Here is a 131,666-nt window from a genome sequence, read left to right on the forward strand (position 1 = left end):
GTTCTCTCTCTGATGGTGTTCTCTCAGCACTGTCCTCGCCCTCTGGAGTCCTGGGTGTACTTCCCTGAAAACTTTCCCAGGCTCCTGTCTCTCTCTCTCTCTCTTTCCCATTCAGCTGGGCATGTTGTGTGGGCTGCAGTTTCCGTGTTACAGTGGGGCTGCCAGTTCTCGGGACTATATGTCCCACAATCCTCTTCTCTGCTCCTTTTTTCTTTTCCATTAGTACAGACCCCCCCATTAGTACAGACCCCCCTCCATTAGTACAGACCCCCATATTAGTACAGACCCCACCATTAGTACAGACCCCCCCTCCATTAGTACAGACCCCATTAGTACAGACCCCACCTCCATTAGTACAGACCCCCTCATTAGTACAGACCCCCCCATTAGTACAGACCCCCCAGGACAGACCCCCCTCCATTAGTAAAGACCCCCATATTAGTAAAGACCCCCCCTCCATTAGTACAGACCCCATTAGTACAGACCCCCCCCTCCATTAGTACAGACCCCCCCTTCATTAGTACAGACCCCCCCTCCATTAGTACAGACCCCCCCTCCATTAGTACAGACCCCCCCTCCATTAGTACAGACCCCATTAGTACAGACCCCCTCTCCATTAGTACAGACCCCCCAGGACAGACCCCCTCTCCATTAGTACAGACCCCCTCTCCATTAGTACAGACCCCCCTCCATTAGTACACACCCCCCAGGACAGACCCCCCTCCATTAGTACAGACCCCCCAGGACAGACCCCCCTCCATTAGTACAGACCCCCCAGGACAGACTCCCTCTCCATTAGTACAGACCCCCCAGGACAGACCCCCCTCCATTAGTAGAGACCGCCATATTAGTACAGACCCCTCCATTAGTACAGACCCCCCTCCATTAGTACAGACCCCATTAGTAAAGACCCCCTCTCCATTAGTACAGACCCCATTAGTACAGACCCCCCCATTATTAGTACAGCCCCCTCCATTAGTACAGCGCCCCCTCCATTAGTAGAGACCCCCATATTAGTAAAGACCCCCCCTCCGTTAGTACAGACCCATTAGTACAGACCCCCCCTCCATTAGTACAGACCCCATTAGTACAGACCCCCCCTCCATTAGTACAGATCCCCCTCCATTAGTACAGAACCCCCCCTCCATTAGTACAGACCCCATTAGTACAGACCCCCTCTCCATTAGTACAGACCCCCCAGGACAGACCCCCTCTCCATTAGTACAGACCCCCTCTCCATTAGTACAGACCCCCTCTCCATTAGTACAGACCCCCCAGGACAGACCCCCCTCCATTAATACAGACCCCCCAGGACAGACCCCCTCTCCATTAGTACAGACCCCCCAGGACAGACCCCCCTCCATTAGTAGAGACCCCCATATTAGTACAGACCCCACCATTAGTACAGACCTGCCCCTCCATTAGTACAGACCCCATTAGTACAGACCCCCTCTCCATTAGTACAGACCCCCCCATTATTAGTACAGCCCCCTCCATTAGTACAGCGCCCCCTCCATTAGTACAGCCCCCCTCCATTAGTACAGCCCCCCCTGCACTAGTACAGCCCCCCTCCACTAGTACAGCCCCCCTCCATTAGTACAGCCCCCTCCACTAGTACAGCCCCCCCTCCATTAGTACAGCCCCCCTCCATTAGTACAGCCCCCCTCCATTAGTACAGCCCCCCCTGCACTAGTACAGCGCCCCCTCCATTAGTACAGCGCCCCCTCCATTAGTGCAGCCCCCGCCCTCCATTAGTACAGCCCCCCCTCCATTAGTACAGCCCCCCCTCCATTAGTACAGCCCCCCCTCCATTAGTACAGCCCCCCCTCCATTAGTGCAGCCCCCCCTCCATTAGTACAGCCCCTACTCCATTAGTACAGCCCCCCCTCCATTAGTACAGCCCCCCCTCCATTAGTACAGCGTCCCCTCCATTAGTACAGCCCCCCCCTCCATTAGGGTACATATATACACCCGGGCGGCAGCTGAAGAGGAGAGAACAGTGTGCAGCCAGCCGCGCCGCCCGGGTGAAGAGCAGAGGAGTTTAAAGTAGGCAGGAGTGGGAGACACAGAGCAGAATGTGTCGGGCACATACCGCTCCTCCGCTCCTCCACTCCCTCCCCCCCGCGCGACATCACTGTGCGGCTGGTCTCTCTCCACGCAGAGACCAGCCGCTCAGGAGGGAGGGGCTTGAGCAGCACACACAGCGGCGGCGGCGCCTTTCTTCTTTTAACACCGGCGGAGAGCGCCGCCGCCGGACGCAATCTAGAGGAGGAGGAGGAGGAGGAGGAGGGAAGGGAGCACTCCGGCGCTTCAGCGCCCCCACCTCTCTGGCGCCTGGGTGCACTGCACCCCGTGCACCCCGTCTAGGACCGGCCCTGAACTTAGCGTTTATTAAAATTATATTGTTGTCTGTGTATTATTTATCAAAGATCTGATCTGCGCCTCATACAACACGGGGAAGTTTATTTATTAAAGGCAAACATAGGGGTTGATTTACTAAAACTGGAGAGTGCAAAATCTGGTGCAGCTGTGCATGGTAGCCAATCCGCTTCAAACTTCATCTTGTTCAGTTAAGCTTTGTCTAAAAAAACTGGAAGCTGATTGGCTACCATGCACAGTTGTACCAGATTTTGCACTCTCCAGTATTAGACCCCTTTCACACTGAGGCATTTTTGCAGCGTTTTAGGGTTAAAAATAGCGCTATTAAAACGCTCATAAAACGCTCCCCATGCATCTCAATGAACCCTTTTACACTGAGGCGCTGGCAGAGTGTTGAGAAGAGTCCTGCAAGCAGCATCTTTGGAGCAGCTTTTAGGTGTTGAAAAAGGCTCTTCAAAAACGCCCCTCTCCATTGAAATTAATTAAAAGCGCTGTACAAATGCCTGAATAGTGCCTATAATCCTCCCCAAGCTGTAGAAAAGTCACATGAGGGGGGGCAGGAGGCGGAGCCTAGCAGAGCAGACATGCATTGTTAGAGCTCCACACCGCTGAGGAGAGAAGAGAAGGACAAAGCGGAGCCTGCAGGCTCAAAAGGTATCCATTTGAACCTTTTTGCCCCAGGGAACAAACTGTGAAAGTTTGGGCAGGAAATATGGTACTGGGAGGAAGCCGTGGCAGAAATAAAAATCACCTCACAAAGAGCTCACAGGCACTCACTGCAACTAAAGCAGCTCCAGTCACCTCACAAGATACAGCATCAGGGCGCTCTCACAGACAGAAAATGTCACAGCAAGACTCTCCATTTGAGTCAGATACAGAACAAATCCTCTCACAAACTTCTCCACAAGCCTCCTCAGCATCCCCAGTAATATTATTACAATTTGAAAAGATGCTTCATAAACAAACAAACCTCAGACCAAATAACAAAAAGCCTAACCAAAGAAATAAGAGAGCTGGGAAACCGCACCACAGCCTTAGAAATAAAAATGGATGAAATTGAAATTACAACCCAAGAAAATATAACAGAATTGGAACAATTAAAAAAAGAGAATTTAATACTTCAAACTAAGCTCGAAGATTACGAAAATAGAGCCAGACGTTCAAACTTGCCCATAAGGGGAATACCTGAAACTGTGACAGACCTGCAATCTACTATTACTGCTCTATTACAAGAACTAAAGCCAGATATCCCTATTGAACGTTTAGAACTGGACAGAGTACACAGAGCCCTCACAGCCAAAAAGAAAGATGGACCCCCACGTGATATAATCACAAAATTTCATTATTACAGAACGAAAGAACAAATACTAATTGCTGCAAGAGAAAAAAAGGAACTTAATTTTCAAGGACACAATTATCAAATTTTTGCTGACCTATCCCAACTTACTATTACTAAAAGACGATCCATGAAACCCCAACTAATGGAACTGCAACGCCACAACATTATGTATCAATGGGGCTTCCCCTTTTCAGTCAGATTTAACTACCAAGGTACAACTTACAGAAGCAGATCAGCAGATGAATTAAAACAAACCCTTTTAAAATTAAATCTGACAGAACCCACAAGCAGCAACACTCCCACACGCAGAAGAATGGCATCATCTTCACCTTCAGGCAGCACCCAGAAAATTTCAGAACAAAATGGGAATCATCATTCTCACAAAAGAGGCCGTTATGCCACATCATCCATGGACCAAGAAGATTCAATGGACTGACATCCTAATTCCTGATATCTCTTCATTTATTATACTAAGAGATGGTTCTCTATAAAAAAAACTGTATTTATAACTGAATGTAACTGCATTCTGATAGTCACACACTGTATGGGATCATGTTACATTCCAGTTATATTTCTTATTACTTCATATAGCCTTAGAATATATAAGTGAAATAAGGAAATTATTGTTCAGTTATATATTATCAGGTAATAACAATAGATTTATTACTTTTTAGGACAAACATGTTCAATAATCCAGAAGTAATGGAAGCTTTTTCTTTCTTTTCTTAAAACAAATATATTATTACCTAACTAGTTCCTAGAATTATGTTTTTGTTTATTCTAATCTGAAGCAATACAACCTCAATTTTATGAGTTAACATATCTAAACAGTTACATATGAATAAAATATGTAATTGTTTACTCTAAAAGGGTTAAAATCCCAAAATAATTCAAACTATCTTCATCAATACCAAAGTTATTAACAGTACCTCTCTAACTGAATTATTTAGCCTAGGGCAAGACTAACCATATACAACCACCCTGGAATAAATAATTTCAACAAAAACTATATTCTGCACTCCAATTAATGAAACATCATTTTGATGTCTTTTGACATAGCACTTCTCTCCTGTAAGCGGAAGATCCGTGTACCCCCATTAGCCCTCCTCATTCTCCCAACCATATTATGTGGGAGTGTGACGAAGGCACTTATTCCCCTGAGAGAGATATTTATTCTCTTTCACGGGTAAATTGTGATTACTTGCAAAAAATAATTTATACAATGTATCATCTAATCTCATATGTTTTTTGTTTACTCTTTACTCCAGAATTCACTGGTTTCTTTTCTATCTATTCATCTCTTCAGTCCACATAGGTTGATCTGCGCAGTCAGCTCTGCATAACAAAAAGTAAGTCAAAACTATTTGATCTATTGCCATGGCACCACTGAATATACTTTCCCTGAATGTTCAGGGAATAAATGTCCCTCAAAAAAGGACCAAAGCCTTCCGTACTAAAGAGAAAAACACATGTGGGAGAGACGCATGCGCTGCACACCCCGAAACAATAATAGTAAAAAATGGACAGTTTCCCCGGTGGGGCTTTAGACAGCAAAATCTTGATATTCAGAAATAATAAAAAATGTATAACCAGTAAGTGCTTTTATTGAACCATGAACAATTGTAATGCTATAATTCAATTGGCATTACAACATAGAGCACTGGCCAAGTAGTACAATACATATTCCACAATATAAGTCGACACATCTTTACACAAAATTATATACAGTCATACATTTCCGGGCTGTTGACGGTATAAATCCCCGACGCGTTTCGGCCTGTGTACGGTCATCATCAGGGGGATAGTTGGTTCTATAAAATACATTGAATATCTTCAAAATTTAAGAACATGTCATCATAAATCTCATTGTAAGGTTAAAAGTGGTAGTATATTTACCGCTGAAAAGTAGAGGGAATAATCCTTTGGCCAGTAAGAGCCGTAAATGAATCCGGGGGGCCCCCATATTCGCCCCTGTCTCCCCAGAGCGCATGAGTCCAGCCCAAGGGGCTTGCAAGGAGCCACATAGACGCCCTCCAGGGGAAGGAGAAGTCAGCACCTGCGACAAATACCCAATCAGTCAAAAATGATTCTCAGCACATTGGCAAAAGTATGAAGTGTATGGGCTAACTGCAATCCTAGTGATCAATATATATTGATCTGGTGTCCTAAGGTTTCATGATTATAATTAATTATATAGAAAGTGGCACAACCATAAAAGAAATGGTTGTATAGTTATAGGGTTGTTTGAGTGGTGTGGTGTGTAAACACAGGTGAGTGGGAAGTGATATGTGATACAAGGAATATGAAAAACCCTTTGAGTGATAAAGTAAAATTAAATGGATGGCCAGCACAATGCTGACTACAGTGCCATGTCCAGGTGAATGAAATGAGTGTGTAGTGTCAGCCAACACATGGTGGAATAAAAGTGAAAAACAAATCAAAAAGAGAGTGTGTGAATGAGTAAAACCAAATGAAACAAACAAAAACATGTGTGGAAGATGTAAACTGATTATAGGAATAGGAGTATGAGTGTAGTGTTGTAATATCAGAGTAGTAAGGGTATATGTATAGTATAATAATTTACCTTGTGCCACAGTGTGGCTGATGTAGTAGAGTTTGACTTGTATGAACCAAATTGCAATGGAGCAAAAAAGGTAAAAGGCTGGAGCCAAAAAAAAAAAAAAAAAAAGGATTTGTGCAGTGCCATCCATTACGGTCTGCGTGGAGTCATAATAAGACTCACAGGCAGCCGATCATGGATATATGCCTAAAGTAGGCAATTAATTGAGTAGGCACAGGTGCTGATCTCCTCCCCCCCCAGAGTAAGCAGCCCACATGTGGCTCCCCCGGCATCCCTGTAGGCAAAAAAAAAAAAAAAAAAAAAAAAAAAAAAACCCCGGCAGCTGCCGTCAACTCCGCCGCAAACCGCGAGATGTCGCGGCGCCGTGCACACGCCAAAGTAACTCGCACATGCGCACCTCGCCGCGGCTCATCCGGAGGTGATCAAGGGATGCCGCCGGCAGAGTGAAGCTCACGTCGGCGGACGATGAATACAAACGTCCGTCAATCAGAGCATGGGGGGGAGAGCTCAGATCCTGCATCACCCCCACATTCTCACCCTGCCGGGAAGCCTTCAATTGGACCAGGACTCACCTCCATGAAGCCGACAGGGGCGGCAGAGGTCCACCATGATCCATGACGGCCATAATCTAAAGTACATATGTAAATGCAGTAGGCACTAAATTGTAGATAAGGTGATCATTGAATTTATGCAGGAGCTGAGTGATAGCTCACTGACCCTAGATCCTAACATGTATATTTACAGAGCAGGTGTTAGTTAAACATCTGATCTACTGCAATGCAGAAGTCTAAAAAAGATCTATCCTGATGCATGAGGTGGGGAAAGATACAGTTGCGATCTACTCCCCCATTTTGGGGGGCGTTTCCTCCGCAAGAGGCCAACAAAGTGTCACCCCCAAAATGCGTATCGTATCAAAAGAGGTTTTAGACATGTGAGGGTTTGAAGGGCCGTGTGAGCAACACAAAGCTCCTGCCATGTCTCTCATGTGTCATAGGGGGGAAGGGGTGTTTAACCACCCAAAATTCAGTAATAAAGAGAAAAACACATGTGGGAGAGACGCATGCGCTGCACACCCCGAAACAATAATAGTAAAAAATGGACAGTTTCCCCGGTGGGGCTTTAGACAGCAAAATCTTGATATTCAGAAATAATAAAAAATGTATAACCAGTAAGTGCTTTTATTGAACCATGAACAATTGTAATGCTATAATTCAATTGGCATTACAACATAGAGCACTGGCCAAGTAGTACAATACATATTCCACAATATAAGTCGACACATCTTTACACAAAATTATATACAGTCATACATTTCCGGGCTGTTGACGGTATAAATCCCCGACGCGTTTCGACCTGTGTACGGTCATCATCAGGGGGATAGTTGGTTCTATAAAATACATTGAATATCTTCAAAATTTAAGAACATGTCATCATAAATCTCATTGTAAGGTTAAAAGTGGTAGTATATTTACCGCTGAAAAGTAGAGGGAATAATCCTTTGGCCAGTAAGAGCCGTAAATGAATCCGGGGGGCCCCCATATATTCGCCCCTGTCTCCCCAGAGCGCATGAGTCCAGCCCAAGGGGCTTGCAAGGAGCCACATAGACGCCCTCCAGGGGAAGGAGAAGTCAGCACCTGCGACAAATACCCAATCAGTCAAAAATGATTCTCAGCACATTGGCAAAAGTATGAAGTGTATGGGCTAACTGCAATCCTAGTGATCAATATATATTGATCTGGTGTCCTAAGGTTTCATGATTATAATTAATTATATAGAAAGTGGCACAACCATAAAAGAAATGGTTGTATAGTTATAGGGTTGTTTGAGTGGTGTGGTGTGTAAACACAGGTGAGTGGGAAGTGATATGTGATACAAGGAATATGAAAAACCCTTTGAGTGATAAAGTAAAATTAAATGGATGGCCAGCACAATGCTGACTACAGTGCCATGTCCAGGTGAATGAAATGAGTGTGTAGTGTCAGCCAACACATGGTGGAATAAAAGTGAAAAACAAATCAAAAAGAGAGTGTGTGAATGAGTAAAACCAAATGAAACAAACAAAAACATGTGTGGAAGATGTAAACTGATTATAGGAATAGGAGTATGAGTGTAGTGTTGTAATATCAGAGTAGTAAGGGTATATGTATAGTATAATAATTTACCTTGTGCCACAGTGTGGCTGATGTAGTAGAGTTTGACTTGTATGAACCAAATTGCAATGGAGCAAAAAAGGTAAAAGGCTGGAGCCAAAAAAAAAAAAAAAAAGGATTTGTGCAGTGCCATCCATTACGGTCTGCGTGGAGTCATAATAAGACTCACAGGCAGCCGATCATGGATATATGCCTAAAGTAGGCAATTAATTGAGTAGGCACAGGTGCTGATCTCCTCCCCCCCCAGAGTAAGCAGCCCACATGTGGCTCCCCCGGCATCCCTGTAGGCAAAAAAAAAAAAAAAAAAAAAAAAACCCCGGCAGCTGCCGTCAACTCCGCCGCAAACCGCGAGATGTCGCGGCGCCGTGCACACGCCAAAGTAACTCGCACATGCGCACCTCGCCGCGGCTCATCCGGAGGTGATCAAGGGATGCCGCCGGCAGAGTGAAGCTCACGTCGGCGGACGATGAATACAAACGTCCGTCAATCAGAGCATGGGGGGGAGAGCTCAGATCCTGCATCACCCCCACATTCTCACCCTGCCGGGAAGCCTTCAATTGGACCAGGACTCACCTCCATGAAGCCGACAGGGGCGGCAGAGGTCCACCATGATCCATGACGGCCATAATCTAAAGTACATATGTAAATGCAGTAGGCACTAAATTGTAGATAAGGTGATCATTGAATTTATGCAGGAGCTGAGTGATAGCTCACTGACCCTAGATCCTAACATGTATATTTACAGAGCAGGTGTTAGTTAAACATCTGATCTACTGCAATGCAGAAGTCTAAAAAAGATCTATCCTGATGCATGAGGTGGGGAAAGATACAGTTGCGATCTACTCCCCCATTTTGGGGGGCGTTTCCTCCGCAAGAGGCCAACAAAGTGTCACCCCCAAAATGCGTATCGTATCAAAAGAGGTTTTAGACATGTGAGGGTTTGAAGGGCCGTGTGAGCAACACAAAGCTCCTGCCATGTCTCTCATGTGTCATAGGGGGGAAGGGGTGTTTAACCACCCAAAATTCAGTAATAAAGAGAAAAACACATGTGGGAGAGACGCATGCGCTGCACACCCCGAAACAATAATAGTAAAAAATGGACAGTTTCCCCGGTGGGGCTTTAGACAGCAAAATCTTGATATTCAGAAATAATAAAAAATGTATAACCAGTAAGTGCTTTTATTGAACCATGAACAATTGTAATGCTATAATTCAATTGGCATTACAACATAGAGCACTGGCCAAGTAGTACAATACATATTCCACAATATAAGTCGACACATCTTTACACAAAATTATATACAGTCATACATTTCCGGGCTGTTGACGGTATAAATCCCCGACGCGTTTCGACCTGTGTACGGTCATCATCAGGGGGATAGTTGGTTCTATAAAATACATTGAATATCTTCAAAATTTAAGAACATGTCATCATAAATCTCATTGTAAGGTTAAAAGTGGTAGTATATTTACCGCTGAAAAGTAGAGGGAATAATCCTTTGGCCAGTAAGAGCCGTAAATGAATCCGGGGGGCCCCCATATTCGCCCCTGTCTCCCCAGAGCGCATGAGTCCAGCCCAAGGGGCTTGCAAGGAGCCACATAGACGCCCTCCAGGGGAAGGAGAAGTCAGCACCTGCGACAAATACCCAATCAGTCAAAAATGATTCTCAGCACATTGGCAAAAGTATGAAGTGTATGGGCTAACTGCAATCCTAGTGATCAATATATATTGATCTGGTGTCCTAAGGTTTCATGATTATAATTAATTATATAGAAAGTGGCACAACCATAAAAGAAATGGTTGTATAGTTATAGGGTTGTTTGAGTGGTGTGGTGTGTAAACACAGGTGAGTGGGAAGTGATATGTGATACAAGGAATATGAAAAACCCTTTGAGTGATAAAGTAAAATTAAATGGATGGCCAGCACAATGCTGACTACAGTGCCATGTCCAGGTGAATGAAATGAGTGTGTAGTGTCAGCCAACACATGGTGGAATAAAAGTGAAAAACAAATCAAAAAGAGAGTGTGTGAATGAGTAAAACCAAATGAAACAAACAAAAACATGTGTGGAAGATGTAAACTGATTATAGGAATAGGAGTATGAGTGTAGTGTTGTAATATCAGAGTAGTAAGGGTATATGTATAGTATAATAATTTACCTTGTGCCACAGTGTGGCTGATGTAGTAGAGTTTGACTTGTATGAACCAAATTGCAATGGAGCAAAAAAGGTAAAAGGCTGGAGCCAAAAAAAAAAAAAAAAAAGGATTTGTGCAGTGCCATCCATTACGGTCTGCGTGGAGTCATAATAAGACTCACAGGCAGCCGATCATGGATATATGCCTAAAGTAGGCAATTAATTGAGTAGGCACAGGTGCTGATCTCCTCCCCCCCCAGAGTAAGCAGCCCACATGTGGCTCCCCCGGCATCCCTGTAGGCAAAAAAAAAAAAAAAAAAAAAAAAAAAAAAACCCCGGCAGCTGCCGTCAACTCCGCCGCAAACCGCGAGATGTCGCGGCGCCGTGCACACGCCAAAGTAACTCGCACATGCGCACCTCGCCGCGGCTCATCCGGAGGTGATCAAGGGATGCCGCCGGCAGAGTGAAGCTCACGTCGGCGGACGATGAATACAAACGTCCGTCAATCAGAGCATGGGGGGGAGAGCTCAGATCCTGCATCACCCCCACATTCTCACCCTGCCGGGAAGCCTTCAATTGGACCAGGACTCACCTCCATGAAGCCGACAGGGGCGGCAGAGGTCCACCATGATCCATGACGGCCATAATCTAAAGTACATATGTAAATGCAGTAGGCACTAAATTGTAGATAAGGTGATCATTGAATTTATGCAGGAGCTGAGTGATAGCTCACTGACCCTAGATCCTAACATGTATATTTACAGAGCAGGTGTTAGTTAAACATCTGATCTACTGCAATGCAGAAGTCTAAAAAAGATCTATCCTGATGCATGAGGTGGGGAAAGATACAGTTGCGATCTACTCCCCCATTTTGGGGGGCGTTTCCTCCGCAAGAGGCCAACAAAGTGTCACCCCCAAAATGCGTATCGTATCAAAAGAGGTTTTAGACATGTGAGGGTTTGAAGGGCCGTGTGAGCAACACAAAGCTCCTGCCATGTCTCTCATGTGTCATAGGGGGGAAGGGGTGTTTAACCACCCAAAATTCAGTAATAAAGAGAAAAACACATGTGGGAGAGACGCATGCGCTGCACACCCCGAAACAATAATAGTAAAAAATGGACAGTTTCCCCGGTGGGGCTTTAGACAGCAAAATCTTGATATTCAGAAATAATAAAAAATGTATAACCAGTAAGTGCTTTTATTGAACCATGAACAATTGTAATGCTATAATTCAATTGGCATTACAACATAGAGCACTGGCCAAGTAGTACAATACATATTCCACAATATAAGTCGACACATCTTTACACAAAATTATATACAGTCATACATTTCCGGGCTGTTGACGGTATAAATCCCCGACGCGTTTCGACCTGTGTACGGTCATCATCAGGGGGATAGTTGGTTCTATAAAATACATTGAATATCTTCAAAATTTAAGAACATGTCATCATAAATCTCATTGTAAGGTTAAAAGTGGTAGTATATTTACCGCTGAAAAGTAGAGGGAATAATCCTTTGGCCAGTAAGAGCCGTAAATGAATCCGGGGGGCCCCCATATTCGCCCCTGTCTCCCCAGAGCGCATGAGTCCAGCCCAAGGGGCTTGCAAGGAGCCACATAGACGCCCTCCAGGGGAAGGAGAAGTCAGCACCTGCGACAAATACCCAATCAGTCAAAAATGATTCTCAGCACATTGGCAAAAGTATGAAGTGTATGGGCTAACTGCAATCCTAGTGATCAATATATATTGATCTGGTGTCCTAAGGTTTCATGATTATAATTAATTATATAGAAAGTGGCACAACCATAAAAGAAATGGTTGTATAGTTATAGGGTTGTTTGAGTGGTGTGGTGTGTAAACACAGGTGAGTGGGAAGTGATATGTGATACAAGGAATATGAAAAACCCTTTGAGTGATAAAGTAAAATTAAATGGATGGCCAGCACAATGCTGACTACAGTGCCATGTCCAGGTGAATGAAATGAGTGTGTAGTGTCAGCCAACACTGGGGAGTAGATCGCAACTGTATCTTTCCCCACCTCATGCATCAGGATAGATCTTTTTTAGACTTCTGCATTGCAGTAGATCAGATGTTTAACTAACACCTGCTCTGTAAATATACATGTTAGGATCTAGGGTCAGTGAGCTATCACTCAGCTCCTGCATAAATTCAATGATCACCTTATCTACAATTTAGTGCCTACTGCATTTACATATGTACTTTAGATTATGGCCGTCATGGATCATGGTGGACCTCTGCCGCCCCTGTCGGCTTCATGGAGGTGAGTCCTGGTCCAATTGAAGGCTTCCCGGCAGGGTGAGAATGTGGGGGTGATGCAGGATCTGAGCTCTCCCCCCCATGCTCTGATTGACGGACGTTTGTATTCATCGTCCGCCGACGTGAGCTTCACTCTGCCGGCGGCATCCCTTGATCACCTCCGGATGAGCCGCGGCGAGGTGCGCATGTGCGAGTTACTTTGGCGTGTGCACGGCGCCGCGACATCTCGCGGTTTGCGGCGGAGTTGACGGCAGCTGCCGGGGTTTTTTTTTTTTTTTTTTTTTTTTTTTTTGCCTACAGGGATGCCGGGGGAGCCACATGTGGGCTGCTTACTCTGGGGGGGGAGGAGATCAGCACCTGTGCCTACTCAATTAATTGCCTACTTTAGGCATATATCCATGATCGGCTGCCTGTGAGTCTTATTATGACTCCACGCAGACCGTAATGGATGGCACTGCACAAATCCTTTTTTTTTTTTTTTTTTTGGCTCCAGCCTTTTACCTTTTTTGCTCCATTGCAATTTGGTTCATACAAGTCAAACTCTACTACATCAGCCACACTGTGGCACAAGGTAAATTATTATACTATACATATACCCTTACTACTCTGATATTACAACACTACACTCATACTCCTATTCCTATAATCAGTTTACATCTTCCACACATGTTTTTGTTTGTTTCATTTGGTTTTACTCATTCACACACTCTCTTTTTGATTTGTTTTTCACTTTTATTCCACCATGTGTTGGCTGACACTACACACTCATTTCATTCACCTGGACATGGCACTGTAGTCAGCATTGTGCTGGCCATCCATTTAATTTTACTTTATCACTCAAAGGGTTTTTCATATTCCTTGTATCACATATCACTTCCCACTCACCTGTGTTTACACACCACACCACTCAAACAACCCTATAACTATACAACCATTTCTTTTATGGTTGTGCCACTTTCTATATAATTAATTATAATCATGAAACCTTAGGACACCAGATCAATATATATTGATCACTAGGATTGCAGTTAGCCCATACACTTCATACTTTTGCCAATGTGCTGAGAATCATTTTTGACTGATTGGGTATTTGTCGCAGGTGCTGACTTCTCCTTCCCCTGGAGGGCGTCTATGTGGCTCCTTGCAAGCCCCTTGGGCTGGACTCATGCGCTCTGGGGAGACAGGGGCGAATATGGGGGCCCCCCGGATTCATTTACGGCTCTTACTGGCCAAAGGATTATTCCCTCTACTTTTCAGCGGTAAATATACTACCACTTTTAACCTTACAATGAGATTTATGATGACATGTTCTTAAATTTTGAAGATATTCAATGTATTTTATAGAACCAACTATCCCCCTGATGATGACCGTACACAGGTCGAAACGCGTCGGGGATTTATACCGTCAACAGCCCGGAAATGTATGACTGTATATAATTTTGTGTAAAGATGTGTCGACTTATATTGTGGAATATGTATTGTACTACTTGGCCAGTGCTCTATGTTGTAATGCCAATTGAATTATAGCATTACAATTGTTCATGGTTCAATAAAAGCACTTACTGGTTATACATTTTTTATTATTTCTGAATATCAAGATTTTGCTGTCTAAAGCCCCACCGGGGAAACTGTCCATTTTTTACTATTATTGTTTCGGGGTGTGCAGCGCATGCGTCTCTCCCACATGTGTTTTTCTCTTTATTACTGAATTTTGGGTGGTTAAACACCCCTTCCCCCCTATGACACATGAGAGACATGGCAGGAGCTTTGTGTTGCTCACACGGCCCTTCAAACCCTCACATGTCTAAAACCTCTTTTGATACGATACGCATTTTGGGGGTGACACTTTGTTGGCCTCTTGCGGAGGAAACGCCCCCCAAAATGGGGGAGTAGATCGCAACTGTATCTTTCCCCACCTCATGCATCAGGATAGATCTTTTTTAGACTTCTGCATTGCAGTAGATCAGATGTTTAACTAACACCTGCTCTGTAAATATACATGTTAGGATCTAGGGTCAGTGAGCTATCACTCAGCTCCTGCATAAATTCAATGATCACCTTATCTACAATTTAGTGCCTACTGCATTTACATATGTACTTTAGATTATGGCCGTCATGGATCATGGTGGACCTCTGCCGCCCCTGTCGGCTTCATGGAGGTGAGTCCTGGTCCAATTGAAGGCTTCCCGGCAGGGTGAGAATGTGGGGGTGATGCAGGATCTGAGCTCTCCCCCCCATGCTCTGATTGATGGACGTTTGTATTCATCGTCCGCCGACGTGAGCTTCACTCTGCCGGCGGCATCCCTTGATCACCTCCGGATGAGCCGCGGCGAGGTGCGCATGTGCGAGTTACTTTGGCGTGTGCACGGCGCCGCGACATCTCGCGGTTTGCGGCGGAGTTGACGGCAGCTGCCGGGGTTTTTTTTTTTTTTTTTTTTTTTTTTTTGCCTACAGGGATGCCGGGGGAGCCACATGTGGGCTGCTTACTCTGGGGGGGGAGGAGATCAGCACCTGTGCCTACTCAATTAATTGCCTACTTTAGGCATATATCCATGATCGGCTGCCTGTGAGTCTTATTATGACTCCACGCAGACCGTAATGGATGGCACTGCACAAATCCTTTTTTTTTTTTTTTTTTGGCTCCAGCCTTTTACCTTTTTTGCTCCATTGCAATTTGGTTCATACAAGTCAAACTCTACTACATCAGCCACACTGTGGCACAAGGCAAATTATTATACTATACATATACCCTTACTACTCTGATATTACAACACTACACTCATACTCCTATTCCTATAATCAGTTTACATCTTCCACACATGTTTTTGTTTGTTTCATTTGGTTTTACTCATTCACACACTCTCTTTTTGATTTGTTTTTCACTTTTATTCCACCATGTGTTGGCTGACACTACACACTCATTTCATTCACCTGGACATGGCACTGTAGTCAGCATTGTGCTGGCCATCCATTTAATTTTACTTTATCACTCAAAGGGTTTTTCATATTCCTTGTATCACATATCACTTCCCACTCACCTGTGTTTACACACCACACCACTCAAACAACCCTATAACTATACAACCATTTCTTTTATGGTTGTGCCACTTTCTATATAATTAATTATAATCATGAAACCTTAGGACACCAGATCAATATATATTGATCACTAGGATTGCAGTTAGCCCATACACTTCATACTTTTGCCAATGTGCTGAGAATCATTTTTGACTGATTGGGTATTTGTCGCAGGTGCTGACTTCTCCTTCCCCTGGAGGGCGTCTATGTGGCTCCTTGCAAGCCCCTTGGGCTGGACTCATGCGCTCTGGGGAGACAGGGGCGAATATGGGGGCCCCCCGGATTCATTTACGGCTCTTACTGGCCAAAGGATTATTCCCTCTACTTTTCAGCGGTAAATATACTACCACTTTTAACCTTACAATGAGATTTATGATGACATGTTCTTAAATTTTGAAGATATTCAATGTATTTTATAGAACCAACTATCCCCCTGATGATGACCGTACACAGGTCGAAACGCGTCGGGGATTTATACCGTCAACAGCCCGGAAATGTATGACTGTATATAATTTTGTGTAAAGATGTGTCGACTTATATTGTGGAATATGTATTGTACTACTTGGCCAGTGCTCTATGTTGTAATGCCAATTGAATTATAGCATTACAATTGTTCATGGTTCAATAAAAGCACTTACTGGTTATACATTTTTTATTATTTCTGAATATCAAGATTTTGCTGTCTAAAGCCCCACCGGGGAAACTGTCCATTTTTTACTAAAGCCTTCCGTACTTTCCATAACAAGAAGGCTCACATAGTATGCCTCCAAGAAACACATTTCACCAAAGATTCTACTCCAAAATATATTTCTCCTTTTTATCAACAAATTTACACGGCTTCTGCCTGTACCAAGCAAAGGGGAACTCTAATTGCATTTCCCCGATCCACACCATTCACCTTATCATCAGAAATTAAAGACCCAGAAGGTAGATACCTGATACTCATGGGTTATATAATGGATACAGCAATCACGGTGATTTCCTACTACGCTCCTAACAAACAACCTACACCATTCCTCTCACATATATTACAAGTGATTAATACACACAAAATAGGAACAGTGATCATGTGTGGGGATTCGAACCAGGTCCTCCTCCAATTTCTAGATAAATCACCTTTTACACCATCCAAAATAACCTCTAGATTACCTTTTTCTCAACTTCTTTCCAAATACAATCTGGTAGATTCGTGGAGAGAAAGTAACCCAATGAAAAAGAAATTCACTTATTTTTCGCACCCTCATCAAACCTTCACCAGAATAGATCATATTTTTCTAACAATAGGAATGATACCAGAAATGATTGCATCAGATATAATTCCGATTCCGTGGTCTGACCATAATGCAGTATACACTACTATAGCCTCAGCCATACCAAAAGTGCATGACCCAACATGGTACTTACCGGACATAATGCTCAAACACCCACTACATCAGATGGCCATTGAACTACTTTAAAGGAATACATATCAATTAATAATACAACAGACATCTCCCCAATAACACTGTAGGAAGCTCATAAGCCTGTCTTGCGTGGTACAATACAAAGACAAATGGCACTATTTAAACGGGAACGCAAAAATCTAGCAAAAAAACTAGAACTCAATTTTAATGCAGCCTACATATCATTTCAAGATAATCCATCTCAGAGTTCAAAATCTCATCTGGAAAAATCTAGATTGGAATACGATCTATTTCTCACTGAGTCAGTTGATAAATCCCTCAAACGCTCCAAACACAATTTCTACATGAATACAAACAAACCAGGTACATATTTGGCTCGGGCATTAAATTCAACTAACAAATCTTTCAAACCAATACGTTTGAAATTATCAAAAAATGTTTACACTTGTAATCCAGTTAAAATAGTCCATAAATTTCACTCACATCTTGCAACTTTATACAAGACAAACAATGAATTTAATCCTACAGAGGCTGAATCCTTCTTCTCAAAAATAACCTTACCTGAGTTATCTCAGAATCAAAAAAGCAGTTTGGATGAGCCTATAACTATAGATGAAGTTGCTAACGCCATAAAAGACCTAAAACTTAACAAAAGACCAGGCCCAGACGGCTACTCGGCTTTATACTATAAAACATTCTCAGAAATACTCTCTCCCATTCTCACTGAAACTTTTAACAAACTACTAGATGGACATTCTTTTCGGCAAGAAACACTAATGGCAATTGTTTGTATGATCCCAAAACCCCTTTCTGATGATACTTCCTGTGTGAATTATCGGCCTATCTCTCTGTTAAACCTCGATATTAAATTATTAGCAAAAATAATAGCAAAACGCCTCAATAGCATTATAGGAAAATTAATACATAGAGATCAAGTAGGCTTCATGCCAAATAGACAGGCAGGCGATAATATACGCAGGGCAGTGTTATTGGCACATATTGCTAAAAAACGGAAAATCCCTTTATGTTTTCTATCTCTCGATATTAAGAGGGCATTTGACACAGTATCCTGGCAATATATGCAATATTCATTACAAAAATGGGGTTTTGGACCCCACTTTTTAACATGGATCAAAGCATTATATAATAAACCCAAAGCCTATATAAAATATGCTGGATACAAATCTGAAGCCTTTAATATCAAAAGAGGTACCCGACAGGGTTGCCCATTATCTCCCTTATTATTTGCCCTTATACTTGAACCCATGGCCCAATACATCAGAACAAACCAAACTATAACTGGCATTGAAGTAGGAGGTATTACACACAAATTATGTATATTTGCAGACGATATATTACTTTTTCTATCATCACCACAGGTCTCTGGTCCTAACTTAATACCAGCTCTTGATGGGTTTGCAGCCCTATCCGGCCTTATGATTAATCCTAAGAAATGCCTAGTGCTTAATATTTCACTCACAAACATGGAATTGATCCCGGCTAGGGCTGCACTCCCATTCACATGGGCAGAAAAATCAATCCCATATCTTGGAATTCATTTAACAGCATCTCATTCTGACTTATTCTCAACCAATTATCCTCCTGTATTAAGACAGATCACAAATCTAATAAAACAATGGTCGCAACTTCCTTTATCCTGGATAGGGAAGATTAATGCAATCAAAATGACTATTCTACCCAAATTGCTTTATCTATTCAGAGTCCTCCCTATTCCAATTCCTTCCTATTTTTTGAGAATAGTACAAAAAAGAGCAACTTCGTTTATATGGGGCTCTTCTAAACCACGTATACCTATACACACACTACATCTTCACAAAAATAAAGGAGGCCTGGGATACCCTAATTTTACTAACTACTACAGAGCAGCACATTTGGCCAGTCTGTCCAAATACCATGCAAAACAGGAAATCCCATTATGGGTATTTATAGAGGCTTCAGAAAATGACCCTCTATTAATATCAAATTTATTATGGCTTGATCCTAAAGACCGCTTTAAAATTCATAATCCCATAACTAAACACTTCTTATCTCTCTGGGATAAACTAAAAACCAAATATCAGTTACAATCTCCACACAATCCTCTCCTTTCTTTTATCAGAAATCCGGCCTTTTATCCGGCATGGATCTACCCAAATTCTTTTAAAGCTTGGACAACTTCAGGCATTCAGACACTAAATGACTTCATAGCATCTAAATCATTCCTTTCATTCCCATCGCTTAGAGAAAAATATGATCTACCAAACTCTGAGATATTTAGATATCTCCAAATCAAAAATTTCTATACACCATTCCTAAAGGGGGATACACCATTATCCCAATTATCCATTTTTGAATCAATCTGTACAAAAGATCCATTTGCTAAAGGTACAATTTCATCACTTTATAATCAATTATATGGAGTAGCAAATCTTAATAGACCCTCTTACGTTCAGAGGTGGGAGGAGGACCTGGGACGAACTTTAGAAGACACGGACTGGTCTAACATATGGCTCACATCTAAGTCATCTTCACCCAACATCTTAGCACTGGAGACAAATTATAAAGTCCTAACTCACTGGTACCTTGTACCCGCTAGAGTGGCAAAATATTCACCTAATACCTCAGCTCTTTGTTTTCGAGGATGCCCAGAAATAGGCACATATTTACACATATGGTGGACGTGCCCAGTAATCCAAACCTTCTGGAAGGAAGTCTTCGTGATTGCATCTAAAATATTTTAAAAAATAATACAACCAGATCCATATTTAACTTTACTTAATCTAAAACCGGAATGGTTAACACTCTCTCAATTCAAACTTATGATCCAACTAATAACGGCTGCAAAACAAACAGTGGCCAAGGCATGGAAATCTCCTACATTGATACTAGCAGAAACAATTCACAGAATGAATAATACAATGTCCCATGCTAAGATGGTAGCCATCGATCAAAATCAAATTCCAAAATTTGAAAAACTTTGGCATCCTTGGATAAAACAACAGTTCCTGTCAAACTTCAATGACTCTGTCCTGTTGCCATGGTAACAGATTAAATGACTTACAGAGACACCCATTCTAAGGCTTCAAAGAGAACTAAAAAGAATAATAAACTGACGAGCGGGACAACCTTGTGGACCATACCTCTACCTTTCAACTCTTTTTCTTCTTTTTCTTTCCTTTTCTCCACCTTACGATTAAAGCTCATTATCAGAATTTATTTGACCTATATACACTCTACTTGTAAACAATATGTATAGTAGGTATAAATCATTTAAATACCTACAAAAATAACTAAGGAAATTATATATATCTTTAATTTAGGTTTACGTGAACCCAATGTTTAATATTTGAAATTTCATGATATTTACCTATATAAACCCTACTGTAAAACAATGAGCTTACTTTATAGATCCTTGTAAACTTACTTTATATATCTTTATAACATTGTATACTCAATAAACTTCTTTTGACAAGGAAAAGTCACATGATCTCACACAAAGGTAAACATGCAAGCAGAAAAGAGAGCATCTATATGTAGGGAGGTGGGGTTGTTCTTTGACGCCCATGCTTCAATAACGCTTGAAAAACGCAGTTAAAACGCCCGCAACCCGTTGCGGTAATTTTACCGCTAGTGCCCCAAAAACGCTGTAAAAACGAGGTAATAGCGCTAAGGCGTTTTTAGGGCGTTTTTGAAGCGCCTCAGTGTGAAGGGGTTCTTAGTAAATTAACCCCATTGTGAGTGTACACTGCAAGCGCACTTGCTCCAGATCTGAGGGGAAGCTTTGAAATAAGAGGAAGCTCTGCTGACTTCTATCATCCAATCACGTGAAAGCAAAAATACAGTTTTTCATTTTCCTTGTATGTGATTGGGTATTCTTTGCAAACTGAGGCTTTACCTCATTTACTAAGCTGTGGAGCAAGTGCGCTTGCAGTGCACAGTATATTTTCCTTTTTTTATTGGAAATAATTAGGAAAAAAATGAAAATATTGCATTTTCCTGTATTTTTTTTGTTATGCAACATTTATGTAGATTGCATGCTCCCATATATTCACCCAAAAATATAATCAACAAAATATGCTGAAAGAATATATATATATATATATATTTTTTTTTTTATATATTTATAATATATATGAATGGGATTGTTATGTAACATAGTAGAATGGTATAGCTCAAAGTGAACACATACATTTTGCTTTAGAAGAACTTTATACTCCTTGACATCACACCGCAAACAGGAAGTGTTCGGACTGCCATTTCTAATGCACTTGCGTTTAATCTGATGCGCACCAGCAAATTTTTAATCTTGGGCTTTATTTTTAATAACAAATAATCGTAAATATATAAAGAGCACTATATACAGCATATCCTTATTTTGTGAGCTTCCTATATACAATCACTGAAGGATTCCTTTGGATGGAGGTGGATTGAATGACATCCATATACACTATATTACCGAAAGTATTGGGACGCCTGCCTTTACACACACACATGAACTTTAATGACATCCCAGTCTTAGTCCATAGGGTTCAATAATGATTTGGCCCACCCTTTGCAGCTATAACAGCTTCAACTCTTCTGGGAAGGCTGTCCACAAGGTTTAGGAGTTTATCTATGGGAATGTTTGACCATTCTTCCGGAGCTGCAAAATTGCTTGATGATAATCTTTATTGTCAAAAGCCAGACAGGTTACAGGGATTGCAGTTGACGCGTTTCACAAGAGTGTAGCTTGCTTGTTCACAGGCACTGATGTTGGACAAGAACAAGGTCCATAAAGACATGGATGAGCAAGTTTGGGGTGGAGGAACTTGACTGGCCTGCACAGAGTCCTGACCTCAACACGATAAAACACTTTTGGAATGAATTTGAGCGGAGACTGTGAGCCAGGCCTTCTCGTCCACATCAGTGTCTGACCTTTACAAATGCACTTCTGGAAGAATGGTCAAACATTCCCATAGACACACTCCTAAATCTTGTGGGCAGCCTTCATAGAAAAGTTGAGGCTGTTATAGTGGCAAAGGGTGGGCCAACTCAATATTAAACCCCTGCGGACGAAGACTGGGATGGCATTAAAGTTCATGTGTGTGTAAAGGCAGGTGTCCCAATACTTTTGGTGATATAGTGTATATACATAAAGAGTACATTGTGAAATCATTCAAATGGTCTGGCAATAAAGATTCCCACTGTACCATCAAACGCAGTCACTGTGCCATCAAACGCAGTCACTGTGCCATCAAACACAGCCACCGTATCCATCAAACGCAGCCACTGTGCCCATCAAACGCAGCCACTGTACCATATCAAATGCTGCCACTGTGCCCCATCAAATACAGCTACTGTGCCCATCAAATGCAGCCTCACTGTGCCCATTAAATGAAGCCTCACTGTGCCCCATCAAATGCAGCCTCACTGAGTCTCATACTTACTTACCATGCAGGCAGCTCCTCTCGGGCCGTGCGTTCAACGGAGCTGCCGACATCACTTCCGGTTTCCCTGTGGAACAGGGAAACCGGAAGTAACCTCTTAACTTGAACAACAAAGCTCCCGCCCATAGTTAAACTACGGGGGAATGTTGCTCGCAACACCGATCTAGGTAAAGAGTCTCTGACAGAGACTCTTTACCACGTGATCAGCCGTGTCCAATCACGGCTGATCACGATGTAAATAGGAAGAGCCGGTGATCGGCATTTCCTCACTCGCGTCTGACAGATGTGAGTAGAGGAGAGCCGATCGGCTGCTCTCCTGACAGGGGGGTCTGTGCTGATTGTTTATCAGCACAGCCCCCCCTCGGATCCTGCCCAGGACCACCAGGGAAGCCGCCCAGGACCACCAGGGAAGCCATCCACACTGGACCACCAGGTATGCCCCCTAGACCCCCAGGGTAATACTAATCTGTGCCCAGGCAGCTGCCAATCAATGCCCAGGCAGCTGCCAATCAGTGCCCACTCCAATGCCTACCACTACCAGTGCCACCAGGGATGCCTATCAGTTCCACGTATCAGTGCCGCGTATCAGTGCCCATCAGTGCCACTTATCAGTGCCCATCAGTGCCCAGCAGTGCCGCCTATCAGTGCCCATCAGTGCCACCCATAAGAACCCATCTTTGCAGCCTTTCAGTGCCCATCAGTGTCGCCTATCAGTGCCCATCAGTGCCCACCAGTGCCACCCAGTGCCACCCATGAGTGCCCATCAGTGCTGCCAATCAATGCCCATCAGTGCTGCCTACCAGTGCCCATCGTCAGTGCCCGTCAGTGCCACATATCAGTGCCCATCGTCAGTGCCCGCTCATTGGTGCCACCTCATCGGTGCCGCCTTATTAGTGCCTGTCAGTGCCGCCTTATCAGTGCCCATCAGTGAAAGAGAAAACTTACTTTTTTACAAAACTTTTTAAGAGAAACAAAAGCAAAACTTTTATTTTTTTTCAAAATTTTCATCTTTTTTTATTTGTTTAGCAAAAAATAAAAACCGCAGAGGTGATCAAATACCACCAAAAGAAAGTTCTATTTGTGGGAACTAAATGATAAAAATGTAGTTTGGGTACAGTGTTGGATGGCCGCGCAATTGTCATTCAAACTGCGACAGCTCTGAAAGCTGAAAATTGGTCTGGGCAGGAAGGTGTATAAGTGCCTGGTATTGAAGTGGTTAAAGAACATTTTTTTTTTTTTTAAAGGGGCCTTTTTGAATTTTTTAGTTTTTTTTTAATTTATTTTGTGACTGCTGGGTGGGGGGGCGGCGCCCGTGCGCCCCCTATAGACGGGCCGCCACTGAAAGTGCAGCATATAAAAGTATAAAACCACATTTATTAGCAACTCTGCTGCCCTTACATAAAATACAAAGAGAATATGGACAAACTCTTTCTGCTGCACTTCCGGCGTGTCTGGCATCACTTTTCGCTGAGATTAACATAGTTTTAGAATGCAGCACTATGGTCCCCCCCTTTTTTCTTTTTTTTTTTGTGATATTTTGCATGGTCCATTACTATATATATTTGTTGGATGGCATTGAGAATACCAGGAAGAGCAAAGATTGGAGCATATGAATTGTGCATTCATAGCCCTGATATGTCAATGAGCCTGCTGGTTGGGTAAGGTGCATTGGCTGAAGGGAGTGGTGGGATTCACATGGTGGGTGGAACACACTAGTGTGAAGGTTTTGCACTTTAAGCCTGGGTTCACACTGATGTGAATTTACAGCGGGTTTGATGTGTTTAGGAACACACAGATTCGCAGGTCATGTAAAACGCATAGTATTCCATGGCTTTGGTTCACATCTGTGAGTTGCAAATTTGGTGCGAGCAAAAAAAGGGTCAGTGCGCGATGACTGCGGGTGCGGTCCAAATTCCTACGGCGCAATGCGAATTTTATCTTCATAGGCTTCAATTGAACTTGCAGTAAACTCGCAGCAAACAGTTCACATCTCTTCAAGTTGTTCACGGTCTCCTGAAATTCGCGGTAAATTCGCACCAGTCCACCTTAAAACGCAAGGCAAATTCGCACCTCACACAGGACAAGAAAATGGATCAAATTCGCAGTATATCGCATCGCAGTAGTATGGACCTAGGCTTAATTCTTTAATTAATGTAAGTGTATAATTTTTGATTTGATATTGATATTTTATTGTGATATCACACTATTGTGGCTTTTTTTTGTCATTATCCATTGAGGATTATTTCATTAATGCAAGATTTATAGTAAGAGGAAGGGAAGATATCTGCAGCAAGGAGCAGTGTTGTGAAGAATAATCATAATAATCATTAATCAATAATCAATAATCAGGGTGTCATGCGTGTTTTTTATTTGAAGCAATTCTCAGCACTGGTCTAAATTTGAGCACAATACAATTTTTGGGTGTGTGGTGTAACTTTCTAAGCTTACTACACTATATATTATCCTATTTTTGATTTGTTTGCATGGGATAAGAGAAACGCATACTGAAGAGGTTGTTTGCATATAATGAAGACAGGATGTATATTCATATGACAATACGCGTTATTCCTTCTTTCCATCTGATAAGAATATAAGAAGAGCATAACCTCTTATATGGATTTTTATCTTACTGTGATCTTTAATAGCACTGGTTGTTTACTTTTGATTGTCTCTTCCTGGGTGGGCAGATTGTTTCCGGCTGCTGGGTTGAGTTTGGATAAGCCCTGGTGCGCTGACATTTATGGAAGATTTTCTACTTTTCTTATTGCATTTTTCATTTTGATACAACTGTTGCTTTTGAATTTTCACATGAATATACAATTTACAAAATTTTGAGTATAGGGATTGTATATTTATATATACAGTATCTCACAAAAGTGAATACACCCCTCACACTTTTGTAAATATTTTATTATATCTTTTCATGTGACAACACTGAAGAAATGACACTTTGCCATCTCTTCTGTGCCCACCAGTGCAGTCTCATCTGTGCCCACTAGTGCAGTCTCATCTGTGCCCACCAGTGCCGTCTCATTTGTGCCCAGCAGTGTCATCTCATCTGTGCCCACCAGTGCGATCTCATCCCTGGTGTCTAAGTCTGACAGTCTGAGTGCGGTTGTGGATAAATCAGGCACAGGCAGGCAGTATGGCATTGGAACTAGGAACCTGGGACAGGGAGTCAGCATGTGGCTGTGCGGAACGGAGGGGCAGACAGCAAGGTCTCAGAGGCAACACCCTAAACACGGGCAAATCAGCTTCCCAGCTGATTGCAGGCTGGGAAGCTTCCCATAGACTGCCGCGTGTCCGGCGCCTGAACACTGTTAAAGTGACCTTTTTTTTTTTTTAACAGCTTGGGGGGGGGGGCGGTGCCCGAGCGCCCCCTATGGACAGGTCTTCACTGGGCTGTGTGTTGAGTTATATTGAGGGGACAGCACATTTACACTGTTATACAAGCTGTACACAAAGTGTCGCAAAGTGTCATTTCTTCAGTGTTGTCACATGAAAAGATATAATAAAATATTTACAAAAATGTGAAGGGTGCACTCACTTTTGTGAGATACTGTATGTGTGTGTGTATATGGATATATATATACACATATATATATATATATATATATATATATATATATATATATATATATATATATATATATATATATATATATATATATATATATATATCCACCACAGTTGTTTTCCATGGTGTTCCGGGTCTTTTGGTGTTGCTGAGATCACCGGTGAGTTCTTTCTTTTTAAGGATGTTCCAAACAGTTGATTTGGCCACACCTATTGTTTTTACTATCTCTCTGATGGGTTTGTTTTTGTTTTTTCAGCCTAATGATGGCTTGCTTCACTGACAGTGACAGCTCTTTGGATCTCATATTGAGAGTTGACAGCAACAGATTCCAAATGCGAATAGCACACTTGAAATGAACTCTGGACCTTTTATCTGCTCCTTATAAATGGGATAATGAGGGAATAACACACACCTGACCATGGAACAGCTGAGCAGCCAATTGTCCCATTACTTTTGGTCCCTTAAAAAGTGAGAGGCACATATACAAACTGTTGTAATTCCTACACCGTTCACCTGATTTGGATGTAAATACCCTCAAATTAAAGCTGAAAGTCTGCAGTTAAAGCACATCTTTCTCGTTTCATTTAAAATCCATTGTGGTGGTGTATAGAGCCAAAAAGATTAGAATTGTGTCGATGTCCCAATATTTATGGACCTGACTATATAATATATATATATATATATATATATATATATATACACACACACAGTGCCTTGACAAAGTATTCGTACCCCTTGAAATTTTCCACATTTTGTCATGTTACAAACAAAAACGTAAATGTATTTTACTGGGATTTTATGTGATTGATCAACACAAAGTGCCATATAATTGTGAAGTGGAAGGAAAATGATAAATGGTTTTCAAAATATTTACAAATAAATATCTGAAAAGTGTGGCGTGCATTTGTATTCAGCCCCCTTTACTCTGATACCCCTAACTAAAATCTAGTGGAACTAATTGCCTTAAGAAGTCACCTAATTAGTAAATATAGTCCACCTGTGTGTAATTTAATCTCAGTATAAATACAGCTGTTCTGTAAAGCCCTCAGAGGTTTGTTAGAGAACCTTAGTGAACAAACAGCATCATGAAGGCCAAGGAACGCACCAGACAGGTCAGGGATAAAGTTGTGGAGAAGTTTAAAGCAGGGTTAGGTTATAAAAAAAATATCCCAAGCTTTGAACATCTCACAGAGCAATGTTCAATCCATCATCCGAAAATGGAAAGAGTATGGGACAACTGCAAACCTACCAAGACATGGCCGTCCACCTAAACTGACAGGCCGGGCAAGGAGAGCATTAATCAGAGAAGCAACCAAGAGGCCCATTTTAACTCTGGAGGAGCTGCAAAGATCCACAGCTCAGGTGGGAGAATCTGCCCACAGGACAACTATTAGTCGTGCTCTCCACAAATCTGACCTTTATGGAAGAGTGGCAAGAAGAAAGCCATTGTTGAAAGAAAGACATAAGAAGTCCTGTTTACAGTTTCCGAGAAGCCATGTGGGGGACACAGCAAACATGTGAAAGAAGGTGCTCTGGTCAGATGAAACCAAAGTTTAACTTTTTGGCCTAAAAGCAAAATGCTATGTGTAGCAGAAAACTAACACAGCACATCACCCTGAACACACCATCCCCACCGTCAAACATGGTGGTGGAAGCATCATGTTGTGGGGATGCTTTTCTTCAGCAGGGACAGGGAAGCTGGTCAGAGTTGATGGGAAGATGGATGGAGCCATATACAGGGCAATCTTAGAAGAAAACCTGTAAAGGCCCGTACACACGATCTGACTTTTTGACAACAAACATGCAAATCAGCTGTTTTAAGGCAACATCCGACTGTGTGTACGCTCCATTGGACAAACTTTTTCGGTTTTTATCGGACTTTTGTTGGCTGTGCGAACGGACAAACTTTCCGGCAACAAATGTCCGATGGAGCAAAGTCCGATCATGTGTACACAAAACCATCGGACTTTTGTACAAACTACAGTATCTGCCCGCGAGAATGTTTCCACCGCGATCCCATCGCGCTGGTTCTCGGCAACAGGGTACTGTACATCTCGCGCTGGCTGCAATAGGAAAAACACATTTTCCTATTGCAGCGAGCGCGAGAAGGAATTCCCCTCCAAGAGCATACCAGGCCCTTAGGTCTGGTATGGATTTTAAGGGGAACCCCCTACGCCAAAGAAACGGCGTGGGGGTCACCCCTCAAATCCATACCAGACCCTTATCTGAGCATGCAGCCTGGCCGGTCAGGAAAGGGGGTGGGGACAAACCGTACCAGGCCGCATGCCCTCAACATGGGGGGTGGGCACTTTGGGGCAGGAGGGCGCCCTGCAGCCCCCCAACCCCAAAGCACCTTGTCCCCATGTTGATGAGGACAAGGGCCTCCTCCCAACAACCCTGGCCGTTGGTTGTCGGGGTCTGCGGGCGGAGGGCTTATCGGAATCCGGGAGCCCCCTTTAATAAGGGGGCCCCCAGATTCCGGCCCCCCACCCTATGTGAATGAGTAGGGGTACATCGTACCCCTACTCATTCACCTGGGGAAAAAAAGTGTCAATAAAAAAACACTAAACAGGTTTTTAAAGTCATTTATTAGGCAGCTTCGGGGGTCTTCTTTCGACTTCGGGGGTCTCTTCCGACTTCTCCGCTCTCTCCGGCCTCTTCTCCCGGTGTCCGGCTCTTTTCCCGCTCTCCGGCCTCTTCTTCCGCTCTCCGGCCTCTTCTCCAGGTCTCCGGTTCTTCTCCCACTCTCCGGTTCTTCTGCCGGGTTCCTCTGCGATCTTCTGCTCTTTTGCCGCTCTTTTGGTCTTTCCGGGGCATGATGGGACTGTGACGTCATAAGGGGCGGGGTCATCGGGTGACATCAACTGGTGACCACGCCCCATGCCTATATAAGTCGTTGCGCACCTCGCACACGGCATTACAGCGGGAGAGAGTGTCGTGTCAACATCGGAAGAAGAGAAGAGGGAAGAAGACGACAGAGAAGACCGGGCCACTGCTAGCAAAAGAGCAGCAAAAGAGCAGAAGATAGTGGAGGAACCCGGCAGAAGAACCGGAGAGCGGGAGAAGAACCGGAGACCTAGAGAAGAGGCCGGAGAGAGCGGAGAAGAGGCCGGAGAGATCGGAGAAGAGGCTGGAGACCGAGAGAAGAACCGGACACCAGGAGAAGAGGCCGGAGAGAGTGGCGAAGTCGGAAGAGACCCCCGAAGTCAGAAGAAGACCCCCGGAGCTGCCTAATAAATTACTTTAAAAACCTGTATAGTGTTTTTTTATTGACACTTTTTTTCCCCAGGTGAATGAGTAGGGGTGCGATGTACCCCATACTCATTCACATAGGGTGGGGGGCCGGAATCTGGGGGCCCCCTTATTAAAGGGGGCTCGCGGATTCCAATAAGCCCTCCGCCTGCAGACCCCGACAACCAACGGCCAGGGTGAGGACCTTGTCCTCATCAACATGGGGACAAGGTGCTTTGGGGTGGGGGGGCGCAGGGCACCCCCCTGCCTCAAAGTGCCCACCCCCCATGTTGAGGGCATGCGGCCTGTTATGGTTCGGGAGGGGGGGCGCTCGCTTGTCCCCACCCCCTTTCCTGACCGTGCTCGGATAAGGGTCTGGTATGGACTTTGGGGGGGACCCGCATGCCGTTTTTTCAGTGTAGGGAGTTCCCCTTAAAATCCATACCAGACCTAAGGGCCTGGTATGCTCTTGGAGGGGAACCCATGCCGGTTTTTTATTTAAAATTTGGCGTGGAGTTCCCCCTCATGATTCATACCAAACACCTGTCGGCAATGCTTGTCGCTCATCGCGAAAGGAAAAAACACATTTTTCCTTTCCCGATCAGCGAGCCAGCTCGGCGCTGGCTCCTGCGACGGGGCTCGCAGGTGTCAAGTCTCGCTGATAACAGCGGCGAGATTGACACAATAATACCTACTGTATAAACACGCATGCTCAGAACCAATGCAAAAGATCAGACAACAATACAGAAGTTGACCAAAGGGTGGTGGTAAAGAGCCGAAAAACCACGTGGTTTGGTGAAAGTTGGATGAAAAAGTCCTGCCCTGTGTATGCTTAATTAGTTTATGGCCAACGCCCTTTGTACAAAAATCCACGGGAAAGTTTGTACAAAGTCCTATCGTATGTATGAGGCTTTAGAGTCTGCAAAATACTTGAGACTGGGGTGGAGGTTAACCTTCTAGCAGGACAATGACCATAAACATACAGCCAGAGCAACAATGGAATGGTTCAGATCAAAGCATATTGATATGTTAGAAAAGCCCAGTCAAAGTCCAGACCTAAATCCAATTAAGAATCTGTGGCAAGAGTTCAAAATTGCTGTTCACGGGTGCTTTTCATCCAATCTGACAAAGCTTGAGCAATTTTGCAAAGAAGAATGGGCAAAAATGTCACTCTCTAGATGTGCAAAGCTGGCAGAGACATCCCCAAAAAGACTTGTACTGTAGCTGTAATTTGCAGCGAAAGGTAGTTCTACAAAGTATTGACTCAGAGGGGCTGAATTCAAATGCACGCCACACTTTTAGGATATTTATTTAAAAAATGTTGAAAACCATTTATCATTTTCCTTCCACTTCACATTTATGTGCCACTTTGTGTTGGTCTATCACATAAAATCCCAATAAAATACATTCATGTTTTTGGTTGTAACATGACAAAATGTGGAAAATTGCAAGGGGCATGGATACTTTTTCAAGGCACTGTATATAAAGTAGATAAGAACAGCACAACTTTATTTTAATATATTGTGTGACAATTATCGCCTCATGAGCCATCAAAATAATTCTTCAGACCTTGCAACTAGAAAAATTAGCAATGAGGAAATTTCTTCCCATTTTGCAAACACAAAACTGTCTGCTTGCACCACTAATTTTCTTAGGTCAAAGGGGATATGTTTCATCTGTAATAAAATCCAAAATTTTATTTGTAGGAAGATGAGTTATTTCTTCAGATAGTATGCATGATGAGCTACATGCAGATGTAAAATTATTAGTTTTGGTTTTGTAGAACATCCAAGGGACTTACTAATAGTCTTTATGGACTCAGCTTAGGCTATCTAAGTTGTATTTGGACCCACGGCAACCAGAATGATGTGCTGGTGTCAGAAATCCTAACTCTGACCCAGCTATCCGAACTGGCTGGTCCATACAACCTATGGCCATTTCAGGGGGCAAGAACTCTTCTCACAGTAGGTAAGATACCACCTTCAAAGGTGATTGGCCAAAGGGGATAAGTCCATCTCACATATTTCTCCTACAAATTGAGTAGCATGAATCATGAACATTGTAATTAATTTTGGCAGTGTGTTCGAAACATTGTGATTGTGGAAATTTCTTTATTGTACTCCCGTAATTCTCTGTATTAGGGTACAAAACATTCTGTGCCACAGGATCCCCCCCTCCACCCCCTTATACTTACCTGAGTCTGATCTCATTCTAGTGCTGTGCAAGAAAGCAGCATCTCTCTCCACTTTTTCCATCCTCAAAGAGGAGGTGGATAGCAGCGTAAGCCATTGCTGTCAATCAAATCCTATGATGAGGGAACAGGGGGTGGGGCATAGCTCCGCAAAAAAATAAAAGAAAGCTCTATTTGTGTAAAAAAAAATATATATAATAATAATAAGCGTGCATTTCATTTTATGTTTTGTATACTTTGTTCACCTGTACAGGTTACTGTATCTAATACAAAAAATATATCATTTCTCTTTAAATTGAATAATTTGGGTTATAGGTAAAACTATTGGACCAGTCCTCCCATAAAATAGGGCAAGGAGCAAAGTGCTCATTACAATACAATAATTAACTAATTGAAATTCACATTGTTCTTGTTTTGCTGATTTGTTGCTATGGATAGTGGATTTTGCCCTTTGTACAATTTCACAAAATTTCAAGCTGCCTGAAATTAAATATCTTCTTTCCCGTAGTTGCAGTATAATACACTCAATGTCATCACTCTTACAATTGTCCCATCCTTTATTTATGGAAAGGAAGGTAAAGGTAACACATTCAAGTCTTGTGATTACCTGTCCATCTCCACCCAAGTCTGTGTTACATAATCACTTTTAATTACTTTCCTTCTACAGATTGTTTAGTGTCATGCAAGGTGATAACATGCAAAATAAGCAGAGTAAAAGTGAGTTTAGTGAGTTTGCGCATGTTATCCAGCCACAGCATGCAGAGGAGGTGGTGGACTGGCTAAAATAGGGCAAGGAGCAAAGTGCTCATTACAATACAATAAATAACTAATAACTAATAAATAACTAATTGGAATTCACATTGTTCTTGTTTTGCCGATTTATTGCAGTGGATAGTGGATTTTGCCCTTTGTACAATTTCACAGAATTTTAAGCTCAATGTCTTCTTTCTTACAAATGTCCCATCCTTTATTTATGGAAAGGAAGGTAAAGGTAACACATTCAAGTCTTGTGATTACCTGTCCATCTCCACCCTAAGTCTGAATGTATTACATAATCACTTTTATTTACTTTCCTTCTACAGATTGTTTAGTGTCATGCAAGGTTATAACATGCAAAATAAGCAGAGTAAAAGTGAGTTTATGCTGATTGCGTATATTTATTGAATTTACATCTAGGTATTTGAGTCTTTTTGGACCCTTTTGGAAGCCGATTGGGGTTTCTATTTCCAGATTCCTACACTGCCTGATTTAGAGTTTTGTTATTGTGCATCCTATTGCCCTTACTGGCGATGGCTATTCTAGGGTAAGCGCTTGCTTTTTTATACTTTAAAAGTTTATTGTTTGCCTCACATAAGGTGCTTCTTTTGAAAACACCACAAACATCCCTATTTATGCTACTATTATGCACATTATTGTTGTTTCAGGTTCCTTGGTTTCAACTTACATTTCTGAATCCAATATAATCAAGTATCACGCATTGATCCACCCAGCGCACTTATTTGTTTTTTTCACTTTTTCTCCTTTGGTACGTATTTGAGGCTTATTAGCCTATGTGAATAGTAATGAAAGGAATTAGTCCACCCATCCTAATTAATTAATCAAGCTTTCATTAATTTGTTATTTTTCAGTTTTTATAGGCACCCATCTTAGGCCCCCTGTAGCCAATTACAAGGCTGAGTTCGACTCTCGTCCCCAGTTGCCTGACGGTGCCCATTCTGTGTCCTGGGAGCTTGATTTGGTATGTCTGTGATGTGGGTGCTGGGGAGGCGCGAGGTTTCAGTCAGACAATATTGTGATCTCCCTATTTAATCGCTTATTGATTTGTGTTATGATATTCTTGATTTTGATTGACTTTTTCTTTCCCTTTTTAGTGTCTTTATTCTTTCTACTACATTTTTATTCCCCTGATGAAGCCAATGTTTTGGCAAAACTAGTAGGGATGAATTGACCTGCTACTACCTCTCAACATCATTGGTGTCGGTCACTACAAAAATTGTAAAGTGCCCCTTTTATATTCTGTATTTTGTTTACATAAAGTATAAGTGTATGAATTAAGTTTTTTAGAATTGTATACTATTAAAGATTTGATATTTTTATAATATTTGTGTTTCAATTGTCCTTGGCACTGCTATAATCCCCTTCCCCTTGTTCCTATTATTCATAATTTCTTTAGGGATGAGGTGCCGTATCTACTAGGACATCCCACCCATCACCTCTCTTTCCAAGTCTTGTGATTACCTGTACATCTCCACCCTAAGTCTGAATGTATTACATAATCACTTTTAATTACTTTCTATCTACAGATTATTTAGTGCCATGCAAGGTTATATAGCACTGGTAGATTTTTCAATCTACCGCTTATAGGTAAATTTAGTGGGTCGTCTGTTCTGTATATAGTTCAGATTCAGTTTATTGTCAGATTTAGCCTCTGTTCCAGTTTGGCTGTGTTGCATGTAGTTTCACACTGTGCCTGTGGGTGTCGTTGTCACCATGGGTCGGTGTTGGAAAAGCAACAAGCTGAAGTGTATGAGTGCTCTTCTATCCCGGAGATAACTCGGCGGAGGTGGTCCTCCAAGTTGCATTCTGGGAGAGAGTATTTATGGGACAGACGCCATGATTTGGGGTCTTTCGTCTTTGCCTCGTGGCCCTCCTGGCCTAGAGGTATGTGTTAGTGAGTTCTACCTCGCAGCCCTCCGGGCTGGAGGGTTGCGTTGCTGCAGCCGTGCAGGTAGACCCAGAAGCCTGTCTGGGGCCTGCTATCGCTGGGATGGTCCTGTGCTGTCTGTCCTGCGGGAATAAGCCGGACAATCGGGAAGATCCAGGGGAGGACCCATCTTGGAAGGGATCATGCAAGGCTGGTCTTAAGAGGGGCCTGGTGTGATTGGAGACCGTATCCTAAACTACTCTAAACTACTCTACCGCACAAGTACTGCCGGGTCAGCTTAAAGGTTCTGGTACTGTGTTTGCTGTTCATCGAAAACTACTACATCCTGTGGCAGAGGATCGTACAGTTTTGTTTGACTCAAGTCTGTGGCAGAGACTTTTTGTCCGTGCTGCGTACCGGCTGCTAGGTTGGTGAGAGAGACATATTGGAAAAATTCTCAAGTGACTGGTGCCTACATTGTCTGATAATAAGCTCAGCGTGGACTCTAAGTTTGGTGCTCGTGAATTTACAGGTAAAAAGGTGATGGTAACAGCCCGCTTTAAATCAGCAGCTCCACCGTGAGTTATTGCTACAGTTATAACATGCAAATTAAGCAGAGTAAAATAGTTTACAAAAGTATTAGGCACTTAGGCAGGTGTAAAGAATTTGTGAATGATGCAACTTTGTAGTTTGTCTAGGATCTGTAGTAGAATTCAGGGAGGAACAATTAATGTTGCAATGAATCACATACAATTCTTTCTACAACCACTCTGCCTGATTCAATCCTGCAGTAATTGAAGTAAGTAAGTAGGGATAGGCGAACGGTTCGGCCTGAGCATTAATTTGGGGTGAACTTTCGTGGTTCGGACGTTCGGCGAACATCCAAACAAATGGGTCATTCGACCGTTTGTTCGCCCCCGAAACAAACCACAATGCATTGAGGCACTGAACAGTGCATTGCAAGCCCTGATTGGCTGAAGCAGTGAAAGCTTTAGCCAATCAGGGCACAGAGCACTGTCAGAGTCATGATTGGACACTGTCATCATGACTTTATCCAATTATGGCTCATTCCCGCCCCACAGTATAAAAGTATTCTTTCAATATCAGCCATTTTCAGTGTGATTTCGGCGTGGAAAGAGATAGAACAGTGCTATTAGTTAGTTAGTGTGCTATACTCTGCTATTTTGCTTCAATTGTAATGCCCTGTACACATGGTCGGATTTTCCGACTGAAAATGTGTGATAGGACCTTGTTGTCAGAAATTCCGACCGTGTGTAGGCTCCATCACACATTTTCCATCGGAATTTCCGACACACAAAGTATGAGAGCTTGCTATAAAATTTTCCGACAACAAAATCCGTTGCTGGAAATTCCGATCGTGTGTACACAAATCCGACGCACAAAGTGCCATGCATGCTCATAAAAAATTAAGAGACGAAAGCTATTGGCTACTGCCCCGTTTATAGTCCCGACGTACGTGTTTTACGTCACCGCGTTCAGAACAATCGGATTTTCCGACAACTTTGTGTGACCGTGTGTATGCAAGACAAGTTTGAGCCAACATCCGTCAGAAAAAATCCATGGATTTTGTTGTCGGAATGTTCTATCAATGTCCGACCGTGTGTACAGGGCATTAGTGTAGAATATTAGTTTAGTGTCAGTCTAGGGATAGTGTGAGTGTAGCGAGGAGGACCATCATTCAGCTTTGCATAGTGTGCAGCTAGAGTAGGGACAGCTAAGATAGTTTCACTGTAGTGTAGTGAGACCGTGTCAGTAATCTTTACATTAGTGTATAGCTAGAGTAGGGACAGTTAAGATAGTGTCAGTGTAGTGACGGTTGAACACTGTCTATTTGATTGCGTTACAGCCAGTTTAACGCCATTTACTTCTGTGTGCATTACTGGCAGTTTAACACCATATAGTTTTGTGTGCGTTACTGCCAGTTTAATGCCATATAGTTTTGTGTGCGTTAATGCCAGTTTAACGCCATATAGTTCTGTGTGTGTTACTGTCAGTTTAACGCCATATAGTTTTGTGTGCGTTACTGCCAGTTTAACGTCATATAGTTCTGTGCGTCACTGTACGTTTAGCGTATTATATTGCAGTATATTATAATGTATCCATGGAGTGTGTCTGTGTAGTGTGAGTACTCAAATTAAAGTGCACCAAACATCTCTTTACATTGATTAAAGTGCATCTACGTACAGATTTCAACTTCTTCTTTACATTTGCTTATATGCACCGCCCCCTCCTTCCCTATAATGTCTGGGAGGACAAAAAGGACAAATACAAAAAAGATTATAATTTCTCTTTAAATTGAATAATTTGGGTTATAGGTAAAACTATTGGACCAGTCCTCCCATAAAATAGGGCAAGGAGCAAAGTGCTCATTACAATACAATAAATAACTAATTGGAATTCACATTGTTCTTGTTTTGCTGATTTATTGCTATGGATAGTGGATTTTGCCCTTTGTACAATTTCACAGAATTTCAAGCTGCCTGAAATCAAATATCTTCTTTCCCGTAGTTGCAGTATAATACACTCAATGCCATCACTCTTAAGCCCCATACACACGATAGGACTTTGTACAAACTTTCCCTTGGATTTTTGTACAAAGGGCATTGGCCAGAAGTTTGTCTTGCATACAGACAGCAGGACTTTTCCAGCCAACTTTCACCAAATCACGTGGCTTTTCAGCTCTTTACCACCACCCTTTGGTCAACTTCTGTATTGTTGTCTGACATTGTGTCAATCTCGCCACTTTTAGTGGTGATTGACACCTTGCAAGCCGGGTTCACACTGGTGCGGGGATCCGACCTGGATCCCCGCCAATGCCAGGCACTGTGTTTGGTATGAATCTTGAGGGGGAACTCTACGCCAAATTTTAAATAAAAAAAGGGCATGGGTTCCCCTCCAAGGGAATACCAGGTCCTTAGATCTGGTATGGATTTTAAGGGGAACCCCCTACGCCGAAAAGACAGCGTGGGGGTCCCCCCAAAATCCATACCAGACCCTTATCTGAGCAGGCAGCCCGGCCGGTCAGGAAAGGGGGTGGGGACGAGCGAGCACCCCCCTCCTGAGCCATACCAGGCCGCATGCCCTCAACATGGGGGGGTGGGTGCTTTGGGGGAGGGGCGCCCTGCGGCCCCCCCACCCCAAAGCACCTTGTCCCGATGTTGATGAGGACAAGGGCCTCTTCACGACAACCCTGGCCGTTGGTTGTCGGGGTCTGCGGGCGAGGGGCTTATCAGAATCCGGGAGCCCCCTTTAATAAGGTGGCCCCCAGATCCCGGCCCACCACCCTTTGTGAATGAGTAGGAAAAAAACACAGTACACAAGTTTTTAAAGTATTTTATTAGGCAGCTCCGGGGGGTCTTCTTCCGACTCTGGGGGTATTCTTCCGACTCCGGGGGTCCTCTTCCGACTCCGGGGGTCCTCTTCCGACTCCAGGGGTCTTCTTACGACTTCGGGGGTCTCTCCGGCGTCTTCTCCCGGTGTCTGGATCTTCTGCCAGCTCCTCCGCTATCTTCTGCCGCTCTTTTGCTAGCGGTGGCCTGGACATCTGGATCGTCTTCTTCCCTCTTCTCTTCCAGAGATGTTGACACAACGCTCTCTCTGGCTGTAATGCTGTCTGTGCGCTCTGCTATGACATATAGGTGGTGACCCCACCCCCTATGACATCACAGTCCCGGGGCATGCTGGGACTGTGAGGTCATAAGAGGGCGTGGTCATGTCATCCTATGACCACACCCCCTTATGACCTCACAGTCCCAGCATGCTTTGGGACTGTGATGTCATGGGGGGGCGGGGTCACCTATATAAGTCATAGCAGAGCGCACAGACAGCATTACAGCCGGAGAGAGCGTCGTGTCAACATCTCTGGAAGAGAAGAGGGAAGAAGACGATCTAGATGTCCAGGCTCCTCCGCTAGCAAAAGAGCAGAAGATAGTGGAGGAGCCCGGCAGAAGGAAGAAGGCACTGGAGAAGAACCAGAGAGCGTGGAGACGACACCGGAGAGAGGGAGAAGAGGCCTGAGAGACCCCCGAAGTCAGAAGAAGACCCCCGAACTCGGAAGAAGACCCCTGGAGCTGCTAATAAATTACTTTTAAAACCTGTGTAGTGTGTTTTTTTTTATTGACACTTTTTTCCCTAGGTGAATGGATAGGGGTACCATGTACCCCATACTCATTCACATTGGGTGGGGGGCCGGGAACTGGGGGCCCCCTTATTAAAGGGGGCTCCCGGATTCCGATAAGCCCCCCACCCACAGACCCCGACAACCAACGGCCAGGGTTGTCGGGAAGAGGCCCTTGTCCTCATCAACATGGGGACAAGGTGCTTTGGGGTGGGGGAGCCACAGGGCGCCCCCTCCCCCAAAGCACCCACCCCCCCCATGTTGAGGGCATGCGGCCTTGTACGGCTCAGGAGGGGGGGCGCTCGCTCGTCCCCACCCCCTTTCCTGACCGGCCGGGCTGCGTGCTCGGATAAGGGTCTGGTATGGATTCGGGGGGGACCCCCACGCCGTTTTTTCGGCCTAGGGGTTCCCCTTATAATCCATACCAGACCTAAGGGCCTGGTATGCCCCCAGAGGGGAATTCCCTCTTGTGCTTGCCGCAATAGGAAAATGTGTTTTTCCTATTGCAGCCAGCGTGAGATGTACAGTACCCTGTCGCCGAGAACCAGCGCGATGGATTTGCGCTGGAAACATTCTTGCGTCCACATACTGTAGTTTGTACAAAAGTCTGATGCTTTTGTGCACACACCATCGGACTTTGCTCCATTGGACTTTTGTTGCCGGAAAGTTTGTCCGTTCGCACAGCCAACAAAAGTCTGATGGAAACAGAAAAAGTTTGTCCGATGGATCGTACACACGGTCGGATATTGCTACAAAACAGTTAATTTGCATGTTTGTTGTCAAAAAGTCTGATCATGTGTACGGGCCTTTATCCTTTATTTATGGAAAGGAAGGTAAAGGTAACACATTCAAGTCTTGTGATTACTTGTACATCTCCACCCTAAGTCTGAATGTATTACATAATCACTTTTAATTACTTTCCTTCTACAGATTGTGTAGTGTCATGCAAGGTTATAACATGCAAAATAAGCAGAGTAAAAGAGTTTACAAGAGTATTAGGTACTTAGGCAGGTCTAAAGAATTTGTGAATGATGCAACTTTGTAGATTGTCTGTCTAAGATCTGTAGTAGATTTCAGGGAGGAACAATGAATGTTGCAATGAATCACATACAATTCTTTCTACAACCACTCTGCCTGATTCAATCCTGCAGTAATAAGTAGGGATGGGCGAACGGTTCGGCCCGAGCATTAGTTCAGGCCGAACTTTCATGGTTCGGACGTTCGGCGAACATCCGAACAAATGGGTCGTTCAACCAGTTGTTCGGCCCCCCAAACCGACCACAATGCATTGAGGTGCTGAACAGTGCATTGCAAGCCCTGATTGGCTGAAGCAGTGAAAGCTTCAGCCAATCAGGGCACAGTGCACTGTAATGCCCCGTACACACGGTCGGACTTTGTTCGGACATTCCGACAAAAAAATCCTAGGATTTTTTCCGACGGATGTTGGCTCAAACTTGTCTTGCATACACACGGTCACACAAAGTTGTCGGAAAATCCGATCGTTTTAAACGCGGTGACGTAAAACATGTACGTCGGGACTATAAACGGGGCAGTGGCCAATAGCTTTAATCTCTTTATTTATTCTGAGCATGCGTGGCACTTTGTCCGTCGGATTTGTGTACACACGATCGGAATTTCCGACAACAGATTTTGTTGTCGGAAAATTTTATCTCCTGCTCTCCAACTTTGTGTGTCGGAAAATCCGATGGAAAATGTCCGATGGAGCCCACACACGGTCGGAATTTCCGACAACACGCTCCGATCGGACATTTTCCATCGGAAAATCCGACCGTGTGTACGGGGCATAAGAGTCATGATTGGACACTGTCATCATGACTTTATCCAATTATGGCTCATTCCCGCCCCACAGTAGAAAAGTATTCTTTCAATAGCAGCCATTTTCAGGATAATTTTGGCGTGGAACGAGATAAAACAGTGCTATTAGTTAGTTAGTGTGCTATACTCTGCTATTTTGCTTCAATTGTCAGTGTAGAATATTAGTTTAGTGTCAGTCTAGGGAGTGTGAGTGTAGTGAGGAGGACCATCATTCAGCTTTGCATAGTGTGTAGTAAAGTACTCCGCGCTGCCTGAATTAATAATAGCAGCTAACACAACAAACAGAAATTTTTGTTGAAATCATAAAAGTGCATAAGTGTAGCGCTAAAGTGCTAGGCTTAATTAACACCCTGCCATAAGAATGGACAAATGAATCAAAAATGAGTCCAAACAAACCACAATAAACCTATATATATGAATTGTAAAAATACCACATGTGATATAGAAACATATATGTGACTAAAAATAAAAAAATAGAAATTGGTGCAAAGTAAATTGTTAAAGTCCATAAAAATCTCAGAAATCCACAATGTGCAGTGAGTAATTACAGTCCATTTTAAAGATTGAATGGTCTTGATCCCCACACAAATAGCCAATGTAGTGGATGGAAACTAAAGACACCAATGTGATAAAGCCACCACCGAAGTAGATGCAGGCTTACCGGTTAGTTTGAACTCAAAAGAACATACGTTCTATGAGTCAAACAGGCTTGTATTGTCAACCGACAACGAGGATGGAACCTTGGGGATCCTCCGTGATCGGAACCTGGAGTATCCTAGACCCTCATGTAAAATACGTCTCCATACAGGTGTTTACACGTCAGAGGATAATGACCAGTGGGAAATGGAGAGAGATGGCCACATAGCGTAATTCCGTAAAAAGTTTAAAATTTATTGAAAGTAAAACACTTACATTTGAAAAGTGGTTACAAGCGCTTGGATAAAATAATGGCGTCAGTGGAGTCCGTCAGCCACTTGCTCCTTGATGATGCCCAGCCATTACTGGATTTAGATGTTGGTTCTGAGGTTGAGGATGACAGGAACATGAGCCTAGAGAGAGGTAGGAACACTGGTAGACAAATTGGCATTCATGTTCCCCAAGCTGCAGCGTATTGCCAAGTTGTCTCCAGTGGTAATGATGAAGATGGAGGAGATGGAGATGATGATGATGAGGTCACTGATGCAACTTGGGTGCCAGATAGAGCAGAGGAGGAAACTGAAGGTGAGGTGGCACAACCCCAAGGAGGTCGATATCAAGAAAGAGTAGAGAGCAGCCACCCTATTCCATCACATTCTGCAGCTGTTATCTCCCGGACCACTCCCCAAAGCTTAGCTTTCCGGGCCCTTTTCAGCACAACTGCAGCAGATCGCACTGTTGCTATCTGCAAACTGTGTCTCGGGCACATCAAACGTGGCAAAAACACCAACCATTTGTGTACAAAAACCAAAAAATGTCCAGCGCTCTGAATGTCACACAGACAAATAGAAGCAGTCCAAAATAAAAGTTGAGAGATTTAATAAATGTATATAGTAAAAACAATTGGTAAACAATGTATAAAATAGTCCCATATAAATAGCACTATATTGCACTTGAATAAAAAGTATATAGCAGACAGAAAGTCCAATCAGCAACAGGCAGGCTAAAACGGGAGATCAAGAAAACAGGGGAACCACCGGAGAATCAGCTGATAGCGCTAAGCAGCTGAAATGCCGGTCTGTGTCCCCTCTGGGTAAAAAGCCTCAGTGATAGGCAGTGTCACTCAGTGAAGCCAGTAAAAATATAATAAAGCCATCAAGGAGTGACATGGTAAACAGGTTTTTTTTACTGCCTTCACTGAGTGACACTGCCTCTCACTGACGCTTTTACCCAGAGGGGACACAGACCGGCATTTCAGCTGCTTAGCGCTATCAGCTGATTCTCCGGCGGTTCCCCTGTGTGAAGCCACACCCTCTTTCTCCAGCTGGGCTGACGTCATCGCCCCTCGGCACGGAGCCTCTGTGAGACTTTTCTCCTCTCGGCGGAATCACTGCCTGTCCTCATGTTACATCTACGGAACTGTCCCCTGGAACCGGTGAGCCATCCCCTCTGGATCCTATAGCCAGTGGATAAAGTGTGAGTCTCCTGGGTCTGTGGGCTGGGGCTTCCATCTCCCCTCCAACCCCCTTCAATTTGTTTACAACCTGGGGTTAGGTTTTTTGGATGGATCTCCTGTTTTAGTCTGCCTGTTGCTGATTGGACTTTCTGTCTGTTATATACTTTTTATTCAAGTGCAATATAGTGCTATTTACATGGGACTATTTTATACATTGTTTACCAATTGTTTTTACTATATACATTTATTAAATCTCTCAACTTTTATTTTGGACTGCTGCTATTTGTCTGTGTGAAATTTCCGAGCGCTGGACATTTTTTAGTTTTTGTTTTATATCTGTATCTATCAGTTACGGTTAGTCCAGCTGCACTGATTTCCCTCCCCCCCCCCCTCCCCCTTTCCCTCCCCCGAGTTCAAGTCATGTTAGTCTACTCAGTACATGTTATGTATTACATGGATTGTTTATCACATATTATATGTTATTTTTTCACATGTCTTGATTGAGCCTCCCCGGGTGTACACTCATTGGCGCTGGGTTATTATTGTTTTTTAACCATTTGTGTACCACATGCTTAACAAGGCATTTAATGTCCAACCACTCAGCCCATTGGCAAGAGCACCTAAAAGCCACACACAATAGGGGCACAAATCTGTACCTCCTCCTCCTCCTTACCCACTTCAGTTTGCCTCTGCTATACAGAGTCATTACCTCTCAGCAGCCTCCACTGACAGGGATGATGGTATAGCACAGGGTGTCCCAGGTCCTAGCAGCACATCTGCCAGCAGCACACCACCAGCTGTAGAATGTAGCTGGCAAATTTCTCTGCCGCATCTGCTGCAGCGGAAAAAAATACAGTCCCTGCCACCCACATGCCCAGCGTCTAAATGCAAGCTTGTCAAAGCTGTTGGCTCTCCAACTTCTGCCTTTCAGCCTGGTGTATTCTGCCCCCTTCGGTGAATTTGCACAATGTGCTGTACCACAATGGCAGGTTCCCAGTCGCTACTACTTTTCACGTAAGGCCGTTCCATCTCTCTACCATCATGTGGAAGGGAATGTTCTGGCATCATTGGGCAAGGCAGTCAGCTGTAAAAACCACCTTACTGCTGACACGTGGTCCAGCAAGCATGGGCTGGGATGATATATTTAATTCACAGCACACTGGGTAATGCTGCTTGCAACTCGAAAGGATGCAGGACAGGACTCGGTGCTGCAGCTTGTGTGCCCCCATGTCTCCATACAGCTGGTGGTGATGATTCCAGACCTGTGAGCTCTACCCCCTCCTCCTCCTCAACCAACTCCATGCCCTCCTCTGCAGAATTGTCCTAGGAACATCAGGTACCCCCTAAGCGTTCAAAGAGCTATTCCCAGAGTCAGGCTAAAAGGTGCCATGCAGTGCTTCAGCTGGTGTGTTTAGGGGACAGGAACCACACCAGAGCAGAAATTCCTGCAGCTCTGCAGGGACAGGCCCATAGGTGGTTCATACCACGCCAGCTGGAGCCAGGAATGGTGGGGTGCGATAATGGCTCAAACCTCCTGTCATCCCTTAGACAGGGAAAGTTGACACATGTGCCATGCCTGGCACATGTCCTCAATTTGGTAGTACAGCGTTTCCTAAATACATACCTAGGGTTGCTAGATGTGCTAAAACTGGCCAGAAGAGTTTGTTGCCATTTCAGGCGGTCATACCCAGCCAGTGCTCGGCTGGCTGAAATTCAGAGGGAATTCCACCTGCACGTAAACTGCCTGATTTGTGACATGCCCATCAGGTGGAACTCGACTTTGGAAATGCTGCAGCGGCTATACATGCAGCAGAGGGCTGTCAACGAGTTCCTCTGCGAGTACGGCACAACAGCAGGCTCAGGCTGCCTCTGCATATTTCCCCACGCCAATGGCTAATCATTAAGGATGCATGCACTGTATTGTCACTATTTGAGGAGGCCACAAGGATGGTAAGCCGTGACAGTGCATGCATCAGTGACACAATCCCTGTTGTGTTCCTGCTGGAGCAGACTCTGCGCAGCATTATGGACAGGGCACTGGAGGTAGAGCAGCAGGAGGAAGAGGAGGACTTCCTTTCCTCTCAAGGCCCACTTTATGCAGACACCATCATTCTTATGTCACAAAACACACAGGAGGAGAGAGGGGGCAGGGGGATGAGGAGGAGGATTCTGGCACTTTCATAGGCTTCGAAGAAGAGGAAGACATGCGTCAATCTGTAAGCGATGGCTTTCCAACCCCAGGACCCTTGGGAGTAGTACGTGGCTGGGAGGAGGAAGTTCCAGATGCTGTTATTCTGAGTGACCCCGAGGAGTCTGCTTCTCAAGCCTCGGCAAATTTGAGGAGCATTGGCAACCTCATGCTTCAAAGCCTGCGAAAGGACCCCAGAATATGTGGCATAAATGAGAAGGATGATTACTGATTGCCAACCCTCCTTGACCACCGTTATAAGTAGAAGGTCTCAGATCTCATCCCTTCCCACAGAGGGTGCAGAAGATAAAATCTCTTGAGGACACGTTAAAGAGGATTTTATTGAACGTTTTTCCTGACTCCAGTAGGTTACAGTGTAGTGGAAAACTTAGTTTTGAGTCTTCTGTTGGTCAAGAGAGGAGCGTTGGAGAAGGCGTCCGCCTAAGTGAGGCATTTCAGAATTTTTTTTAGTCCTTGCCGCACAGGGCTGTCAGCTTCCACATACCATCGGCAGCGCCTGCATCACATGGTGGACGATTACCCCAGGCCAAAACAGAGATGGAGAGCTTTCCAGCTGACGATCCACTGACTTACTTGGTCATGAGAATAGACCACTGGCCAGAACTTGCCCAGTATGCTATTGAGTTGTTGGGCTGCCCTGCATCCAGCGTGCTTTCAGAACAGGCATTCAGTGCTACAGGAGGTTTGGTTATTGATCATAGAACGCGTCTGTCCACAGACTCTGTGGACCGTTTGACTTTTATAAAAATGAATCAGTCCTGGATTACCAGCTATGAAGCCCCTGATGCTGATGTCACTGATTAAGTCTTTTTGGGATGTGGAATCTCTGCAGGACTTTGAGGCTGCCTATCTTTGAGGGTGTTCAATCATTTCATCTGGAAGAATGTTTTTGGTATAGGTTTCATGGGCACAATTAACAACCAAAGACCAATTTTTCAGCACTTGTTTGACAGGTGCAGATCACTGCAATTTTTTACAGCAAGGCCAATTCTTGCTTTCATCAAGATTACCTCTATAGGGTTACGGTGGGAAGGTGCCACCGACACCCAAAGACCAATTTTTACGCACCCATTACTTCTATCCAAAGTCAAAGTGACACCTGAATGTATCCAAACAATCTCTAATCTTGTTCCCAGTGCACTACATTGTGGCCTCATCATACACACTGGCTCCCCAGCTGTTGCTGAGCAAAATAAAGGCAGCTTGCAGGGAAAATGACATTTTTTTGGGCTTTATAAATGCAATTATTGCTGCAGCAGATTCTAGACATGGTACAGATCTGCAACTTTACAGGTGGACTAACGGGACCCCCAGGCACTATATTGGAAGGATTTTTTCATTTTTATGCTTCCACTTTAAAAATCAAAAAATCACTGCTCATTTAAAAATGACATTTTTCACAAACTTTTTTTTATTGATACATGTCCCCCCAGGGCAGGACCCGGACCCTTATAACCATTGTATGCCCAATTACTTGCACATAAGCCTTCAAAATGGGCACTTTTGATTTTTGATGTTCGGGTCCCATTGACTTTAATAGGGTTTGATATTCGAGTCTGAACTTTTGCGGTGTTCGAAAGTTCTGGTGCTAACCAAACAGAGGTCCGTTTGGCCCATCCCTATTGGAGAGCATTCCCTGCACTTCCTGTCATGGACACAAAACAGAAAGAAAGAGGAAATCCCCTCTTAAAGCGCTGTTCTGTGAACAGGTGTTTCATTGGAAAATGTGCTCTCACCTTGTTCTGGTCACAACTGTAACATTTTTGATTTCCCATAATTTTCTGTTTTGCTGTCCCTCAGGACAGCAATAAAAACTGATAGTATTGACATTTTTGTACTGCACAGGTCTTTTAACGCTTTTCCAACTAATGTTCTAAACTTTGGTTTTTTTTTGTCCCATTGGTATCTTCTGTCTATGGAAATACATGTAAATTGACACACACACTGTGATTAATTTTTTGCTTTCAGGTTTTTGATCCCTTGAGATTCTCTTCAGAGAATTCCTCTGGCCAAAGTTTGCATGCCTTTATTCCTTTCTCAGCTGGATCAAGGTATATGTCCTAATTATACAGTATGGGAAATTTTACATAAATGTCGGTCAAGTTTTTCATGTCTTTTTATATGTCAACATCTGTTTTAGGATAAGTGACCCTTTAAGAAGCAATGAGCTAATCACAGAATATTACTGATTCACACAGTTTTAATCCAAGAGTCACAGATCTTTCTAATTGAATTCAGTTGGGAAAATGTATAAATCCTCTGTGAAAATTGTGTGAATCTAGTGTGAATTTTATTATAAATAGACCCCTAAGCTAAAACAATTGTTATTGTTATTTGACATATTAAGAATGATGAGATTATGAATGAGATCAATGAATATTTATCTTTTGGTGCCAGCCAATGGAAATGCAGTGACTTATACTGGAAACCTGAATTTCCCTACTGAAGGCAGCATTGGGGTAAGTATGTTTTGCTCAAGAATGTGTTCTAATTTACTCTTTTATATATATATATTTTTTTTTACAAATGTTGTATCACATAGACCAGTAGTGGATGTAGACTCCACAGGTAGACCTGTTTCTCCTTCTCTTAGTAGATTGATGCACATTGATTAACAATGAGATTATACACACAGTATGCTTTCAGAATATCACGTCGTTTATCTGCTTTTTAATTTATTGTAGCAATAGTATGTAGACTCTTGGAGGGGATGATAAGGGACTATATACAAGATTTTAGTAATGAGAATGGTATCATTAGCAATAATCAGCATGGATTCATGAAGAATTGTTCTTCCCAAACCAATCTATTAACCTTCTATGAGGAGGTGAGTTGCCATCTAGATAAAGGAAGGCCCGTAGACGTGGTGTATCTGGATTTTGCAAAAACATTTGACGCAGTTCCCCATAAAGGTTTACTGTACAAAATAAGGTCCGTTGGCATGGACCATAGGGTGAGTACATGGATTGAAAACTGGCTACAAGGGCGAGTTCAGAGGGTGGTGATAAATGGGGAGTACTCAGAATGGTCAGGGGTGGGTAGTGGGGTTCCCCAGGATTTTGTGCTGGGACCAATCCTGTTTATTTTATTCATAAACGACCTGGAGGATGGGATAAACAGTTCAATCTCTGTATTTGCAGACGATACTAAGCTAAGCAGGGCAATAACTTCTCCACAGGATGTGGAAACCTTGCAAAAAGATCTGAACAAATTAATAGGGTGCAACTACATGGCAAATGAAGTTCAATGTAGAAAAATGTAATATAATGCATTTGGGTGGCAAAAATATGAATGCAATCTATACACTAGGGGGAGAACCTCTGGGGGAATCTAGGATGGAAAAGGACCTGGAGGTCCTAGTAGATGATAGGCTCAGCAATGGCATGCAATGCCAAGCTGCTGCTAACAAAGCAAACAGAATATTGGCATGCATTAAAAAGGGAATTAATTCCAGAGAGAAAACGATAATTCTCCGCTCTACAAGACTCTGGTCGGCCGCACCTAGAGTATGCTGTCCAGTTCTGGGCACCAGTCCTCAGGAAGGATGTACTGGAAATGGAGCCAGTATAAAGAAGGGCAACTAAGCTAATAAAGGGTCTGGAGGATATTAGTTAGGAGGAAAGGTTGCGAGCACTGAACTTATTCTCTCTGGAGAAGAGACGCTTGAGAGGGGATATGATTTCACTATACAAATACCGTACTGGTGACCCCTAAATAGGGATAAAACTTTTTCGCAGAAGGGAGTTTAACAAGACTTGTGGCCACTCAATAAAATTAGAAGAAAAGAGTTTTAATCCTAAACTACGTAGGGGGTTCTTTACTGTAAGAGCGACAAGTATGTGGAATTCCCTTACACAGGCGGTGGTCTCAGCGGGGGGCATCAATAGTTTCAAGAAACTATTACATAAGCACCTGAACGACCGCAACATACAGGGATATACAATGTAATACTGACATACAATCACACACATAGGTTGGACTTGATGGACTTGTGTCTTTTTTCAACCTCGTCTACTATGTAACTTTGTAGCGCTGGATTGCTGGATTTTGGGTCTCCCTTTGTCTGCAAAGCCAGACAACCCGCATTTTCAGCAGGCACACGTAGTCAAATAACCAGTCCAAGGGCTTTGGTTTTGTTATTGGGGTGGCAGAGCACTTCCAATACTGATCCCAGCACTGGCACTTTAGCAAATGATTATCCCAAGCAGGAGGTGAAGGTTGACTATAACTGTCCCTGACTATAGCTGCCAACTGTTCCTAGATGGCTAGCTAGGCATTGCACCTGGCTACCTCTCCCCTATAGGCTTTGGGTGGTGTGAACAGGCAGAGGTTACTTATTTAGTCCCTAAATGCCTGCAGCAAAGATAATAACTTCTGGTCACGCCTCCTTCTGAACAGGTCCCACTTGCTTCCAGGTTATCTCTGCCAAGCCTGGCTGAGGCTGAAGAGGGTGAGAGTTCCTCTTAGCCTCCTTTCTCCGCTCTTAGCACACTGTCTCTCTCTCTCTCTCTCTCTCTCTCTCTTTGGCACCTTTTGCCTGGAGGCTGAGCCCCCATCATAGGAGTCCCCTCCAGACCTCTGGATCCTGGACTCTCTCCCTCCAAGCTCCACAATATTTAAGGGCCATCTCTCAACCTTCTGAGGCTTCCTCACCCAGGGATTGGTAGAGATCCCATAAATATTCGAGCTTCATCTCTGCCCCTCCGCCTACTAAGTTCTTGAATTTTATAAGCTCCAGAAGCCAGGGGAAAGCAGCAGAGAGTCAACCTTCAGAGCTTGCCAGCTAACTATAAACAACCCAATTATCGCTGGCTACAGTGAAGCCTAACTAAATTTACCTACACTATGTACACAGGGACTGCTATAATATTATTTCTCATTTAGTGCTAATCTTTGCTTTGTAACAGGTTAACTTAACTGCTACCCTTCTCATCGATACCAACTCTCATCTTTTTGCTCCCCCATTGCTTGGATCACTTGCTCGGAGCAAAGAGAGAAAACACTAAGGAATCCGCTGATCCATCTAGATAGAAGGTGCTGATCCTCTTCTAATTTTTTTTTTTTTTTTAGCGGACTGGAGGTAGGCGGGTGTAAATGGACACAAGTCGGTTTACAGCCTCCAATCAATAGGTGTAAATGGACTGTCCGATCAGGCCAGCTTGGAAAAACAGACAGGCGGGCCTGATGAGAATCTTCACTTGAAAGGGGCCTTAATCCCAGTTGGCATATAGTGCAGAGCATCATAGGTGTGCGCACAGGGAGTGCCAGGTGTGCCTGGGCACACCCTAATCACCCTGTGTCATGCAGATTCCCCCTGTTTAGGCTTCTGATATTTCACCAAAGCCACCTAATGGGGCTCCTAAAATAAAATTTAAAAAAATAAAATAATTAAAAATAATTTACTGACACCATCCACTAGCCTAGTGATGCAATTTTCTTCCCTAATGACACCATCCGTTGCTCTACTGACATCATTAGTATATATACACATGCACACACATATGTTTTTGAGCTTTGGAGTGCACACCCTAATGCCATAGGCTGTGCACACCTATGCAGAGCATGCTCTGTCTATGTCCACTCTGCATAAACTGAGCGGACATGGGTCCAGTCATCTGTCCACTCTGCTCTGATCAGCAGGGGATCGGTAGACAGGACCCATGCTGATCAAAACAGAGTCTGCCCTGTGTGAGGCTCCTCGCCATTCCCCCATGTGACAGTGCTGAGTCTATGAGCAGCTAATAACCAACTACCAGTATTGTCACTTGGGAGGAAGAGAAGTAGGTCACATGCTCCTCTATACATAGAAGTACAGGTATTTCTCTTTGCTCCCTGGTGTTCAGGGAGAGGCAATTTCCTTTTACAATAAAAGGTGTGATGGAAGAGATGGAGCTGCTAATATCTGGACTTATTCCTTTGGCTGTGTACACCCCCAGCCTCTGCCAACCAGGGAAGTGGTTGCGGGGTAGTAAAATCACAGCTCAACCACATGGTTTTACCCCCCCAACCGCAGGCGTAAAAAAAGTATTTGTCTGCACTGTGTGCACGCAGCTTCTTTTGTTGTCTGAAACTGTTGATGCCAAAGGGGCATAATATTCTTTGGAATATTGGCTATTATGACAACATGGCCATCGCTATATGGAGGTGTTCTCTATTAAATTAATTGTTCTCTATTAATTCATTGTTGCACTGTACTCTCCAGAAACTGCATCGGACAGAACATTGCCATGAATGAGATAAAAAATCGCCCTCGCATTGACATTACAGAGATTTGAACTGAGCCCAGACCCAGAGAAAGTGCCAAAGAAAATTCCTCAGGTAGTACTATGATCTGTAAATGGTTTCCATGTATATCTGAAGAAAAAAAACACAGAAAAAATAGGACAGAGAAAACATAGGAATATTATTTCTGTGATGTTACTGTACTTTATAATATACAAATATATCAATGTGTGCAATTTGGATATTTTTATTTTCCAATCGTTTTTATTAATGTTATAAACTATACAGATATAAAAACGTACAAAACAGTATAGAGGAGTACCGGTACATGTATTGGTTGTTAACCACTTCCCACCCGGCCTCTGCACATATACGGCCCGGTGGGTGCTTCCTCCTTCTGAGTGGACATTTGGGAACGTCCTTCAGAAGGAGGGGGATCGCGCACGCTGGCTTGCCCACGCAGCGGAGCGATCCCGATGCGCTCGTGTCACCCGGACACGGCGCATCTCCGATCCGCAGGAGGGCTCTGTGATTGGCCCTCCTGATCACATGATGGCTGTGTCCAATCACAGCCATCATGTGGCGTAAATAGAAAGCCGGTTGCTAGGCGATCGGCTCTCCTCTCCTCACACGGAAGTTGACAGTGAGGAGAGGAGAGCGGATCGCTGCAGGAAATTCCGTCAACAAATGTCCGATGGAGCCTACACACGGTCGGAATTTCCGACAACAAGCTCCCATCGAACATTTGTTGTCGGAAATTCTGAGCATGTGTACGCGGCATAAGAAGCTTTCTCCTTTTTCATCACCTACAAGTGATCTTAAAATCTGCAATGTGACTTTGAAAGCAGTTTTCCTTACAGCCATTTTCCTGTGACAAAGAGTATCAGAAATACAAGCATTAAGCTGTAAGGAACCATAGCCATGTGCCTAATTTTCAACCAAAAGTGTCCTCAAAGTTTCACATCAATGAAGAAATCGCCCTGTCAATCTTGCAAAGGACATCACCTGAAGCTTGTTCGCTATATGTGGGTAAGGTAAAAACAAGAAAAGCTAAAAATAACACACAAAAAAAAATGTGCAGACTCGATGGACTACTGTCCTTTTTTTTTGCCGTTTACTTTTCAATTTTTTTTTTTTTTTAAATTTGGTTAACATTTACCTGACAAAAATCCTTACATTGTAAATTGTATTTTATTAAACTTCATTGTTTTCTTTTTCTCTCTTTTCTGCTGAGTCACCTGCATCGTCTGTTTATGATTGTTAGGGAAGTCACACCTTCCTTTAGAATCTGTCCTCCTACTCTAAACATTGCCCTATGTATTTGTGAGGACATGCCTTCTCCTGGCATTACACTATTTATGTAACTTGTCATACAGCATAGATATTAATGTAGTGTCGACAGCGCAGTGTAAACTTCCAGCATGGCGTCCTCCATATTTGGATTGCCTTCTATGAGTTTCTCAGATATATTTCACTGGGTTGCCTGGTTGTGTGTCTTCTATCTCCTATATACAGCTTATTCATTGCATCTGAAGAGGAAGCAGCTGCAGAAAATTTTTCGTTCTTTTCCAGGTCCTGAGACGCACTGGCTGTACGGAAATGCTCATGTGGTAAGATGCTGGTATTTTAATCAATTACTTTGGGCAGGGAGATGAATCCTAGCACCATAACTCACAAAATATCATCAGCAAATTAGAATGATTAAAAACAGGACTTTTAAGGTGCCCCAAAATATATGTTTTTCAAAGCAATTTCCATATAATAAAATCTGATTTTTAATTTATTATATAACATCATCATTTATTATATAACATCATAAAAAAAAGCTTTATAAAAGCGCATTATATATCAATACAACAATGTTATATACAAATAAGCTTGTCTATGTGGATCTCCCCTTACAGAGTACTGATAGATAGTTTTAACAAAATGTACATAAAATGTAAGTAGTGGTAGAAGAGGAGCAGCCTTTTATTAGTGCGTTTTGCACTCTTGGTTCTTTAAGAGAGCAGACGGAGTTTATTTAAGGGACTAAGCGCAGTCCAGCACCCCAAAAAAAAAAGGTGACCCCATGTGGAATATTTCATGGGAGCCCGATCAATGAGCGCATATGATGGAAACCATAAGTGAGCCTGGTAATGTACTGTATATATTGGTCTTAACATATTTCTGTTGTCTTTTACTCATAGTATTTATCTACCCATAGAGCTAAGATGTGTTCATATATTTATATCTCTTGTACTGTAAATCCAGTACATAAAATCTAATGGCAATTTTGAACTATGTTTTTGCCCATAATGTACAGGTTATAACCCCCCGCCAGGGCTCAGATATCAATTACTTTTCAGAAGATTGCGTCCACTGATTCAGATCGAGTAACTTCCAAAAGTGTTGTGCTCACGAGATTTATTATAATTAGAAAGCTTTGTGTCATTAAATGGAGGGGCAATAGTTCCCCAACAAGTCCTGTATATTATTATTGGTTTGAAGTGGATTTTGGTTTGAAAAGGTTTCTCTTGGAGCTCCTTAAATGTTCAGTTTTTAATAATCCCAAGGCAATGGGTATGTTTATCTTGACAATATTTAAAGTGGAGGGCCACCCTGAAAAAAAAAAATCACCAAAGATCCTAAAAAATTTTTTAAAAAAACATTTGAAATTTTTTTTTTTTAAAACTTACCTAAACCCTTGTTGCTAGGCAGTCTTCCTAATCTGCCTCTTCCTCTTCCGTGGTGTGTTCTGCTCCTCGGTGAGCGGCCCCGTAGTCTTCTGGGAACTGTGTGTGTTCCCAGAACACCACGGGGCCATTCAAAGAGCGCCGCTCGCGCGTGCGCAGTAGGAAACTGGCAGTGAAGCCGCAAGGCTCCACTGCCTGTTTCCCTTACCTAGGATGGCGGTGCTGGGACCCGAGAGCCGAGGGACGGGTCGGCCTCAAACGACCGTCATCGTGGGCACAGGTAAGGACAGGTAAGTACTTATTTAAAGTCAGCAGCTACAGTGTTAGTAGTTGCTGACTTTTAAATTTTTTTTTTTTAGGACGGAATCCCGCTTTAAAGCTGAATTCTAGACACCAATATATTAAAGTGGTTGTAAACCCTAAAAAAAAAAAAACAAACAAAAAAAACCTGCAAGACAAAGGCATAATGATACTAGCTCATTATGAATTACTTACCTGAGATCGAAGCCCCCGCAGCGCCGTAGACATGTGCGAATAGTTTCACACGAATCGAAAATTCGTACAAATTTCCATAAATACGTACATTCGGGAGGATCCTAAATACAAATTGCTATGCTTCCAAATTTTGTACAAAATACGAAATTTCGTTTACGAATTTCGGATCCAAATTCCGTTGCAACGGAAACGTGACTGGTGTTTTGTTGATCAATCAGAGGTTTCCTTCTGCTGTTGAGTGAGGGTTGGGAAAATGACCTTTTTTAATATGGGAGTGGGAGACTGGTGCTGGTAGTCGATGGGAGATTCAGAATCGGACAAAATAAGAATGTTCGTTAATTATGATTATTCGTTATGATGAAGTTAAAAACCCAGGAAGTCAGCACAGCACAGGGATAGTGGGAGCCCCTCATAATGAGCACAGCACAGGGATGGTGGGAGCCCCTCATAATGAGCACAGCACAGGGATGGTGGGAGCCCCTCATAATGAGCACAGCACAGGGATGGTGGGAGCCCCTCATAATGAGCACAGCACAGGGATGGTGGGAGCCCCTCATAATGAGCACAGCACAGGGATGGTGGGAGCCCCCCATAAGGAGCACAGCAGCGGTACAGCCCCAGGAAGTCAGCACAGCACAGGGATGGTGGGAGCCCCTCATAATGAGCATAGCAGGGGTACAGCTCCAGGAGGAAGTCAGCACAGCACAGGGAAGGAAGTTCCTCCTGGGGCTGTACCCCTGCTATGCTCATTATGAGGGGCTCCCACCATCCCTGAGCTGTGCTCATTATGAGGGACTCCCACCATCCCTGTGCTGTGCTCATTATGAGGGACTCCCACCATCCCTGTGCTGTGCTCATTATGGGGGGCTCCCACCATCCCTGTGCTTTGCTGACTTCCTGGGTTTGTACCTTGCTGTGCTCTTTATGAGGGGGTCCCACCATCCCTGTGCTGTGCTGACTTCCTCCTGGGGCTGTACCCCTGCTGTGCTTATTATGAGGGGCTCCCACCATCCCCGTGCTCCCACCATCCCAGAGGAAGTCAGCACAGCACAGGGATGGTGGGAGCCCCTCATAATGAGCACAGCAGGGGTACAAACCCAGGAAGTTAGCACAGCACAGGGATGGTGGGAGCCCCTCATAATGAGCATAATGAGTCCAACGACTGCCGTATTGAGAAAGCTATTTTTTGCTTTTTAAATTCATCATAACGAACATTCGTAATTGTTACGAAACGTTAACAAACCTAACAAAAATTCATATTTCGTATGAATCCAAATTGAATTTCGGACACAAATTACGAAATACGAATGAACACTAATACGAAATGGAACAAAACGAAACTAATTTATTGACGGCGCACATGTCTACACAGCGGTCCTCGTTCACCGGTCCGGCGGCCGACATCACTCCTGGAGTTACTTCCGGGTATCGCAGGCTCTGGCGCTGTGATTGGCCGGAGCCGCGATGACATCACTCCCGCGCATGCGCGTGGGAGACGCCGGTAACGGCACAGGCTAACTGAAGCAAGGGCACGTATGTGCCCTTGCTTCAATTTGCTTCAGTGCGCATGTGTCTATGATGTCGGCACATGCAAATACAGGGGATACCAGGAGATATCCAGGGTAGCTACAGGTAAGCCTAATTATAGGCTTACCTGTAGCAAAAAGTGGTTGTAAAGGGTATACAACCACTTTAATATGTGTACATGTTTATCTGTTTAGCTCTGAATTTTTTTTTTCTCTTCAGAACACATAGAAAAATAATTTGACAACATTGTATCACAGTACAACTGCACTTTATTGCCCCCCCCCCCTCATCCTGTGGGTCCCCACAGCTATTTCTAATATCAGCACTGGTGTTATGTTCATCTCCCATTGCAGGACTTGTTCAGCCATTCCCTCAATACATAATACATTTTTCTCCCCCCCAGGTCCTCCTCCCCCTTCCCCGCTCCCGCATATGTTCCTCGGCAACATATCCCACAAAATTTTACACTGGCCCATACCCAGCATTGGGATGTACATCTGACCGCCATGACTTAATCTGACTGCACTGATGCTGAGCAACATATACAGTCCGGACAGTGTCTGTGCCGTTGTGTTTGTGTGTGTTTTTTGTCGTGTTTGTCAGTTCGTTTTTAGCAATACCTTTGATATTGAAGTCTTTTGCTTTCTTTAGTGCATTACCTTCATATTTCTATGCCCCACCTTGCCCAGGTGATTTTAATATGCATCAATAAATTGTTATCTTTTATATTATCACATCATTTCCTGACCATTAATTGCTATAAGTAACCTCTTTCCCCTCCGGTATTCTCTATACCGAAGACCCCTTCCCCTTCCCTCATTTCCTTAGCCCTGATCTACATGCTGGTGTTATGTTTAGGCCGCTTTCACACTGGGGCGGGAGGTGTGTCGGCGGTAAAGCGCTGCTATTTATAGCGGCACTTTACTGTCGTTTTAGCTGCGGTATTCGGCCGCTAGCGGGGCGGATTTTCCCCCCTGCTAACGGCCAAGAAAGGGTTAAAAAACACCGCAAAGCGCCTCTTCAGAGGCGCTTTGCCGGCGGTATAGCCGCGGTGCCCCATTGATTTCAATGGGCAGGAGCGGTGTATACACCGCTCCAAAGATGCTGCTAGCAGGACTTTTTTCAGCGTCCTGCTAGCGCACCGTTCCAGTGTGAAAGCCCCGAGGCTTTCACACTGGAGACAAAGCAGCGGCTGTTTCAGGTCGGTTTGCAGGCGCTATTTTTAGCACAACAGCGCCTGCAAAACGACCCAGTGTGAAAGGGGTCTTAAAGGAGATGTGAGGGGTATGAGTAAAAAACAAACACACATACCTCTATGCTGCAGCTGTACCACGTGGGCTCTACCACCGAGAACTGAGCAATTACATGACCGCTGATTGCTCAGTTCTCAGTCTGCTCCGAGTGGAGAGCGGTGCCTGTCAGTCATCACTCTCTGCTCTGTTCTGCACTCACTGGAGGACTGGGCTGGAGAGAAGGCAGGAACAGCTGGCTCTGCAACAAAGTGGATCAACAATATTGTCAGGATCCTTCCATAGTCTGGAGCAGCTCTGCTACATCACCTGAGAGTAGACAATAGCCAGCTAACAACTCACTCAGGAGAGCAAGAGTAGGGGCGCTCCTGTGACCCACAAGAGAAGTATGACCAAAAAAGCTTTGGTCACACTTCTCTTTTAAATTTTCCCATTCAGATGCTGCAGCACCATCATATGCAATGGGGTTGATTTACTAAATAGACTGTGCACTGCAACTGCAGTTGCTCTATATCTGAGGGGAACATGCAAGGAAAATAAACTGAATTTTTGCTTGCACATGATTGGATAATAGAAATCAGCAGAGCTTCCCCTCAGATCTAGAGCAAGTGTACTTTTAGTGCACTGTATATTTGCCTTGAGTAAATCAACCTCCTTGTTTTCTAAATGGGTACTGAGGGGCAGAGACACAACCAGTGCTAGGTTTTCTGGCCGGTGGAAGTATCTCGCAATCCGTTCAATGATATAAATCTGTCATCATTTTTCTGAAAGAAAAAAAGTGCAGAGCTGAATCATTTAATGTTTATGGGTTATTTTCATTATCTGCTTGTCATATACTATATTGTCAAAAGTATTGGGACACCTACCTTTACTTGCACATGAACTTTAATGGCATCTCAGTCTAATGTCCCGTACATATGATCGGACATTCTGACAACAAAATCCATGTTTTTTTTTCTGACGGATGTTGGCTCAAACTCGTCTTGCATACACACGGTCACACAAATCTTGTCGGAAATTCCGAACGTCAAGAACGCGGTGACGTACAACACGTATGACGAGCTGAGAAAAGCGAGGTTCAATAGCCAGTGCGGCTCTTCTGCTTGATTCCGAGCATGCGTGGAACTTTGTGCGTCGGAATTGTGTACACACGATCGGAATGTATGCGAATGGATTTTGTTGTTGAAAAATTTGAGATCCAGATCTCAAATTTTGTGTGACGGAAATTCTGATGGAAACTGTCCGATGGAGCCTACACACGGTTGGAATTTCCGACAAAAGGCTCCCATCGAACATTTTCCATTGGAAAGTCTGACCGTGTGTACGGGGCATTAGTCCGTAGGGTTCAATACTGAGTTGGCCCACCCTTTGCAGCTATAACAGCGTCAACTCTTCTGGGAAGGCTGTCCACAAGGTTTAGGAGTGTGTCTATGGGAATGTTTGACCATTCTTCCAGAAGCGTATATCTGAAGTCAGGCACTGATGTTGGACGAGAATTCATCCCAAAAGTGTTCTATCGGTTGAGGTCAGGACACTGTGCAGGCCAGTCAAATTCCTCCACCCCAAACTCGCTCACCCATGTCTTTATGGACCTTGCTTTGTGCACTGGTGTGCAGTCATGTTGGAACAGGAAGGGGTCCTGAAACAGGGGCGGATCCAGAGCCTAGTCTCGGGAGGGGCACTGCCAGAAAATATATTTTTTTGGGGTACATCTATCGGGGAAATGGCTGGTGTTGGCGCTTCAATCATCACGGCACCATGGTTGTTATGGTGTCAGGATGATTGAAGCGCATTATTACTATAATTACATTGTTATAAAAAAATTAAATAGTTTAACTCACCATAATGCAGAATCAGTGGGAGCCCCGAGTGTGTCACTTGCCATGTCACCTGTCACCAGATGCAGACTGTCACTTGCCATGTCGCCTGCCACATGTTGCGGATTGTCACTTGCCATATCACCTGTCACCAGATGCAGATTGTCACTTGCCACGTCCCCTGCCACATTGCGGATTGTCACTTGCCATGTCACTTGCCACGTCGCCTGCCACGTTGCGGATTGTCACTTGTCATGTCACTTGCCACGTCGCCTGCCACATGTTGCGGATTGTCACTTGCCACGTCACCTGTCACCAGATGCAGATTGTCACTTGCCACGTCGCCTGCCACATATTGTGGATTGTCACTTGCCACGTCGCCTGTCACCAGATGCAGATTGTCACTTGCCACGTTGCCTGCCACCAGATGAAGATTGTCACTTGCCACGTCGCCTGCCACATGTTGCGGATTGTCACTTGCCACGTCGCCTGCCACATGTTGCGGATTGTCACTTGCCACGTCGCCTGTCACTTGCCACCTGCTAAGGTGGTCTCTTGTGTCCCAGAGACAGGCAGCAGAGAGATGATGTAATCTCTCTGCTGCCGCAGCTGCCTGCATGGAGGGGGGGAAGTTGAACTGAAGGGATGCAGGGCGGGTGCCGGGCAGTGAGAGATGATGTCATCTCTCTGCTCCCCTGCCCGCCGGCTCCCTGATTGGCCAGCGGGCAGCAGCCCGCCCACATTGAGCGGCACATGTCAGCAGCGGCTCTCTCACCTATGGAGCCGCCCAGCGGCTCCCTCAGTCACGGAGCCGCCCAGCGGCTCCCTCAGTCACGGAGCCGCCCAGCGGCTCCCTCAGTCACGGAGCCGCCCAGCGGCTCCCTCAGTCACGGAGCCGCCCAGCGGCTCCCTCAGTCACGGAGCCGCCCAGCTCCTCTTTCATTCACGGAGCCTCCCGGCTCCTCTTTCATTCACGGAGCTGCCCGGCGGCTCTCTCACTTACGGAGCCGCCCGCCGGCGGGCTCTCTCTCACACCCTGCTCTCTGTCACCCGCATCTCTCGGAGGGGGCAATTGCCCCGTTGCCCCCCCCCTGGATCCGCCCCTGTCCTGAAATTGTCCAAAATGTCCTGGAATGCTGACACCTTAAGAGTTCCCTTCACTGGAACCAAGGGGCCAAGCCCAACCCCTGAAAAACAGCCCCACACCATAATCCCCCCTCCACCAAATGATTTGGACCAGTCCGCAAAGCAAGGTCCATAAATATATGAATGAGTCAGTTTGGCGTGGAGGAACTTGACTGGCCTGCACAGAGTCCTGACCTCAACCCGATAGAACACCTTTGGGATGAATTAGAGTGGAGACTGTGAGCCAGGCCTTCTCCACCAACATCAGTGCCTGACCTCACAAATGCGCTTCTGGAAGAATGGTCAAACATTCCCATAGACACACTCCTAAACCTTGTGGACAGTCTTCCCAGAAGAGTTGAAACTGTTATAGCAGCAAAGGGTGGGCCAACTCAATATTGAACCCTACGGACTAAGACTGGGATGCCATTAAAGTTCATGTGCGTGTAAAGGCAGGTGTCACAATACTTTTGACAATATAGTGTATATGAATGTGGCTGAACCAGAAGAAAAAATTAGAAGCATTACATATTCTACACACGTGACCTGTGCTTTCCTTGTCAAAAGAAGTTTATTGAGTATACAATGTTATAAAGATACATAAAGTAAGTTTACAAGGATCTATAAAGTAAGCTCATTGTTTTACAGTAGGGTTTATATAGGTAAATATCATGAAATTTCAAATATTAAACATTGGGTTCACGTAAACCTAAATTAAAGATATATATCATTTCCTTAGTTACTTTTGTAGGTATTTAAATGATTTATACCTACTATACATATTGTTTACAAGTAGAGTGTATATAGGTCAAATAAATTCGGATAATGAGCTTTAATCGTAAGGTGGAGAAAAGGAAAGAGAAAGAAGAAAAAGGGTTGAAAGGTAGAGGTATGGTCCACAAGGTTGTTCCGCCTGTCAGTTTATTATTCTTTTTAGTTCTCTTTGAAGCCTTAGAATGGGTGTCTCTGTAAGTCATTTAATCTGTTACCATGGCAACAGGACAGAGTCATTGAAGTTTGACAGGAACTGTTGTTTTATCCAAGGATGCCAAAGTTTTTCAAATTTTGGAATTTGATTTTGATCGATGGCTACCATCTTAGCATGGGACATTGTATTATTCATTCTGTGAATTGTTTCTGTTAGTACCAATGTAGGAGATTTCCATGCCTTGGCCACTGTTTGTTTTGCAGCCGTTATTAGTTGGATCATAAGTTTGAATTGAGAGAGTGTTAACCATTCCGGTTTTAGATTAAGTAAAGTTAAATATGGATCTGGTTGTATTATTTTTTTAAATATTTTAGATGCAATCACGAAGACTTCCTTCCAGAAGGTTTGGATTACTGGGCACGTCCACCATATGTGTAAATATGTGCCTATTTCTGGGCATCCTCGAAAACAAAGAGTTGAGGTATTAGGTGAATATTTTGCCACTCTGGTACAAGGTACCAGCGAGTTAGGACTTTATAATTTGTCTCCAGTGCTAAGATGTTGGGTGAAGATGACTTAGATGTGAGCCATATGTTAGACCAGTCCGTGTCTTCTAAAGTTCGTCCCAGGTCCTCCTCCCACCTCTGAAGGTAAGAGGGTCTATTAAGATTTGCTACTCCATATAATTGATTATAAAGTGATGAAATTGTACCTTTAGCAAATGGATCTTTTGTACAGATTGATTCAAAAATGGATAATTGGGATAATGGTGTATCCCCCTTTAGGAATGGTGTATAGAAATTTTTGATTTGGAGATATCTAAATATCTCAGAGTTTGGTAGATCATATTTTTCTCTAAGCGATGGGAATGAAAGGAATGATTTAGATGCTATGAAGTCATTTAGTGTCTGAATGCCTGATGTTGACCAAGCTTTAAAAGAATTTGGGTAGATCCATGCCGGATAAAAGGCCGGATTTCTGATAAAAGAAAGGAGAGGATTGTGTGGAGATTGTAACTGATATTTGGTTTTTAGTTTATCCCAGAGAGATAAGAAGTGTTTAGTTATGGGATTATGAATTTTAAAGCGGTCTTTAGGATTAAGCCATAATAAATTTGATATTAATAGAGGGTCATTTTCTGAAGCCTCTATAAATACCCATAATGGGATTTTCTGTTTTGCATGGTATTTGGACAGACTGGCCAAATGTGCTGCTCTGTAGTAGTTAGTAAAATTAGGGTATCCCAGGCCTCCTTTATTTTTGGGAAGATGTAGTGTGTGTATAGGTACACGTGGTTTAGAAGAGCTCCATATAAACGAAGTTGCTCTTTTTTGTACTATTCTCAAAAAATAGGAAGGAATTGGAATAGGGAGGACTCTGAATAAATAAAGCAATTTGGGTAGAATAGTCATTTTGATTGCATTAATCTTCCCTATCCAGGATAAAGGAAGTTGCGACCATTGTTTTATTAGATTTGTGATCTGTCTTAATACAGGAGGATAATTGGTTGAGAATAAGTCAGAATGAGATGCTGTTAAATGAATTCCAAGATATGGGATTGATTTTTCTGCCCATGTGAATGGGAGTGCAGCCCTAGCCGGGATCAATTCCATGTTTGTGAGTGAAATATTAAGCACTAAGCATTTCTTAGGATTAATCATAAGGCCAGATAGGGCTGCAAATCCATCAAGAGCTGGTATTAAGTTAGGACCAGAGACCTGTGGTGATGATAGAAAAAGTAATATATCTTCTGCAAATATACATAATTTGTGTGTAATACCTCCTACTTCAATGCCAGTTATAGTTTGGTTTGTTCTGATGTATTGGGCCATGGGTTCGAGTATAAGGGCAAATAATAAGGGAGATAATGGGCAACCCTGTCGGGTACCTCTTTCGATATTAAAGGCTTCAGATTTGTATCCAGCATATTTTATATAGGCTTTGGGTTTATTATATAATGCTTTGATCCATGTTAAAAAGTGGGGTCCAAAACCCCATTTTTGTAATGAATATTGCATATATTGCCAGGATACTGTGTCAAATGCCCTCTTAATATCGAGAGATAGAAAACATAAAGGGATTTTCCGTTTTTTAGCAATATGTGCCAATAACACTGCCCTGCGTATATTATCGCCTGCCTGTCTATTTGGCATGAAGCCTACTTGATCTCTATGTATTAATTTTCCTATAATGCTATTGAGGCATTTTGCTATTATTTTTGCTAATAATTTAATATCGAGGTTTAACAGAGAGATAGGCCGATAATTCACACAGGAAGTATCATCAGAAAGGGGTTTTGGGATCATACAAACAATTGCCATTAGTGTTTCTTGCCGAAAAGAATGTCCATCTAGAAGTTTGTTAAAAGTTTCAGTGAGAATGGGAGAGAGTATTTCTGAGAATGTTTTATAGTATAAAGCCGAGTAGCCGTCTGGGCCTGGTCTTTTGTTAAGTTTTAGGTCTTTTATGGCGTTAGCAACTTCATCTATAGTTATAGGCTCATCCAAACTGCTTTTTTGATTCTGAGATAACTCAGGTAAGGTTATTTTTGAGAAGAAGGATTCAGCTTCTGTAGGATTAAATTCATTGTTTGTCTTGTATAAAGTTGCGAGATGTGAGTGAAATTTATGGACTATTTTAACTGGATTACAAGTGTAAACATTTTTTGATAATTTCAAACGTATTGGTTTGAAAGATTTGTTAGTTGAATTTAATGCCCGAGCCAAATATGTACCTGGTTTGTTTGTATTTATGTAGAAATTGTGTTTGGAGCGTTTGAGGGATTTATCAACTGACTCAGTGAGAAATAGATCGTATTCCAATCTAGATTTTTCCAGATGAGATTTTGTACTCTGAGATGGATTATCTTGAAATGCTATGTAGGCTGCATTAAAATTGAGTTCTCGTTTTTTTGCTAGATTTTTGCGTTCCCGTTTAAATAGTGCCATTTGTCTTTGTATTGTACCACGCAAGACAGGCTTATGAGCTTCCCACAGTGTTATTGGGGAGATGTCTGTTGTATTATTAATTGATATGTATTCCTTTAAAGCTTGTTCAATGGCCATCTGATGTAGTGGGTGTTTGAGCATTATGTCCGGTAAGTACCACGTTGGGTCATGCGCTTTTGGTATGGCTGAGGCTATAGTAGTGTATACTGCATTATGGTCAGACCACGGAATCGGAATTATATCTGATGCAATAATTTCTGGTATCATTCCTATTGTTAGAAAAATATGATCTATTCTGGTGAAGGTTTGATGAGGGTGCGAGAAATAAGTGAATTTCTTTTTCATTGGGTTACTTTCTCTCCATGAATCTACCAGATTGTATTTGGAAAGAAGTTGAGAAAAAGGTAATCTAGAGGTTATTTTGGATGGTGTAAAAGGTGATTTATCTAGAAATGGGAGGAGGACCTGGTTCGAATCCCCACACATTATCACTGTTCCTATTTTGTGTGTATTAATCATTTGTAATATATGTGAGAGGAATGGTGTAGGTTGTTTGTTAGGAGCGTAGTAGGAAATCACCGTGATTGCTGTATCCATTATATAACCCATGAGTATCAGGTATCTACCTTCTGGGTCTTTAATTTCTGATGATAAGGTGAATGGTGTGGATCGGTGAAATGCAATTAGAGTTCCCCTTTGCTTGGTACAGGCAGAAGCCGTGTAAATTTATTGATAAAAAGGAGAAATATATTTTGGAGTAGAATCTTTGGTGAAGTGTGTTTCTTGGAGGCATACTATGTGAGCCTTCTTGTTATGGAAAGTACGGAAGGCTTTGGTCCTTTTTTGAGGGACATTTATTCCCTGAACATTCAGGGAAAGTATATTCAGTGGTGCCATGGCAATAGATCAAATAGTTTTGACTTACTTTTTGTTATGCAGAGCTGACTGCGCAGATCAACCTGTGTGGACTGAAGAGATGAATAGATAGAAAAGAAACCAGTGAATTCTGGAGTAAAGAGTAAACAAAAAACATATGAGATTAGATAATACATTGTATAAATTATTTTTTGCAAGTAATCACAATTTACCCGTGAAAGAGAATAAATATCTCTCTCAGGGGAATAAGTGCCTTCGTCACACTCCCACATAATATGGTTGGGAGAATGAGGAGGGCTAATGGGGGTACACGGATCTTCCGCTTACAGGAGAGAAGCGCTATGTCAAAAGACATCAAAATGATGTTTCATTAATTGGAGTGCAGAATATAGTTTTTGTTGAATTTATTTATTCCAGGGTGGTTGTATATGATTAGTCTTGCCCTAGGCTAAATAATTCAGTTAGAAAGGTACTGTTAATAACTTTGGTATTGATGAAGATAGTTTGAATTATTTTGGGATTTTAACCCTTTTAGAGTAAACAATTACATATTTTATTCATATGTAACTGTTTAGATATGTTAACTCATAAAATTGAGGTTGTATTGCTTCAGATTAGAATAAACAAAAACATAATTCTAGGAACTAGTTAGGTAATAATATATTTGTTTTAAGAAAAGAAAGAAAAAGCTTCCATTACTTCTGGATTATTGAACATATTTGTCCTAAAAAGTAATAAATCTATTGTTATTACCTGATAATATATAACTGAACAAGAATTTCCTTATTTCACTTATATATTCTAAGGCTATATGAATCAGAAGTAATAAGAAATATAACTGGAATGTAACATGATCCCACACAGTGTGTGACTATCAGAATGCAGTTACATTCAGTTATAAATATAGGTTTTTTATAGAGAACCATCTCTTAGTATAATAAATGAAGAGATATCAGGAATTAGGATGTCAGTCCATTGAATCTTCTTGGTCCATGGATGATGTGGCATAACGGCCTCTTTTGTGAGAATGATGATTCCCATTTTGTTCTGAAATTTTCTGGGTGCTGCCTGAAGGTGAAGATGATGCCATTCTTCTGCGTGTGGGAGTGTTGCTGCTTGTGGGTTCTGTCAGATTTAATTTTAAAAGGGTTTGTTGTAGTTCATCTGCTGATCTGCTTCTGTAAATTGTACCTTGGTAGTTAAATCTGACTGAAAAGGGGAAGCCCCATTGATACATAATGTTGTGGCGTTGCAGTTCCATTAGTTGGGGTTTCATGGATCGTCTTTTAGTAATAGTAAGTTGGGATAGGTCAGCAAAAATTTGATAATTGTGTCCTTGAAAATTAAGTTCCTTTTTTTCTCTTGCAGCAATTAGTATTTGTTCTTTCGTTCTGTAATAATGAAATTTTGTGATTATATCACGTGGGGGTCCATCTTTCTTTTTGGCTGTGAGGGCTCTGTGTACTCTGTCCAGTTCTAAACGTTCAATAGGGATATCTGGCTTTAGTTCTTGTAATAGAGCAGTAATAGTAGATTGCAGGTCTGTCACAGTTTCAGGTATTCCCCTTATGCGCAAGTTTGAACGTCTGGCTCTATTTTCGTAATCTTCGAGCTTAGTTTGAAGTATTAAATTCTCTTTTTTTAATTGTTCCAATTCTGTTATATTTTCTTGGGTTGTAATTTCAATTTCATCCATTTTTATTTCTAAGGCTGCGGTGCGGTTTCCCAGCTCTCTTATTTCTTTGGTTAGGCTTTTTGTTATTTGGTCTGAGGTTTGTTTTAAAGCCTTATGAAGCATCTTTTCAAATTGTAATAATATTACTGGGGATACTGAGGAGGCTTGTGGAGAAGTTTGTGAGAGGATTTGTTCTGTATCTGACTCAAATGGAGAGTCTTGCTGTGACATTTTCTGTCTGTGAGAGCGCCCTGATGCTGTATCTTGTGAGGTGACTGGAGCTGCTTCAGCTGCAGTGAGTGCCTGTGAGCTCTTTGTGAGGTGATTTTTATTTCTGCCACGGTTTCCTCCCAGTACCATATTTCCTGCCCAAACTTTCACAGTTTGTTCCCTGGGGCAAAAAGGTTCAAATGGATACCTTTTGAGCCTGCAGGCTCCGATTTGTCCTTCTCTTCTATCCTCAGCGGTGTGGAGCTCTAACAATGCATGTCTGCTCCGCTAGGCTCCGCCTCCTGCCCCCCGTGACCTGTGCTTTCAATCAGTGGAGTGGAGTGCAGTGTGGAAGCGTGCTCCAAAGTTTTTTTTTTTACTTTATTTTTGTAGAAATGCAATGGGTGACCCGCATCTTTCATATTACATATTTGACATTAGCTCTAGACCATGAGTAGTCCAAACATGGGGTGGGGAGGGGGGGGGGGGCTGCTGTTAGTAACAGCGTTGCCATTCTAATAGGTGGTGGGTTTGTGTAATCAAATTGATTGTAAATATTTTCTACAATTCTATACCTTTTGTAGAATTAAAGTATTTTGCATCTCTTTCATTTTAGCCCATTAATTACCAAAAAATAAGAAAAATGTGACTTTCTGCATGTGCTACCTACTAAGAATGGCTCAAGCACATACTGCATGAATGCTGCTTAACCTGAATGTACACAATATTAGCCAATTGTTAATCCTCTGTAATTACTCCTTTAGTGGTAAAGTTTATACACGATTTCTTAGGTTACAGGATGGTGCTCAATAATTGTAAGCGAGACTGTGTTGCATAAACTAGAGATTCCCAGGTGTGTTTTAACAACAGACTTTTGAGTCTCTAGGAGAGGAAGTGAAGGGAAATCACTCCTTCCCCTCAATTTCTATCTGTTACCAGGATAGAAACAAAAGGGAAGTCTGCCTAGCAGGGGCATTGACACAATACAACCCTGACAGAACACCAAACATTTCCCAACATTTTTGCTAGAGTTCCACTTTAGGATACAAGAGGATGAAGTCTAATGCCGCGTACACACGATTGGACATTCCGACAACAGAATCCTGGATTTATTTCCGACGGATGTTGGCTCAAACTTGTCCTGCATACACACAGTCATGTTGTCGGAAATTCCGAACGTCAAGAACGCGGTGACGTACAACGCGTACGACGAGCCGAGAAAAATTAAGTTCAATAGCCAGTGCGGCTCTTCTGCTTGATTCCGAGCATGCGTGGAGTTTCGTGCGTCGGAATTGTGTATATACGACTGGAATTTTCGACAACGGATTTTGTTGTCGGAAAATTTGAGAACCAGCTCTCAAATTTTTGTTGCCGGAAATTCCGACAACAAATGTCCGATGAAGCCTACACACGGTCGGAATTTCCAACAACAAGCTCCCATCGAACCTTTGTTGTCGGAAATTCCGAGCGTGTGTACGCGGCATAACAGCTGACTTCTGTTGAACGGAGACAGCCACACCTGGATCAAAAAATGTGGCTGGTCCCTCCTGGACAAGCTAAATTTGACTCCATCTATGGTCAGCTTTAGAAGTGCCAAAAGAAGTGAAGGAAGGAAGAAATCTCCCAAAGTGAGGTCTATTCCCCTATTAGACAGTTGTCTCCAGAACAGATGTCTCCATGGGAAGATTTCTCTTATATTTCTCTCTTGTTCTTGGGACACCTCCAAAATTTTGGGTTTCCCCTCATATTCTTTCTAGATGACAATGGTTACCGGTACAAATAGGTAAATCTCCTGAAGTAGGGACTCAACAATAAAAACTTGCCAGAGGGTATAACCCTTCCTCTCTTTATCCAAGACTAAAAAAAAGATTTCCTTGGAGATAACCTTTAAGTTAACATGATCTAAAGTGTTTGAATTTATTTAATGGGGTGAAATTTGATAGTCCTAGTGGTATAAATCATTTCTCTCTATATTTATACACCAATACCCTGACGTTTAATGGAATGGAGATTATAACATAGAGCACAGCATTCAGACTGGAGTGGTGTGCAGTATAAACAATACTTCACAGTATACAGAATGGAGCAGTCTGTAGTAACCTACATACAGTAGTGTACAGAAAGTTTACCCCACCATACACTCAGCAATACACTCATGACATCTTATCAGGAGTGTGCCTAGGTCGATTGCTGCCTGAGATCGTTGGTTTTGCTCTCCCCCACTCTGTAAAAAAAATTCAAAAGCTAGTACGATCTCCAGCGGGCGCCCCTGTTACCATGGCAACCCATGCAGGGCTTTTAGATGTTTCTGGTGACCCTGCTATAATACAGTATGTCCCATTGACACTCCAGGAGCCACCCCTTTTTTTTCCACTCCTTGGGGCTATTTTTTTCGCCCCTCCTCCTCTTATAGGTTGGTTGCTCTACAGCAACTAATGATGCTGTAACTCAGCTGCCAGCATCCTAGCAACCAGTGACACTGGTTTGGCTATGCATCGTTGGTTTCTAGGACACTGGCAGCTAGGCCATACAGCATCATGGGATGTTAAGGTGCAGGCAGCGCTAGCATCCTAGCAACCAGCTCACAAATGCTGCTCTGTATATAAAGGACAATGTTACTGAGCTTCAGTGAGGACAGTGTTTCCTTAGTGCTGCCCAGCAATGAATGTCGTCAGAGGTAGGCGCCTCAGTTTTCCTTATAGGCTGCTTGCCCCTACATCTCATAACCACCACAAGGCTCCTATAAGTGAATTAGCAGACTGACCCATGGCGGGCTGCAGGTAGAGCTGATTCAGATTAGATTGTGTGCAGTATGTGCATTATTTCACAGCGTACAGATTGGGACAGTCTGGAGTGAGTCATATACAGCGGTGTAAAGAAAGTTTATCCTGCCATACACTCAGCCCATTCACCCATGACATGTCATACCAACCTCAGGGCTCCCAAAAGTGGATCAGCAGGCTCATCGATGTCACGCCACAAAAAGGTGTGGGGCACTGGATCTCTTAAAGCAGTAGGTGTTCTCACTTATGTCTTAAACAGTATTGAGGGAACTGATCTTTTTAGATCTTACCAAGTAATCACATGTAATCTCTGATGTACAATCCAATGTACATTAAATTACATGTTATTAAAGGGGCGTCACAAGCTACCCAAATTTCACAATTTGCCTAAATCAAGACTGTGCCACTAATGCCGTGTACACACGGGCAGACTTTTCAACCAGACTGGTCCGACGGAACGAATCCGTCGGACAATCCGACCGTGTGAGGGCTTCATCGGACCTGCAGCAAACTTTTTCGGTTGAAAATCAGACGGACTTTAGGTTTAAAACATGTTTCAAATCTTTCTGACCGATTCGAGTCAGGTCGAAAAATCCGTTCATCTGTATGCTAGTCTGACGGACGAAAACCGACACTAGGGCAGCTATTGGCTACTGGCTATCAACTTCCTTATTTTAGTCCGGTTGTACGTCATCATGTATGAATCCGTCGGACTTTGGTGTGATCGTGTGTAGGCAAGTCCGTTCGTTCGAAAGTCCGTTGGAAGTCCGTCAAAAGTCCGTTGAAAGTCCGTCGGAAAGACCGTCGGACGTTTGATGCCGAAAAGTCCGCCCGTGTGTTTACGGCATAAGACACAGCAGAGACCTCATGAACAAAAGTAACTAAAATAAGTACAGCTTGTAATGCTCTTAACTACTAATTATATTCTACTTTATATTTCCAAATCTGCAGTGGCAAAATGAAAGCTGTACTCTCACTGGTTACTATGTAACAACATGCAATGTCCCTATTTCAGAAATTACAATAAGCCAGACTCAAGGTAACCTGTATTAATGTGGAACTAAACTTTTCCTAACAACTTTTTTTATTTAATCTGTCACCCCTCCCTCTTACAGAAAAGCTAATAATTTTTATTAAAACGTTTTACTGCTTTAGCAACACTTCTGGGTTTCCGGCCTAGGGCTACTTCACAGCTATCCCAGGAGTCGGTGTGTTATTAAGCCACCACTGTGAGGCATGTGTGCATACATAGCAGGTTTGTGCGTGTCTGCAGAAATACCCCCACACATATGCGGTGCTGGTCTCTACCAGGTCCTAGATACCTGGAAGTCAACAGGGTTGCATATGCCCATGCACCATAGTTTAAAGATGGTGGTGTGGAAGAGGGGTGGGGGAGCCAATTCGTCCAGAAGTTTAGTTCCGCTTTAAGCGTATGCAGTATGAACACTCCAGGAAAAATAGAAAAGAGTTTGCAACTGTGCATTATAATGAAAAGTATCCAAAGCACACAAGATTTGGAAAAGTCCTCCAAAGTAGGATAGCTAATATATAGTTTTATAGGTCTATCTCTTTTTTTTTTTTTTTTTTTTTTTTTTTACTACAACTATCAACTGCTGCTTATGCCTAACACCAACCAATATTTTTCTTTTGTATGGGGTGGGCAGAGATCATCATTCCATCAGGTTTTTATTTGTCTGTGATCCATCTGGGAGTTTTGGAAGCAAACTTTACTGTGTAGCCTTTGCAAATAAAATGATCTTGATGGGTCCTCTTTTTACTGCACAAGTCTGATTCATGCCTATACATTGGCCTCAGCTGTAGGCCACCATAGGCCCCACTCACCCAGTAGTCGTGAATGGGTCCATATTCAGAAGGGAGAGGACTCGGCAGGGCTGTTCACTGGGCAATGGAAGTTAGTGGGGCATAAATTAAAGGACAAATATAATAAAGGTACAGCTGTCCTTTAAGGTAAAACACATCATTTCAGACTATACCACCTGTTTGTGCTGTAAACTGCATTGTGCGGAACCCACTGTCTGGTTCATGTTTTTCAACCATTACTGCTTTTATATTTTTTCTTTATTAGTTTATTACATCCAGCGCCAAAAATGCAATTTCTTTTACTACAGTAAATATTACACATTTAGTGTATATATTTATTTAACAAATATAGTCAGTAGTTGGTTAGTTACTAGCTAGAGCATTTGTTTTCTGGGTCTCCTTCTATAGAGGTGTTGCAAAAGTGGTCCGGGTAGTAGGGGAGATCAGACTAAAAACCAGATGAATGGCTTGAAAAGAGGGACACGTAACTTCACACTGACTTCATCCTAATAAAGACAAAAACACCAGTCATACACAGGTTGCTAATGTGCAGGCAGGTAATGCTGGGTTCTCTTGGTTTGTAGAGTCATGTATGGACCCTGCATAAACACAGACTGTATACAAATAATGAAACAAATATATATAAAAAAAAATTAAATATGTAAATGTAAAAAAAAATTGTGAAATTGACAAAGCATACTTTTCACACCTTTAAATGCATTTGGTATGCTTTTTGGCAGAATTACTGTAGCTTCTATTGTAACTTGACGTAACATAATAGAATTCCCAGTAACTCTATAACTCACAATACAAGTTCCGGTTCCAGAGGTCTTGTTCCACTGATAACTTTAGCTGGCCCTGTGTCATGTGACATGCATTGACCCTTGTGTGCAGTGGATAAGATAGTGAAGTCAATAGACTTGTTGTCATGCAGCTGTTATCAGTTTATGGGTAGAAACAAAGTCAGTAGATAACACTGAACCCAGATGTGTGCTTTGAGATCTCATATACTGGGTGAAAGGTGTGTGTAAACAATGCCAACCATACACAATTTGCAGGATCACTTGTAATTGGGATCAGAAAATCTGCCCACATTAAATCAATATGAAACCTAAAAACAAAAAGTTACTATATTGCATCTTACCAATCCTTAAAGTGGCTGTAAAGCCATTCTGTAGACTGGTGCCTACAGGTAAGCCTATAATAAGGCTTACCTGTAGGTACTATGAATATCTCCTAAACCTTCACTTAGGAGATATTCACACTTCATGCAGCCGGTGATGTCACCGGCGCATGCGCTCTGAAGGGATGGTATATCCGTGCCATCCCTTCAGAGCTCCGTGCCACGATCCGTGACTTCCGAGCGCATGCGCGGAAGTGACGGCATCACGGCACGGCCAATCAGACAGCTGAAGGACGCAAATCCAGATACAGTGCCTTGAAAAAGTATTCATACTCCTTGACATTTTTCACATTTTGTCATGTTACAACCAAAAACGTAAATTTATTTTGTTGGGATTTTATGTGATAGACCAACACAAAGTGGCACATAATTGTGAAGTGGAGGGAAAATGATAAATAGTATTCAATATTTTTTACAAATAAATATGTGAAAAGGGTGGAGTGCATTTGTATTCAGCCCCCCTGAGTCAATACTTTGTAGAACCACCTTTCACTGCAATTACAGCTGCAAGTCTTTTTGGGGATGTCTCTACCAGCTTTGCACATCTGAAGAGTAACATTTTTTTTCCTATTCTTTGCAAAATATCTCAAGCTCTGTCAGATTGGATGGAGAGTGTCTGTGAACAGCAATTTTCAAGTCTTGCCACAGATTCTCAATTGCATTTAGATCTGGACTTTGACTGGGCATAGGTTCATCCTTACGAATGCCTACCTGAGTCAGTTGTAATCTTTTGTCTGATGTGGGCCTTTCACCTACTTGTATTCACAGAAAATATTCCTTTGACAGAAATCAGAAAGATTAAATCTTTTGGATGACTATCTTGCTTTATTTTCTCCATTGTCATAATTTGTTTTTGTTTTTTTTTTACAGTTAAAACAAGATGGCACTGATCTGGACACTTTGTCTAGTTATGGGAGACAATTTGAATATGCATTTCCTATGTGGCTTGGAAGATACTTGGCTTCTCTCACTATCTATCATCCAGACTATGCAAGGACCATTTTGTCAAGACAAGGTAAGAAGGTTTTTGTTTTGTTAAAGAATTTCAAATGCTAAAATGATACCATATTCTGTTACAGATCTGAATAGGGTAATGTGGCATACTTTTTCAGCTGAGCTTTGTCTGATTGAAATGTTCTTGAAAATGCTATTGCTAATGACATTATGAGTTGCTGCTCCAGAGCGAGTATGCAGCAAGTGAAGTTGGAACTCTCCATTTGTATAATTGTGTCTTGGCAGTAACTGTTGAAGGCATAAGCTCAGAATGATGGGCATTTAGGAGAGGTCAACAAAGACAGTCTAGTTAAATCGGGGTTCCACTAAAATTTTTTTACTTAATCTTACCCCCTGCAGTTAATTGCATAGATGTTCAAATGCCGCATGAAAATTTTTTTTATTGCTGTAATTACCTTTATATTGTACTTTATTGTGGCACTTCCTGTCTCTCCTCCCATGGGAGTAGGCGTGTTTATTGCCTTTCCCCGGCGCCTCACTGTCTCCTGGGAGCTTAGTTTCAGGCTTCCCAAGATTCAGTGCGGAAACAATGATCATGCTTGTGAACAAGCTGTGAATGAACAGCATTCACCGCATCCAGGAAATCAATGCTTGTGGGCTTCACATGCCCACAAGCAAGATGGAAACAGCCAACGTCACATTTTTTAAGTTATTCTTCAGTACGAAAACAGACAGAGGCAGAAATATTACACCCAAACTGTGAGTATTATTTTGGGGTTAGCAAAGTGTCTCAATGACCTAAAAAAAAAAAAAAAAAAAAAAAAAAAAGATTGGTTGCCGGACTCCCGCTTTAACTCTGTCACTACAGGTTTCCTTTAGAGAGAATCATTAAGGCTGCCATTGCTGACTTCTCATGAAGATTAGCAGACCTCCTTGTGGCCCTTGTCTTGGCCCTTCAAGAACAAGGGGTTATCATCTCAATTCCTGTATCAGAAAGGAGTCAAGGTTTTTTAATACAACCATTGCACAGTTCCAAGAATCAAGACCAAAGTGGGACATCAGCCCCATCTTGGATTTCAAGGTACTGATTGCCTTAATTTTATCGAAAAGGTTCTGTATAGAATCCAACGGGTCTGTCGTAACCTCCCTTTATCATGGATACTTTCTACCTCTGTAGACATCAGGGATGTGCATTTGCATGTGTCTATTTTTCCAGCACATAAGCGATCTCTTCACTTTGATGTAGGTCTTCAGCATTTCCAGATCATGTGCCTACCTTTCAGTTAGCTCCCTGTGTTTTCACCTAATTTTCAAGTCTTTGTGCTTGCCTTGATACACTCTAAGGGCATCTCTGCCATGGGATATATGGACAGTATTCCGTTGAGGGAACAATCAGCACAGATCTTGACCAACAAAGTGGTGTGGACAATTCAAGGTTTGGTTGGATCCTGAAACTCCGGAAGTCTACACAGAAGCTGATTCATCTCTTGGAGTATTTAGGTCTAATCCTGGACACAGCTTAAGCCAGAGGTTTTGTTCCACAAGGAAAGTGCATTCTCTTGGAAGCACTAGGATCAGGGGAAATGTGTTCGAGAAATTCTGCCTCAGGAAGGGGATGATGAAATTGGACCTTTTGGCCTCCAGATTCAACAACAAACTGGACATGTTTGTTTTCAGATGCAGAGATCCTCTGGCAGAATACTGTGGTGGCTGTGTGGATAAGTACAACCTGATCTATGCCTTTCCTTGCATAAATCTTCTGCTTGGTCTCAGTCAAAGGATCAAGATGGGGCATTTTGGTGATACTTATCTCTCCGGAGTGGCAGGTGGATATGGTACTCTGACCTAATAAGCCTCTTGGCAGAAGCTCCGTAGGCTCTTCCAGATTGACCAGGTCAAGGACCAGTTTATCATCCTGCTTCATGGCAGCTGGCTTTGACAGCCTCAATGGACAGGAACCTCTCTGACTCAGTAATCCCCGCAAGGTCTACCTTCGCACACTGAAGGCTTACTTTGTTGGTGTGAGGAAAAAACTTTAATCTCAGAAAATACTCTGTTGGATGAATCTTGGGCCTTTTTGCAATTAGGCCTGGATCAGTGATTGGCTCTGAGTACTATCAAGGGTCAGATCATCTGTTTCTCAGATTTGGAAGCCTGCGATCTGGTCTTCTGGTCACTCATTCTATAAGTTTTACTAGGTGGCTCTTCGGGCCTCATCCAATCTCAACTTTGGCATAAGGTTCTTCAGACAACTATTTAAGCTGCTTGCTGTCCCCCAGCTGGTTTAAAGTTGGGCTTGTTGGCGTTTTCTTTCGTCTGTTGCCTACCCTACAGTTGGACGGAAAACAAAACAAAAAGCTTGTTATTTTTCAAATTGTGATGTAATACATCCGACTCATGCAATATGATCAATGTTATTATTATTATACGCAATTTATATAGTGCCAACAGTTTACGCAGCACTTTACAATGTATAGGGGAGACAACACAATTACAGTACAGTTCAATACAAAAGGTACAGGAGGGCCCTGCTCGTAGAGCTTACATTCTAAAGGGAGGGGGTGGTGGTACAAAAGGTAATAGCTGCAGAGAATGATTTGATGGGAGTGGCTCGGGGACAGTTGTTATGTGGGTGTGGGATAGACTTCCCTGAATAAATCCCTGAATTCCCTGAATCAATGTAGCTTGACATTCTAAAATAAAGATAACGATTCTATTTTTAAAAAGAGTTATAAGTAATTTCTATGATAGACCTGGAAAGGAATACAAATATACATCTTCAGTTCTGTTTGCTCCATTTTAGGTTTTGCCATCTTGTACCCCAAATGGGGTGTCTAAAAAATGTCAGTGCTGTGTATGACCTGTAAACAGAACTATCATGCTTTTATTTCTTACAGATCCCAAAGATAACTTTGCCTATTACTTCCTCACCTCATGGATTGGTATGTAAAAAAAATGATTGCCATCAATTAACATTTGATTAGGATCTGCATACCTACATTTATCATTTGCTCTTCCTATCACTTAACCTTCTGTAAATTATTGTTTACAGCTTTTTGACTTCTAAAGTCCTCATAACTAAATTTGATATTTCCTTGTCAATAGAAGTTTATTGAGTATACAATGTTATAAAGATACATAAAGTAAGTTTACAAGGATCTATAAAGTAAGCTCATTGTTTTACAGTAGGGTTTATATAGGTAAATATCATGAAATTTCAAATATTAAACATTGGGTTCACGTAAACCTAAATTAAAGATATATATCATTTCCTTAGTTACTTTTGTAGGTATTTAAATGATTTATACCTACTATACATATTGTTTACAAGTAGAGTGTATATAGGTCAAATAAATTCGGATAATGAGCATTAATCGTAAGGTGGAGAAAAGGAAAGAGAAAGAAGAAAAAGGGTTGAAAGGTAGAGGTATGGTCCACAAGGTTGTCCCGCTCGTCAGTTTATTATTCTTTTTAGTTCTCTTTGAAGCCTTAGAATGGGTGTCTCTGTAAGTCATTTAATCTGTTACCATGGCAACAGGACAGAGTCATTGAAGTTTGACAGGAACTGTTGTTTTATCCAAGGATGCCAAAGTTTTTCAAATTTTGGAATTTGATTTTGATCGATGGCTACCATCTTAGCATGGGACATTGTATTATTCATTCTGTGAATTGTTTCTGCTAGTACCAATGTAGGAGATTTCCATGCCTTGGCCACTGTTTGTTTTGCAGCCGTTATTAGTTGGATCATAAGTTTGAATTGAGAGAGTGTTAACCATTCCGGTTTTAGATTAAGTAAAGTTAAATATGGATCTGGTTGTATTATTTTTTTAAATATTTTAGATGCAATCACGAAGACTTCCTTCCAGAAGGTTTGGATTACTGGGCACGTCCACCATATGTGTAAATATGTGCCTATTTCTGGGCATCCTCGAAAACAAAGAGCTGAGGTATTAGGTGAATATTTTGCCACTCTGGCGGGTACAAGGTACCAGCAAGTTAGGACTTTATAATTTGTCTCCAGTGCTAAGATGTTGGGTGAAAATGACTTAGATGTGAGCCATATGTTAGACCAGTCCGTGTCTTCTAAAGTTCGTCCCAGGTCCTCCTCCCACCTCTGAATGTAAGAGGGTCTATTAAGATTTGCTACTCCATATAATTGATTATAAAGTGATGAAATTGTACCTTTAACAAATGGATCTTTTGTACAGATTGATTCAAAAATGGATAATTGGGATAATGGTGTATCCCCCTTTAGGAATGGTGTATAGAAATTTTTGATTTGGAGATATCTAAATATCTCAGAGTTTGGTAGATCATATTTTTCTCTAAGTGATGGGAATGAAAGGAATGATTTAGATGCTATGAAGTCATTTAGTGTCTGAATGCCTGATGTTGTCCAAGCTTTAAAAGAATTTGGGTAGATCCATGCCGGATAAAAGGCCGGATTTCTGATAAAAGAAAGGAGAGGATTGTGTGGAGATTGTAACTGATATTTGGTTTTTAGTTTATCCCAGAGAGATAAGAAGTGTTTAGTTATGGGATTATGAATTTTAAAGCGGTCTTTAGGATCAAGCCATAATAAATTTGATATTAATAGAGGGTCATTTTCTGAAGCCTCTATAAATACCCATAATGGGATTTCCTGTTTTGCATGGTATTTGGACAGACTGGCCAAATGTGCTGCTCTGTAGTAGTTAGTAAAATTAGGGTATCCCAGGCCTCCTTTATTTTTGGGAAGATGTAGTGTGTGTATAGGTATACGTGGTTTAGAAGAGCCCCATATAAACGAAGTTGCTCTTTTTTGTACTATTCTCAAAAAATAGGAAGGAATTGGAATAGGGAGGACTCTGAATAGATAAAGCAATTTGGGTAGAATAGTCATTTTGATTGCATTAATCTTCCCTATCCAGGATAAAGGAAGTTGCGACCATTGTTTTATTAGATTTGTGATCTGTCTTAATACAGGAGGATAATTGGTTGAGAATAAGTCAGAATGAGATGCTGTTAAATGAATTCCAAGATATGGGATTGATTTTTCTGCCCATGTGAATGGGAGTGCAGCCCTAGCCGGGATCAATTCCATGTTTGTGAGTGAAATATTAAGCACTAGGCATTTCTTAGGATTAATCATAAGGCCGGATAGGGCTGCAAATCCATCAAGAGCTGGTATTAAGTTAGGACCAGAGACCTGTGGTGATGATAGAAAAAGTAATATATCGTCTGCAAATATACATAATTTGTGTGTAATACTTCCTACTTCAATGCCAGTTATAGTTTTGTTTGTTCTGATGTATTGGGCCATGGGTTCGAGTATAAGGGCAAATAATAAGGGAGATAATGGGCAACCCTGTCGGGTACCTCTTTCGATATTAAAGGCTTCAGATTTGTATCCAGCATATTTTATATAGGCTTTGGGTTTATTATATAATGCTTTGATCCATGTTAAAAAGTGGGGTCCAAAACCCCATTTTTGTAATGAATATTGCATATATTGCCAGGATACTGTGTCAAATGCCCTCTTAATATCGAGAGATAGAAAACATAAAGGGATTTTCCGTTTTTTAGCAATATGTGCCAATAACACTGCCCTGCGTATATTATCGCCTGCCTGTCTATTTGGCATGAAGCCTACTTGATCTCTATGTATTAATTTTCCTATAATGCTATTGAGGCGTTTTGCTATTATTTTTGCTAATAATTTAATATCGAGGCTTAACAGAGAGATAGGCCGATAATTCACACAGGAAGTATCATCAGAAAGGGGTTTTGGGATCATACAAACAATTGCCATTAGTGTTTCTTGCCGAAAAGAATGTCCATCTAGAAGTTTGTTAAAAGTTTCAGTGAGAATGGGAGAGAGTATTTCTGAGAATGTTTTATAGTATAAAGCCGAGTAGCCGTCTGGGCCTGGTCTTTTGTTAAGTTTTAGGTCTTTTATGGCGTTAGCAACTTCATCTATAGTTATAGGCTCATCCAAACTGCTTTTTTGATTCTGAGATAACTCAGGTAAGGTTATTTTTGAGAAGAAGGATTCAGCCTCTGTAGGATTAAATTCATTGTTAGTCTTGTATAAAGTTGCGAGATGTGAGTGAAATTTATGGACTATTTTAACTGGATTACAAGTGTAAACATTTTTTGATAATTTCAAACGTATTGGTTTGAAAGATTTGTTAGTTGAATTTAATGCCCGAGCCAAATATGTACCTAGTTTGTTTGTATTCATGTAGAAATTGTGTTTGGAGCGTTTGAGGGATTTATCAACTGACTCAGTGAGAAATAGATCGTATTCCAATCTAGATTTTTCCAGATGAGATTTTGTACTCTGAGATGGATTATCTTGAAATGATATGTAGGCTGCATTAAAATTGAGTTCTAGTTTTTTTGCTAGATTTTTGCGTTCCCGTTTAAATAGTGCCATTTGTCTTTGTATTGTACCACGCAAGACAGGCTTATGAGCTTCCCACAGTGTTATTGGGGAGATGTCTGTTGTATTATTAATTGATATGTATTCCTTTAAAGCTTGTTCAATGGCCATCTGATGTAGTGGGTGTTTGAGCATTATGTCCGGTAAGTACCACGTTGGGTCATGCGCTTTTGGTATGGCTGAGGCTATAGTAGTGTATACTGCATTATGGTCAGACCACGGAATCGGAATTATATCTGATGCAATAATTTCTGGTATCATTCCTATTGTTAGAAAAATATGATCTATTCTGGTGAAGGTTTGATGAGGGTGCGAGAAATAAGTGAATTTCTTTTTCATTGGGTTACTTTCTCTCCACGAATCTACCAGATTGTATTTGGAAAGAAGTTGAGAAAAAGGTAATCTAGAGGTTATTTTGGATGGTGTAAAAGGTGATTTATCTAGAAATGGGAGGAGGACCTGGTTCGAATCCCCACACATTATCACTGTTCCTATTTTGTGTGTATTAATCACTTGTAATATATGTGAGAGGAATGGTGTAGGTTGTTTGTTAGGAGCGTAGTAGGAAATCACCGTGATTGCTGTATCCATTATATAACCCATGAGTATCAGGTATCTACCTTCTGGGTCTTTAATTTCTGATGATAAGGTGAATGGTGTGGATCGGTGAAATGCAATTAGAGTTCCCCTTTGCTTGGTACAGGCAGAAGCCGTGTAAATTTGTTGATAAAAAGGAGAAATATATTTTGGAGTAGAATCTTTGGTGAAGTGTGTTTCTTGGAGGCATACTATGTGAGCCTTCTTGTTATGGAAAGTACGGAAGGCTTTGGTCCTTTTTTGAGGGACATTTATTCCCTGAACATTCAGGGAAAGTATATTCAGTGGTGCCATGGCAACAGATCAAATAGTTTTGACTTACTTTTTGTTATGCAGAGCTGACTGCGCAGATCAACCTGTGTGGACTGAAGAGATGAATAGATAGAAAAGAAACCAGTGAATTCTGGAGTAAAGAGTAAACAAAAAACATATGAGATTAGATGATACATTGTATAAATTATTTTTTGCAAGTAATTACAATTTACCCGTGAAAGAGAATAAATATCTCTCTCAGGGGAATAAGTGCCTTCGTCACACTCCCACATAATATGGTTGGGAGAATGAGGAGGGCTAACGGGGGTACACGGATCTTCCGCTTACAGGAGAAAAGTGCTATGTCAAAAGACATCAAAATGATGATTCATTAATTGGAGTGCAGAATATAGTTTTTGTTGAAATTATTTATTCCAGGGTGGTTGTATATGGTTAGTTTTGCCCTAGGCTAAATAATTCAGTTAGAAAGGTACTGTTAATAACTTTGGTATTGATGAAGATAGTTTGAATTATTTTGGGATTTTAACCCTTTTAGTGTATTATTATTATTATTATTCAGAATTTATATAGCGCCAACAGTTTACGCAGCGCTTTACAATATAAAAGGGAGACAATACAGTTATAATACAATACAATACAATAGGATTAAGAGGGCCCTGCTCAGAAGAGCTTACAATCTAATAGGGTGGGGCAGGTGGTACAAAAGGTTGTAACTGTGGGGAATGAGCTGGTGGAAGTGGTAGGAGATTAGTTGGAGACGTGATAAGCTTTCCTGAAGAGATGAGTTTTCAGGGATTGCCTGAAGGTAGCAAGAGTAGGGGATAGCCGGATAGATGGAGGTAGCGAGTTCCAGAGGATGGGAGAGGCTCTGGAGAAATCCTGGAGACGAGCATGGGAGGAGGAGATGAGAGAGCTTGAAAGCAGGAGGTCTTGAGAAGAGCGGAGAGGTCGATTTGGGTGATATTTGGAGACAAGATTAGTGATGTAGCTTGGGGCAGAGTTGTGAATGGCTTTGTATGTTGTGGTTAGAATTTTGAATTTAATTCGCTGGGTGATTGGGAGCCAGTGTAGGGATTGAAGTAGAGGGTTGGCAGACACTGAGCGGTTGGTAAGGTAAACAATTACATATTTTATTCATATGTAACTGTTTAGATATGTTTAACTCATAAAATTGAGGTTGTATTGCTTCAGATTAGAATAAACAAAAACATAATTCTAGGAACTAGTTAGGTAATAATATATTTGTTTTAAGAAAAGAAAGAAAAAACTTCCATTACTTCTGGATTATTGAACATATTTGTCCTAAAAAGTAATAAATCTATTGTTATTACCTGATAATATATAACTGAACAAGAATTTCCTTATTTCACTTATATATTCTAAGGCTATATGAATCAGAAGTAATAAGAAATATAACTAGAATGTAACATGATCCCACACAGTGTGTGACTATCAGAATGCAGTTACATTCAGTTTTAAATATAGGTTTTTTATAGAGAACCATCTCTTAGTATAATAAATGAAGAGATATCAGGAATTAGGATGTCAGTCCATTGAATCTTCTTGGTCCATGGATGATGTGGCATAACGGCTTCTTTTGTGAGAATGATGATTCCCATTTTGTTCTGAAATTTTCTGGGTGCTGCCTGAAGGTGAAGATGATGCCATTCTTCTGTGTGTGGGAGTGTTGCTGCTTGTGGGTTCTGTCAGATTTAATTTTAAAAGGGTTTGTTGTAGTTCATCTGCTGATCTGCTTCTGTAAATTGTACCTTGGTAGTTAAATCTGACTGAAAAGGGGAAGCCCCATTGATACATAATGTTGTGGCGTTGCAGTTCCATTAGTTGGGGTTTCATGGATCGTCTTTTAGTAATAGTAAGTTGGGATAGGTCAGCAAAAATTTGATAATTGTGTCCTTGAAAATTAAGTTCCTTTTTTTCTCTTGCAGCAATTAGTATTTGTTCTTTCGTTCTGTAATAATGAAATTTTGTGATTATATCACGTGGGGGTCCATCTTTCTTTTTGGCTGTGAGGGCTCTGTGTACTCTGTCCAGTTCTAAATGTTCAATAGGGATATCTGGCTTTAGTTCTTGTAATAGAGCAGTAATAGTAGATTGCAGGTCTGTCACAGTTTCAGGTATTCCCCTTATGCGCAAGTTTGAACGTCTGGCTCTATTTTCGTAATCTTCGAGCTTAGTTTGAAGTATTAAATTCTCTTCTTTTAATTGTTCCAATTCTGTTATATTTTCTTGGGTTGTAATTTCAATTTCATCCATTTTTATTTCTAAGGCTGCGGTGCGGTTTCCCAGCTCTCTTATTTCTTTGGTTAGGCTTTTTGTTATTTGGTCTGAGGTTTGTTTTAAAGCCTTATGAAGCATCTTTTCAAATTGTAATAATATTACTGGGGATACTGAGGAGGTTTGTGGAGAAGTTTGTGAGAGGATTTGTTCTGTATCTGACTCAAATGGAGAGTCTTGCTGTGACATTTTTTGTCTGTGAGAGCGCCCTGATGCTGTATATTGTGAGGTGACTGGAGCTGCTTCAGCTGCAGTGAGTGCCTGTGAGCTCTTTGTGAGGTGATTTTTACTTCTGCCACGGTTTCCTCCCAGTACCATATTTCCTGCCCAAAATTTCACAGTTTGTTCCCTGGGGCAAAAAGGTTCAAATGGATACCTTTTGAGCCTGCAGGCTCCGCTTTGTCCTTCTCTTCTCTCCTCAGCGGTGTGGAGCTCTAACAATGCATGTCTGCTCCGCTAGGCTCCGCCTCCTGCCCCCCTAAATTTGATATTTCAAATAAATACCACTATCACCTCAAATTCTTTTATCTCCCAAAATCAACCACTTATATATCTTTTCACCAATATATTTGCGCTTGAATTCCTAGCTCCACTCACTTGTGAAGTTCTCATGCTTTTTGTTGGAAATTTATGTTGCATGTTGCATGTGACAATGCAGTATGAGACTGGCAGAAAGGGAGACAGGCTGACTAAATATAATCTAATATATTACCCCAGCCAAGCTATTTAGTGTGGATGGATGAATCTCCTGCTACAGCTCTCAGTATACCAAAACAGCAGATGTTTGGCACAAAAATGTCCATCTCCTTCAACTTTTCAATGGAAGTATGTCGGATAGGAGGATGGCTCCACCCATGGAGCAAATTTTGTCTGGTTCATCAGGAACTTTCTGAAATACGTATAGAGTATCGACAGCTTTAGAATTATAACAGGCCAAGTTTCCAGTACAAGAGTCTGTAGGGTTACAAGCCCTGATGCCCTAAGTGCTAGCAGGACCATCTCTTTTCCACACGAATCACAAAAAAAACGATATCTTGTTTTGCCAGTCCCAACCTCTCTTACAATATTGTGGCAATGTCTTAATAAGCCATTATGAGAAGAATGTATTTATTTTTGCTTATCAAGAGAAATAAATGTGCAGCAAAAAGCTGTAAAAGAAAATGTCTCTCCTTTGCCTCTGTGCCTAAAGGTAAATCTGGCCCTGCAAATAATGCATCAAGGAAATTTTGATACGGGAATTCTTAGAAATCCAAGAATCTAGTGGATTATTCAACTGAACGGAGTCTGAAATTTCAGTTTGATGTTCTCTGACCATGTACATGTAACTCTAGTTGGTATGCCTCATTTTCTCAGATTTTTCTACTGTGTTTTTGTTATGCAGGGAAAGGGTTATTGATATTATCTGGTGCAAAGTGGTTCCAGCACCGCAAGCTGTTGACCCCGGGTTTCCATTATGATGTTTTGAAGCCATATGTGAGACTGATGTCAGACTGCGCTAATGTGATGCTGGTAAGGAGAAATCAGTGCTGTAATACCACTATAATATAAGTATAATAGTATAATGTAGGTTACTAAAGTTTGTTGCCATTTCACGGGTGCACACAGTTTGATATGCTGGGTATCTGTTTGCAATCTCATCTTTTAGGTTTTACCAAAAAAATGGATAACTAATTGCATGTGTGTGCCCTAAAGTTAACTTTAGTGTATATTTTACTACCACTACTTTTTATTCCCTAGGGTGTATGTATCCTTTCAAAAAATATATAATGTTTGGTGGTTTACATAATCTTCGGACCTAAAATGATTTTTTAAACTTGTGCAGAAAACACAAAAACAGCTCTGTCAGTGAAAGGTCAAAAAAACAAATGCGTAACTTTTTTATTTAATTTTTTTGTTAGATCCTCTGTCTGGGTTTTATTGCTTTGTCCCTACTGGAAAGATTTCCCTTCACTTGCTGTCAGAACAGACCAAAAAATAGTAGAGGAGAAGGAATAAAACAGAAAATATTTTTAGTGCTGTCTGTACCCGCAGTTCCATTGACAACAGGGACAGGAAGTAAGAGTAAATCTCACCAGTGTAGTCTCAGGCAGTCATAAAAACCAGACTGAAGTTTTTAACTTTTTTGTATCCATAGCAAACAAAAGTAGCTGGATTTAGTCTTTAATAAATGATTCAATTAATAGAATCCTTTGTTTTGAACTTTGCTAGGACAAATGGGAACATCTGGTCTCAGAGAAGAAGTCTATAGAGTTGTTTCATCATGTGAGCCTCATGACATTGGACACCATCATGAAATGTGCCTTCAGTTACCAAAGTAACTGCCAGAATGACAGGTCAGTACCTTCTGAGTGGTACTAAAATGTTTTGACATTTTTTGGTTTATTGCTATTAGGATACCTGGTGGCTGAAAGAGGTTACTGCATGGTATAAACTGGTCTCACATTTTGTCCCCTTACAGTGAGAGTGAATACATCAAGGCTGTCTATGAGCTCTCCTCTCTGGTAAATTATCGATTCCGCTTTTTCCCATACCATAGTGATCTTATCTTCAATCTGAGCCCCCATGGCTACCGCTTCAGAAGGGCACTAAGAACAGCTCATGAACATACAAGTAAGTGTCAAACCCTATGAATGCTACAGGACACCTGTCAAAAAAATATGAGGGCTGATTATCTCGCTACAATGGCATCTGAAAGTGAGTGGGATGTATAAAGCAGAAAAGTAAACATGTTGTCCCTGAAAATGATGTGTTGAAAGCAGAAAAAATGGGCAGGCATTAGCATCTGAGCGACTTTGACAAACTGTAATGTCCAGAAGACTGCATCTCCAAAATTGCAGCTCTTGTGGGATGTTCTTGGTATACAATGATCAAGCGCAACCAAAAGTGGTCCAAGAAAGGAAAACCAGGAAAGACAGGAAATAACCTGTCTGATTTGGGGGTGCAGATATAAAAAAAGTTGGGGGGGGGGGCATAATGTTAACATACTATCATTCTATCCTCTCCTCTCTTAGTTCCCTTCATCTGCATGTTGCTGCAATGAAAAGCACATGTATTGGGTCAGCTAAGAAAAGTTTCTCAATTTTTCTTAGTCATGGCACCCTTTAAAAGTATGCAAAATCTCAAGACACCCTAGTCCTGCTCTGTATTTATTGAGTTGAGGGACACTACCATCTACACTGGATAATGATGTCACCCACTCCTTGGCACCACATAGGGGAGTTCCCCCTTCACATCAGATTCCACCCATCACTTTATAGTCAGACTCTTTACATCAAAGTACCCCCTTGACATTGCCTCCTTCAAATCAAAGTCACCCCCAATCCTATTAGAATCCCTCCCTTCCCAATGGCGTTTCACCCATCATAACAGAGCATGATCCCATCACAACAGAGTCTGTCCCCCAGCACAACAGAGCCCCCCCCCATCAAAACAGAGGCCCCTCATTGCAACAGGGTCCCCCCCCATTACCCCATCACCCATCACAACAGAGTCCCCTCTTCACAAATAGCAACAAATGATGCCATGGATCCTGTTCCACTGCCCTGCACCATGGAAAAATTTGATATGGTACAGTGGATAGAGGCAGGGCACTGTGTAGCCATGCTGCCTTGGCACTGCCGAAGCTGAACGCTCCCTTCCAGCCCCCTCTACTTCCTGTTACCAATGTCATTGGTCCAGGGAGAATGCCACTGAAATCTGGGAGGCAAAGCCCTCTTCAAGAGCCCTGCGAGCAAGTGTGGCCAAGGCTCATTAATGCACATAGGGAGTGAAGGCTTGCCTGTGTATTTTGATCCAATTGAAGAGCTACTGTAGCTCAAAATGTTAATGCTGGTTCGGATAGAAAAGTGTCAGAACAAGTGCATCGCAGTTTGATGAGTATTTGGCTGCATAGCAGCAGACCAGTCCATGTTGACCCGTGTCCACAGGCAAAAGCACCTACAATGGGACCTTGAGCATCAGAACTGGTAAAAGGTGGCCTGGTTTGATGAAGTCAAGAATGGTTTAAGGAAACCTTGGGTCCTGCCATTCATGTGGATGTTACGTTGACACATACAACCTACCTAAACATTGTTTCTGACCAAGTACACCCCTTCATGGAAACGGTATTCCCTGATGGCAGTGGTCTCTTCTAGCAGGATAATGTGCCCTGCCACACTGCAAAACTGGTTCAAGAATGGTTTGAGGAACATGAGAACAAGTATGAGGTATTGACTGGGTCTCCAAATTCTCCAGATCTCAATTTAATTGAGCATCTGTGGGATAAGCTAGAAAAACGAGGCTGATCTATAGGGGCCTCACCTCACAACCTACAGGATCTACTACTGACAGCTTAGTGCCATATACCACAGCATACCTTCAGAGAAATAGTAAGTAAAGGTGTTGCCTTTCTATTTCCAACTTTACATAGTGTTTCTTGGTCAGTTTTGAGAGCGATAGATTTAGGGACACAGCCCAGCAACAAATCAATCCCAGAAAATCATTTGTGAAGCCTAACTCCAGCCAAAGCATCTATTTTAGTTTTTAACAGATTGGAGAAAGGTTAGGACCTCCCACAAGTTTTTATTATCTGCATCCCCTTGAGTAGACTTCCCCTCACTGTCACTTATGGTGACAGAATTTCACAAGGGCAGGAAGTGATGGAAAATCTCTCCAATGGAGAAAGATAGCAAAATAGGGAACAGTTAGGACCTATGTTAAGTGTTTACTGAATTCCTCTTTTGGTGACACCTGTTTCTCCAATTTCTTGCCTTGGTGTCACAGGAATAGGAAATGAGGAGAAATCTCAAAGGCAAAAACAGGATTAAAATATTTCTAACCCTAGAGTTCTGCTTTAAATGTTGGTAGCTAGGTTATGTATTTTTAATTCATATAAAATGGTGCCTTCAAGGATAAGTTCACATATTTAGGGTGTAACATGTAATATTTTACTAAACTAGCAGTCCTCCCTTCCGCTCCCCTGTTGTGACAGTGGGCTGGGGATCTTCTCCCCACACTCCCTGTCACATATTTTAAAAAAATGCGGCCATGCAAGGCTCCACCCAACCGCTTCATTCACAGAGTTCTGTGAATGGAAGAGCTACAACTACGCTCAGCCATTGTGGATGACAGGTTGTAGTTCTCAATGAATTAACAGGCGCTGATGAGTGTTCTATGTAGTTCATTGAACCTTGCTGTCATTCAGTACATGCCTGCCCCTATGAGGTGCAGGCAGACAGATACATCAACAGTCTGCAGGAGCCTGAGATTGCACCCGTGACTTGATGATCGCAGGTGCAATGCTTTACAGGCAACTAATAAAAAAATAATAAATGCACATTTTTTACCTGCAAAAAGATGTGCATTTATTATTTTTTTTCTAAAAATGTGAACTTATCCTTTAAAGTGTAACTTTAGGCAAAACCTTTTTATTTTTATTTTTTGCATACAGTAGGTAAGAATGAGGCCTTCTGTCAAGTTTTTATTGCTGTTTATGTCCCCCAATAGGAAGAGTCACTCCTCTGTTTGTCCTTGTGACCAGTGAAAGGAAATCCAAAATGTTTGAATTGTTCTTCAAACAAGGCCCATTGAGGACACCTGTTTTGAGGACAACTGTCTAAGAGAGGTAGTCCCTCTAACTTTCTGTTGCATCTCTGGAACAGGAAGTAAAGAGAAATTTCACAAGAGGTACAAATAAAAAAAAGCCTGGAAGAGGTTTTTAACCTTTCCATTCGCAATCCAATATTTAAAAAAATGGTTATATGTAGACTTTAGATAAAAGTTGTGTTCCAATTTTGTTAGGTATAACTTTACTCAATCTTTTAATACTAAGAATTCCTTTTGAGTTGAACTTTTGAGGGCAGAAACATAGAAGCCGCCACTGCTTGTAAAAGGTGTGGGCTCCAAGGCCTGAAGCTTAGGAATATAGAAAAATTTTACCCAAATACAGGCATGGACTTAATGGAGTTAATTAACTAACTTGTGTTAATAAATTGTAGCTCCACTTAAGCTTCTACACTAACAATTCCCTCTGAATTAACTTTTTGTTTTTTCCTAAGGGTTTAATATATTCCAGTTAAAGAATTTTGTCAATTGACAGTAACAACAAATACAATATGACATCATGATTTTACATTGGTTTTAAAAAGTAATACGTTTGCATTACAGATGATGTGATCAAGCGGAGGAAAGAATCTCTTAAACAGGACACTGAGCTGGAGAAGGTCAAGCAGAAGAGACACCTGGACTTTCTTGATATTCTTCTGTATGCCAAGGTACCAAATCTACTCTGAAAAGACCATGCAACATAAATGACATACTTTAGATTACATCATTTCAAGGTTCATGAAAGAAACATTTTAACACCCATGGGTATATATTGTCATGTTTAGGGAGCTTTGATCACCAACCAGCCATGTTGGTAAAAGCAAACAGTCTTTACGTTTCAAAACGTAAAAGAAAACAGCTTCCTTTCAGCATGTAAACCCAAACAACCAGTCATCTCAGATATAAAACAAAACTTTGGCTCACCGCCAGCATAAACCTTGCCCCATAACAGGGTTTAGAGCCCCTGCCTGCTCCAGGGATCCAAAGAAAAGGTCACAACAGTTCAGCAGTGTCTCAGTAGCCCACACAGTACACAGATCCTTCTCACAAGCGTGTCCTGCTCCAATTGGTAATGGAAGGAAGAAGAACTCTCCCTAAGGCTAATGTCGTAAGACAACCTGCCAGTGACAGACCACTTACTGTACCTTTTCCTGGAGAGTTGATTCCTTGCTAGCCAGACCATTGAGATGTTACTTTCTAGCTGCTGGCATTTAAGGACAGCGAGGGAAAAATTTCATAAGGGGAATTGGTTGCCCTGTCAAGCTGAAGCAACAGCAAAAAAATAAATAAAAAAAAAACACCACTTTTTAGTACAATGAAGAAGGCTAGACTGTCTATCATCTTTTTATTGCTTTGTGTACTCCCCTTGAATATTTACCCCCACTTCTGTCATGTCTTAGTGCCACCATTGTCACTAATAAAGGAAGTGAGGGCAAATCTCCCCAACAGCGACACGGATAGTAATAAAGACCTGACAGAGCTTTCCTCGTTATTTTATGCAAATTTTACAGTAAGAATTTCTTCTGAATTCAAAATTAAGGCCTCATGCACACAGGCTTATGAAACTAAGGCCCCTCTCACACCACAGATAAAAAGAGACCAAACAGGAACAAAAGATCCACCATGATGATCAGTAAATAGAACGCATAAAAACTGTCCTGTTGGTTTTTTTTATGACATACATGCATATGCATGGATTCTGTGTTATGGACCTGAATGCAGTGCATGTTTACACACCTGTTTGAATGTCAATGCATTGCAAAAACAATGCAGCTGCATTCAGATCTGTAAATTAAAAATGGTTGTAAATTCATTTTTTTTTCTATGGCCATGTGAATGGGGCCTAAGCAGTATTTTTTTTTCTTCCAGAATTTGGCAGAAAAAACGCCTTTGTTAAAATATGTATGCGGGTCTACGTGTGTATGGCATTTGAGCATAAATGTATTCAATTGGATGTAATTGGATATGGATTGAATATATTTATGTGCATATGCGCGTTTAGATGTATGTTTTTATTGCTTAACCACTCCTCTCAGAACGTGCCGTTGGTGCTTTTTTTTCTGGATGTAAACACTCCTCTTCAAATATGTCAGTAAATGCTTATATGTGTATGGCCACATAGGCTAACATAGAGGTGTTTTTACAGGCAGAAAAAAAAGTGCAGAATGCCAGTATAAGTGGCGGGTTTTATGTGTAGAGGCCTAAGGCTACATTCACATGGCCGTAACACAGCTGTAAAATTTTTACTGATCATTAGGCAAGGAACAAAAGTTTGTGAATGAATGATCAGTAAATAGATCCATTTTTGTATGCGTAAAATTGTCATGTTCTTTTTCTCAATGGTATATGTGTATACGCATGTCTTTAGATGCAGATTTTTGGCTACAGATCTGAATGCTGTGCATGTTTAGGCACCTATGTGAATATCTCCATTGAAAACAATGCATCTGCGTTCAGATCCATTAAAAATAATGTCTGTAGCTGTGTTTTTTTCACAGCTGTGTGAAGGAGGCCTTAAAGTGGATGTAAACCCGATTCATGAAATTTTAGCTGGGCACATATATCTGCAGTGTTTTGTTATCTCTCTTCAAAGCACTATGTGTGGTAGCTGTCCCCTGCCCTGTTCTCCTGTTATCAGCCTGATAATTCTTGACAAGTCACATATGATAAGCACCCAGCATTTGTGTTGGGGTGGATGCTATAAATAGAGTAGCAAAGCCCTTAACAATTCAACGATCAGAGCTGAAAGTCTCTACCTATGAGCAGAGGGGGTGTGTGCCTTTCTTCCAATCAGCTGTCTTGGCTGTATGCCCAGACTTCACTGCAGTGTTAACCATGATGTGCACTTTCTAAACAGTATATAAATATGAAGACAGCAGATATACATGTAAAACTTATGTAGGGAGATTTGTTTCCTCTCTGTGTATCATCTGAGGCTGTTCAGTTCACTGGGTATATGTGAGGGTTTACAGTGGGGATGGAAAGTATTCAGACCCCCCTTAAATGTTTCACTCTTTGTTAAATTGCAGCCATTTGCTAAAATCATTAAGTTCATTTTTTTCCTCATTAATGTACACACAGCACCCCATATTGACAGAAAAACACAGAATTGTTGACATTTTTGCAGATTTATTAAAAAAGAAAAACTGAAATATTACATGGTCCTAAGTATTTAGACCTTTTGCTCAGTATTTAGTAGAAGCACCCTTTTGATCTAATACAGCCATGAGTCTTTTTGGGAGAGATGCAACAAGTTTTTCACACCTAGATTTGGGGATCCTCTGCCATTCCTCCTTGCAGATCCTCTACCGTGCTGTCAGGTTGGATGGTAAACGTTGGTGGGCAGCCATTTTTAGGTCTCTCCAGAGATGCTCAATTGGGTTTAAATCAGGGCTCTGGCTGGGCCATTCAAGAACAGTCACAGAGTTGTTGTGAAGCCACTCCTTTATTATTTTAGCTGTGTTGGAAGGTAAAGCTTCGGCCCAGTCTTAGGTCCTTAGCACTCTGGATAAGGTTTTCGTCCAGGATATGCCTGTACTTGGCCGCATTCATCTTTCCCTCGATTGCAACCAATTGTCGTCCTGTCCCTGCAGCTGAAAAACACCCCCACAGCATGATGCTGCCACCATCATGCTTCACTGTTGGGACTTTATTCTACAGGTGATGAGCAGTGCCTGGTTTTCTCCACACATACCGCTTAGAATTAAGGCCAAAAAGTTCTATCTTGGTCTCATCAGACCATAGAATCTTATTTCTCACCATCTTGGAGTCCTTCAGGTGTTTTTTTTAGCAAACTCTATGCAGGCTTTCATGTGTCTTGCACTGAGGAGAGGCTTCTGTCGGGCCACTCTGCCATAAAGCCCTGACTGGTGGAGGGCTGCAGTGATAGTTGACTCTCTACAACTTTCTCCCATCTCCTGACTGCATCTCTGGAGCTCAGAAACAGTGATCTTTGGGTTCTTCTTTACCTCTCTCACCAAGGCTCTTCTCACCCAATAGCTCAGTTTGGCTGGACGGTCTGCTCTAGGAAGGGTTCTGGTCGTCCCAAACGTCTTCCATTTAAGGATTATGGAGGCCACTGTGCTCTTAGGAACCTTAAGTGCAGCAGAAATTTTTTTGTAACCTTGGCCAGATCTGTGCCTTGCCACAATTCTGTCTCTGAGCTCTTCAGGCAGTTCCTTTGACCTCATAATTCTCATTTGCTCTGACATGCACTGTGAGCTGTAAGGTCTTATATAGACAGGTGTGTGGCTTTCCTAATCAAGTCCAATCAGTATAATCAAACACAGCTGGACTCAAATAAATGAGTAGAACCATCTTAAGGATGATCAGAAGAAATGGACAGCACCTGAGTTAAATATATGCGTGTCACAGCAAAGGGTCTGAATACTTAGGACCATGTGATATTTCAGTTTTTCTTTTTTAATAAATCTGCAAAAATGTCAACAATTCTGTTTTTCTGTCAATATGGGGTGCTGTGTGTACATTAATGAGGAAAAAAATGAACTTAAATGATTTTAGCAAATGGCTGCAATATAACAAAGAGTGAAAAATTTAAGGGGGTCTGAATACTTTCCATCCCCACTGTACATCCACTTTAAAGTCAACCTTTGAGGGGCAGAAATAGATGCCTTTGCTCACCCAGTCCCACCCAAATATCTGATCACTTCAGGGTGGATCCTGTATGACCTAGGGAAAGGCTTTTGATGTGCCCTGATTTTATTATAATATGTTTGCCAATATATTCTTTTTTTAAACCATCAGGATGAAAATGGTCAGGGTCTGTCAGATGAGGACTTACGTGCAGAGGTGGACACATTTATGTTTGAGGGACATGACACAACAGCCAGCGGGGTCTCCTGGACATTATACTGTATGGCTATATACCCTGAACACCAAAACAAATGTCGGGAGGAGATCACAGAGCTTCTGGGAGGTCGGAAGACTTTAGAATGGTGAGAACATTTTATCTCAATGTCTGGGATATACCCTTATTATGATGACTTACTAAAAAGCTTTCTGTGCACTATTTATAGCTAAGGCCAATAAAAACTTGAGGTGTATAGGGTCAAAATTGAAAATCCTATATTAATTTCCACGTTGTCTTTCAATTATTTGTAGCTTACTCCTATTGATCTAAATCAGTGTTTCTCAACCTTTTTATCAGTCAATGCACCCTTTAAAGTTATGGACAGTCTCAAGGCACACCATTCTAAAATGTAAAAAAAATATTCTAATAGTTTTAAATAATGCAACAGCATCGACACGGGAAGGACACTAAATTTTGAGATTTATTCTTCCAAAGTAAATACAGTTTTGCTACTGACTAGTTTTCCAATGTTTCTCTTCTCGCTCAGTTTCTCTCCATCACTCAGCTAATGTGACCCCAGTGTTGACAGAGAGGGGCAGGGTAGGGTCAAACAAGGATGCTGTGCAGGCGCTCAACACCCTTCTTATCAACACTAATGACATCACTGGTGGCGTCTGGAAGGTTGAAATGGTGTACATTAAAAACCTGGGGATTTGTCTAACTAAAAGGCACGCTTGATCCATCTGCTGGCTTGTATACATTTTTGGGCAATTTTCAGGCATTTTGCCAAGGCACCCCTGAAGTAACCTCAAGGCACCCTGATTGAAAAAGACTGATCTAAACAATCTTGAAGTTTGTAAACTTGCATTGTGAAGATCCCATACACATACTTCCTTAAATTCTGTAACACATATTCACTAGATCCTGTGAGTAGGCATTGCTGAGTCGCACATTTCAAAGATGCTGCTTTCTGAACCACAGAGGTGGTGTGAGGACGAGTTGCAGGAGTCAGAAGTCACTACTTCCACTACTTCCAGGCAGCCAGGTACCATGGGATATGTAGTCCTTAGAAATTGAAAGTAAACAGCAGAGAAGAAGCTGCAAAGCATACAGGGAATTGAAGAAGTTGTGGAAAGAGACGGGCAGTAGACAGGCAGCATGCACTACACTAAAGAGATTTTTAAGTAAGCTTATATTGGATTGCCAAAAATAATTATTGTTTCTATTGTTATTACTATGCTGAAGTTGTAAAATGAAAGTGTATGCTGTGACTATAGAAGGCCTTTAAATAGCAGTGCTGTGTGGACGCTGGAAGATTAAAATACCAATTGCCTTCCAGTTTTCTAATATCTCTCTGTTGAAAAGAACTTTCCAGAGCTACTTTGCTGTTGGATTCTCTGTTCATTCACTACAGGGAATGCAGCAGAGAGAATGAGACTTGAAAATGTGCCTTTGTGATGGGAGACTTACAACTTCCAACAGATCATGCAGAATGTTCACATCAGTTTTAGGGTCCATGCACACTGGTCTTAAAAAACGCTGCTTCTACAATAGTTTTGCTCCCACTGCTAGGTCTGAGCAAATGAGGAGGGAGAAAGCAGAAAGAGACTCTGCTCGCGTGCACATTGCTGAATTGAGAATGGGCTCAGGTATGTGGGGGAGCTGCATACTGAAGGTATTTTACCTCAATGAGGAGAATGCATTAAGGTAAAAAACCTTCAGCCTTTAGAACCACTTTAGGCAGCAGAGGCACTTACAGACAGTAATGCCGTGTACACACGGGCGGACTTTTCGGCATCAAAGATCCGACGGTCTTTCCGACAGACTTTCGACGGACTTTTGACGGACTTCTGACGGACTTTCGAACGAACGGACTTGGCTACACACGATCTCACCAAAGTTCGACGGATTCGTACGTGATGACGTAAGACCGGACTAAAATAAGGAAGTTGATAGGCAGTAGCCAATAGCTGCCCTAGCGTTTTTTTTTGTCCGTCGGACTAGCATACAGACAAGCGGATTTTTCGACCGGACTCAAATCCGTCGGAAAGATTTGAAACATGTCAAGTCCTCTGGCAAGGGAGCAGGTGACAGGGCCAAACCACGCTATCTGTGTTTATGGACGCAGAAAGAGTGCAACTCAGAAGCAAGTCCGCAGGTGGAACCCTCATAGAAAGCGGCTTACTATGGGGTTCCACTGAGAAGAGGAGACGCTGAAAGCACAGGAGGAGGACCACAAAGCAATTAAGTATGACGGTTTTGCTATTAAAAAAAAAAATGACTTTATAATCACTTTAATATATTTCACTTTTGTGTGTGATCAGGGAAGATATGGGTAAGATGCCGTATACCACTATGTGTATTAAGGAGAGCATGCGCCTGTATCCACCTGTGCCAGGTGTGTCCCGACAGCTTACCTCACCTGTCACCTTCCCTGATGGACGGAGCCTGCCTAAAGGTCAGTCATCACAAAAGCTTCACATTTTAGATTGTACATTTTTGTGCCTTTAAAACCTATTTTATTGTTGAATGAATGCTTTTCTGAAATTGCACTTGCAGTATACTATTACAATTTGCCATATTTCTCTGAACACAAAATTAGGGTCTGGGCACATGTGCAAGCTTTTTACCGATGGCGCATTCCACAAATGTGGTTGTCACAAAGTTATGGTGTCATCATGCCAGTGAACACACCAAATTGTGCTAGTTATTTGATACTATGTCCGTCAAATCATTGGAACTAACTGCTCCTAGTATGGTGACAGCATGCTACAATGACTATTTCCTAAATGTGTCCAGACAATGCCTGCTGAATGTGCATAGGCTATTCTAAAGGAAATGCACCACTTTGTAAATTAATTTCCACTTTAGTTTTCATTTCATATTAACTATCAGAGGTAGTATGCTCTAGTACTTTCAAGTTTAGCCCTGAAATTTTTTTTGGCAGAGATTTTTAGTTTTTTTTCATTACCAGTTTAAATTTTTCTACTTCTGATAACATAGTAATACATATTTGTGACTGCCGGAAATTATTTCTAAAGGGCCTAAAGTAAAATAACCACAGCCTGTAAAAGAAGATGCTGTAAACGTACCTTTTCAGGGTGTAAAAGAAGAAAAAACAGCAAAGGCGCCTCTTAGTAAGATTGTATTGTTTAATGATAAAGTTCCATTAAAAAAACTCACATGTAACAACTTGTTAGTCCAGCACGGGGAATTACAGTAGGAGCCATACGTAGTCTCTGCACTTTCCGGTGGAAAAGAGCCTTGTTCCTCTGCGCTGTCGGCTTGTATGTTCGGCGCAGACTTCCGGGATACGATCGTGATCCAAAACGAGGCTTACACCTCAGCCAGGCAGTCGAATGGAGGGCTGGAACGCAGAATCAATGGTATGGGCTGAGACTACGTATGGCTCCTACTGTAATTCCCCATGCCGGATTAACAAGTTATTACATGTGAGTGTTTTAATGGAACTTTATCATTAAACAATACAATCTTACTAAGAGGCGCCTTTGCTGTTTTTTTCTTCTTTTACATATTGGAGTGGCTGCCCTGCTAACAGACTGTATACATCTCACGAAGAGCTACTCATTGCTCAAAGGACTATTTTTATGATGTGCATCGGGGTCTATCATTTACATTGAAACCTGCGCTTCTATCTGTTGTTGTATTTGTTACCTTTTCAGGGGCCTGTGTGTTGAAACTTTGCTACGTTGCCTATATCCAGCCAATGCAGTTATTTGATGCTCATGGGAGCGTATGTACTTGTTCCTCCCATAACTAGAGGGCATATGAAATGGCAGGAGCAACCACTGCAGGTGACAAGGGAACACATATTTACACCCGGAAGTATGGAATACCTGCAACAGCCAAGGATGAGCAACACAGCAGTTAACACACATGTCATCTGAAAGCTAAGCATAGTTTTGGGTTATTTCACCTTTGATCCTGTTGTGACAGGGTAAATTTAAATATAAGCTAAGTTGAATTTTGTGTGAACATGGGCCATAAAATCTTGGAAACACACACACATACTTATCTAAGATTTACAGGCAATTGTATCATGTTTTTGTTCTTTTTTATCTGGCAGACACTTTGATTTTTATGAATATATATATCATGAACAGATGCCCCAGTGTCTGGGATGATCCAGAGGTAAGGTTGGTGTTTTTGAAACATTGATGTGCATACTGACATGTAATTAATTGTTCTATTGTTATTTATTTTAACCAGTGACATCTATAGTAATTTAGCAAAAGCTCTGTGCAAAATCATATTAGAACAAATCATGTTGTCAATTTATGAAACACACCAACTTTTACATTGTATGCTGTATACAGCCATGGTGTGCTCTTTCTAAAGGCTGATTACATACATAAAGATACATGAAGACGTTTCAGTATATCGCAGACTGGCTGTGTACCCTATTTAGTAAATACATTTCTTTACAATGTGGTGCGTTGATCAGCTGTTTCAAACTTTTCAAGTCTAGGATATGTTCCCTCTTACCATCTCTTTTCTTTCTCTTTTTTTCTCTGAATATTCTAAAATACATCATCATGTACAGTGTTTCTAGCAAACTTTTGCATAAAAAGAGGAATTCATTGTTTGCATATATTGCAATATATGTTCAAGCTGGCCAACTGCATTAAAGTGATCCCTCTCTGGCCAATCCCTACTCTACTGTGCAAAGTGACAAATACTTACTCATTCAAAGCATACTTTAATAAATATATAGTACCAATATGGGGTAGACAGACACACTTGGGGGAGAGCTACAGACCCAGGTCAGGTCACTGACCTACATTATGCGGTAGAATTGGAGAAAAGTAGAAATGTCTGTATGTGTATATACAGTGTGTATATATATATAATAGGATTTTTTAAAACAGCTTACCTGTAAAATCCTTTTCTTTCGAAGGACATCACGGGACACAGAGCTACAGTAATTACTGATGGGTTATATAGGTATCACTGGTGATTGGACACTGGCACACCCTATCAGGAAGTTCAACCCCCTATATAATCCCTCCCCCTTACAGGGATACCTCAGTTTTGTAGCCAAGCAATATAGTGTATTAGAAGAGGGGTGGGACCTCTGTGTCCCGTGATGTCCTTCGAAAGAAAAGGATTTTACAGGTAAGCTGTTTTAAAAAATCCTATTTTCTTTCTCGAACATCACGGGACACAGAGCTACAGTAATTACTGATGGGATGTCCCAGAGCAATGCTACCTGAGGGGGGGGAACCACGACCAAGTAGGGTGCAATCAGACCTGAGGACCCTGTACCGCTGCCTGCAGCACACTACGCCCAAAGGCGATATCCTCATGCCTTCTCACATCCACCTGATAGAATCTGGTGAATGTATGAACTGAAGACCAGGTTGCGGCCTTACAGATTTGAGCCATAGAGGCCCGGTGATGCACTGCCCAAGAAGCACCAATAGCCCTTGTGGAATGTGCCCTGATCTGAAACGGAGGAATCTTCTGTTTCAAACCGTAAGCTTGAATGATCAACTGTCGAATCCATTTAGAAACGGTAGCTTTTGATGCTGCCTGTCCTCTATTGGGACCCTCTGGCAGCACAAACAAAACATCCGTCTTGCGGATCTGAGCAGTTGCCCCTAGATAGGCCTTAACTGCTCTTACTACATCCAACGAATGTAGAGATCTCTCTTCCGGAGAACAGGGATCTGGAAAAAAGGAAGGTAGAACAATGTCTTGGTTTAAATGAAAATCAGAAACCACCTTCGGTAAAAAACTAGGATGAGGGCGTAGTACCACTCTATCCTTGTGTATAATCAAATAAGGCTCCTTACAGGAAAGAGCTGCTAATTCTGATACTCTTCTAGCAGAAGAGATGGCCACCAGAAAAATTAATTTCCTTGTCAACAAGACCAAAGGAATCTGACTTATTGGTTCAAAAGGCCATTTCTGTAACACAGCCAGGACCAAATTCAAGTCCCAGGGGTTTAGGGGCGCTTTAACCGGAGGATTAAGACGCATCACCCCCTGCATAAAGTTTCGGACCAAAGAATGCGAAGCAAGTGGCCGCTGAAATAATACTGATAAAGCAGAAACCTGGCCCTTGATGGTACTCAAGGCCAGCTTCATCTCTAATCCCATCTGTAGAAAATCAAGGATTCTACCTATGACATATTTCCTGGGATGCCAACCTCTGGATTCACACCAGGTTATATAAGCTTTCCAGACTCTATGATAAATCATCCTGGAAGCTGGCTTCCTTGCATTAATCAAGGTAGATATGACAGGACCTGAGAGCCCACGACTCTTCAGAACGTGGGTCTCAATAGCCAAACCATCAAATTTAGTGTTTGTAAGGCAGGATGGAACACTGGACCTTGAGATAACAGGTCTGGGCGTTCCGGTAGTGTCCACGGGGAACCTACCGTCATCCTCACTATTTCTGCATACCAAGTCCTTCTGGGCCAAGCGGGGGCCACCAGAAGTACCGACTTCCTTTCCTGCCTGATCCTGCGAAGGAGTCGTGGTAGTAGCAGAATAGGCGGGAATGCGTAAATCAGTGAGAACCGATGCCACGGAATCACCAACGCATCCGTCCCGCATGCAAGAGGATCTTTTGTCCTTGCCACAAATCTGTCTATCTTTTTGTTGAATCGGGATGCAAAGAGATCTACATCTGGAACCCCCCCATCTTTGGCATATGGCCCAAAAGACGTCGGGATGCAGAGACCATTCCCCTGGAAGTAACTGCTGGCGACTTAGATAGTCCGCCTGCCAATTCTCTATTCCCGGGATGAAAACTGCCGATATGCATGGCACATGCATCTCTGCCCAGACTAAGATCTGGTTCACCTCTTTTTGAGCAGCTCGGCTCCGGGTGCCTCCCTGATGATTGACATAAGCCACTGCTGTGACATTGTCGGACTGGATCCTGACCGGACAACCCTGTAGCCTGATAGTCCAGGCTTTTAGAGCTAGATGTATCGCCCGGATCTCCAGAATGTTGATGGGTAAGGTCCTCTCTGTCTTGGACCATACTCCTTGGACCGCAGCCTGTTCCAGAACTGCTCCCCAACCTGACAGACTGGCATCTGTTGTTACCACCGTCCAGGTAACCGGTAGAAAGGATTTCCCCTTCTGCAGGTTTTCGGGTATGAGCCACCAATTGAGGCTCTGATGCACCGCATGCGACAGGTGCATCGGAAAGTCTAATGCCTGAACCTTCTTGTTCCAGGTCGACAGAATACTGTGTTGCAGCATTCTTGAGTGAAACTGAGCATAGGGAACTGCTTCGAATGAAGACACCATCTTCCCTAGTAGCCTCATACAAAGGCGGACTGAGGGACCCTTCTTGGTCCTTACTGTCAGAATCAGCTCTCTCAAAGCAGTGATCTTTGCCTGGGGTAGAAATATTTTCTCCTGGCTTGTATGTATAATCAGACCTAAATATTCCAGTCTTCTTACTGGTTTTAGGAAAGACTTTTCTAAGTTGAGGATCCAACCCAGGTGTTCTAGATACCTGACCGTGGTCCTCAAGTTTCCATTCAAAGAGGCTACCGACCGGTCTATCAAGAGCAGGTCGTCTAGGTATGCTATGACAGCTATACCCTGAGCCCTTAATCTGGCCAGAGGAGGAGCCAAGATCTTTGTGAACACTCGAGGTGCAGTGGCTATACCAAAGGGCAGAGCCATAAACTGGAAATGACGCCCTCCTACCTCGAAGCGCAGAAACTTCTGATGAGCAGGAAAAATGGGCACATGCAGATATGCATCTCTGATGTCTATTGATGCCAGAAATTCTCCTCCCTGCAGGGTGGGAACTACTGTTCGAATTGATTCCATGCGGAAGGATTGAATCCTTAGGAATCGGTTCAGATCCCTTAAGTCCAAAATGGGCCTGACATCCCCATTTGGCTTTTGGACCGTAAAAAGGTTGGAATAGAAGCCCAATCCCTGGTCCTTTGCGGGAACTATCATAATGACCTCCTGCGACAAAAGTCGCTCTAACGCTAGAAGGAGCGACTGCTTCTTCTCTGGGTCTCTGGGAACATTTGATCTGAGGAACCGAGGAGAAGGGAATTCCTGAAACTCCAGCTTGTACCCTAAGGTTACCGTGGAGACTACCCATCTGTCCTGGAAGTCCTCCTGCCAGAGCTCTGAGAATTGTCGCAGTCTTCCCCCCACTCGAGTGAGCGGGTGCGCCCCCTCATGCAGAGGTCTTAGTGTTTTGCCTAGTAGGCTTCTTTCCCCAGGACTTCTTTTGTCCCTGGGGTTGACTCTTGTCTCTGGACCCCGATGGAGGCGGCCGTCGAGACTGCCTGGAGGCTGAAGCCCCCGGCGCTGGGGAAAGAGTCCGTTTGAAAGAGGGACGCTTACTCTTCTTCTTGACAGGTAAGAGAGTGCTTTTCCCACAAGAGATTCTCTTGATATAGTTATCCAAGTCCTCTCCAAACAACCTTGCACCACGAAATGGAAACCCAGCCAGTAGCTTCTTACATGGTGCTTCGGCTGACCAATTTTTCAACCATAGGATTCTACGTATATGCACCAACCCCAGTGAAAGACGGGAGGTTTGCACGATAGAATCTCTAATGGCGTCAACCACAAAGCATAAGGCCGCTGGAAGGTTAGCAAACCCCTGGGCCTGCTGTTCAGGTAATACTTTGATGACCTGCTTAACATGGTCTCTTAAGTATTGACAGACTCCAATCGCTGCTATTGCAGGTTGGGCCACTGATCCTGCTAAGGAGAAAACATCCTTCAATAGGGATTCCATCCTTTTATCTACAGGATCCCTGAGCATCTGAGCATTGTCTACAGGACAAGTCAGGCTATTATTTATGGAGGAAATGGCGGCATCAATAGCTGGTATTCCCCACATTTTAATAAACTTTTCTTCCATCGGATAAAGTGTTGAAAACTTTCTCGGCGGAAAAAAAAACGTTTGTCTGGGTGATCCCACTCAGAATAAATAAGCTTTTCAAGTAAAGTATGAACAGGAAAAGCATGTGCTGCTTGGAAAGGTTTCAGTGACCCCAAAGCAGAAGAGGATTCTTTAGCAGTTTCAGGTATGGGCAACTTAAATGTGGAGCGGACCAATCCCGTGAGGATCTGCACTAAGACTTTCTCCTCTTGGGAAGTCGCAGAGGGTCCCTCTCCACCTGAATCCTCCGAAGAGGAATCATCCATCCCATCCCGATCCTCTGAAAGGGATTCATCTCCTTTATCCCAGAGCTCCTCTGTCTGAGGGTCTTGGGGAACAGAGGAAAGCCTAGTGCGTTTTCTTCCACTGAGTGAAGACGTAATCACGGCCATTAATCTTTCCTCTAGACCATTAATGGTTGGGGAAAAAACCTCTTGTGTAATATATACAGGGGCTGAAGTGCCAGAAGCAGGTGTAGCCCCTGACCCCGATGGCTCTCCCTGGCTAGCCGTCCCTGGCCCATCTTTAGGGGGGAAGGATGCTGCCGACAGGGGGCCCTCAGAACCTGAACGAGATCCCCTAGTGTCTCTGGTTCCTGGGGTGCTTGAACCTCTTCTACCCATAGTGCAAAGCAACAAGGTGTGAGGTATACAAATGAACACTGTCCGCTGAGCGATGTAGTCTGGCTAAAAGCCTTGCTACCCAATGCTCAGTCTGGTGTTACTTCAGTAAATGCTGCCTAGGAGAATGCCTGTGTCCCACCTTACATGCGACCGTCAGCTCTGTGTCTCTCAGAAGGCTGAGTGCACCTGTACAGAGTGCCTTTAATAGCCTGCAGCTGGCCTGAGTGGGAGTCTAAACACTCTGTGCTGACATCCCGCCCCCTCCTCTACCGCCCCCCCCCCTCGAGTTTTGAAAAAAACGAGCGCTTCCCGCACTGCCGACTCTCCTGTCATGCTCTGGAGAAAAGGCTGGGGATGGGGGGAGGGGAAGGAGGGAGACTGGTAACAAGATTTGCCTGAACGGCTATCTTCAGAGATGGTGGCCATTAGGCCACAGAGCCCGGGTGGTATAACCACTTTCTAGACCCCTGTGGCCACTCTCTAGCCTGGGGGGGAACATTCAAACATGAGAAATCCCCCCATCCACCTTACCTGCTTGCAGCCTGCTTGATACGCTGGGACATACACAGCGATTACAACACCTGAGACAGACATTCAGCATGTGTAGGTTTGTGCTCTTGGCAGCCCCCGGTGGTCACAATAGGCATAGCATGCATTTACCTTAAAGGAGAAAAGCCACTAGAACTCAAAAATTCTGTGGAATCTCCTCTTACCTTATCCAGCCGCAGGGAGCCGTTTACACAGACCCAATCTTCACCTCTCACGGTGGGCTCCGTTTGAAAAAACCGTCAGAGACTGGGGCCCCCATCAGTAGGGGGATCCAACAGTTCTGGGACCGTAAAGCACCTCGCCAGAAATTAGGAAGTTTAAAGCCATTTTCTGATCTGCGGGGTCCAGCTCTCTAAAAAGAGAAGCATTACGGGTAAAACCTCGTTTCTTCGGACACGAGGCCCGGGTACCATTCAATTCGGCCATGAAAAGACACTTTGAATGGATCCGGTTCGCCTGGCTTGCCCCAGTATAGGATCTTAGGATATTCCCTTTGGAGCTCAGCACAGGACATCTTTACACGTCCATCACCTAAGACACTGGCGTAAAAACTGAGGTATCCCTGCAAGGGGGAGGGATTATATAGGGGGTTGAACTTCCTGATAGGGTGTGCCAGAGTCCAATCACCAGTGATACCTATATAACCCATCAGTAATTACTGTAGCTCTGTGTCCCGTGATGTTCGAGAAAGAAATATATATATATATATATATATATATATATATATACGTATTTACAGAGAGCAATATGCATTTTTTTTGTTTCCGTTGAGCCCATCATCTGCCTGAAGTCTATGTATGGAGTTCCTTTGACCCATTTCTGCAGTTTTAGCTGTGTTCCCAGCTTTAAAGGGGACTTGCACTGATAAGACTCTTTCAACCAAAGGTCCATCTAATAAAATGAGAACGTGTAAGGATAGGTAGGCGGGTGATACTTCCTCCATGTTTCCCTCATCGTTGGGCAACAGAGTCACTGCCTTACACATGGGGTACCTTTACTTGAGTCACGCTCATGATCCAGTAGATGACAAACATGAAGGAACTCTAGTGAATTCTCTTGGTATGTTAAGCATCACCACGGTTACTTGTGCATTATGGGGGACACGCAGAGCCAATGCCCTCTCCACTTGTCCAGCATATCACCGCTACCTCACTTTCAGTAACGATATGGGTTTCTGCCGTGCACCTAGCATGGACTCCATGCATGCATTTTGCTTAACTGTTTCTCTTCTGTACCTGTGTACAGGCTAAGGGCCCCGGCAGTGCAGATCTACTCCCACTGCTGTGGGAGACAGATCACTGCTGAAGGAGTGTCAACCACATCTTTCTCACTGCAAGAGGCTATCTCACTTGCTACATGTAAATGCTTAACGACAGGCTGCTAGAGAAACCTTCTTTTCCCTTGGTAACCACTGTATCTTCACACTGTATGAACTTTTGTACTGTTGTTTTCTTACCCCAATGTGCTTTATCTGACCCACGATGTAGACTATGTGTGTGCCGGTTACTTGCATTACACCCCTTTTAATAACTTCAAACAGGGCAAAGCAAAGTTTCAAAGCTTTACTGAATAAACATAATTCTGACAATCCGAAAATAAGTGCAAACAGGTTCCTAACATTATCATTCCATAACTAAGGCTTGCTACTGCCCCAACATACCTGCTCAGGTTAAGTCCATAATTAGATGAGCCCATAGTGGGTTTAACACCAATTTCAGCAATTGTCCATTCTCCAGGCTCCGATAACTGCACAGCAACTTTCTGATCCCCACATTTCCAGGCTCCATGCGACTCTGGCTGTTTCCTTTCTCTTTTATTTTCTTTTACCTGTTTTCCCCCCATAGGCGTGGACCCCCTGTTCCTTTTATAATGCACGGAACCAGTGGGCTGGACCCAGCAAAGCCCGCCAAAAAGAAAACTGGGGAACACAATTCTTAGCTTCCTGACTGGGGCTGTGTGAATGGGCAGCCGTAACCTCTAACCTGCCTACAAACATACTCACAAGGGTGGTGGAAGTCACACTGAATTGCACTATTGGAATATGAATTGAAGGTGGATTATGTTACATGCAAGAAAAAAAGACAGTCACTTCCAGCACTAAGGGGTTTTCTAAAGTGAAGGGCAACAGGGACATCAGTAGCCTAGCTCTGAGGAAGAGGGTGCGTCCCCGAAACGCATCAGCTTATACCCCGTGATGGTATATAGCACATAATTCTACACTGTGTGGTTTTATGGCTTATAAGAGTTGCTTTTTGGGAGTAATCACCTTTTATGAATTTTATCATTTATTAAATATCATTGGTAATGCACTAGGTGTGTGCGCCTTCCATTTTTGTCTTTTATTTACGTGCAATGCATGTTTATAATGGTATTGATTTAGGATTCATACAGTTTTGGTGGTGCACTAAGTTTTGGGACAGTCTAATTTTTAATATTGCATTTTTCATCTTGATACACAACTGTTGCATTTGAATTTTCACTTGAATGCACTATTGTGAAATCTTGAGTATAGGGATTTCATATATATATATATATATATATATATATATATATATATATATATATATATATATATATATATATATATATATATATATATATATATATATATATATATACAGCACAATTTTATTTTATTATATTGTGTGATAATTATCACCTCACAAGCCATCAAAATAATCCTTCAGACCTGGCAAATAGAAAAATTAGCAGTGAAGAAATGTTTTCCCATATTGCAAGCATGAAACTGTCTGCTTGCACCACTTATCTTCTTAGGTCACAGTAATAAAGTCCAAAATGTTATTTGTGGGAAGATGTAAGTTATTTCTTCTGATAATATACACGATGAGCTACATGCAAATGCAAAATGATTTGTCCAGACCATGTAAAATAGCCAACAGACTTGTTTGTATGGACTCAACTTAGGCCATCCAAGTTGTATTTGAACTCACTGCAACCAGAATGATGTGCTGGTGTCAGAAATCCTAACTCCAACCCAGCCATCCAAACTGGTTGGTCCATGCAACCTATAGTCAATTCATGGGATAAGAACTCTCCTCATAGCAGGTAAGATCCAAAGGTGATTGGCCAAAGGGGATGCGTCCGTGTAATTTGTATTGGGAGTGTGTTCGAAACACAATGATTACAGAAATTTCCTTGGTGTACCCCCATAGTGCATCCTCAGCATTAAAGTAAAAAACATTCTTGCCACAGAATCCCCCTCTCACTTACCCCCTTTTATAATTATCTGAGCCCAATCTTGATCCAGCTCTGTCTATAAAAGCAGAGGCTCTCTCCCTCCTCACAACGCAGGTGGATAGCAGAGGGAGTCATTGGCTCCTGCTGCTGTCAATCAAATCCTATGCTGAGGGAGCAGGGGGTGGGGCATAGCCCCACTGTCTGTGTCAATGGATGCACAAGTACCCCCCTTACTAAGCAGCTTGCTGGGGGGGGTAATCGGAAGGGGGAGGAGCCTGGAGCACTGGCGGGGGGATCAGGGCTGCTTTGTGGAAAACTATTGCACAGAGTAGGTAAGTATAACATGTTTTTTATTTAAACAAATATATATATATAACTTTAAAATGATATGAATGTGGCTTGTGTTTTGACAACTCAACCAAAAAAAAAAAAATGGAAGTTTACAGGCAAACATTACAATAGCATTTTAAGTGTATGTACTGTATACCCCAAACTATTTATTTTAGTTTTGGATATCTTTTGTTAGTTTATTTTTTGTTGTTTGTGTCCTATTGGAGAGCATTCCCTACACTTTCTGTCATGGACACAAAACAGAGTGAGAGGAAATCCCCTTTTAGGCTGGGTTCACACTGGTGCGACACGACAGCCGTCCTACTTTGGATCCGACTTTGCCCTGCGACATGAAGCCGGCATGTGTCCGACTTTCAATGAACGGGTATCCGACTTGGATCCCCGCCAATGCCGGCACTGTGTTTGGTATGAATCTTTAGGGGGGAACTCCGCGCCAAATTTTAAATAAAAAACCGGCATGGGTTCCCCCTCCAAGGGCATACCAGGCCCTTGGGTCTGGTATGGACCTTGAGGGGAACCCCCTACGCCGAGAAAACGGCGTGGGGGGTCGCCCCCAATCCATACCAGACCCTTATCCGAGCACGCAGCCCGGCCGGACAGGAATGGGGGTGGGGACGAGCGAGCGCCCCCCCCCCTCCTGAACCGTACCAGGCCGCATGCCCTCAACATGGGGGGTTGGTGCCTTGGGGGAGGGGGCGCGCTGCGGCCCCCCACCCCAAAGCACCTTGTCCCCATGTTGATGAGGACAAGGGCCTCTTCCCGACAACCCTGGCCGTTGGTTGTCGGGGTCTGCGGGCGGAGGGCTTATCGGAATCCGGGAGCCCCCTTTAATAAGGGGGCCCCCAGATCCCGGCCCCCCACCCTATGTGAATGAGTATGGGGTACATGGTACCCCTACCCATTCACCTAGGGAAGTGTCAATAAAAAAAACCACAGCACACAGGTTTTAAAATTAATTTATTGGGCAGCTCCGGTATCTTCTTCCGACTTCTCCCGGTGTTCCGCCTCTTCTCCCGGGCCCCGCCGCTATCTTCTTCCAGCTCTATTGCCAGCGAGGGGCCCGGTCTGCTGCCGCTGTCTTGTCGCCGCTGTCTCGCCGCTTCTTCTCTTCATCTCTTCTTCCGATGTTGACACGACGCTCTCCCCGGCTGGAATGCTCTCTGTGCGCTCTGCTCTGACTTATATAGGCGGTGACCCCGCCCCCTTATGCCGTCACAGTCTCTGGGCATGCTGGGACTGTGACGGCATAAGGGGGCGTGGTCATCGGGTGATGACCACGCCCCCTAAAACGTCACAGTCCCAGCATGCCCAGAGACTGTGACGGCATAAGGGGGCGGGGTCACCGCCTATATAAGTCAGAGCAGAGCGCACAGAGAGCATTCCAGCCGGGGAGAGCGTCGTGTCAACATCGGAAGAAGAGATGAAGAGAAGAAGCGGCGAGACAGCGGCGACAAGACAGCGGCAGCAGACCGGGCCCCTCGCTGGCAATAGAGCTGGAAGAAGATAGCGGCGGGGCCCGGGAGAAGAGGCGGAACACCGGGAGAAGTCGGAAGAAGATACCGGAGCTGCCCAATAAATTAATTTTAAAACCTGTGTGCTGTGGTTTTTTTTATTGACACTTCCCTAGGTGAATGGGTAGGGGTACCATGTACCCCATACTCATTCACATAGGGTGGGGGGCCGGGATCTGGGGGCCCCCCTTATTAAAGGGGGCTCCCGGATTCCGATAAGCCCTCCGCCCGCAGACCCCGACAACCAACGGCCAGGGTTGTCGGGAAGAGGCCCTTGTCCTCATCAACATGGGGACAAGGTGCTTTGGGGTGGGGGGCCGCAGCGCGCCCCCTCCCCCAAGGCACCAACCCCCCCATGTTGAGGGCATGCGGCCTGGTACGGTTCAGGAGGGGGGGGCGCTCGCTCGTCCCCACCCCTATTCCTGTCCGGCCGGGCTGCGTGCTCGGATAAGGGTCTGGTATGGATTGGGGGGACCCCCACGCCGTTTTTCTCGGCGTAGGGGGTTCCCCTCAAGGTCCATACCAGACCCAAGGGCCTGGTATGCTCTTGGAGGGGGAACCCATGCCGGTTTTTTATTTAAAATTTGGCGCGGAGTTCCCCCTCAAGAACATCTGAGCACAAGTCGCGTGCCGAAGTCGGATCATGTAAGACGGCAATCCGACTTTGATCCGACTTCAATGATAGTCAATAGGCTGAAGTAGGATCAAAGTCGGACCAAAGTAGTACAGGGAGCATTTCTAAAGTCGGAACGACTTGTGTCGGACCAGTTAGGACGGCTCCCATAGGGAAACATTAAATTTCACACGTCATGCGACATGAGCTCCCAATGTCGGAGCGTTTGTCGGACCAGTGTGAACCCAGCCTTAAACAGCTGTCACATGAACATGGAAAAAGTGCTCTCACCTTGTTCTGTAACATTTTTGATTTCCCATCATTTTCTGTTTTGGTGACAATGGTGACCAGGACAAATAACAAAATAAGGTAGTCCTCCTTTCCCCTCAGGACAGTAATAAAAACTGTGATACTGCATAGGCCTCTTAAAGTTTTCCCAACTTGTGTTATAAACTTAGTTTTTTGTTCCATTAGTATTTGATGTCTTATGGATTAAAGGTAAATTGATACACACATTGTGGTTCTGCTTTCAGGTTTTTGATCCCTTGAGATTTTCACCAGAGAATTCCTCTGGCCGAAGTTCGCACGCCTTTCTTCCTTTCTCAGCTGGATCAAGGTATATGTCTTAATTTTACAGCGTGGGAAATTTTACATAAAAGTTGATCAAGTTTTTCATGTCTTTTTATATATCAACATCTGAAGCAAACATTAAGAAGCAATGAGTTTATCAGCATATTACTGATGGCTAATTTCCAAGTTTCACCCACAATTAAGCATCTATTGATAAATGTTTTAACACAAAGATTCAAACAACTTTCCAAGAGGATTTATACATTTTCCCAACTGAATTCAATTAGAAAGATCTGTGAATCTTTTTTTTTGTTGTAATTTAATCTTTTATTGTAAATTTTAATATACATAATACACATAATCAAAATAGAACTTAACGCTCATTCATTTAATAAGACAAAGACCCCCTATCCCCCCTCCCTCGGATCTTGATCTGTTGTCCTCGTAATCTATCTTCCTTAAACCAGTTCGATCTGTGAATGAGTGAAAGCTGTGCATATCTAGTGTGAAAATATTTATAAATAGACCCCTAAGCTATAACAACTGTTAATATTATTTATAATATTATTAGGAATGAATGAAATCAATGAATAATTATCTTTTGGTGTCAATCAATGCAAAATGCAGTGACTTATATTGGAAATCCGAATTTCCCTACCATAGGCAGTATTGTGGTGATAATGACTTGCTCAAGCATTTGTTCTAATAATTTAATAATGCATATTTCTCCTGCTCTTAGTAGATTCATGCACATTGGTTAACAATGATATTATACGCAGAATATGCTTTTGGAATACCACATTGTTTATCTACTTTTGAATTCATTTATCATTGCTTCTCATTTAACCACCTCAATACTGGGCACTTTCACCCCCTTCCTTCCCAGACCAATTTTCAGCTTTCAGTGCTCTCTCACTTTGAATGACAATTACTCAGTCATGCTACACTGTACCCAAATGAAATTTTTATCATTTTGTTCACACAAGTAGAGCTTTCTTTTGGTGGTATTTATTCACCACTTCATTTTTTATTTTTTGTGATATAAGCGAAAAAAGAGCGAATATTTTGAAAAAAAAACAAAATTTTCTACTTTCTCTTTTAAAAGAAACCAAAAAAATTAAATTTTGTCGAAAATTTAGGCAAAAATGTATTCTACCACATGTCTTTGGTAAAAAAAATCCTGATAATTGTATGATCATTGGTTTGTGTGAAAGTTATAGAGTCTACAAGCCATGCTACGCATTATTGAAAATGTATCAATCCTAATGCACTGATGGCCTAATGCACTGATCTCATTTCTTGAGGCCCTAAAATGTCAGGACAGTACAATAACCCCCCAAAAGACCCCTTTTTGGAAAGAAGACAGTCTGAGGTATTTAGTAAGAGGCATAGTGAATTTTTTGAAGTTGAAATTTTTTCCCCACAATGCTTTGGAAAATTAAGAAATATAGATTTTTTTTTTTCCTTCACTAAATTGTCATATTTACAAGTTATTTCTCACACACGGTGCAGGCATAATTGCAATTACACCCCAAAATACATTCTGCTATTCGTCCTGAGTATGGCGATACCCCATGTGTGAGACTTTTCCACAGCCTGGCCACATACAGAGGCCCAACATCCATATAGCACCATCAGGCGTTCTAAAGGCATAAATTACACATTTCATTTTCTGAGTACCTATCACATTTTTGAAGGCCCTGGAGCACCAGGACAATGGAATTACCCACAAAATGACCCCATTTTGGAAAGAAAACAACCCAATGTATATTCTATGAGGCATACTGAGTCTTTTGAACATGTCATTTCTTTCCACAAGTTTTTGGAAAATGTGGAAAGAAAATGAAAACCTATTTTTTTTCTCACAAAGTTGTCAATTTAGAAAATCTTTCTAACACATAGCATGTACATAGCCAAAATGACACCCCAAAATACATTCTGCTATTCGTCCTGAGTGTGGCGATACCCCATGTGTGAGACTTTTCCACAGCCTGGCCACATACAGAGGCCCAACATCCATATAGCACCATCAGGCGTTCTAAAGGCATAAATTACACATTTCATTTCCTGAGTACCTATCACATTTTTGAAGGCCCTGGAGCACCAGGACAATGGAATTACCCACAAAATGACCCCATTTTGGAAAGAAAACAACCCAATGTATATTCTATGAGGCATACTGAGTCTTTTGAACATGTCATTTCTTTCCATAAGTTTTTGGAAAATGTGGAAAGAAAATGAAAACCTATTTTTTTTCTCACAAAGTTGTCAATTTAGAAGATCTTTCTAACACATAGCAGGTACATAGCCAAAATGACACCCCAAAATACATTCTGCTACTCGTCCTGAGTGTGGCGATACCCCATGTGTGAGACTTTTCCACAGCCTGGCCACATACAGAGGCCCAACATCCATATAGCACCATCAGGCGTTCTAAAGGCATAAATTACACATTTCATTTCCTGAGTACCTATCACATTTTTGAAGGCCCTGGAGCACCAGGACAATGGAATTACCCACAAAATGACCCCATTTTGGAAAGAAAACAACCCAATGTATATTCTATGAGGCATAATGAGTCTTTTGAACATGTCATTTTTTTCCACAAGTTTTTGAAAAACGTGGAAAGAAAATGAAAACCTATTATTTTCTCACAAAGTTGTCAATTTAGAAGATCTTTCTAACACATAGCATGCACATAGCCAAAATGACACCCCAAAATACATTCTGCTACTCGTCCTGAGTATGGTGATACCCCATGCGTGAGACTTTTCCACAGCCTGGCCACATACAGAGGCCCAAAATCCATATAGCACCATCAGGCGTTCTAAATGCATAAATTACACATTTCATTTCCTGAGTATCTATCACATTTTTGAAGGCCCTGGAGCACCAGGACAATGGAATTACCCACAAAATGACCCCATTTTGGAAAGAAAACAACCCAATGTGTATTCTATGAGGCATAATGAGTCTTTTGAACATGTCATTTCTTTCCACAAGTTTTTGGAATATGTGGAAAGAAAATGAAACCCTATTTTTTTTCTCACAAAGTTGTCAATTTAGAAAATCTTTCTTACACATAGCATGTACATAGCCAAAATGACACCCCAAAATACATTCTGCTACTCATCCTGAGTATGGCGATACCCCATGTGTGAGACTTTTCCACTACCTGGCCACATACAGAGGCCCAACATGCAAGTAGCACCTCCAGGCTTCTAGCACATAGCATGTACACACCAAGAATTACACCCCAAAATACATTCTGCTGAGCAAAAGGTAAAAAAAAAAAGCTCACCTGTGGTTTCAGCAGGCAGGAATACCGTTCCAGAGCAGCCAAAGCATTTGTCCAGACAGCCAAAGTAAATGTCCAGGAATTGTCCAGGCAGCAGACAGATATGGAAAAGTATGAACATGGTTCAGTACAGTCCAAGGTTTAGCAGGCAGTTCAGGTAACAGGCATAGGCATGGCCAGTCCAGGTGGCAGGCAAAGGCATGGCAAGGTCATGTGGCAGGCAAATGCATGGCAAGGTCATGTGGCAGGCAAAGGCATGGCCAGTTCAGGTGGCAGCAGGCAGCACTTTGTACATTGGGCCTTGGTCAGGTAAGACCTGAGGACAGGGGTAGAGGCTTCTTCCCACCCAAATCTCTACGAAGCCTCCGAGTCTCCAGACCCTAATCCGAGAAAACTAAAAACCCGGAGAAAAATGTTTTCTCCACTCGGAAAACCTTTTCTGGAGCCCCTCACATATGTGAGACCCCTGTGCTGTACAGTGGCAGGGCAAATGATCAGTTCAGGAGGCAGGCAAAAATCATGGTCATTTAACAGTCCGGGTCAATTCACGTTGAAGGCAGAAAGATGTTTGGCAGAGGCATAGTCGTTAACAGTCCGGGTCAATTTACGTTGAAGGCAGAAACATGTTTGGCAGAGGCATAGTCGTTAACAGTCCGGGTCATTCACAGAAATGACAGATAGTGGAAAAAAATCATCTTCACTGTACTAATAGTGTAGTGAAGTATGATAGCTCCGATAGCACGTTCCAATACAGAGCCCTGGCTCGGAGGGACATTGGGGACAGTAGTATCGGGTGTCACGGCGAATTCCTCTACTTGCACATACACGACATTTTTTTGGGGGTTTGCGACCTGTTTGGGTAAGAGGGAGGATTTCGGGAAAGTGCCTTTCATGGAGTCTGGCTAACGCATCGGAGCGAATTAGTTGAGGGGCTTGGACTTGGGGATAGAGAAGGGCTGTGAAAACTTCTTCTTGGAATTTTAGATAGGTTAGGGAACTTTGGGTGCACTTAGAAAAAATGATATAGGAATTAAATAGGGCAAGTTGCATCAAATAAATGGCGACTTTCTTGTACCAAAATAGTGATCTCCTGGTGGCCAAGTAGGGCTGCATCATCTGGTCGTTCATATCCACCCCCCCCATGTATAGGTTGTACTCATGCACACATTTTGGCTTCTGTATGGGGCCTCCTCTTCTCTGAAGTTCCACCAAGGTGTCGTCATGTATTGTTGAAAGGATGTAGACATCTCTTTTTTTATCTCTCCACTTCACCGCTAGTACTTCTTCAGTTCGCATGCTGGCCATTTCACCCTGCTTCAATTTCTTGGCGACCAATCTTTGTGGGAAGCCTTTGCGGTTGGTCCGTGCTGTCCCACAGGCCACAGTGTTCTTTAGGTACAAATGGCGGAAAAGTGGGAGACTAGTGTAGAAATTGTCTACGTAAAGGTGGTAACCTTTTCCAAGTAATGGTTGGATCAGCTGCCAGACAATTTTGCCACTTGTTCCCATGTAGGTAGGGCATCCAGGGGGGTTTAGCTGTCTGTCTTTTCCCTCATAAATGATAAAATCATATGTGTAACCCGTGGCCCTGTCACACACCTTATAAAATTTTACCCCACGTCTGGCTCTTTTACTGGGGAGGTATTGTTTTATTCCCAGTCTTCCATGAAGTGCACCAGGGATTCATCAACACATATGTTTCTATCAGGGGTAAACATCTCCTTGAAGCTGGCGCAAAAAAAATTGATTAGGGGCCGAATTTTGAATAACTTATCGTAACTGGGATGATTACGAGGGAGGCATTGGGCATTGTTATTGAAGTGTAAAAATCTCATGATCATCTCATAACGGGTTCTGGGCATAAATGACGAATAGATCGGCATGTGGTGGATAGGTTGGGTAGACCAGTAGGAATGGAGTTCATTTTTTTTGTCAGCCCCATGTTGAGGGTTAGGCCAAGGAAAATTTTAAATTCTTCTACGGTGAGGGGTTTCCAAACAAAAGGACGGGCATATGAGGAACTGGGATTGTTGGCTATATGTTGGCTGGCGTATAGATTACATTGCTCCACAATGTAGGTTAGGAGATCATTGGTAAAAAATAAATGAAAATAATAAAGTGGGGTTACATTTTCCGTCTGCATCTGAGGGCCTGGCTGGGCTGTGAAAAGGGGTATTACAGGTTCTACTGATGTATAGGGCAGCCATGTTGGATACAGTAGAACATCTGGGAGGCTAGTATGGGCACTGCCTCGTTGATGGGATCCGTTGCTAGCATCTGGCCTATCTTCTAGGAAGGTTGCAGAACTGCTAGTGGATGCCCGCCTATCCCGGAGTGCTGCGCTGCTGGTGGATGCCTGCTGGTGGATGCCCTGGAGTGCTGCGCTACTGGTGGATGCCTGCATATCATCCTGGAGTGCTGGGCTGCTGGTGGAGGCCTGCATATCATCCTGGAGTGCTGGGCTGCTGGTGGATGCCTGCTGGTGGATGCCCTGGAGTGCTGCGCTGCTGGTGAATGCCTCCTCCTGCTTATTTCTCCTGATTCTCCTTGTTAGGATTGTATCTTCCTCTGTTTCCAACTCGGAGCCACTGCTTTCCACTGGCTCATAGTCGCTATCCGAGTCTGACGGAGAGAATTCCCCGCTACTCTCGTCCGACATACTCTGGAGTATTTGGAGAGCCTCCTCTGCGCTGTAAGACCTTTTTGTCATGTTGGCGGGCAGATGTGTCAGATGGTGGGTGGCTGTGCCAGATGGTGGGTGGCTAGATGTGCCTGATGTTGGCGGGCAGATGTGCCTGATCGTGGGCAGATGGCGGGCGACAGATGTGCCTGATGGCGGGCGACAGATGTGCATGATGGCGGGCGACAGATGTGCCTGATGGCGGGCGGGCAGATGTGCCTGATGACTGGCGGGCAGATGTGCCTGATGACTGGCGGGCAGATGTGCCTGATGACTGGCGGGCAGATGTGCCTGATGATTGGCGGGCAGATGTGCCTGATGGCAGGCGGGCAGATGTGCCTGATGGCAGGCGGGCAGATGTGCCTGATGATGGTGGGCGGCTGATGTGTCAGCTGTTGACGGGCTGATGTGTCAGCTGATGACGGGCTGATGTGTCAGCTGATGACGGGCCGATGTGTTAGCTGTTGACGGTGTCAGATGGCGGGCGACAGATGTGCCTGATGGCGGGCGGCAGATGTGCCTGATGACTGGCGGACAGATGTGCCTGATGACTGGCGGGCAGATGTGCCTGATAGCAGGCGGGCAGATGTGCCTGATGACTGGCGGGCAGATGTGCCTGATGGCAGGCGGGCAGATGTGCCTGATGATGGTGGGCGGCTGATGTGTCAGCTGTTGACGGGCTGATGTGTCAGCTGATGACGGGCTGATGTGTCAGCTGATGACGGGCTGATGTGTCAGCTGATGACGGGCTGATGTGTTAGCTGTTGACGGTGTCAGATGGCGGGCGACAGATGTGCCTGATGGCGGGTGGCAGATGTGCCTGATGACTGGCGGGCAGATGTGCCTGATGACTGGCGGGCAGATGTGCTTGATGACTGGCGGGCAGATGTGCCTGATGACTGGCGGGTAGATGTGCCTGATGGCAGGCGGGCAGATGTGCCTGATGGCAGGCGGGCAGATGTGCCTGATGATGACGGGCTGATGTTCACTGACAGGTGTTTTCACTGTTTGGGGACACTGTGTTTTGGGGACACTGTGTTTTGGGGACACTAGCTGGGTGATCAGTGGGTAAACAGCAGACAAACAGCTTTATTACTCACTGATCTCCTGGCTGCAGCACAGATCTCTCTTCCTCTCCTCACTGACAGGCTCTGTGTGAGGAGAGGAAGAGATGAGAGCAGTTACTACGCTCTCTATTTACATTACATGACGACTGTGATTGGACACAGTCGTCATGTGATCAGGAGGGCCAATCACAGGGCCCTCCTGTGTTGTGCTGTCTCTGGGGGACACAGGCAGATCGGGATCGCGCCGCTGCGCGGGCACGTGGCGGCGCGATCTCCTGTCATCTGCCACCCCCCCTCTTGTTTACTATACGATGGCTGTGATTACACACAGCCATCGTGCGGATCAGGAGGGCAAATCACATTGCCCTCCTGCCGCTCTGAGATGCGGCGTGTCCGAGTGACACGCGCGCATTGGGATCGCGCGGCTGCGCGGGAGCGCGCCCGCGTGATCCCGCTCCTTCTGAAGGACGTTCGGGAACGTCCAGTCAGAAGGAGGGAGCTCCCACCCGGCCGTATATGTGCAGTGGCCGGGTGGGAAGTGGTTAAGGTTAATCTTTGCTTTGCAACAGGTTAACTTAACTACTACCCTTCTCATCCATATTTCTTTTTTTTTTTTGCTCCCCCACTGATCTTTTCACCTGCTGGTAGCAAAGACAGGAAGCCCTGCGTAAGTTCCAAGTCACAACTTGTGGCTTACACTAAGGACTCCGCTGTCCGTTTACACCCAACTGCCCTCTGATCTGACCTGCCTAGAAAGAAGGCGCTGATCAACCTCCTGTTTTTTTTTTTTTTTTTAGCAGACCAGATCGGATTGGCGGTAGGCAGGTGTAAAAGGACACAAGTCCCTTTACACCTGCTGATCCATAGGTGTGAAAGGACCATCTAATCAGGTCTGCTTGAAAAACTGGCAGGTGGACCTCATTAGAACCTTTGCGTAAAAGGGGCCTTATTCCAGGTTGTCCATAAAGCAGAGCTTGGTCTGTCCATGTCTGCTCTGCGTAAAATGAGCAGATATGGAGCTGTTACCTGCCTGCTCTGCTCTGATCAGCAGGTGATCAGCTGACAGATCCCCTGCTGATCAAAACAGAGTCCGCTCTGTGTGAAAGGGGCCAAAAATTGAGGATCCTCACCATGCTCCCATGTGACAGTGCAGAGTCCATGAGCAGCCAATAACTATGTACCAGTATTGTCACTTGGAAGGAAGGGAAGTAGGACACATGCTCCTCTATACATAGAAGTACAGGTATTTTTCTTAGCTCCCTGGTGGTCAATGAAAGGCATTTTGAAGTAATAACAGTATATACAATAAAAGGTGTAGTGGAAGTGGTGGAGAAGCTAACTATGAGTATTATATTCCTCTGGTTATCCAGGACCCTGTTAGTGAGGTTTCCTCCTTACTTTTTTGTCTGGGGAGCATGTAACCTGTTCTCCGGTGATAGTGATCGAGGCCTAGCAGCCAGTTGTAGGGCTCAAGCACTGTCACATGGCTGAGGGTGTGACATCATGGTTTTCTTGCAGTGACAGAGGTAAGAGAGGGAGAAAAGGCAAAGTGAATATAAGCTACTTGGGTGTTGGGCCTTTTTCAAAGACACTTCCACTTTGCCCTGCATGGGAAAGGTAACATTGGGGTTTATTTACTAAAGGCAAATCCACTTTGCACTACAAGTGCACTGCAAGTGCACTTGGAAGTGCAGTCGCTGTAGATCTGAGGGGGACATGCAAGGAAAATAAAAAACAGCATTTTAGCATGCACATGATTGAATAATAAAATCAGCAGAGCTTCCCCTCATTTCAGATCTTCCCTCAGGTCTACAGCGACTGCATTTCCAAGTAGTGCAGAGTGGATTTGACTTTAGTAAATCAACCCCACTGTCTCTTTAGGACCTCATTTACACTTGCATTGCTCTCTGAAGAGCATTCTGCATTCAGATCGCTTTTCAGAGAGCACTGATAGGCAGTGAGAAGGTGCTGTATCATCTCCTCATTGAATAGTGTAACCCCCTAAATGGCTAACTAATTCTTGCTGTGGTTGCAAAGCAAAGCACCGCTGTCACAGCATGCATACACCCCTGGCCACTGCCTTACTAGCTAAAAAGGGAGTGGTCCTGCAGTGGTAAAAACGCAGCTTAATCACACGGTTTTACCACCCCCTTTCCCCTCAGCCGCTAGTGTAAATGAACCCTAACTGAAATTCAATAATTTGTCTGCACTGTGTGCACACAGCTTCTTTTAAAGCTTGAAACTGTTGATGTCAATTAGTGATAACTATTATCTAGGGGTATCCTCAGACTGCATTCTTGAGAATATTGGCTAATATGACAAAATGGCCATCACTATATATATATATATATATATATATATATATATATATATGTGTGTGTGTGTGTTCTCTATTAAATGAATTGTTCTCCATTAAATAACTATTGTCCTGTATTCTCCAGAAACTGCATCGGACAGAACTTTGCCATGAATGAGATGAAAGTTGCCCTCGCATTAACATTACAGAGATTTGAACTGAGCCCAGACCCTGAGAAAGTGCCAAAGAAAATTCCTCAGCTCGTTCTACGATCTGCAAATGGTGTCCACGTATATCTGAAGAAGTTACCACAGAAAAAATAGGACACAGAAAACAGAAGAATATCATTTGTGTGATGTTACTCTATTTTATGTAATATACAAATATATTAATATGTGTAATTCAGCTATTTTTGGCTGAATAACCTTGTCAGGATAATTCAACTAAAAAATAAATACATTTCTAATATTATTAACTTGATGAAAAAGTTCCAAAATATTGTAGCGGTACCCCCGTGAGGGCTGCTGATTGACTCTATACCCCACTGGCTAACTCAGATCCTCTCTTACCTCTGACACCTTGGGTTCCATTCTGCAATATGATGTTAGCAATGAGAAACTCACACAATGTCACTGAACCACTCAGAAAGTTTACCAGAGTAAATAATGGAACACAATGAACAGTGTAAATAAACACAAATGATAATTGACAATTGGTATCACTTAATTCAGATATGCAAAACTGCAAAACACCTCTGGGAGTATATGTGAACAGGTGTACAGAGGGATAGGTACTCAATATCTTTGAAACATATATTAAATACCTTCCCACTGAGGCCTCAACACACAGACCAAATTGCAATATAATATTCTTTTCAGTCAAAGACAGTGTAAAGTCTAACACAGGGGTGTCAAACTCAATTTCATCGTGGGCCGCATCAGCATTATGAATGTCCTCAAAAGGGCAGGTTGTTAGATGTCCAGCGCATCCCCTCCCCTTACATTAGATGTCAAGAGCCACCCCACCATCAGAAGTTCAGTCCCCTACTCTCCCTAACATCACAGTGCACCGCAGTTGTAAGAAGCTGGATGCATTGCTTGAAAGCAGACAGTAGGGGTCTGGAGGAGGACCAGAGCTCTCCTGCTGCCGCAGGAGAGGTGCAAGGGCCACATGAAATGGCCTGGAGGGCCGGATTCGGCCCGCGGGCCTTGTGTTTGACACATGTAGTCTAACATATACTCAATGGCTCCCCCTAGGTTGTAATTTAGAGTTACATAGTTACATAGTTTGTAAGGTTGAATAAAGACACCAGATCATCCAGTTGAACCTGAGTACACACTCACATCGGTCCCTACCCTCAAGGAGCCCACAATCCAAGGTCCCCAACTCACATTCATATACTAGGGCCAATTTTTGGACAGAAGCCAATTAACCTACCAGCATGTCTTTGGAGTGTGGGAGGAAACCAGAGTACCCGGAGGAAACCCATGCAGGCACAGTAAGAACATGCAAACTCCAGGCAGGTAATGTCATAGGTGGGATTTGAATCAGCGACCCTTTTTACTGCTAGGTGAGAGTGCTACCCACTACACCACTGTGCCGCCCCGAACTGATGAGTGTAGCAGGAATGCTTAGGAAAAGAGGAAAATGGCAAAAGTCCTTTCACTCCAGATATCTTCAGCTAGCCTGATGTTTAAACTGCAGTATTTGTAATCCACAAAGGCAAAAGGAAAAGAAATGACTCTAGGGCAAAAGATATGCTGAAGCTGACTTACCTAAAGCAATATCACCACTTGTAGATTCCTCTTTATATGTGAGTGCAATAACAGTACTGACCTTACAGCACAGGGGGACAGACAAGGCCCCATAGTCCAGCTGTATGATGCCTGTGGAAAAGTAGATTCACCTCTGTGGAACTACAAGTCTCACCAGCAGTCTGTAAAAAGAACTCACTCAGCAATACTGTACTCTCTACTGGGATGGGCAGGTGCCCTCTCACCACAATAGACTTAAAGTCTGTGAGGCTCTGTCTGGAATCCCCTCCTGGTGTCTCAGTCTGTTGAAGATGGCGCCGCCGCGCTGTGCTGCAACTCCAGATGGACTGAACTGCAGGAGCTTCCTGTTGCTCTGAAGCACAGGCCGGTCCGCTTGCTAGGATGGCAAGGCTGTACTCTGAGATCTCTCAGAGGCTGGCGATCCAGCTCTCCTCTGTATAGGCCGCAGTCTCTCACTCCTGGTCACACATACCTCCTGCTGGCAGGTGTTGAATGGCGTCCCGAGAGGCTAAAAACAGGCCACGTTGGTTTTTTTATTACTGCTCCCAGCAGGCAGTGCTACACGCTTTGCATTGTCTGTATTTTAGTTCAGGGCTGATCCAGCTAACAGAGTCACTTCCTCCTCCAAACTAAATCTCCCACAATACCTTGCTGCATTCCTTCTCAGGAATAAGGAAACATCCTAACACAGCCCAACAAGTACTAGAGGGAGCCAAACTCATTTGAAATAACATTAACTGTATTAACTATAGTAGCAAACCTTTGGCTACAGCATATTTAGTGACCCCCTGGCAGGAAAGAAAATCCCCAGCACCTGGGGTGTGCTTACATTAACCCAGGGTGGATCCATGGCTTTAGTGGATGAAATAACATTGAGTGCCAGTCACTTTTTGTCTTTTCCAGATGTTTTTCTTTTTACTCCAGGCTCGTGGGGAGAGAGAATTAGGGCTTCAGATACCTCCAGCAACATATTTTACAGACTCCCCCTCACATTCCTGCTGTCACAGTGCATGATAAGAAAATTAACCATGGTGTATTGTAAAAACAATAAGCAAACACTGACAGCACTTTCTTCAGAGCTCCACAACCAGGCAGTTGGTATCTTCTTGCATCCTCTTCAAGGGAGTACCAGGATCCTCTGAGGGGCTCATTTCTCTTCCAGCAGGACTTCTTCCCCTGGCTCTCCACCTTGGTTATTGTACATTACTCGACCAGGCAGGGCAGTTTGAGGACTTTGCTAGCAACTAAGTGCTCTCTAAATAAAGAGGAGGTCCTGGAATTAGAGTGATAGCACAACTGTCATGTACCAGGTGTGACCAGAACTGCGTGGTTAGCTACAGAGGAACACCAAACACATGTAAGTAAAAATATAAATGATTTATTAAAGTAAGTGAATAATCTAAGAACAATCACCTCCAATATGACACGGTGCAATAATCAACCAACAGACATAGACTCACAAATAACAACAGACAGATAAGTACAATAAATGGGAAATACCAGGATCATAAACAATAGCCAGGCCAGGGTCATACACAGCAGATCAGCAGATGGACAGGGGATGTTCTGGAAACATAGACGTAAGCCACGCCAAGGTCATACACAGGGAGATCAGCAGATGGGGTAAGGAACACAGGAAAGGGAGAGGATCAATGGATCAGACTGCAGAGTAGGGTTGCAAGGTAACAGGTGGGACAGGATAGGGATCAGGACAGGGAAACAGGATCAGATACATGGGTCACAGGTTCAGGGCACCGGAACAGGTTCAGAATCACGATCAGATCACAGGTCAGGGCGCAAGGACGAAACTAAGGCAAACACCTTATTGTAGGAGGTGCTGTCTGCTTCACACTGCCAGGATCCATCTGCTGGTGGACGCCATTACTGCAGCCCAAAGATGGCATAACATCAGCAGGGAAAAGCTCTCCTGACAGTTCCAAACTGCCAGGAGACACCTGCTGGTGGACCTCAGTACTGCACGCCAAATGACAGATATTACCAGAGGATGGAACTTTTCCTGACAACAACCTTGATGAAGTTTGACACAGAGTGAAGGAAAATGAAGAGTAGTTGAAGATTTGGGCATTGATAAAGAAGAGTGATTTATAGGACATAACTATTGAAGCAAACACTATGCATAATTATATTTTATTTGTTTCAGTATTTATGATAGATATAATAGAAAGAAATTGCATGAATATGATTTTATGTTGCGCTGCACATAGCAGACCCATGTTTATATTTCATGGTGTGTGCTACAGCTTAAGAAAAAGCCAAGTGAGATACTACAAATTAGTCTGGGCAGATTACCACCCAGTAGAAATAAATTTAAAGTGATTGTAAATGCGCTTTTTTTTTCTTTCAATATTTTTATTGGAATTGTATATAAAGCCATCCAAAACAATAGAGATCATTGTACAAAGCAAGCCAGAGGGTATTTCAAAACTGTTCCATCAGAACAATATACTGGTATGCCAAAATAACTCAAAATAAAGACATAACGAAGGGGGTCATGGTATGGTATATGTGTGATCACTTGGATCCACGTTAGGCCCCCACACTTGCCAGGGGGCTTCATCCACATTGCTTGGTTGTACAGCAGTCAACAACATAATGAAAGGGAGAAAGAGATAAAAGAATAGAGCGAAGGAGGAGAAAAGAGAGGGGAAAGGGAACCTCTGATGAAGCCCTGCCCAGGGCGTAACGCGTGTCTGGAGAGCCGCTACTGACCCACTGAAGGCTGAGGATGCGATGTTTACTGGCTGCTTTCTTTACTTTTAAAGCTGTATGCTACCTTTTTTATGTGAGTATATAATACATGTCGGTTTAATAACTTTTATTAAAATGGAGAGCAAGCACCAGAAGTCTTTATTTGTTTTTGTGCTGGAGGAGGAAGCAGAGTCTCAAGCCCAAGGGGAAACACCAGATGATTGCTTCAAAGTGCAGAGCCTACGGGAGCCGTGGAGTTTTTGGATATACATCAGGCACATAGTAGACCTCTTATGATGTGGAGGAGGTCTATGGAGGGGTGAAAGCACATGCTTGTCTTTTCTTGACACATGGTGTGTTGAAGAGGGATTACACTTTCTGGCTTTATTATCACTCTACACTGGATTTCTGTCTTTTCCACCAACTATTAAGAAAAACTGTTGGGACTTTTGTTTATTGTAGATTGTGCATGTGTGTTTTAGCATGCGCCAAGTATAAAAGTTTTAAAGTGAATTTTTTTTTGCGTAGTCTTATTTTCGAGGGTAAGTTTTTTTTTTTGATAGATGCACATAATTTTGATGCTACATAGAAATCTGCTTTTTATGGGGGCACTTGTACAGGCTCCCTCCCAAGGCCTCTATTGACACAGACAGTGACTCTTGGCCCCCTTCCCCTGCTCCCTTGTCACTGGCTTTGATTCAAGGAAGGAAGGGTGACCCCTGGAAGTCGCACATCTATGATATCCTGCTGCAAAGAATGGAGTGGCAATCTAAGCCTAGACTCCAACCAGGCCACGCCCCCAAAGCGTTTCACTCTGGAGTGAACCACATTGGGGGTGTGGCCTGGTCGGAGTCTAGGCTTAGATTGCCACTCCATTCTTTGCAGCAGGATATCATAGATGTGCGACTTCCAGGGGTCACCCTTCCTCCCTTGAAGCTTTGCAGGAGCCAGGGCAGGCTCCAGCCCCTGTCAGCACTCTAGCAGCAGCTGCGGATGCACTGTCTACATACCCCCTCCCTATGGAGCCTGAGTGGCCCACACACATCTCCCAGGTCTCACCGGCTTTAGTTGACAGCCTCAGCAAGACCAGAGAGACCAGAAAGTGAGGGGAGAGAGCCGTTGCAGATGGGTACAGCGCTGGATAGAATGAGGGCTCATGTAAGTACAAGTCGGGGGGGGGGGGTAAGGGGTGATACTGATACCTTAACATTTTTTAACATAATGCAAGGAATGTATTAAAGTAAAAAATGTTTAGCCCCTATGACCACTTTAACTACGGCAGGGTGGCTACAGATAAATTTGTTAGAGTTGCTTGTTAGTCAAAATGCTATGAAGTAAAAGTTACTTTACCGCAGTGCTGAATAATATTGTAGATTGAATGGACTGTCATACTACTACCCATGATAACTCGCAAATGACTGCATTTTAACTTGCATTCGGTAATGCACCCAACCTATAAAAAAGAATAAAGCCATGCTTAAAAGGACATGAAAACCATATACAATGATAATATGACAACTAAATCCTAATATGAATCTCCACCAAATATGGCTCATTAAAGCATTGACAAAAAATGGCATAAACAGTGATTAAATACTGTCAAAAAATCAGTGAATGAAATAATTAGATGATTGTGATTAAATATATATTTTGTGAAAAAGTGTGATTAAAGATAATCAGATGAGTGACATCCTAGGAATAAAGTCAATCCTCAAAATCACCAAGAAGCACCAAGGAACTAGTGCGCCTCCACCGTATAAAATGCAAGCTTACCAGATAGCAAGCTTAAGGAAGCCTGTGGCTATAACCCAGCCAGGGTCTTTGATCCAAGGCAGAAACGACAGCACTTCCAGGTATAGCAGATGGACAAACTACGGCAAGCTTCCAGGTAAGTATTTGCAAGTACTCGGGCCACGGCGGTAACGGTCAGCCACATGGTATCAGAAGATATAGGCAAAAAAAACGGCCGGTAAAACAGGTGAACACCCGTCCACTGCAGAGATAGCGTGATGACGTCCAACATGCCGATGCGTGTTTCGTTATAAAATAACATCGTCTGGATGCCCCAAGATGCACCAAGGGACTAGTGCGCCTCCACCGTATAGAATGCAAGTTTACTGGATAGCAAGCTTAAGGAAGCCTGTGGCTTTAACCCAGCTAGGGTTCTTGATCCAAGGCAGCAACGACAGCACTTCCAGGTATAGCAGATGGACAAACTACGGCAAGCTTCCATGTAAGTATTTGCAAGTTCTTGGGCCACAGCGGTAATGGTCAGCCACATGGTAAAACAGGTGAACACCCCTCCACTGCAGAGATAGCGCAATGACGTCAGCACGTCCAACGTCCTGACGTGCTTTTCGTCATATAATGACATCGTCTGGGTGCCCCAGACAACATCATTATATGACGAAACGCGCGTCGGGATGTTGGACGCGCTGACGTGCTGACGTCATCGAGTTATCTCTGCAGTGGACGGGTGTTCGCCTGTTTTACCTGCCTTTTTTTATGCTTATATCTTCTGATACCATGTGGCTGACCGTTACCACTGTGGCCCAAGTGCTTGCAAATACTTACCTGGAAGCTTGTCATAGTTTGTCCATCTGCTATACCTGGAAGTGCTGTCATTGCTTGGATCAAGGACCCTGGCTGGGTTATAGCCACAGGCTTCCTTAAGCTTGCTATCCGGTAAGCTTGCATTTTATACGGTGGAGGCGCACTAATCCCTTGGTGCTTCTTGGTGATTTTGAGGATTGACTTTATTCCTAGGATGTCACTCATCTGATTATTTTTAATCACGCTTTTTCACAATATATATATATATTTAATCATAATCATCTGATTATTTCATTCACTGACTTTTTTCCAGTATTTAATCACTGTTTATGCCATTTTTTGTCAATGCTTTAATGAGCCATATGTGGTGGAGCGCCATATTAGGATTTATTTGTCATATTATCATTGTATATGGTTTTCATGTCCTTTTAAGCGCAGCTTTATTCTTTTTTTTTATTCCTTGTTGGTGTGTATCTCACTTTTTAGCTGCAGCTCATAGTTAGGGGTTTATTTGTGTTAGCTCAGTGTTCCCTATTTTCAATGCACCCAACCTGTCTTGACCCCTAAATTTAAAAATATTACCTTGTTATCTAAAATATTTGAATGTAAAATACAGAACATTTGACATCTTCAGGTATGTTAGGGGGATCCTTTGGTCTACAGCTGCTCTCCTTCTGCTCCTGCAGGGTTAGTCTTAAGCTATGTACAGTGTGTATGTACAGTGCCTTGAAAAAGTATTCACCCCCCTTGGCTTTTTACCTATTTTGTTACAGCCTTTAGTTCAATGTTTTTTTTAATCTGAACTATATGTGATGGATCAGAACACAGTAGTCTAAGTTGGTGAAGTAAAATTAGAAAAATATATACATAAAACTATTTTCCAGAAATAAAAAAATGATAATTGGCTTTTGCGTATTATCCCCCCCCCCTTTGTTATGAAGCCCATAAAAAGCTCTGTTGCAACCAATTACCTTCAGAAGTCACAAAATTAGTGAAATGATATCCACCTGTGTGCAATCTAATGCCGCGTACACACGGTCGGACTTTTCGTCTACAAAAGTCCGACAGCCTGTCCGACAGACTTCCGACGTACCTTCGGCGGACTTGCGGCAGACTTTCTTACGAACGGACTTGCGCACACACGACCACACAAAAGTACGACAGCCTAGTACGCGGTGACGTACACCAAGTCCGACGAGACTATAAAACGGAAGTTCAATAGCCCGTACGACACCCTTTGGGCTCCTTCTGCTAATCTCGTGTTTATCTCGTGTTAGTAGAAGTTTGGTGAGAGACGATTCGCGCTTGTGAGACTCGTATTTTTCAGTTCGTTTTAACTGTTGTTCAGTCTGTGCTTGTGAGGTTTGTATCTGCTTTTCAGTGCGTTTGGTCAGTTGGCATTGAGAAATCTTTGTTTTATTGGCCGCTCGTTCCTGATTTTCAGGTCGTTCTTCACAGGCCTTGCTGTTCTTCAGTGCGTTCTGTTTAGTGCGTTCTGACCAGCCGACCGTTTTTGAAGCCATGTTACCTGTACGTACTCGTCGTAGAGCTCGTGCATTGTATGTGCTTGGTGCTGTAGTTTATTCTTCAGCCCAAGACCAGTCCATGAACAGGGCGAGGAGGAGTTCATGGACCAAGAATTGGTTGCTTCAGCGTGACCAGTTCTGTCACATGCCTTTGCTCCGTGAGATCCGTGAGAATAATCCTGAGGATTTCAGGAACTTTCTCCGGATGACGGACCCCGTTTTTGACCGTTTGTTGGCTTTGCTGACCCCCTATATCAGCAGGCAGGATACCTGCATGAGGCAAGCCATCACTCCGGAGCAGAGGCTGGTCGCTACCTTGCGGTATTTGGCCACAGGGAGAAGCCTGCAGGACCTTAAGTTCTCGACAGGCATCTCCCCCCAGGCTCTGGGGATCATTATCCCAGAGACCTGTTCTGCCATCATACAGGTCCTGCAGAAGGACTATATTAAGGTAAGATATTTTTCTTTTATTAGCATCACATGTTCTTTTATGTAATCTTTGATAATGTGATGTATTTCTTGCTTCAAACACTACTTACCATCATTGCAATATAGTGTGAATGTCCCCTTTTTATCCTCACACATGCTGGAATTTTTTACTGTTATTTTTTGTCATGCATGTATATTTTCCTTCAATAATCTTCCCAGCATGAAGTGATGGGAACATATCCACCTAGTCTACTCATTTGGAATGTATTTTGTTTGAGTGTATTTAGTGTGCTGCTAATGAGCAATTATCTAGATTTCACAACCCCCCCCACCCCCCCCCCACCCCCCTAAACTCACTCCAAATAGTGTGCTGCTAATGAGCAATTATCTAGATTTCACAACCCCCCCACCCCCCCCCCCCCACCACCTAAACTCACTCCAAATAGTGTGCTGCTAATGAGCAATTATCTAGATTTCACAACCCCCCCACCCCCCCCCCACCTAAACTCACTCCAAATAGTGTGCTGCTAATGAGCAATTATCTAGATTTCACAACCCCCCCACCCCCCCACCTAAACTCACTCCAAATAGTGTGCTGCTAATGAGCAATTATCTAGATTTCAGCAACCCCCCCACCCCCCCCCCCCCACCTAAACTCACTCCAAATAGTGTGCTGCTAATGAGCAATTATCTAGATTTCACAACCCCCCCACCCCCACCCTCGTTAAAATTTGCTGGAATGTTCTGTGGTGTTGATTTGTCTAAAGCAAATATATGTTGCACTTTGCAAAATGCATGTGCACTCTACAAGTGCATTTGTTCCAGTGCTTTAGTAAATGAGCAGAAGCTCTGCTGATTTCCATCATCAAATCATATGCAAGCCTCAAAGTGTTTTCATTAATTGCCCTTGCATGTGATTGTGTACTCCTTGCAACATGAATGCCTTTTTACATTACCTCATTTACTGTAAGCTGGTTAGCAACTGCACCTGCAGAGTGCGACAACTGCAGTCTTGTAGCCTTTTTAGTCCCTAAATTCCTGCGTGTCCTAAAAGTAATTTTTTTTTTAGGGATTTCACAACCCCCTAAAATGTAATCAATGTTCCATCAGAGGGGGTGAGCAATCTGATAAGTGTGCCTTTCCATATTAGTTATTCCAGAACAATTAAATTATTGAATGTTATACTGATGCTGGGGAATAATGTTTTTAATTGTCTAATTTTCTTGCAATGTTAGCTTCCAAATTAATTGATTTTGGTTTTCTTGTTTGATTTCCCAGTTTCCTTCAACGCCACAGGAATGGCAGACTGTGGCATCCCATTTTGCCAGCCGTTGGGACTTTCCCAATTGTGGAGGGGGCTATAGATGGGAAACATGTCCACATTGTGCCACCACCCCATTCGGGGTCATATTATTTTAATTATAAGGGGTTCCACAGTATTGTTTTAATGGCGGTGGTGTCGGCACACTATGATTTTTTATATGTGGACGTGGGGAAGAATGGCCGGATGTCGGATGGAGGAGTATTTGCCCAGACGGAGTTCTGCCAGCGTCTCCAGAGTGGTGGCCTGGGATTGCCACCTGATGAGGATAACGTGGAAGGACTCCCCTTTGTCTTCATTGCCGATGAAGCCTTCGCTCTCAGCAAGCACCTCATGAGGCCATTCCCCCAAAGAACCCTCACCCCGGAGAGGAGGGTTTTTAATTACCGGCTGGCCAGAGCTAGAAGAGTGGTTGAGAATGCGTTTGGAATTCTGGCCAGCCGGTTCCGCCTGTTTCAAACAGCCATTAATTTGGCGGAATACAAACTTAATTTTATCGTTTTATCGTGCTGCATTCTGCACAACTTTTTAAATAAGCATTCTCCAAATTATATAGGCACAGTTGGGCCTGAGGCCGGACAAATAGAAGCCAACCTTACAGGCCTGGATACTGTCCGTACTGGCTTGGCCCCCCAAAGTGCCCGTCAAGTTAGACAGCAATATGTTAATTATTTTATGGGTAGGGGGGCCATTGCAATGGGCCAGGATATATAATTTTTGACAATAAAAAAAATTATTGATGAAATCTTGCATTATATTTATTGCTTGTCTTTCTTTTGGGCTGTCTCCTAGGTTATGGTCGAGCAGTTGTAGTGCCAACTGTATTGTAATTTTAAATGTCTAAATAAGCTCCATTGCCACTGTAAACAACTTTTTTACAATTATAACTAAAATGATACTGAGCCTTGAAATAACAAACCACACATTTATTTAATTCCTATAAGGAGATGTTTTTATTAATGGTTGTTATGCATTCCGTTCTGCATTTAGTATAAAATGTTCATAGACAAAAATAGAATGATATCTTAATAATGTAGCAAAATATAATTATATCTAAATATTTATACCTAATCCACAAAAAAATATTTTTGGCTTTTTGATTTTCACAAACAGGCTTTTTTTTTTGTTTTGGGAAAATCAAGTTTTTTGTTTTTTTTTTTTTTTTTTTTAAACCAATTTTTTGGTTTATGTTTTTTTTTTTTTATCAAGTAATTTTTGTTTTTATTATTTTTTTTTTATAAAGCTTGTATATTAATTTTTTTTGGTTTTTTAAAATCAAGTTTTTTTTTTTTTTTTTGGTTTTTTAAAATCAAGTTTTTTTTTTTTTTTGGTTTTTTAAAATCAAGTTTTTTATTTTTTTTGGTTTTTTAAAATCAAGTTTTTTTTTTTTTTGGTTTTTTAAAATCAAGTTTTTTTTTTTTTTTGGTTTTTTAAAATCAAGTTTTTTTTTTTTTGGTTTTTTAAAATCAAGTTTTTTTTTTTTTTTGGTTTTTTAAAATCAAGTTTTTTATTTTTTTTGGTTTTTTAAAATCAAGTTTTTTATTTTTTTTGGTTTTTTAAAATCAAGTTTTTTATTTTTTTTGGTTTTTTAAAATCAAGTTTTTTTTTTTTTTTGGTTTTTTAAAATCAAGTTTTTTTTTTTTTTTGGTTTTTTAAAATCAAGTTTTTTATTTTTTTTGGTTTTTTAAAATCAAGTTTTTTTTTTTTTTTTTTTTGTGTTTTTTTGAAAATCAATTTTTATTTTTTTGTGGATTTTTGAGGTATTTACGAGAAACAGCCCTCCTTTTTTACATTAGGTTAAACAGCCATTTATGTTCTGCCAAAAAAAAAAAAGAGAAGGCCCAGAATGGGGTCAGCAAAACAGGAAATGAAGGACATGATTGATGTTTTGGGGTTTAAAAAAGGGCATTTAGATTCGACCCAAAACATCAATCATGTCCTTCATTTCCTGCTGCATACAATCCAGCCGATTCCGCATTTGATCGATCTCCCCATTCCAGGCCATGATTTGAGCAATTAGCCGTTGGGCACTGTCTGTGGTGAAATAGTCACTTGGACCTAAAGTGGAATGAAAAAAAAAATATGTTTAGAAATATGCACACATAAGTTTACCTTACCATAAAGCTGGTGTCTCAAACACTGACCTGGTGGGGTGCCCATGTCGCATACTTCATGAACATCCTCGGGGGTGGCACTGTTGCTTGACTCAAGCACAACCAGATCACCTAAAATAGAGTAGAAAAATTACATAAAATAAAAGGCAGCCATGCATAGATTACTGTAAGCTGGTGTGTCAGACACTCACCTGGTGGGGTGCCCATGTCGCCCACCTCTCCTTCCTCCACATCCTCAATGGGACTTGGGCTTATTTCCCAATCATGTTTTGCTTGGGGTGGACTGTCTTCTAGTTGTTGGCTGAGTGATTTTTCCCCTATGTGAAACAAAAAATTAATAATCTAATTAGCACACAGATATTTTAGTACATAGTAATTTTCCAACATTTGTAATGAAGTGGTTTGTGTAGAGTTCCT

At 42.8% G+C, this 131,666-nt stretch overlaps 1 protein-coding gene across 1 annotated transcript; it reads left to right on the top strand.

Moving 5' to 3' along the window:
- The first annotated feature begins 52,164 nt into the window (after positions 1 to 52,164).
- Positions 52,165 to 119,534, top strand: LOC141103702 (cytochrome P450 4B1-like). Its single transcript, XM_073593594.1, has 12 exons — positions 52,165 to 52,522; positions 73,096 to 73,240; positions 76,077 to 76,121; positions 84,150 to 84,277; positions 84,977 to 85,101; positions 85,227 to 85,378; positions 88,913 to 89,019; positions 93,116 to 93,306; positions 95,486 to 95,619; positions 97,249 to 97,313; positions 109,445 to 109,527; positions 118,968 to 119,534. Exons 1-12 carry the CDS (start codon positions 52,334 to 52,336, stop codon positions 119,143 to 119,145), a joined length of 1,542 nt encoding a protein of 513 aa, XP_073449695.1. The 5' UTR covers positions 52,165 to 52,333; the 3' UTR covers positions 119,146 to 119,534.
- The last annotated feature ends 12,132 nt before the right edge of the window (positions 119,535 to 131,666 follow it).

Source organism: Aquarana catesbeiana, linkage group LG07 (genome assembly GCF_042186555.1).
Source record: "Aquarana catesbeiana isolate 2022-GZ linkage group LG07, ASM4218655v1, whole genome shotgun sequence".
NCBI classification, from domain to species: domain Eukaryota; kingdom Metazoa; phylum Chordata; class Amphibia; order Anura; family Ranidae; genus Aquarana; species Aquarana catesbeiana.

Excerpts from the sequence above, each read along its gene's own strand:
- LOC141103702 (XM_073593594.1), top strand. The coding sequence starts at position 52,334 with ATGGCGTCCTCCATATTTGGATTGCCTTCTATGAGTTTCTCAGATATA. Across the intron at positions 85,379-88,912 it reads AACAGCTCATGAACATACAA|ATGATGTGATCAAGCGGAGG; the intron begins GTAAGTGTCAAA and ends TTTGCATTACAG. Across the intron at positions 95,620-97,248 it reads TGGACGGAGCCTGCCTAAAG|ACACTTTGATTTTTATGAAT; the intron begins GTCAGTCATCAC and ends TTTATCTGGCAG.